Below are 144,179 nucleotides of genomic sequence, written 5' to 3' on the forward strand. Positions count from 1 at the left end.
GCAATTGTATATCAACCTGCACACAGATTCTGGCCTCTACAGTTTGGGTATTTGCTGAAGCTTAGAGTTCCAATGATTCTAAAACTCGTAACCACAGTCTGAAATCGTTCGATGTATTTAAGACCACTGCGGTTCCTAAAGTTTTCTGGTTTGTATTACTGCGTGTAGATATACGTCGACATGCGGTACGTGGCATTTGTGGAAGTTTTCTAAAGAAAAAACCGCTGCTGGTGTTTTAGTTGAGAACAAGAAGCACTTGCAGCAGACTTTTGGGGGGAGTGTCAGGCGCGGATATAGGTTAAGGGTAGGTAAGAAATGTCGAATGGGCTACTGCACCTTGAGAAACATGAAGAAATTGGCAGTATTAGCACCTATTTTTGATCTCCATGAGTGTGCTCGAAACCAGCTTCCTACTGGAAAACTTCGAGTGAACGCAATTACCGGTGCCTCCGGAAAAGTTAGATTTCATTGTCACATTACGGCACCAATGTTTTAAATTTAAAGCCCACGTAGCGACATATTTCGCATATTAACGCGAATATTTCAGTTGCAAAGCAGACATAAATTATCAAAAACGCGTGAATTAATACTACAAAAATAATATTGAATGTTAATTGTGCTTATTGCAATAATAGCCCTTTGACACGCGTAGTTAGTCTTTGTCGTGGGACCCTCTCGGTCGTAGTCAGCCATTTAGAAGCAATAAAGATTTCTTGAACAATCTGTAGAAAATTTGAGAAGTGTGGGCTTGTCTGTGCCATCTTTTCTTCCCAATAGCTGCACATTCTTGTTCTCAAAATGTGCATTGAGAAGGAATCTACATTAAAACTGCGTAATATACCAACAGTTTTGTTTTTAAAGGGAACTTCAATACTTTCATGTTTTCTTCCAATGGTAGGACAAATTTCTCGGGCATTTAGATCTCCCTACTTGACCTGAACACGGAGCTCACGTTCATCAAAGACTTTATCTCTGCTGTCTCGTGTTTGCGTCGTGTTCTTTGGTTATATTTTCTTGCCTGTTTGTTTCTTGCCATTTTGTTTCGTCTACGCAGGAACATGAGGCCTGTCCTCCTATTATTTATTTCACGTAGACAACCATGAACTCTGACATAGGAGAACAAAAAATTTGGGGTAAGTTGCGAACATTAGGAACTTGTTTGTTTTTGCGGAAGTGGGTGCGAGGTTAGAACATTCAGCCTTCTGCCGTGACGGGAATGGTTTGTTTTATTTTATTTCACAAACAAAACTATGCTTGGGAGCATCTAATTGCAGTCGAAGCACAGCAATAACGTCTAGAGTTAGCAGCGCATAAATCGCTAGCAGTTGCATCGCTAAAAATTCCGATGCCAGCAACAAACTCTACGGCGGGAAGTTCATAGTACGAAACTTCTTGCAGTCGACTACCCATTTTGTGCCCGATTCACCATCTAGTCTCATGTTCAATTCAGTAGCGCGTGCGTTCCCGTTTGCAGGGAGCAGTGGTTCGGAAATTTGGAGGCCCACTAAAAGGGTTCAACTTAAATTGAGAACGACTCAGCGATCAATGGAACGGACGATGATGGGTGTGATAAGTGGGTCAGGAAGCAAACGCGTGTTAAAGACCAATTAGTAGAAATTAAGAAGAAGAAATGGGCGTGGGAAGGGCGTGTAATGAACTGCCAGAACTGCCCGAGCATTTGTATTCTAGCGAGGAGCGGCACCTATCAGGAAGGTAGCAGACGGAGCTGCTAGCAGTCGGCAAAAGGAGAACAGCATGGCCAGCTTCAATATAAAATTGCAAATATTCTTTGTTGCTTTTGATTTTACGGACTGGATGTTTACTTATTGTTTGTGAAAAATACCTTTTGCACACATTGGCGTTTATTTTTATCATCGCAACACCCGTTTTCTTTGTAGGGGAAGTTTGATGACAGACTATTCGCGACTAAACGAACATTTGCGGTTCACCTTCTGCAAGACATGGAGGGTCTATTTCTGCTCGTGGGCGAGGACGGCGTTGTATTTCTAGATGAAGGAACGCTTGTGTTTACTGCTTCAATTAATGGGTTCTCAGCGGGTACAATGGCTGTGCGCTTGATATAAATGAAAGCTTAAGTGTATTACTCCACAAAGTAGAAGATCTCGCGCAACAGCCTGGCGTCGTGGACGCTGCCAGGAAAGCCGGTGAACACGTCGACGAACGCATCGTCTGCGTTGCACATCCCTTAGAGTAGGATAGAGTGAAACTATTTGCGATTGTAGTAACTCCCTTCGCACTCTGAGTGTCTAGAAATGCGGACATGGCACCCATAAATAGCGTCGATCAAGTCCGGCCGTCCTCCGTTTCCTCGAGGGACGAAAGCGGGGAACGCCCGCTTGTTGAGCTCCAGTTCTGCTGGGTCATGCAGGCAGATTTGCCTTCCGCTGAGAGAAATAAAAAAATCTCATGGTTCAGTAGAGTGCGGCGTGGACAGATGACTCGACCACGTCGTATTCGTCGCCGATCATGTATATGGTGCACTCTGTACCGATGTACAACACGGCAATCAGGACTTTCTTCTCAGCAGGCATTTTGAGGCGTCCCCAAAGTCCTTCAGGGCGAATTCCGTGTGTTCATATTCGGTGACCAGGGCTGCCACAGTATGCCGCGACAGCCGAAACAGCTTCCTGAACTCGTACTCCAGGTAGGTAGGCCCAACGTTCTCCACGTAGAGGGGTATGCCGTGCCGTTCTTCCCGGTGGAACGTAGTAAGGACGACGCACGCAATGAAAATATTGGCTTCACCATCGTACTCTTTATGTGCAAGAAGGCACAGTGGTCCAAACAGAACGCGTAGGCGAGAGCAGCGGGCGCACTTCTTGCGTCGTCCGACAAATTGTTGCAGGGGACATAAAGAAATTGGCTCCAATACACGCTGTGAAGGTGGTTTGAAAGCAAAGCTTTAAACGATACCCACAACGCCCATGCGACTTCACTTGAATTCACACACGTGGCTGTATAAAGACCGAAACGTGAGACTCTGCCAGCCGTTACTTGGAATTCGCGGGGGTGGCGTCCCGAACCCTGCAGCGTCGGCCACGACCGGGCTAGAAGGCGGACGCAGCCGCTGTAGACAGGCCGTGAGTCAGCAGAAAGAAAACAGAGAGGAGACAGAGAGGAGCAATTTTCTAAGGGTGAGACAGCCCGACCTTACCATCCAGATGTGCTAGTTCGGGATGCACCACAGCGCGGCACGAGCGCCCACACAAAAACATTGGGCATGTGATGTGAGCTCAGTGATTCCCATGTGCTATGTGGGCATGTGGTATGAACTATAGTTCATACCACAAGCTAGCTTCAGAACTGTGGAGGCTACATTGTTATCAATAGTGCGCCCAATGAAGGCGCCTAACTCGCCGTGACGGGGGTCATGAAAGGACACTCTCTTCTCCCCTCTCGGCAAGTGGCACCGCAAGGCCCCGGCGCCTTTTGTCGCTTCCTTCGCGGTGTTAGGCACCCTGAGGGGGACAACAATGTAGCCTCCACAGTGCTGCAGCTAGCTTATGGTATGAACTGTAGTTAATTTAGTAAGTTGAGAAAGCTCAGAGAACTTTATAATCACTATTTATTCGAACCAGTTTCTCTTTTGGCCTTTTGTAATACCTCTTGAAACACAACCCAACTGGTATTAACCAATTTAGGAAACGGTGTCCCATTCATTGTAAGAGTGTGCAAAAGGCTTTTTCTAGCGGTCTGATGTCTGCATGCGGTCTCTGCATTTTGTTTTCCAGCCCTGCAAACCAATCCTTAACGTATGTTTGCCGTGCGACCGCTTATTTCCGCCGGGTCCGGGTTACCCAGGAGGTGCTGTCGAACACGTATTTAAGCCGTGTGAAGGGAGCGCGCAATAGACGCGAAGCTGCGCTAAAACAGGCGCAAAACAACGGTCACGGGACAGTTTTAGTATAGCGAGAGCTAGCGTTTAGCGCGCGCTGTTCCTTGCGGGAGCCCTAGTGCGCATGCGCATTCCGCATAACGAGTGTTTGTGTTTGGCGGGCGCACGCAGTTTTCCAGAGTTTGCGGGCGGTACTTCGGGCGTTGCGGGCCGCGCGCGGATGGCGCTGGTCTCACAAATCCTGTTTGCTCGAGATGGCCTGCCCCCGCTGGCCGCTGCCGCAGGAATGGTTCTGCGACGATCTCGCGTTGCTGACAGTGACAGGTACCTGCGGTCACACATCATACTGTATCGTATGCATACTAGGCTAGACTGTAGTAGACAGCATACTTCACTGTGTCGCTGTGTCATGCTGTACCGAGCACAACCGGTGTGGGCGATAAGGCCACTTACCTTGGGTCGGGTTTGTATGGGCTCGTTTGTTTGCGAAATTATAGTTGTTCGTCGATATCTTAGATGGCACTAGCGACAATTCTCAGCTAAAGCTGAGCAGCACCATGCTATTAGCGGAGCGTTGCTGACGCAGTACTGAAAGCGGGGTTTGTAGAAAACGTTGGCGGAGCACAAGCGCAATATTTTGCACGCGCTAAACGCTACCTCCCGCAATACTAAAACTCTTACTAAAGCAGACGGCAAAGCCATGCCACCGACATGCCCGCCACTACGAGGCGGCACTTGTGCGCGGGAAACGCTGGGTAACCATTCGCCGCGCCATCTACACTGTGCTCAGTCAGTGAAAACCACTATCCTGCTCCCCAGCCGCGTTGGGATTTTCCCGTCGCGCTCATAACAAAGGAACTGTTGGCTGGTAGAGATAGAAAGCTTGCGCTCTTCACGGCTGAAATTTCTCGGTTCCGGCTTCCAGTGTATCCCGAGTCGCTTGAGCAACGAAATCTTGACGCAACTTCCTGCCCGAGAGCAAGCTTCTGGCAGCCCGCTGGCTGCCAGAGCGCCCGCAAACGGAACAGCCCAGTGTTAGCAATGATGATTGATGAAGCGTCTTAATCAGCGCAGCAGAGCGGAGAAAAAGACGCGGACGGAAAAGAATAATAACTATGGTAATCGCCTATTTTAACACGCGGCACAAAATCTCTGCATAAACCGCAATTGAATCTGAATGGTCAAGTGCAGTTATATCTGTGCGATGTGATAGCTCAAGAAAGCATCCGGGAGAAGAAAATGCAACCGAAAACAAAAAACCTCATGTTAACTAATGGTATACTAGCTCGCTGCAGCTAAAACAACTCCTAGCCAATATCACTGCAACCGGTATGATTAGGGGATTACATTACAGCTATTATCGTTCGTTTGACGATGACCTTGTCGCAGTGGAAAATAAATTTTACATGGCTGATCAACCATGAAGCACAGAGGATTGGCTTATATATAAAGAACAAAACTGCAATGCTTGGCCATTCATTCACGTCAGCACTCATGAGTGTGTCTGTGAGTTGTTTTTTACTTTTGCGATACTGCTTTTTGATGCCGGATGTTTCACTGCAATGCCCCTAATCATCGTTGTCTCTCTAAAGGAACAAATGTATTGGTTACGGACGGTTGTCATCGGTACGTTCACGCATATCGATGACAATTACAGCGAACGTAAGGACAAAGCGTTCATTTCTTTTGAATGTTAACAAATTTTTGTTAAACGTTTAGCTTCATGAATTGAGCGAAGACAAATCTCAAAGCAGTGTCAGTGGAATTATTAAGCAGGGCCTTATGTTTAGGAATGGGGAAAGGCGAGTTTGGGTTCGGATTTTTCGCCTTTTTCAGCAACGTCCAAAAAAATGACTTACTTTTCAGCAATTGCACGTGGACGAAAAACGAACGGTAGATAATGGATTGGGCCATTAGATCTGATTATCTTTACTGCTGCACGGCGTTTCGGTAAGCCATCTATATTTGGTTTTGTGCTGCTTTGCAAAGTGTACTGCACTCCTGTTAGCATGTGTCAACGTTTTAGTAGGGGCATTTCACAAGCGCGCTAAATGAGGGCATGTAGAATATTTTGGCAGCGTTTAACGATGAACTCGAATATGTTTGCTCCTTGAGATCTTACGGCAGAACAGTAAGGAGTCGGTGAATACTTAAGGGGCAACCAGCAGCATGCCTAAAATAGCCTACAATATATTATAGGAATCTACACATTGTAAAATTTTGGTTATATGTTTGTGAAAACAACCTACAGCACGGCTTAGAGGTTTGGAATGTGTGCGCGATGCTAAAAATGAACAGTTTGCCGGCACACACTCTACATTCAGAAAATAAAAAGACAAACACATACTTAATACGCAGGCGAGTAGCAACAACATTCGCAGTAGCCATGGTTGCTGCATAGCGGAACGTTGCTCCCTGCACACCACGTTCAAGACAATCCCGGTACTCTTCCCCAGCGCAAGCCCGCACTGACACAAAAAATGGGAAAGGGAATTTTGTGAGCTTCTGAAGGACGACTGTATTGTAATCGCGATTCGTTTGGACATTTTCTGAAGGACAGGTGGCTGCTAGTTTCATAGAATGCACACGCGTGCAAGCGTCTAGCGGAACCTTGGCTGTTCGCACTGCATGCAGCCGATGTCTTCATTGTTTTAGAGCAGTGGAACAATCTTGATATTACGTTTTAGGTGCAGTATGGCTGATGAAATTTTTCTACCAGAAAGCTAGGCACCTGATGGTCCTTAAAATCTCAATAGTGATTTTAGAGGAGGTAACGCTGATAACGTTTTCCGCTTTCAATATGGGGCAGCATCAGGTCCTTTAATGGTTGCCTCCCGTTCGCAGTCGTTCGTGTTGCTATGATTTGTTATCTTCTTTGAGAGAGTGTTTTTGCGATCTGGCATAGCTGCGCATTTTTGTGTCAGTTTATTATGAGCTAGCACTTTACAAACTTTCTAAAAGACAGTGATCATTATTGAAAGCTGTAGAAGAGGGCAAAAACGGTTATTTTGCACCACGATGTTATCTATTGCTAAAGCCAGTGTTATCTCAAAAAGCTGAGAAATAAATAATTGGGCCTTCAAACTAACGTGAAATCTGGGGAGAGGCGAAGCATGCAGTGTATAAGTGTATTCTTGGCGCGTTGGCATTTGTGCCCACTTAGATGAAACAGTTGGGAGTAGAGGGGCCCAGCTTTATTGTAAAAGTCCCGTGTCTTTGAAGCACCAAGCGTTCTCGTGCGAGGCGCAGGAAACGTCTCCGAGTGTGTTGTCTTACTACGCGTTCTTGCCAACGGAGATGAAATGTTCAAGCCTTCAGCATTGGAAAACGAGTGCTACGGGTTTTTGTACCGTGACTTCATGAAACACCGAAGATGAAAGGAGAAGCCGACAGCCTATCGTCTAAGGTGCTTCCCCCTTAAAAGAAGTAGCAAAGCCTGTGAAGCTTCTTAATAGTTTAATAATGTGCCCACGAACAACCCCAAGGCGGGTTTGTTTTCAGGAGGTGCAATGGGGTGACAATAACTATGAATCATTAAGTCAATAAATCAATCTGTAAGGCAGTACCATGGAGCAGCCGAAGTCTATTCTGATGCGCTGAGAAAACAATAAAAAATTTAATAACAAAACTAACACCATCGCCGTCATACGATTACTCATGTCCACTGCAGGAAGAATGCCTCTCCCATTCACCTCCAACCACTCCTGTCCTGCGCTAATCAAGTCGAGTGTTTACCCCCGAAGTTCCGTATTTCATCCCTTCATCGTGTTGTCGGCCTTCCCCTTTTTCTATACTATTCTCTTGGTATCCACTGTGTTACCCTAATGGTCCACCGGTTAGATTCGTCTCAATTCATGGCCACCCGAAGTCTACTTATTTTTCTTTATTTGAGCTATGATATCCTCGCCTCCAATTTGTTCTGTAATCAATGTAGCTCGTTTCGTTCCCCTGAATGTTACTCCTAACATTATTCGTTCCATGGCCCGTTGAGCTCACCAAAAGTCCGCGTTTTGTTGCTTCAGTAAGGTGAGTTTCAGCTCCGCATGTCGTAACCGGCACTCTGGAATGGTTGTATATTTTTTTCTTATGAGTGACGGAGGTAGCTTACGTTTCGCTATTTGCAGTGCTTGCAAAGTGCTCCCTTACCCATACCTATTCTGCACCGCACTTCTTTGTTGTGGTTAAGTTCAGCACTAACTACCTGTTCCAAGGTGGTAGTTATATTGTTTCTTGTTTTTGCTTTAGATTTATTCATATATATTTTTAGCCCCAAGGCCGTGCTTTCTGATTGTAGTTCCTCAAGCATTGCTTGCAGTTGTTGGGCAGTGTCAGGCAGCAACACTGTGTCATCCGTAAACCTTAGATGGCTGAAATATTCCCCATTTCCCTTAACCCAAGGTTTTCCCAGTCAGGCTTTCTATATAACCTGCCCTCCCCCCCCCCCTCCCCAACGACATGTGGGAAACAGTTTTGGCGATATGGTATCGCCCTGCCTTACTCCTTTTAGGATCGGGAATGTAGCGTTATAATTGCAAAAAAGTTATCCTGTCCGTGCATTCCTTGTAGATGTTTTCTAGAAGCCTGATGTTGGTGTCGTCTATACCCTGGTCTTTTAGCACTTTTATAATGGCTGTGGTGGGTATGGAATCAAACGATTTCTTATAATCTACAATTGCCATGTAAAAGAGTTTAGTACACTCTCCGGCTTTTTTATTATTTTATTGACGGCGTGAATGTGATCAATTATTCAGTACCCTTTCCTCAACCCAGCCAGTTTCCTGGGTTGTTTATAATGCAGGCTGCTACCTATGCGACTAGCTATAACGTTGGTAAATAGCTTGCAAACAACTGAGAGTAGGCTGGTGGGTCTGTAATTCAAAACGTCTTTAGGATCTCCCTGCTTAGGAATCAGGATAATGTTGGCGGTTTCCCAGGCTATGACGACGTTTTGAGTCTTTAAGCATTTCGAAAACAATAGAGCAAGCATTTCCAGTACAATATCTTCTTCGTCCTTCAAAAGATTCATGGCTATGCCATCGTCACCTCCACTCAAAGATACGTTAAGGATTCGTTTGCCGAACCGATATACAAAATGGTGTCACCACATTCAGACCTCGGACCGCTAGAGAAACGCTTCCTTTTCCGCACACCAAGCCACGAATGGCACTACGTTCCGTAAATTGGCGAATAGAAATTCTGTTGAGTGCGACATGAATTACAGAATCCAGCTAGTTCTATCAAATAGCAGTTCGAAAAGTGCCCTCTTCCTTCTTGCCACTTGTAAACTAAACTTGCTTGCTCAAAATAGGAATGAATGCTAAACAGTGAGCTCACATGTCGAATTTTTTCAGTATCTCTGCTCGTATCACGTGGGGGTGCAGCCCGGAGCTTTTTTTTCTTCTCCTTTGGGACTGCATACGATAGCACGCATTGCATTATGCGTAGTGCTAGTACTACATACCACGCTACTTTATAGCGCACGGCGCTCCAGAGACCTACATTCGCACAGTTGAAAGCAGCTTGCTCCTTGGTGCAGAGCGCACGAAAAACGCGGAGTGTTTCTTGAACAATGATAATTGGAGATAGGTGCTTTTGAAGGCAACACTGAGTTTCACATCGACTTAACGATTTGAATTGCATGAACCGCTGCTTCTTTCATTAATGAAGGCTAGTTGTTGGTAGTGCCAAAAAACCACGCCAGGGGCTTGGGGGGGGACGCTTCGAGAAATGTTTCCGTGTCACAACTCCACTTAGTACCAATATGTTTCACGCTTTTTCGACACACCACTTGCTTTCTTTCCCTCGCTCTCTAATCTCTGATTACGTCCGGCCCCTGCACTGGTTGCGCAGCTGTTAATTACGACACGTAGATACGACATGCAGGGGGCAGACTTCTTGTCGATGGCGCCAATAATAAGGTAAGATAGTTAGACAGGTGTAAATTAAGCACACGTTACAAATTTATATTATTTTAATTTTAATTATCTTAAATAATGTTATTTTAGAAAACACGCAAGCACTTCTTATGGCGCAATATAGGCCATTATCCGGCTTCGCTCTTTATTCTAGAACAAATTTATTTTCGCTTCCCGGCTGCGGCGGCCGCTTTTCTGATGGAGGCGAAAAGCAAAAACGCCCGCGTGTACGAGATTTCGGCGCACGTTAAAGATCCCCAGGTGGTCAAAATTAATCCGGAGCCCTCCACTACGGCGCGCCTCATCGCCTGTGTTGCGTCGGCGCGTTAAACCGTACAATCAATCAATCAAATTTATTTTCGCAAACGAGATCATCAGAATACGTTGCTCAGCAATCCATCTGGCTGTATGCGCTGGCGGCATCGACGAGATTACACGACCGCACAGTGACAGTGAACATCGAGCCGTAAGCTACGACTCCGGTTGAAGCATAGATAGCATTCGAAATTCTTTGCTCGCGTAATGACGATGACAGCGCCTTTCCATATTCATGGCCAGGCGGCAGCCGTAAATTTCTTGTGTGGAACTGTAGGCATCATTGCAGCACGCCTATGTTACCCCGCCGCTCATTGTGGCCGCCCACCGTGATTTAGATTCCGTGCGCGTCTCAGATGCGCGCACAGCTCGACATGTGAGAATACAGATGTCGCGGCAAACAGAAAGAAGCCGCTGCGGAAAGAGAGAAAGGGGAGAGCAACGTACAAAGGCACAACGACGAGAGGGGCACGAAAAAGGAAGTGGGCAAAGTGAAAACTGGGCGCCTGGTGGCGCGGGGACATTATCGTCCCTCGCAAATGATTTTTTCTGTGCCACAGTCAGCGCTCCTGTTTATCTTTCTCTAGAGTTTCTGTATATAGCTCCCCGCTACGCGATATACAGGAACTCTATCTTATTCCGTGCGCCCGGCTGTGCCAGTCTGTGTTATCTATGTTATCTCTGTGCCAAGGGAGGCGCGTGTTCCATTCTTTCTTTCTATGCCGCCTGTGTTATCTCCTCTGATAGGGAGAGCATTCGGAACTAACGTGAACAGCCTAGAATAATCTTTTTTTGTACTGAATGCAAATGGACGGTTCGAGAAACACTCGCGCCGAAAGATAAAAGCCTGGAGACCACCGCAGCTTTAATTCGAATCGTCCCAGTCGCCTTCGCACGTCACTTTCTTGACTGCTGCTTCGCCGCCTGTGTATTATTTGAGTTGTTAGGGGAGCACAAGTTCGCTGCAATAAACTTGTTTTTCCTTCAAGACAGAGCTGCGTCGTCTTTGGCTATGTGACATCTGGTAAGGTGCTGGGCACGCACCCATTATGCTACCAACAACCTCTGGAAGCCACCAAGGCACTCCAACTAGAGCGAGCTGCCGACTGCAAAACCTCCCGCCCGAGTTTTGTCTCCTGCCAGACGGGCCCAAAAGAACGAACGCTGCAACTACCACCACCGTGCAAGAAGCGACATCACCAATCACCCTTCAGCAGCCACGGGAACCGCCATCATTCCGAGGAGCCCCCGCAGAAGACCCAGAAGAATGGCTGAAAAAACTGGAGCGCGTCCGGATCTTCAACAGGTGGGATGACGCAGAAACGTTCCGGCATGTTTTATTTTACTTAGAAGATTCAACTCTCACTTGGTTCGAGAACCACGCGAGCTCCTTGACAAACTGGGCTTGCTTCAAAAGTGAGTTCCTAAAGAACTTTACTACCATGGTGAGAAAAAAAACGCGCAGCGCTTTTGCTGGAAACTCGAACGCAGCACCCCAACGAAGCGGTCATTATCTTCGTCGAGGAGATGAAGCGATTTGTTCGCCATGCGGACCCAGAAATAACGGAGGATAAGAAACTACTGTTTCTGATGAGAGGTGTTTGCAACCTTCTCGCAACCACACCCCCCCCCCCCCGCCCATGTCCGAATTTGCGTCTTAGGCCGCCTCGATGGAGAAGACGCTCAAACTCTGAACGAGGCAGCATGACCGCCCAATCAATGCGGTGGGTTTAGAGACGATTCGTGCCGGCGCTAATAACTCCGACTCACTACGCGACACCAGCCGTGCGGCGGTGAGGGAGGAGCTGCGGAAACTTTTCCCAACGACGACGCCACAACCACAGGTCGCTTCCCTGACTGATGGGATCCGGGAAGAAGTACAGCAGGCTTTGGAAACTTCTATGCCGTCCGAAGCACTCCGTGAGCCAGAGGGTATGGCCTACTCTGCGGATGTTTGTCCACCCCTCCATGTCCCAACCCGTCGTCAAGAGGCCCCGAACGCAATACCAGGCACAAAGGAAGACCGAGGTGTGGCGAACGCCCGATAATCGCCCGCTGTGTTACCACTGCGCAGAGGCCGACCACATCTACCGCCACTGCCCTTACAAGAGGCTAGGTATGCGAGTATTCTCCGTCGACACACCTCGCCCTCTCCCTGGCCAACGACCACGGGAGATCGACGAGCCTCTCTCTCAAACAAGCCGTGGCCCAGTCCGTTTCAACTGCTCGCCGTCGCCCTACCCGTACCAATCACCGTACCGCCGTAGCAATGCTGACTTCGCCCGTGGAAGATCCCCGAGCTCGCGCGGTTCCCGGGAAACTAAAAGCAGCAACTTCTGAAGTTGAAGTTCTTCACGGCGAAAAACCGCAAACCCTCCAACGATGAAAGGACGCGAGGAAGACAGTGATTCACGACATGCCATCGTCCCGACGACCCGACCTAACCCTGACGAGACTCCCGAACACGACAACAGCTACACGGCCCGACGCGTACCCGACATGACCGAGACTGCCGCTGAGAAGACGACGACAATAACGACGCATAGTGCCCGACCGTCAACACCCTCAAGCCGAGGTGCGACGTCCCGAAACACCCGGAACTCGAGGAAGGCGGCGTCCGACGTCCACTTGTCCATCGACGGCTTTGACACAGTCGCCCTCATCGACACGGGAGCTGACTACTCAGTAATGAGCGGGTCATTCGCGTCTAAGCTGAAGAAAGTTACAAGATGGTACGGTCCGCATGTACGCCCAGCAGGAGGTCATCTCGTAACGCCAAGTGGAACCTGCACATCACGCGTCACTATAGGCGGCACCTCGTACCCTGCTTAGTTCGTCATTTTGCCTAACTGTTCCCGCGACGTAATTCTCGGAATGGACTTTTTGTCGGACGACGGCGCAATAATTGATCTGCAGACCAAGTCGATAACGTTTTCCTCTGATCACTCAACGACGCCGCAACCGAACCCCGATCCCCGTGCTGCTGTAAGGATCGCCGACGTTCACGTCATCCTACCACCCTGCCCAAGTTTGATGATCGCCGTCTACTGTGAGGATGCTGCTCCTGACATCGACGCTATCAGAGGGAATGACCAAAGGTTGCTTCTCAACCGCGGTGTCTCAGTCGCAAGAGGATACGCACTCTAAGGAATGCAAATCCAACGTTTTAGTCAACAATTTCACCGAGGAGTACGAGCATCTAAACACGGGCGTTGCGATTGTGCTCCTCGAAGAAACGCAAAAAGCAAGTCAAGTGATCGCAGTTGCCAACTTTGAACGCGCACGCGGAGATGCTTCCAAGCTGCCGCATCCTCTCGACATGAACACGGCGCTGCCGCAAGAACATAGGGACAGATTACTGCATTTGCTATGTCGCTACAGCGACTGTTTTTCGTCAAGTTCAAAATTAAGTGAGGCACCCCTAGCGAAGCATGAATTATAAGCGAAGATGGAGCGGGACGTACCCGACAGTCACCGTAGCACGTCTCTTCACACCAGCGGGAAGCCATCCGGACTCAAGTCGACGACATGCTCAGCGACGACATTATCCAGCCATCGAAAAGCCCCTGGGCTGCACCGGTCGTACTCGTAAAGAAAAAAAGATGGCGCAATGACGTTCTGCGTTCACTGCCCGCGACTCAACAAAATCATCAAAAAGGACGTATACCCCCTGCCACGGATCGATGACGCCCTCGACCACCTCTGGCACGCAAAGTACTTCTCATCGATGGATCTGAAGACAGGCTACTGGCAAATTGAAGTGGATGAGAGAGATTGAGAGAAGACTGTAATTATAACCCCTGACGGCCTATACGACAATTTAAAGGTGATGCTTTAGGGTTGTGCACGGCGCTAGCAACGTTTCCATGAGTCATGGACACTGTGCTAGCTGGCCTGAAGTGGCACACTTGCCTCGTATACCTCGACGACTTTGTGGTATTCGCCCGGACTTTCGACGAATACCTTGCAAGGTTGGAGCCTGTACTCGAGGCCATTCGTACATCAGGGTTAACGCTGAAGCTTGAAAAGGGCCGTTTCGCGTATCAGGAATTAAAGTTCTTAGGCCGCGTCGGCAACGCCGCGGGAGTTCTACCTGACCCGGCAAAAACTTCAGCCATTGCGAACTTTCAAGACCGAAAGACAAGAAGGGCGTGTGAAGATTTCTCGGACTGTGCGCATACTACCAGCGCTTTGTCGCGACCTTCGCACGTATTGCAGAGACAGTCACACGCTTGACGAAAGATGTCACCCTTTTAGCTGGGAAAACGACCAAGAAAATGCATTGTGGGAGCTGAAAAAACGCCTGCAAAGCCAGCCCGTGCTCGCTCATCTCGACGAAAACGCCGAAACGGAAATGCACATGGACGCCAGTGATATATGTTTGGGTGCCGTCCTCGTGCAAAAGCAGAGTGGTTGCGAAAAGGTAATCGCCTATGCGAGCCGTCGTCTGTCGAAGCAGGAGAAAAACGACTGTGCCTGCGAGAAAGATTGCCTGGCTATTATAGTGGCCATTTCAACATTTCGCCCATACGTGTATGGTAGACCGTTCAAGGTTGTGATAGACCACCATGCGCTGGGTTGGATCGCCAATTTGAAGGACCCCTCTTTGCGCCTTGGGAAATGGATCTTGCGCCTGCAGGAATTCGACGTTACAATTGTCCATAAATCCGGCAGTAAACACTCCGACGCCGACTGTCTGTCCCGTGCCCCCGTCGATCCACCACCTCAAGACTCCGATGCCGACAGCGCGTTCTTCGGAGTCATGACGGAGAGTGATCTAGCCGCCCAATAGCGTGCCGACTATGAGTTACGCGTCATGATCGACTACCTGGAAGGACGCAATGTTGCCGTGCCTAGGGCCTTCAAACGCAACCTACCAGCGTTCAGCCTGAAAACCTCCGTTCTCGTGAAGAAGAATTTCAGCCCCGGAACGAGAACGAATTATCTACTTGTCATCCCCGCAGACCTTCGTGACGAAAGTTTGGAAGCGTCTCACGACGACCCGTCTTCCGGACATCTCGGCACTGCTAGCACTATAGCAAAAATTAGAGTGAAGCACTTCTGGCCCCGCCTTACATCCGACGTTACCCACTACGTTCAGAGTTGCCGTGACTGCCAGCGATAAAAAACGCCGCCGACAAGACCCGCCGGATTTCAGCAACCGATCTCCGTCCCGTCGAGGCCCTTTCAACAGATTGGAATGGACCTTCTATGCCCGTTTCCTACTTCACGATCAGAGAACAAGTGGATTGTCGTAGCGACAGACTACATGATGCGCTGCGCAGAGACCGCCGCTCTTCCGAGGGGGACTGCACAAGAAGTCGCCAAGTTCTTTATATACCAAGTTGTGCTGCGACATGGAGCCCCTGAAGTTCTAATCACGGACCGCGGAACGGCCTTTACTATCGAGGTGATGCAAGAAATATTACGCTACAGCAACACGGATAACCGAAGAACGACGGCCCGACCACCCCCAAACTAACGAACTATCGGAACGTTTGAACAAGACGATTGGGGATATGCTGTCCATGTACGTCAAAGTTGAACATAAAACCTGGAACGAAGTTCTCCCATTTGTCACGTTCGCGTACAACACGGCTATCCAAGAAACCACGCAGATGACACTGTTCGAGCTCATCTACGGAAGGCGGCCGACTACGATGCTTGACGCCTTGCTTCCGCACGTAGAAGATGACGACTTCAACGCCGACATCCAAGAATACCTTCAGAGTGCCGGGGAGGCCAGCCAGCTCGCTCGAGTCCGTACAACGGACCAGCAGCAGGTGGATGCCGGCCGCTACAACCTCCGACGCCGAGACGCCAAGTACCACCCAGGGAATCGTGTGTGGGTTTGAACTCACATCCGACGACGCGGACTGAGTGAGAAGCTTGTACGACGGTATTTCGGACCCTACCAGATTCTACGGCGTGTTGGCCAGCTTACGTACGAAATGATCCCCGATAGTGATTCCGGCACATCACGACGACGCACGCAACCCGAAGTCTTCCACGTGGTTCGCTTAAAAGCTTTCTACGCACAATTACGGACATTTATTCTGTATTTGTTCGGACACTCGCTATGTCTAGCATCGGGTCCGTGCACTCGTGGAGGGGGGGTGGTGCCGCGAGCCATGCATTTGGTTTGTTTATTTATGTTTTGCTTTTACAGCCCATCTGTGGCGGTCTGTATTATCTGTGTGCCAAAGGAAGCGCGTGTTCCATTCTTTCTTTCTATGCCACCTGTGTTATCTCTTCTGATATGGAGACCATTCCGAACTAACGTGAACAGCCTAGAATAATATTTGTTCTGGATGTAAATAGAAAGTTCGAGAAATATTCGCACAGAAACATAAAAGCCTGCAGAACAGACGCCGCGGCTTTAATTCGAATCGTGGCGCTCGCCTTCGCACGTCACTTTGTTGACTGCTGCTTCACCACCTGTGCATTCTTTGAGTTGTTAGGGGAGCACATGTTTGCTCCAATAAACTTGTTTTTTGTTCAAGACAGCTGCTTCCTGTTTGGCTACGTGACAATATGGTAGGTTTATAAGTGCGTGGGAAAGTGGTGAGGAGGCAACTGGCCGTAGACAGGTGAGGGACTGCACGCTCCACGAAAAAAAAAACACCTAGCGTGGCAAGAAGCGAACCTAGGTACCTCGGGCTATGAAGCCGGTGTCTACCCGATTGGACAATCATCGCATTCAGGGCGCTTAGACCCCGGTTCGTAGCACGGGCCTTGGCTTTGGACTACGTATGATTTTAAGTGCACTTTAAATTTGGACTATGCAGTTTGAATTTTGGACTTTCGGAGGGTTGATTTTGGACTTTGATTTTACTCAATTCACATGACTACATCTTTGCTTTTTAATCATCTTTCTCTTAGGAAAGGGGCTTTGTTTCAAATACCAGAAATGCCTAAGCTTCAGAGTCATCCCTGCTTGGCGTCGCTCAAAATCCGGCCAGCAAAGTGGAGAGGAAGTATATGCTAGGCTAAGCAGTGTGAGGGAAAGTGGTAAAGAGGCAACGAGCAAACGAGAAGGTGTGGGGAGAGCGCGTAGCGGCGGACATGTTCGATTGTAGAGGCGTGCCTTGTGGAATGGCTGCGCCTAGTGATGGCGTAAACTCTGCAGTACAGGTGCTCTCGTGTTTGAAAGTGACGGCGTGCGCTCGGCAGCATCAGCATTTGATTTACCGATAAGATAAGCAGACGTAAAAAAACACAAATTTAAAACTAGTAATACCTCTGACCCCTCTGTTCCTCAGTCTTCGGATTTGAATTACGAAGGCGGCCAATTTTGTTCCTCTTTGACCTTGTTTCAGATGTTTCACGCTCTTGCAGTTCCACACAATAGCAATATTCGGGGTCCAGTGATATAATTTATCATGGCCTGCGAACGTTGGGATTTTCGCATTTCAAAGGCACATAATTTGCAGACTGGATAATTTCCGCAACGAAAAAAGCTTGTTCTGATTTAAAAAAAATGGTTTTATTCTACTTTCTTGGGAAGTTGTTTGAGACTATTTTTCAGTAAATATGAGTTTGCGGTTTCATATAACCATCCCCAAATATTTTTCAAACACGCACACATAGCAGAGAAGACAAACGCGGCAAGCTACCCTGGGTTCGCTTTTTATGCTTCTTGTACGTGCGTAGCACATATTGGTGTAGCTCGGACGGTTCTTCATGGGTTCTTCTATACTTCTTTTGAACTGCAGGGATGTCCATGACTTGCGGGGACACCGATAAAGCATTCGCTGAAAACGGCGCATGGCATCGTGTTGCGAACACACGTGCGTTTGTTTTGGTGCGGCGGCGCTTATGCCGCGCGTGGTTGCTAACCGTGCAAATGGTAATGCGGTGAAAATCACCTAGCTGTGTTCCTATTGCCCGCAACTACTGCACCTGTAAGCCGCACGAGCGGCGTTCACTGGGGATGCTCGATCGTTCGATGCCTTTGGCACTTTGCCGCACCAAAGAAAAAACTTTTCGCTGCATGGTCGCGATGCGTCTGCAGATTTGCAGGCAAAATCGGACGATCTAAAACACGTACGCTTCACACAGAATAGACCTTTTCAAGAGGCGGAAGGTGTCGTGCAGTACCTTGAACTCGTAATGAATGTGTATCTAGATTTTTGGAAAGGAATGTTAGAATTAGGTTTTAAGGGTGTCTGCGTTATAAGCCGAGTGCCAGCGTGATTTAAGTTTTAACTGAGAGAGTCATTGCGTGCCGTGTATAGAGGACAGAAAACTTTTGTGCCGTAGAAATTTTGTTTTGTATTTCACTTTACAGACAACTTTCGGAGGTATCACAATTATCAAAACACACAATAATCCAAGTGCCAGTGAGCAGTTTATTTGTGTACGTCGCACTTGAAGAAATACATATGCATCCCAAGGGAGCTAAGAGCTCTCCAGATATGTTCGACTGGAAGAAAACTGCAGTTGAACTCCGTAGTATGTGCGTTATTAACAGAAAGATTCATTTTGCATGTGTGTGCGCATTGAACCTCAGAGATATAATACCCCTTACACATTATTTAAAGCAACCTATTTTTAATGAAATGTACGTTGGTCGCTGACGAAACGATTTGAAATTATTCGCCACTTCCAAAGTTATACCCGCGCGCCGTCAAACCTTCGGTATCCAGTCCAGAATATCGAAGTTCATCACCGCTTTCCGCCGTATTCCCGAAATCCACATCCCCTATAGAAAGGCGGCTTCCAGTGCCACTTGCTGAAGCACCATCGCCGACACGGCCTGCAGGGCTGGAAAGTGCAGTCGTCACTCCGACATCTCCAACGCCCATTCGCCTACCCCTGTCAGAAGCAGTGCTTGTGGCAGAAATAATGCCACCACCTCCAAGTAATCCCACACGACGGCCATTTTCTCGAATACCACTGCCGTGATACCTCGGGCCTACACCACTGTCTCCCCGGACTGCTGCGTCCTCCCTCTCACTGCCGTAGCCATTGCCTGCAGAGGAACCTCCAAAACGGCTTCCAAGACCAAGGCTGCGGCCTCCAGCCCCTCTACCGAAAGTGCCAGCTGTTCCCGCGGAAATTCGGTTAATCCTAGCATCGGCACCATTGCTTACATCACCAGCGTTCCCAACCTCTCCTATCCCAAGAATTCTTTCCCCAATGCCTGCTACACCGCTTGTAGTGCGCGTACTACTTGGGTCAGCGATGTTAACACTGGCAAGGTTAGCATCAACATTGCCAGCACGGCCTGTTCCCTCGCCTGAAAAACCGGTAGGAGGGGCAGTTAAACCTCCGTTCCCATTGTTCAAATTGTTTTCGGAATTCGAAGGTCGGGTTATTCCTACAGAGCTACCAGGCACCGCAGCCCCATTGCCTCCGTGAGTGACGATATGAATTTCAAGGGCACTAGGGTCACCAGCGTTATGCCCTGGGCTCCCAACACCATGCATTCGGCCGCCTTGGAGATTGCCAGTGCCTACACCACCAATACCCAAGCGGCCGGCACGGGCATAATTTCTTAACAAGACGTATTTCTTAAGCTGTTCTAAATCACCACGAAGTTTCCTTCTCTCTCTTTTTGCCTTGATCAGCTGTGCTATTGTTAGCAAACAAATAAAGCGCTTTTTCCGCTTTAGCACTTTGGCACCCGATTCTCGGGTGCACACACCACTTCTGCATTTCCCGATCTGAAAAACAAAGGAGTAGAAAAACAAAAACATGAGGCTAATAACGAAAAATGAATGTTTACTTTCTTAATTTCTTCCTACGGAAAGTCTAGTTTTTACGTTCCAAGAGTGCGTCGTGAACCAGCAATATGGACCGTACAAAAAGAATGTAACTCAAATAACATTGCTGATTCTAACCACTAAAAAACGCTACACAATAGTGCACACCATCCTTTTTTTGTGTGTGGCACCTATCTTTACAATAAACCTAATTTGTTATGGTCATAGAAGTGTGAAGAGGTGTGTAAATTCAACTTGAAGTGGTTAAATCACGAAGGTTATTTTAGTTTACCGTGGGCAGACGTCGGCAAAGCAATTATTTTTACACAGCCCCAGCTAGGCATGTATATGGGATTGATGATAAGGTTCAAAATGCGCCTGTTGGTCATCTGATAAAATGGAGGTGGAGACCAGAGGCACAACTTTTTCTGAGACGGCAATATTCCAAAACGTACAAACCCAAATATTCACCAGTCTGTGAATATTTCTAGGAAATTTTAACAAAAGTTATTTAGCCCAGTAGGGGGTGCTCAGTGCATTTTATATGGGCTCTGAAGAGACTCTGCTGTATTGATTCCCAGACCACACAAGGGTTGATCAGGTGTGCTGTATCAAGAACTTATATGTTAAAATATTGTGCTAGAAGAGTAGCGCGGCATCCAGCTTTAGATGTTGGATCATTATTCAAAGAAGCCGTCAAACATTAGAGCTGAACTAAAAGCGTTTTAGAGAGATTACAAGTAACCAACATAAAATACAATTCATCACAATATTAGACTAAGAAAATAACGTAAAAAAATACGCTTAACTTTTCAAAAGTCTGTCCAGTGAGTTGCAATGAACCAGCAATAATCAAAACAAAATATTTTTTGCACACTGTTTCACAAACAACTAAGGTTCATTACGAAGTAAGGTTAAATAAGACGCTATTGACTTATTTCGAGTGGGTATTTATTGAGACAGTTCTGGTTTCTGGCTCAGCAAGGGTCATGCTAGATCGTGTACTCAACATTTCAATATTTTACACCCGAAAACAACTTTGCTGCTTTAACTTTCTTCCTTTCAATATAAAGTTCAGTGCATGTCAGTCTAGCCGTACCTTTACCGGGGTTGGCATGGTATATTAACTAAATAAATCGAGCTGCTCCTCTTTGTAGATTTTTCTGACAGCTTTCTTACTCCGGCTTGAGATTGTTTGTATAGAACACGTCCGTTTGTTGAAGTCACAAGCACACGTGTAAGATGATCAGCTCGATTAGCGGGGGTAAAACAAATGGTTACCATTTGCCATGGATACAACAGTTTACTTTCCACCACTGCGCAGATATCTCCTACCATACAAAGGTTTGACACTGCCGAAAGTATTTTATTGTAACACTTTTTAGTGAAATGTCGTGTTTAACGTATACATTCAATAAAACTCCCTTACCATCTTGTCACCGACAAGCAAAATTTTTCTCCTAATACATTTTGCCTGCAAAGTTATGCGCAAATTACTAGGAACCTAAATGCTCCCGTTAGGAGATTTCTGAGTGTGCATGGGTGTCTAGTACCTTTAAAACTACGTGTAAAGATAACGGGTTGTTGTAACCGAATGTAAAAGCGAGTGTTTGTTTGAGTATGGGACACTGGGAAACCAAGAGAATCACAAACCATCCTTGACTTCTTTGTGGCTACCTTGTGCTTTTCGAAATGTGTTTCGATTTACGAAGCCTTCTCAACAGCTGTTGTCGGCGTTGGCGGCTGACTCATCGTCACCTGCTCTGCAAGAGACCTCACCTAGCCCTCTCTCTCTCTCTGGCTTCTGAAAACGCATCAGGAGGTCGCTGGATGGTGTTTTGTGTTTGCGTTGTTTTGTGTCGTGCGAAGGCCCTTGAAGGCTGCAGAAAATTTGACGCTTCTCTGTATAAATTGGGTTAATTGGCCTATTCATGGGAGGTTGTGGCCGTTACTACACCAGGGTGGCCAATCCTGCTCTGGTGAGGGAGTGCATTACCGGCAAAGGTCGCCGGGGTCAGGCCGCACCCCAAGCCCCTTTGTGCAATACCATTGTACGCAATGCCTAATGACCGCAATGGTACCGGAATCTTGGAGGAACGCTAACATCATCCTAATCCATAAGAAAGGCGACATGAAGGACTTGAAAAATTACAGGCCGATCAGCTTACTGTCAGTCGTCTACAAAGTATTTACCAAGATAATCGCTAACCGAATCTCTGCAACCTTAGATTTCAGTCAACCTAAAGAACAAGCCGGGTTCCGTAAAGGTTATTAAACAATAGACCATATTCACACGATCAATCAGGTGATAGAGAAGTGCGCTGAGTATACTGAACCCCTATATATAGCCTTCATAGATTATGAGAAAGCATTTGACTCGGTCGAAACCCTAGCAGTCATTCGGGCATTACGGAACCAGGGGGTAGATGAGCATTATGTAAGAATACTAGATGATATCTATAATGGGTCTACAGCTACCATCATCCTCCATAGGGAGAGCAGCAAAATACCTATAAGGAAGGGTGTCAGACAAGGAGACACAATCTCTCCAATGTTATTCACAGCATGCTTACAAGAAGTATTCAGAACGTTGGATTGGGAACAAGGGTTAATGGAGTAAGGGTTAATGGAGAATACCTCAGTACCCTGAGATTTGCTGATGACGTTGCCTTGCTAAGTAACTCGGGGGAGGAAGTGCAAAGCATGCTTTCCGCACTGGGCGAACAGAGTAGAACCGTGGGCCTGAAAATTAATATGCAGAAAACTAAAGTAATGATCAATAAACTCGGGACAGCACAGCAGTTTGAGATAGATGGCAAGGCAGTGGAAGTGGTAAGCGAATATATATACTTAGGCCAAGTTGTGACCCCAGATCCCAACCATGAGGCAGAGATAATTAGAAGGATCACAATGGGGTGAGGTGCATATGGCAGACATTCTCAGATAATGAATAGGAGCCTTCCATTGTCGCTGAAGAAGAAAGTGTATGACAGCTGCATCTTACCGGTACTCACCTACGGGGCAGAAACTTGGAGGCTCACTGAGAGGGTTCAACTTAAATTGAGAACGACTCAGCGGGCAATGGAGCGGAAAATGATAGGTGTAACATTAAGGGACAAGAAGAGAGCGGAGTGGGTCAGGGAGAAAACTGGTGTTAAATACATATTAGTAGAAATTAAGAAGAAGAAATGGACGTGGGCAGGGCATGTAATGCGAAGGCAAGATAACCGCTGGTCATTAAGGGTAACAGAGTGGATCCCTAGAGAAGGCAAGCGTTGCAGGGGGCGGCAGAAAGTTAGATGGGCAGATGAGATCAAGAAGTTTGCGGGGATAAATAGGTCGCAGTTGGCACAGGACCGAGGTAATTGGAGAATAATGGGAGAGTCCTTTTCCCTGCAGTGGGCGTAGATAGGCTGGTGATGATGATGATGATGATGATGATGTATCAATTGCCCCATTTCAGCTACCCGTCCCATAAAGCTTCGGAATTCTGTTACCAGGGATACTCTGCTCGAGTTATGTGAGCACGCCAGGGTACTCTTTCTTTATCGTCGCCGTTCATTTGTCAGAATGCATAAACCAATTAAAGTTTTCCTCTCGGCTCTTTACTCTCAACATCGAGCCGCCTCTTCTACTCGCCTATGGTTCACCGCGCTACCAGTATGTCGCAAGGCGATGGAGCTCGGAACGGGACGCCTTCGCCAATATAACAACTGAAACAATTTAATGTTTCAGTGATTGTTACCTTCACATCATCTTCACCATCAACATACACCTGCCTCCTCCCCCCCACGGAGCTCCTCCTTCCCTTCTTTATAAATATTGGAAGCCTGGTGATCATCGTCATAACAATCGTCGTCAACATCTTCATCACCGTCGTCTTAATCACCATCGTCAGTATCATACTCATTATAATCTTCATCTTCAGCACATTTATGTCGGCTTAAGGACGAGGTATTCTACCCGTGATCCCAATCGCTGGTGTGCGAATTGTCCGATTGAAATGTTCATCTCTGAATGCTTAATTTCATCCCTTGTGCTTGCATTTGTTCTACTATTCTATTACAGATGCCGAAGAAGGCAACCCAAGGAAGTTTATTGTTCCTTTAACATCGCCGAGAATCATTTTGAACCCTGTTGCCAAGCTATCCAGCCGTAGGGCAAAAATACCTTTTTTTCAGGTGTTCTCCTGAGTTACTGCCCAAAAAATAAAATTACGCGAAACGACAAAGAAGACAAGTAGCTTGTCCTGTCTCACCGTGGTCTTCGGCCTTGCTCTTCGCGCAGTTTTATTTGTCACTGCTGTACCAACTAGCCACACCATTTTACTAGCCACACCAAGTAGCCATTTTACTTGACTGAAAAAGATGTCAGCAAGGGCCAAGTGGCTCGGGCATTCTCTATTTTAACGAAACCCGTCCTTATCCCCTTCTCCCAGTTAAGCTTACTCTACGCTCTTTTAAAACAGGTACTGAACGATTCTGGCGGGAAGGTCTCGTCCTGTATTACTGCCTGTCTGACCGGTACCGTTTCACTTGTCTTTTAGGGGACACTCCTGTCCGCACATTGGTCATAATTCGGCAACTATAAGTACGCTATGAAAGCATACTTTAGCACTCACTTCAATTCCACCTGCCCCGGTCAGCTGCTGTGGAGCGCATCTCTCTTAATCATCATCAAACTACCATCTGTGGTAATTATCGTAAGGAGAAGACCTCGAACACTGACATGCCAAGTACGCAGACACTATTGTCATCTGTTAATATATTTCTTGGCATTGATATAGCTCTGCCACTCCTCGACCACTGGTATCTATCGCCGTATCAGTGAAACTATTTGCCATCTAAGAGTCTTACGTCAGTATCTTTCATTCAGTCTTTTAATGGTTCCAATATTGTTTGGGTGCCTATTGTATAAAACACAATTTCGTAGGCTATAAATGCCACGCAGTTATGAAATTATAGTCGGAACATTTTCGCAATATTACAATATTGACATCAGTTTCATTCATTGTTGGATAGCCTTTCGTAAACCTCGGTTGTTCTCTCGGATTGTAAATCAATGCTGTCCCTTATTCGGCTGATTATAACATTGGTAAGCATCTTGTATAGAACGCAGAGAGGCATTTTGAGTATAATTCATAGGATGTTCGAGGTCGCACATCTCGTGCAAAGAATATATTAGCTTTATGAATTCTTCACCTGCATTTTTAGTTGCTCCAAGCATTTGAGCGCAGTTTGACTGTTTAAATTATTATTGGCGCCTCCCAAGACGATTGTAGTCTCAGGTTTCTCCCCTTGCGTAACGTTGTTACTCAGGATGTGATTACGCTTACACCACTGTGTTTAATGCATTATCTAGGCTCAGCGTAATGCTACACGTGTTCGTCGCTGTGGTCGTAAATGCTGTCCCGGTAAGCAGTGGGGTTCTTCTTACATTTTTTTTAATGTTCTTCCTCTCTTTGATGTTTCATTATTACTTGCCACGTCGCAGGCAGGAATGTCGCTAACTCTGTCACTAAATTTTATGCTGCTGTCCAAGGACACCTGTCTGGGAAATATATTTCTTTTGCCGTCGGCGACAGTCTTTTGTTCCTAAGCTTTGCAATACCCTCCTTCGTTTTGTTGACTTAGTTTGTTTATTTTCTAGGCCCCGTTTCTTCTACAATCACTGCTCGGTTTAGATGTTACAGGTACGTTGTCATTTAGCATGTACCAAGTTTCTTCGTTGTGTCTGGCGAAACTCATAAGCATTTCAGAAGGAACATTTTAGGCTCCTGCGTTGTGGCTTTGAATCCATGGTGCTTTTCCGAATTTTGTGCGGTTTCCCTCTTAGCCTTTCAGGTCAACCCTCATTCGGCATAAGTCTTTGTCTTTGAGATCTATTATTATCCCACCCATTGACATTGTATTATTGCTTCTTTTAATCTTTACTAGCGCAGCTAAGTATTGTAGAATACCTGTATTGATGCATTTATTCAAGTGAATGGTGTTTCAAGGAGTACCGTATAGATAAACAACGCTTGCCTATTGTGCGGCCCAGGGGTGGTTATGACAGTGCACTGAGCGCGCCATAAACATAGGTAGGGACGTAAATACCCTGGGTTTTATGTTCCCCGTTCGCAATTCCCAGAATCGTTTCTACATTTCCCACTCGTACAATTTAACCCACGCCTTTATAAAAATGACTCACCTGAGTGTTTTGGTGTAGGGCAGATTCGACCTGCAATTGGACAACAACAGTTTCTAGTATCCGCGTTTGCAGAAACGTTGCAGTGTTGTTGTCCTTGCAACCATTTTAGTGTGTCGTACACAGTTAAGAAATGCTAAAAATTGTAGTTTGTAACCTGGGTTGTGTGATGGTGTTTGTATGTGGCCTTAACATGTAAAAATGCGTGGTAATTTCATACACAAAATGATAAGACAAGTGTAAAAGTTATAAGAATATTCAAATCGTTTTAAAACTGATTAAAATAAAAAATAAAGATTTACCTTGTGCATTACTTATACTTAGTAACATGGCATTCTTATTTGCGCAGATAGCAAGCGACCATCAGGAGCAGCGTACTTCCCCAGAAAAAACTAACATGCCGTAATTTATTCTGCGGAAGCACGCTGAAGGTGCAATCCACCCCAGATATGTTATTATGTGGTAGGTGTTGTTACGTGAAAATAAAACCAAAGACTTCTAGGTCTCAAGCACCTCGTGGGTTTTCCAGGAGTGTACAATCCTTTTTGTACGTAATGTTCTACTGCGCATATAAAAATAAATAGTCCTTAAATAATAAAACATTGCACTCCCTTACCAATGAACCAGTTGTTCTACACAGCCAAGATTTTGCATTTATGTTGTTGAGTATCTCATACATAGCCATCCCTTCTTTATTATCACTATTGCTAAATCTTTTATTACCTTGTTTGTGCTGTCATTTCTAGCTTACCACTCTTCTGCAAAACGTTGGTCAGAGATCATCAGAATTACTATTCCGGTTCCCTAACAACCTAGATTGGCAAAACTAAACTGACCAAAATGGTACAAAGTACAAACTAATTTTGAGCGCGCCGCTTGAAAACAAACCTTTTTCACGACCAGGCATACGTGACAGAAACAACCGCTATGCGAAATGCTTGTTTCAAAAAGACTGTCTTACGGTGCATATTGAAATATTTATTTCCAGTGGGAAAAATTGTGGCACAGGCTGTCGGGTCTCCAGACAATGATGTGCATTTTTAATTCTTTAAAATTGCTATTGTCGGACCGGTTTTAGCTCTTCGGCAGGTTAAGGCGGATTCCTATTGTATTGCGCCAGCCGGTAATGCCCGATTGCACTTTTAATCTTGGAAGTGAAAATGAAGGCCCCACCAAGGCTTTTGGGGCAAGTTAATACGCAATTTGTTACTCAAAGGAGCATGTTGCCACGCCTTTCATACCCTACGAAATACTCATTGCGGATATTCTGAAATTAGTTTTTGTTAGCAGGCTATCAATCAATATTGAATGCGTGAATATGACACAATTTTAATTTGGCAAAATACCTGAACTTCTATCCGCGCACTCTGTGAAAAACTAGTTTTTACAAAATCGCGCGTAGAAGAATTTGTTCAGGTTCACAGCAACATTTCGCAAAATTGATGGATAGTAGAATAAGTAATGTGCAATGGCACAGTTAACAATTCGGTTTACAAGCAGCGCAGAAACTCTAAAAAGCAAGAGAAGGAGTTCGAAAATATCTCGGAATTTTCACGTACCTTGCAAGCTGTTCCGTCGAACTCAGGATGCACGACAATGTGAGGTTGCTCATATGGGGATATAAAAAGACACGGATACATGCATGGAGTCACAGCGGACGTCTGAAAAATATATTTACGAAATAACTTATAAGCGTAGTGTCACACGGGAACGCATGTAGAAGTCGCTGGCACAAAAAAGTTTTAATTGTCATTGCATAATGTAAATACACTTTGAAACTAGCTGAATTACGCCCTTCTTCAAGACGATGTACACTCAATCTTGATGGCGTCAAAATGACGCAGCGTCAACATGGCGTCAAATGACAGACCGGGCAAAATTATTATTAATGTACCGATAAAAAGCCTAGTTTGAAAAACCAAGAAGCGTATCACGGCATTATAGCTTATACGCTAACATGACGTTGTATGCTGCAGATCAGATAGAGGTCAATTTGGAGACGGAGGTTCGCTGTAGCAATTCCACCTGTGCAATGTACAGAACAAAAATTTATGGAGAGAATCACAACATAAAACGCACGCAGGAAATGAAAGGCGGCCTTTTATAAGTGCTGCAAGTTTCGGTAAATAATGAACAGCCGCTGCGGAGACAAGCTTTTGAATTACATAGCATGGAGTAAAATAAAAAACCGTACTGCGAATTTTCTGAAATGAAAAGATTGAGAAAAAAGTTTTGGATAAAAACTTCTTCGATAAAAAGTCCGTCCCTAAAACGGTGTTCGATAAAACAGCGTTCGATAAAAAGGCGTTTCATAAAACAGCTTCAATAAAACAGAGTTCCGCAAAACGCTTTTCGGATCCGTTTGAGGGTTATCTTTATCGCCTGCACCAAGGGCCCTGTGTGACTGGTTTGCCGCTGCAAGATACGTCATTTAGTGGTTCCCAGACAGATTATTGAACGCCGTTTTTTCGAACACCGTTTTGTCTAGAAAAGGCCCCTTTTATCGCACGCCGTGCTAAGAAATGCCGTTTTTTCGAACCACCTACGTCCTTTTTATCAAAGGTGTGCTTTTACGGCTTTCATTCTAATTTTCGGGGATTATGATGTTTAACTGGCCGTCGCACTAACCTAATGTGCAGATGGCTTAATTTTTCTCTGTCTCTGCCATGCTATACATACTAAAACCTGCCTATGTATGTCGATGCGTCTTTCCCGTGTTTCCGATCACCTCTGTTTTATTAGATTTTTGTTTATTTGTTGTGTCTTCATAGATTGCACTCAAGCATGCAAGTCCCCCTTGTTTATATTACAGAACTTGCCACTGTAGTAGCAACCCTAACCCCATGAACAATATTCCTTAGACGTGTATTGGTGTATTTCGATTGGTGTTGCAAAATATATACCTTACGCCAGGGTTAGTCATTACGTGACCCTAAGTCTTGTCCTCCCCATATATTTTTAGCCACGTGGTTCGCATGCGACTCCTGCTCGAAACATGTGGTCGCATTGTTTCGATCTGTAGAAATATCATGCCAAGAACTTTGGAAAGATTAGTTCTATATGAATGGAACAGGGGGGTAAGGTCTTACATTGAAAGTGAGTTCCTAACAGAGGTGGTGCAGTCAAGGAGAACTCGTCACAAGGGAGGCCGTCACAGCAAAGTCCTGTTAGGCGAACACTTCAAATAGGACAAGTCGTCATAGGTCATCTCGCACAAGGGAAATTCGTAACCTAGGAAAACTGGACAATTGCCCATCCCATAAAAATATACGTTTGTCGTTAAGCACGCTGAAAAATACACGACTTTGTATAATTTTCTACCTATGCGTAAACACTCTTACGCCAGAACAGACACGCCAGACCAGACATTACTCGATTTTTGGCGTTTGATATTTTGATCTTACAGTTTTTTATGCCTTGTGATAAAAAGCTAAAAGTGTGGGCTAAAAAACCGAGACGTGCTGGGGTGCAACGAGGGAAAGAGAGATGAAAACGAACAAGCCTGTAGTATGGTGCCTAGTTTTGTAACTAAATTTTTTCCGTTAGTTCTAAGCAAGGCATCGAGAACAGTAAGGCTTGGTAACATCCTGGCAACAGACTCAGTGCACATTAAGAATTAGGAAGGCAAAAATCGGGAGATACTTTTGCTAGCGTTATAGTAAGGTTTCTGAAATTAGACACACAAGCTCCAAGAAGTGCCTTACAGATGTGGAACATACGCGGTGAAATATTTCGATTATAGTCTATAGCGTTATAGTCTATAGGACACAATGCCTGATATGCTGCAGATCAGAGTGAGGACAAGAGATACACAGGGGTTCGTTATGGCCGTACCACCTGCACAATGACAACAAAAAAAAATTCTGGAGAGAAATTTTGATAATCGCAAAAAAAAGCACACAGGAAATAAAAGACGACTAGTACGAAGACCACAAATACTGGTAAATAGCTTGTTGTGGAGACAACAAAAGTAGCTATGCAGTGAGTTCATTTCTGCGACTGAAATTTCGGAAGCCGGTCAACAGCCGTGATATAGCTCAAGTGACGTCACTCATGCGGCCAAAAATTGAAAAGACCGAGAAAGACAAAAATATATTGATGAAGTTAATGTGTAATCTTATGGGTGTGGAGAAGCAGTATTTGTCTGGAGTACTTTGTGGCCCGCTGTTCTGAGCACTGGCTGCACGAAATGAGTTTTTGTGAAAGCACTTGTTGAAATCACCAATATTGTCGCGAAGACAAGGACGACGCAGTTGTCTTGAAAGAGAAGCAAGTTTATTGGAGCGAACTTGTGCTCCCCTAACAACTCAAAAGAATACAGAGGCGGCGAAGCAGCGGTCAACAAAGTGACTTGCGTCGGCGAGCGTCGCAGAATCGAATACCGCGGCGTCTGCTGTACAGGTTTTCGGCGCGAGAGTTTCTGGAACCGTCGATACACATCCAGAACATTGTAGATCACAGAAGATTATTCTGGGCTAGCGGCGTTTGGGCGAAACACTCTGCTTATCTGAATGAGATAAAGAATGGAACACGCGCTTCGCATGGGACACAGATAACCGAGCCGGGCGCGGCCGGGCATTAAAAACAAACAATAAATAAAGAAACCCGTACATGGTTCCCGGCATTACACCCCTCTAAGAGTGCATCGACGCGATGCTAAAAGAAAACGACAGTCCGAACAAACAGCCGCAAAAAAACAACAACAAAAAGAGTTCATCATCTTGCGAACCACGTGGGCGAATTCGGGTCGCGTGCGTCGTCGTGATGTGCCGGAATCACCACTGGGGATCACTTCGTAGGTTAATTGGCCAACACGTCGTAGAATCTGCTAGGGTTAAAATACCGTCGCAGAAGCTTCTCACTGAGTCCGCGTCGTCGAATGGGAGTCCAAACACACACGATCCCCTGGTTGGTACTCGGCGTCTCGGTGTCGGAGGTTGTAGCGGCCGGCATCCACCAGCTGCTGGTCCGCTATACGAACTCGAGCGAGCTGGCGGGCCTCCTCCGCACGTTGAAGGTATCCTTGGACGTCGGCCTTGAGGTCGTCGTCTTCTACATGCGGAAGCATGGCGTCGAGCATCGTAGTCGGCCGTCTTCCGTAGACAAGTTCGAACGGTGTCATCTGCGTAGTTTCCTGCACCGCTGTACTGTACGCAAACGTGACATACGGGAGGACTTCGTCCCAAGTCTTATGTTAAACGTCGAGGTACATGGACAGCATATCCGCAATCGTCTTGTTCAGACGTTCCGTTAGTCCGTTCGTTTGGGGGTGGTACGCCGTCCTTCTTCGGTGATCCGTGTTGCTGTAGCGTAAGATTCCTTGCATCAGCTCCGTGGTAAAGGCCGTTCCGCGGTCCGTGATTAGGACTTCAGGGGCTCCATGTCGCAGCACAACCTGGTTTATAAAGAACTTGGCGACTTCTTGTGCTGTCCCCCTCGGAAGAGCGGCGGTCTCTGCGTAGAGCGTCATGTAGTCTGTCGCTACGACAATCCACTTCTCTGATCGTGACGTAGGAAACGGGCTTAGAAGATCCATTCCAATCTGTGGAAAGGGCCTCGACGGAACGGCGATCGGTTGCAGAAGTCCGGCGGGTCTTGTCACGGCGTTTTTCGTCGCTGGCAGTCACGGCAACTCCAAACGTAGTGGGTGACATCAGATGTAAGGCGGGGCCAGAAGTACTTCGCCTTAATTTATGCAATAGTGCGAGCTGTGCCGACATGTCCGGAAGACGGGTCGTCGTGGGACGCTTCCAAGATTTTGTCACCAAGGTCTGCGGGGATGACAAGTAGATAATTTGTTGATTGATTGTAGGGTTTAACGCGCCGACGCAACGAAGGCGATGAGGCGCGCCGTAGTGGAGGGCTCCGGATTAATTTTGACCACCTGGGGATCTTTAACGTGCGCCGAAACCTCGTACACACGGGCGTTTTTGCTTTTCGCCTCCATCAGAAAAGCGGGTAGATAATTTGTTCTCGTTCCGGGGCTGAAATTCTTCTTCACGAGGACGGAGTTTTTGAGGCTGAATGCTGGTAAGTTCCGCTTGAACGCTCTAGGCACGGCGACCTTTCGTCCTTCTAGGTAGTCGATCATTACGCGCAAGTCGGGGTCGGCACGCTGCTTCGTGGCAAGGTCGCTCTCCTTAACAACTCCGAAGAACGCGCTGTCTTCATCTGAGTCTTGTAATGGTGGGTCGACAGGGGCGCGGGACAGGCAGTCGGCGTCGGAGTGTTTCCTGCCGGATTTGTAGATGATTGTAACGTCGAACACCGCCCAAGACGGCCAGAGGGGTCCTTCAAATTGGCGAGCCAACACAGCGCATGGTGGTCTGTCACAACCTTGAGTGGTCTACCATACACGTATGGGCGAAATTTTGAAATGGTCCATATGATTGCCAGGCACTCTTTTTCGGAGGCAGAATAGTTTTTCTCCTCCTTCGACATACCACGGCTTGCATAGGAGATTACCTTTTCGCACCCGCTTTGCTTTTGGACGAGGGCGGCCCCCAAACCTATATCGCTGGCGTCCGTGTGCATTTCTGTTTCGGCGTTTTCGTCGAAATGAGCGAGCACGGGCAGGTTTTGCAGGCGTTGTTTCAGCTCGCAGAATGCTTTTTCTTGTGCGTTTTCCCAGGCGAAAGGGGTGCTATCTTTTGTCAGGCGCGTGAGTGGCTCTGCGATGCGTGCGAAGCTTGCGACGAAGCGCCGGTAGTATGCGCACAGTCCGAGAAATCTTCGCACGCTCTTTTTGTCTTTCGGCCTTGGGAAGTTCTCTAAGGCTGATGTTTTTGCCGGGTCCGGCAGGACTCCCGCGGCGTTGACGACGTGTCCCAAAAACTTGAGTTCCTCGTAAGCGAAGCGGCAATTTTCGGGCTTCAGCGTTAACCCCGACGTACGGATGGCCTCGAGTACAGATTCCAACCTTGCAAGGTGTTCGTCGAAAGTCCGGGCGAATACCACAACTTCGTCGAGGTATACGAGGCAGGTGTGGCACTTCAGGCCAGCTAGCACAGTGTCCATGACTCTTTGAAACGTCTGGCGCCGTGCACAGCCCAAACGGCATCACCTTGAAGTCGTATAGGGCGTCCGGGGTGATAAATGCGGTCTTCTCTCGGTCTCTCTCATCCACCTCAATTTGCCAGTAGCCGGTCTTCAGATCCATCGATGAGAAGTACTTCGCATGGCAGAGGTGGCCGAGGGCGTCGTCGATTCGTGGCAGGGGGTATACGTTCTTTTTGGTGAATTTGTTCAGTCGCCGGTAGTCAACACAAAACTTTAATGTGCCGTCTTTTTTCTTCACCAGTGCAACCGGCGCAGCCTAGGGGCTTTTCGATGACTGTATAATGTCGTCGCTGGGCATGTCGTCGACATGAGTCCGGATGGATTCCCGCTCGTTGGAAGAGACGCGGTAGGGTGACTGTCGAGTAGGTCGGGCTCCACATTCGGTTATTATTCGGTGCTTCGCTGGAGGTGTCTGACGTTGTTTTGAGTTCGACGAACAACACTCTCTGCAGCGATGCAGCAAATCCAATAATTTCTTCCGTTCTTTTTGCGGTAACGCCGGATTCACGTCGAAGGGATTCGGAAGCTTCAAGGTATAATCGGGTGCGCGTTCAAAGTCGGCAGCGGCGATCACGTCACTTGCTTCTTGCGTTTCTTCGAGGAATGTAATTGCAGCGCCCCTGTTTAAATGCTGGTATTCCTCGCTGAAATTAGTGACCAAAACTTGGGATTGGCGCTGCGTAAAGCGCGCAATGCCTCTTGCAACGGAGAGACCGCGGTCGTGGAGCAACCTTTGGTCACTCTCTACGATAGCGTCGACGTCAGGAACAGCATCTTCACAGCAGACGGTGATCATCAAGCTTGCGCGGGGCGGCAGTGTGACATGATCATCGGCGATCCTTAAAGCAGCACGGTGTTCGCGGTTCGGTTCCGGCGTCATCGATTGATGGGAGGAAAAAGGTATGGACTTGGTTTGTAGATCAATTATTGCACCGTTGTCTGCCAGAGTGTCCATTCCAAGAATTACGTCGCAGGAGAAGTTAGGCAAAATGACGAACGCCGCAGGGTACGTTGTGCTGTCTATGGTGACGCGCGATGTGCACGTTCCACTTGGCGTCACGAGGTGGCCTCCTGCTGTGCGAATGTGCAGACCGTCCCATATGGTCATAACTTTCTTTAGCCTAGACGCAAAAGGTCCGCTCATGACTGAGTAGTCGGCTCCTGTGTCTATGAGGGCGACTACTTCAAAGCCGTCGATGGACAGCTGAACGTCGGACGCTGCATTCTTCGAGTTCCGGGCGCGTCGTGGCGTCGTATCTCGGCTTCTGCGTGTTGACGGTCGGGCACTGTGCGTCGTGGTCTTCGTTGTATTCTCATCGGCAGGTTCGGTCCTGTCGGGTACACGTCGTGCCGTTTTGCTGTCATCGTGGTCGTGAGCCACGTCAGGGTTAGATTGGGTAGTCGGGGTCGGGGCATGTTGTGAATCATGGTCTTCAGCGAGTCGCTGCGTCGTTGGAGGGTTTTCATTTTTCCGCCGTTGTGCAACTTTACCTCCCGAAGTTGCTGCTTTTAGTTTCCTCCGCGTGGGCTTTGGGACCTTCCACGTAAGAAGTCAGCAGTGCTGCGGAGGTTCGGTGACTGATACGGGTAGGGCGACGGTGAACAGTTGAAGCGGGCTGGTCCTCGGTTGGTGTTGGAGAGGTATTCTTCAATCTCAGCAGGGCGCTGGCCGTATCGGGGGCGTGGGGCGTCGACGGAGAGCACTCGCAAACCGAGCCTCTTGTAGGGACAGCGACGGTAGATGTGGTCGGCCTCTCCGCAGTGGTAACACAGCGGACGATTATCGGCGGTTCGCCATACGTACGTCTTTCTCGGCGCCTGGTTTTGGCGTGCAGAGGGTCGGGCGGGCGACAGTGGACGGCGGTACGGCGGGACTTCTTGAAGACGGGTTGGAGCAGAGCGGGGTCGTCGAACAGCCGTGGAGTAGGTCATTCATTGAGGCTCACGTGGTACTTCGGGAGGCGTAGAAGTCCCCAAAGCGGGTTGAGTTTCTTCCCGAATCACGTCGCTCATAGAGGTGACTTGGGGTTGCGGCGTTGTTGGGAAGAGTTTCCGCAGTTCTTCTTTGAAGATAGCGCGGATTGTATCACGTAGTGTTTCAGAGCTAAGAGCCCCGGCATCGATCGTGTCCGCAACTAGCGCATTGATGGGATGGTCGTACTGCCCCGTGCGGATTTCCAACGTCTTCTCCATGGCGGCCACCTCGGATGCGAGTTCGGCCACCGATTTGGGGGGCTCCCCGGAACGATGGCGGTTCCCGGGGCTGCTGCAGGATGATTGGCGACGTTGTTTCTTGCACCATGGTGTTGGTTGCAGCGTTTCTTCTCTTGGGCCCTTCTGGTATAAGACCGAGCTCGGGTAGCAATCCTTGCAGTCGGCGGCTTTCTCTGGTTGGACTGGCTTGGCGGCTTCCAGATGTCGTAGGGAGCATAAAGGGTGAGTACCCTGCACCTCCACCAGATGTCACGAAGACAAGGACGACGCAGTTGTCTTGAAGGACAAACAAGTTTATTGGAGCGAACTTGTGCTCCCGTAACAACTCAAAAGAATACAGAGGCGGCGAAGCAGCGGTCGACAAAGTGACTTGCGTCGGCGAGCGTCGCTGAATCGAATGCCGTTGCGTCTGCTGTGCAGGCTTTCGGCGCGAGAGTTTCTGGAACCGTCGATTCACATCCAGAACATTGTAGATCAAAGAAGATTATTCTGGGCTAGCGGCGTTAGGGCGAATCACTCTGCTTATCTGATTGAGATAGCCCGTGAGGCATAAAAATAACGAATGGAACACGCGCTTTGCATGGGACACAGATAACAAAGCCGGGCACCGCCGGGCATTAAAAACAAACAATAAATAAACAAACCCGTAGATGGTTCCCGGCAATATTTTAAATGCAGAGCATTTCTTAGCCTCGCCTCTTCCTGCGTCGGACGGCGTCCACAGCTCCGCGTCCGCAGCAGCTGCGCCTCTCCTCCTTCCCTCCTCTCTCTCAACAGCAGCTGGCGCGCGCATGAGTCGTAGTCAGCCCGTTCGCTCCGTCGCGGTCTCGGCGTAACAGGTGCGTGATATAAGCGCGGTGGGGCGTGGAAGGGCGCGCGCTGCTTGCGCATGCGGGCTCTCCCCCACGTACTGCTCTCCCCCTACTGCGCGTGCTGCAAATATAAAGCGGCTAGCGGTCACTCGTGCTTCAGTCACTGCGTTGCTCCTTCCTTCCTTGGTTGACGCTCGCTCCACCCTAACGCGACTTTACTTTCCTCGCTCTACCCCACACCAACACCAACGCAACTACGACCAAACTACCCATCCTAACGCGACTTTACGCGGCGTTAACGACCCCCAAAGCTCTGCATTTACTCGTGTTCCCCTCGTGGGAAGGCGCGGGAATTTTTTTGGGGTTGTGGGCCCAGCCTGTTGCAGTCTACGGTACTTTTTACTAACGGAATTTTAGCGAAGGGATGCGCCTTTCACTGCTTGCTTGTTCGCAGGTTTTAACTTTAGGTTCACCGTCTCATCTTATGTTGTCTTCTCGTTACTGTAAAATATGCCCCACTGATATCAGCTCTTGCGTGTCTTTCCTGTCTTTTTTCCGTTTGTGTTTGCGCTGTTTTACTATGTCATTTTTTTGGCGCAGGAATGAGGGTGGACGTTTTGGTCTTATCCTCAATTTCTCTGTTCATTCTCCTCTGAAGTTGCTTCGAATACGTATTTATACATTTATGTGCCTGGGACGTTTCGGTGCGCAAACTTCTCGGTGAACGGCATTGTGCGTTTCGTTGTTCAAAGCTTTCACTGTTTTCTTTCGTGGATTGTATGTTTTGGATGGCAATTTAATGAAGTGGAATAACATTGTTGATTATTTCTGTTTCGAAAGGTAACTGTTTAGAATTCGGGCCCTTGTATGCTTTGTTTATTACTTGCTATAACTTAATAATTTTATTGTGCAGCTGACTGGTTGCATTTTTAGCGCTCCTTTTTCATAGCATTGTCGGGGACGTAACGGGAAGGAGGTTTTTAGAAGTTTGAATTTTGTCGAAGGCAATGAGAGAGGAGTGGTCAGAAAATACTAAAAAAGTGGCTTCTAATTTTGTTTCCTAACAAAGGCTCCCGAAGCTGAGGTAGGAAAAAGGAACTAGACCAAATAATAATTTTGTTGAGGTTCCAGTACGTTACTATTTAATCTACAAGCTCCGCGTGCTGCTGTTTCGAGCGCGACCGCAGCGCCGCCGAACAGCGGTGCCGTCAAGAATCAGATGTTGGTCAGCCCGAAGAAGCGGTGTACGTGGCGGAGATTCCACAGTCGTTGCGAAAAAGCCGAGCTACTAGTGCGTATTTCTGTGTATTGCTGGGTCCACGGCTCCCGCAACATCGTTAAAAAGGTCGTGAGCAGACTGCTGAAAAAAGTTTATCTCGGTTCACTTCAAGTGAAGCTGAAGGGCGACAGCGACGAATCCGCGCATTGTAATGTGCAATGTAAACAACGCCGATCTACTTCTACCCATAGGCGTTCATTTTGATGTCTTGTGTGAATGTGGTTTACACTCGGGGACCTTGTTCCTGTGCACGCTGTCAACTTGGGAGGGGGGCACCTGGGGCTGCCGGTGCCCGGCGAAACTTGCACAGGCAACGCGAACTTCATCGGGAACAAAAACAGAGCGCCAGCATACGCCAGCATCTTTTTTGAGTGTTGAGTAACGGTTGACACAAAACTGCAGTGATTCCGCCGGCACCCACCGCCGCTAAACGAATGGGCCATAATTATTCGCGTCAAAAATCTTGAAGCAGTGACGGTGTCTGTCGTTTTCTTTCTTTTTTTTGCCGCTGAGCTTATGCCTACCCCGGCATTTTAGTATTACGTGTTGCTTATGCTTTAACAACCTGTATGGTTTATTCCTCTTCTGCATTACGGTGCTCATAACTGCCTACCCCTTACTACATGTACGCGCGGATCTTCTGCCCGTGCGGCCTCGGCAGCTGCTTTGACGCAGATATCGCGGCCAACTCCATACGACTAACGTTTCGTTGACTCAGGCAGAGGGAACACCGGCGCTGTTACCGGTGATGAAATTGGGCAGTACATGTCGCTGTTCACAGTTATGAGTTGACGAACGTTGAAACTGCATCAGCATGTTTACCCGAGCCGTGGGACCCGGCATTGCGCGTGCAGCTTGACCTGCCTACCTCGCCTAGATTCACTGAACCCTTAATAAAGTGCTGTGATGCGTGAGCCGCGTGTTTCAATAACTCAAACCGTTCACTGTACCCGCCTTTAGCTAAAAGTCGTAGCCCAGGGCCACGCCTGTTATGTGCCCAACGCCATTGCTGGAAACTTTCGACAGCTTCGTTGCGCTCGCTAGCTCCTCCCTGACGCCGTCAACATCGTTTGCGGCGTGTTCCTAGCGGCCACGTTTTGCGGTTTCCTTATAAAAAACCGTGTCAATTATTGTTATCTAAAACCGTTAAAACGAGCGCGCTGGTTTCAGCAATCACTCGTCGCAGCGTAGCAAGGGCAGTACGGGGAAGCGCGCAAGTGATGGCAACGACATCCGATAAATTGCTTCAGTGGCCGTAGGTGGCGCTAGTTGTTCAGGCGCCGGTGTCGCCACCATACCAGCCCACGCAGCCAACAGGTATTTGTTTGTGTATGCTAGTTTTCATATCGTGCGTTTTTTTTACTAACAGCGTTATAAAAGGGATGCATTAGAGGGTTTAACGCGCCGGCTCAATGCAGACGATGAGGAGCGCTGTAGTTGAGAGCTCCGGGTTAATTTTGACCAGCTGGGGATTTTTGACATGCGCCGCAATCTCGTACATAGGGGCGTTTTTTTTTCTTTTTGCCTCCATCAGAAAAGCGACCGCCGTGGCCGGAAATTGAACCCGTGTCCTTGTGCTCAGCAGCACAACGCCTTGGCCACTGAGCCACCGCGGCAGATTTTATTTAAAGCAAGGAAACATTGAAAATTCACGTTTATTTTGACCTTACCCGAAACGAATGCCACTGCGAACGATAGTAAAGGCCTGCCCATTAGTCCCACCGACGTTTTTCAGACCAGACGGCTAAAGGTGTTTGAGCAGGCGACGTAGAAATCAATGTGAGAATCATGAATATAGCGAGTGACTACATTTTAAATAAAGCGAGTCAGATAATATCAAGGTCAACATGAGTTGGAAAGAGAATTTGATAAAACGGCTCTTAATTTAGGCTTTCTGATTTACATGTTTATTAAATTTCTTTTTATACTATCTACCTGTTGCTTTATTGATGATCTATGCGTTATTTTTCTGTCACTTTTCACTTGTACTGTTTTTTGTTACAATGGTGGCTGTGAGCAGCTAACATAAGGACATAAATACACATACATAGCTTTTTGGTAATCTTTGGCCCCTAATCACTGTTATGCGACGGCGTATGCTAAAGAGTATACTTTCTTTCGTATTCCCTTAGGTAATGCGTAATCCAAATACAATTAAAAAAACAAGATAGTTTTTGATCTGACTGGGTAAGAAACACCTTGCCCAGTGCACAGCAATAGATAACGCGCTAACCCGGCTAGCCGGCCACCTACGAGCGCTGGTGATCGACACAGGGAGCGAAAGGCGCGAGGGGAACTAAAGGCTTCGGGTGTCGCACTGCTGCGGACCAATATGCAGCGTCACCACTTTCAGGACCACGAAAAATAATGTAGTAGTTACCAATTCTGTTTAAGAGAGGGGAGTGGCTAGGGAGGGATAAGAAGGGGAAGCTGAAAGGAATACGATAGGTCCGGTCGCCGTATTTGGGGGGAGGGAGCGATTTTGCCAGAGTTTGCAAAGCAACGGCGGCAAGTAGTCGGTCCTACTCAAAGCGTGTTTACATGAATGCGACAGTAGCGTATGACATTTTTTCGTCGAATCGGCCGAATTCGATGCGTTTGCGTTTAGATGCATGCGCATTGTAGACTAGCGCCGCCCTTAGTCACTTTTGGGAGTTGTGAGGTCGCATTTACAGCGTTACCAGTTTCCAGAAGCCGGCAAGTTGCTCGTGTTCGTTTTCAGCGTCTATCGCGCTGCGGAAGTGAAACCTGCGGCTCGTTCCCCGATCCACCCCATCAATTACGACGATGTGTACATTCCGTGCTTCCTTCGCAAGAAATCAATACAACAGGCAATCGTGAAATGTTTACTTGTCCCCGGAAATAGCAGCAACGAGGGCTTTTAAAATCCGTGGCCCAGAAAAACCAAAGGCCCTCTGCACTTCTGCGGATTCAAAATGTGGGCGTGAAAAATTGCGGATACGAGATGCGAGACCAGTTCGAGCGAAGAGGCGTGAATGTGAGTGTTTGAAAATATTTATTTAGGGATTTATAGGCCGGGCTGAAGAATTTTCTTTTAAGTGCGAATGCACTTCTTACGCTACCCTGAGTCACACTTCTGCCGCCGTCCGCTCTCCCCTCCTCAACGGCGCGGAGCGGAGGGGAGAGCGTGCGTAGCAACGGCGAGATGACGTAGTACGCCACGTGACGTCGGGCGCTCTCGCCTCCTCTCCCCTTCCGCTCGCCGTGACGTCACGCGCTCTCGCCTCCTCTACCCTTCGCTCGCCTGCCGTTTGCGCGCTCTCGCCTCCGTCTCCCCTTCGCTCACCTGCCGTTTGCGCGTTCTCGCCTCCCCTCCCCCTTCGCTCGCCTGCAGTTCCGCGTTCTCGCCTCCTCTCCCCTTTCACTCGCCTGCCATTGCGCGCTCTCGCCTTCTCTCCCGCTTCGTTCGCCTGCCGTCGCGCTGCGCGAGGGTTTAAAGGCGAGGCTGTCGCGGCCCGAACGTGTTCACGCGGGGGTGTTAATGTAACTAACGGGCAAATGCCACCAAATTTCAACAAACTCCCCCTCATAGCATCACCCGTGCATTCGCACTTCCTCATGCTCCCCTTCGGGGAAATGGGGGGGAATTTTTTTACGAATAGAGAGAGAGGGATAGTGAGTGGGTGAATGAGTGAGTGAGCAAAAGTAGTGGTTTAGGAAGAAAAAGTAGTGGTTTAGGAAAACAAGGTAAAGAGATGACGGGGAGCTCAAGGGTGGAACCTGAAGCTCCCGATTAAGCAGCTCCTTCCCTTGCCCTCTTAGTCAGCTAGCGCTGATCTTGAGGTAACGAGCTGGTCAAAGCTGCCTCCCAAGTCTCGATGGAGGGGAATATGTTATGCTTTGGTTGTTCTCCACTGACCATACCCTTAGACATGGGTAGGAGGCCCGCAAGAGAGTAGATGTTTCCCCAATTTAGCAGAGTTGTAACAGAACTTTAGCAGTTTAGCAGAACTCAAGATGAAGGCGTTGGAGTTTCGGATGTCCGCCGAACACTCTGCTCTATCGTTACGAGAGTCCGCGAGCCTAAAAATGCAAGACCGTCGGCAGCCGTTAATGGTTGGCGAGGACATCGCTAGTTTTCTTTAGGATTTTAAGTGCACGTGGGAGAAGGCAGGTTTCTCTTCCGACATTTGGCCACAAAAACGTTTGGCTCTACTGCCGTGTGAGGTCGCCAATGTAATCGCGTGGTTGAGTAAAGAGGATGCGAAGGTGTATGACAAGGTCAAAAATGCTGTCCATCGGACTAGGTACCCTGTCGGCAGATCCCGAAGTGCGAGCTAAACCCGCAGCCGCGTAAGAAAGCAGCGAGTCGGCCGCGTCGGCAAATCGCGAAGCGCGAGATAGATCCCTAACCCCGCAAATAATTAGCGAGGCGATTGCGTCGGCATATCGCGAAGCGCGAGCTGCACCGGTAGACGCGCAGGGTAGTAGCGAGGCAATTGGGTCGGCATATCGCGATGCCAAAGATGTACGCGTAGCCGCTCAGGGTAGAAGCGAGCCGATTAGTTCGGCCGATCGACCTGCCCAAGCTATACGCTTGGCCGCTCAAGATAGAAGCGGGCTGATCGTTTCGGAAGATTGCCCGGAGCGGGGTGTGCCTGAACCCGTAGTGGCTCAAGCAAGAAGAGAGTCGACTGCGTCGGCAGATCGCGAAGCGCGACCCGAGTCCTTTGGCGCGCAGAGAAGTAGCGAGTCGACTGCGTCGGCGGATCGCAGAGCGCGAGCCGCGCAGGTTGGCAGCGAGCCGCTTTTGCCGGTAGAACCAATGTGCGAGACGGCAGCAGGAAGTCGCGTAACCGGCCCGTGATATGTCCGGACCGTTACAAAAGGCCAGTTTTGGACCCCTCCTCGGAACCTTCCCAGCAGTTTACGAATGCTGAGAAGGAGACGCTTGTCGTCAAACAGAGTACGTGTTTGACGCAAACCTGTCTCTACGAGAACGTGGAAGGCTCCGCGGCTTCAGACAGGGGCGGGCCGAAGGCGAAGGCCAGCGAAGCCATAGATCTTGGGGTGCTGAGGAGGCCACCAAGATCGCAACCCACCTGTACGGGCATTGGCCAGGCTTTGGAGATAGCGGAAGCTAGGAATGACTCATGTAACCAAGCGGGGCTTTTCCCGGGCACTTTTTTTCCCGCAGAGAGACGCGAGAAAGATGCGGACCTGCATGATCCGTGCGGACAAGAGTGCTGAGCACGAACAGCGGCCCAGCATAAGGCAGTTGGTTATGCCGGCATAGAAGCGTTTGCAGGTCCGGGTTATCAGCCCAGGCAGCACAGGACTGTTCGGCCTAAAACAGGCCAGTGTACTTTGGCCGGTGATTTTCTGTCCGGCCGTTTTCCGACAGCCATGTTCGGCCCGTGTCCAAATGTGGGCCTTTTGGCCGTATACGGCTGTACTCCCATGGCTGTCCAACGGCCAGTGTCCGTCGGCCAGTCGACCGGCTTACGTTCATACGGCCAGATTCCAGCCGTAGGGCTCCGGCCATTCCAAAGCCACCCGTGAACGGCCGAAGTACGGCCGCCGGAGTACAGACGAGATGCGGTCGTCGGACTCCAGCCGGACTAAAGCTGCCGGAAATACGGCCGTGCTACGGGCATTGGAGTTCAGCCACAGTACGTTAACTGTACTGAGGCCGGTCACTGCATGTCGCGCAAGCAGATGCTAATTCGCGCAGTGCAACACCAGCACAAACCCAGCAATTGGGGTCCAATGCAGCCACATAAAAGTGAGCTCGCGCGCAACCACCAGCCGTCAAGCTTTCAGCGCAGCCTGGGTAATTACCAGCCTCAGTTGACAGCAAAATTAATTTACTAAACAGTGCTCACAAATTGTCGTTCATTTAATTGCTGTGCCTCTTTTACTGCCGAACCCAGAAAATATTCAGTTCTTTGTAGAGCTTGAATAGGAGTATTGTGGAGGTCCTGATATCCTCTGTGGGGCGGCTTACCTGTAATAAAAGGGCAAAGAGGAGGGGGGGGGGCGGTGCAGGGCGGATAATTTACTGGGTTGAATTTTAGAGAGATAAATTGTGCCGCTTTTAGGCAATTTCTTTTAGGGCAATATTCCGGAACACTTTCATGCTATGACGACATAAACTATTTTTATAACAGTTGCTTGACCAATTTTGATGTATATAAAACCGGCGTGAATGCCCTTACGAAGCGTTTTCGTTCTCAACAAAACACTCAGGAGCATTTATTATAATTATTATAACTCCTTCACAAAAAAGTATGTCCAGTTTTGGCCCATTTTTCTTGCAAAGACATTTTCTACTCGATCAACTTTTTGATGATCTTGCGCAGGGCTGATCCTAAGAAGGAGCGAACAGGTACTTCCATTTTCAATCTATTTTAATGTTGTTTTCGTGAGTTATGTCCACACCACTTAATAGTCCAAAAGAACTTAATTTTCTTAGAGTGTCATACTACGTTCAAAAAATCCTAGGCGCGTTGAAAATGACGCCCTGCTTCAGGTGGCTGCAGTTGTATCCCTCTGTGTTCACGCAAGGAAAGGCGTAAAATTAGAGTTACATAATTTGCTTTAAACCAATAACATAGCAATGGTAGTATGCATACAGGAAACCTTGCATACTGCAACGAATAGGGCAATAAATATTTTATAGGTCAAGGTTGAATGCTTAGGGTTCTCAACCCGTCAGAGGCAAACTTGCGCCTCTGGAAGCTTATTTATTTATTTATTTATTTATTTATTTATTTATTTATTTATTTATTTATTTATTTATTTATTTATTTTTATTCATTTATTTATTCATTATTTTATTTATTTATTTGTTTGTTTGATGCCTGCTTGCATTTGCATGCATTACAGAAGGCAGATACATAACACTAAGCATTAAATATGAGACAAAATAACAAAGTAATGCTAGAAAGCGCGCTGAAAATCGTCAATGTAAAGAGTTAACGCAATCATACGTGGAAGATAATTACAGTGCAGTATTGTTGTAAAATAAAATGAATCGCGCAAGGCGTCACCTTTAAAGGAAAGTTAATAATTTGCTTTAAGCTAGCGGTCCCACGTTGCGATATGTAGAATGGCGAAAGGACATACTTCTCCCCTTCGACTCCAGCTTTCGAATGATAGACATTACGAAAAAAGTTAAACCTTTGGTTTCGTCTGTGATCTTTCACGTCCTGCCATTTCAGTTTACTTTTACTTTCTCTCATGCTAAGTTGAGCGTGCCAATTACCTAATACGAATTGCACTGACATATTCTGTATGTTTTCGAGCGTATTAACCAGCTCTTTGGCGTAGGGACCCAAAAAACCCATGCATACTCCAAGATTGAGTGCACATGAGTGAAATACGGTTGTTCTTTTCAGTTAGATGAAGGTTCACTGAAATTTCGTCTCAGAAAGCGAAAAACATATGCAGCCGTAACTTTTATGGTGTGAACCTGCCTATTTAACCTCTAACCACTCCCTAAATAAACTCCTAGGTATTTATATTCCTCGCCGTTGTTACAGCAGCATAATTTAAGGTATACGTATTCAAATGGAATGAAGGTTTTTTTGTAAAGGTGCCGTTAACACACTGTTTAACATCCAAAAACGTTTCTGAATCAGCACACCAGGATGTTATTAAATTCGAATAAAGCTGCAGGTATACGGAATCACGTTCATTCGCTATAGTCCGGTTAACTACACAGTACGTTTGAACAAAGCTATAGGGCCAATAGTAATAACAATGCAAAAACCGATTCATTAAGTTCATAGGATGAAATGTACTACGCTGAAGGTGATATGCAACACCATCATTTGCTTTTTTGCAGTCCAAGAATATGCAGTCAACCAATTTAAGCTTATCTATTGCAAGAGCCAAATCGTGCGTGAAATCAACAATCTGCGTTGAGCAAGAAAATCCTGACAAAATCCGTGTTTGCTAGGATGCTGGCGATTATGTTTAACCAAATGAGTCATATCCCAAGAGTAGCTAAGCTCACCTTCAAACATCGAAACTAAATTAACAGCTAGGCTTCGTCAGTGACAAGGCTCTGTTGTTATCGCAAATTTAAAATTATTTTTTTTCTAAATAGGCAGTCGTAAAATTCCATGCAGTAACATAGTGCAGGGCATGAAGTTGATCCTACCAATGCACGAGCGAGTCTCTTCAACGTTTATCACCAACAACATAGTGCAACGTTACTTGTCGCAGTTTAATTGTAAGCAGAATAACTTGCGCTTGCTCGCACTTGCCTTTCTTTGGTGGGGAGTCCTTGACATGGGGGGGGGTTTAACTCCTGCGTAGTTGCCGCTTGGTCGACGCCCTTCAAGGCCAGGTATTTTGGTGAACAATCTCCATCTCGGATCGGACGTCTCTGCCGGGTCAATATCTCCAGTGCTCTCCATTTCTTGAGGGGGCGAATAGCCTCGAGCTGATGCTTCGACGAAGCCGGCGGCCGAGGCGTGGTACCGGTGATGACTGGCGAGGCTTAGCTCACCCGTCGGTGTGGCACAGTCTTCTTCTGGCAATAAATGACATTTCGATGGCCTAAAAGGTTCCCTGCTAATGTCCAGTGAGTCCTTGCACCTTGCGCGTTCACCGAGAACACTCATTACTGTTTGACAAACGATGTTCGTTCATTTAAAACGTAGAAACACGGAGCGGATGAAAAACGCCTCCCCGTCGTTCGGCTCCCTAACGGCTTTTTCTCCCGTCAGGAAAAAAACCGGTCGGTCTCCTTCCAAACACGTCTGTGCATGAATTCTCGGCGCCCAGGCGCGTGCCGTTGTTCGGCTGTATGCCGTTTGCCGAAAAAAGGACCTATAACCAGATACCTTACGTAGGCCCATTTCCTCTTGAACACCGGTTACCAAATAGTCTGTGGCCATTCGCTTGCCGTAATTCGGCCGAGGACCGCTAACCGAAAGAAAAACGTATATTCTGGGGCCGTACGTCGGCCGGCATCCTTCATAACACTGGTTGCCCGAAGAAAACGAATATTCTACCGCCAGACGCGCGGTTGACCGTTGAAACAACGAATGCACGGCAGCCGCGCACCGGCCGGACTCCTTTCGAACATCAACTGCCGCAAGAATACGCACATTCTGTGGCCGGTCGCTTGCCGTGCTTCGGCCGATTACCGCTTCCCGAAGAAAAAACGGATGTCCTAAGGCCGTACTTCGGCCGTTCTCTTTCTCAACATCGGCAGCTGTAAGAGAACGGAATATCTGGCAGCCGGTTAGCTGCCGTTGTGCGTCCGGACAAGGACAGACGGAAAAATACCGGAGCGCTGGTTGCCGAATGTTGGCCATTCAACGCATGATCAGTGGCTGCCAGAACCTGGATGCTGGTCGGACCAGCCAGAAAGCGGCCATAGACGGGCCGGTCTTGGGGCACACTTTCTGTGCCGCCTGGGAGTGTAGCCGTGGCGGCCACATGCCACAGAAGTTTGATTACAAGTCACCTGGGATCGGTGCATTGCTGCCCGAAGGGGCCGTGATTCCCAAAAGAAAGAAACAGAGGCGACGGAAAAACAATCAGAATGAAATGCTAAATAAAGAAGGCCAACCCTCTTTCATTGCAGTATTGAGGACTAAGATGGCCAGAAGCGGCAGAGAAAAACGAAAAAAACAGACGCTTGAGCGAAACAAAGAGGCCGCTGCCTAGCTGTGGCAAATGCGGAGGGGCACTGCCAGAAAGGGCTGGTTGGGGTGGCTAGGTTCCGCAGGAATTCTCAGAAAGCTATGGGGAAGGACGTTTCGGAGAGAGTGAATTCCCGCCGATGCGTTCGTCATGGTCGGGCGTCCCATTCTTTTGTACACTCCGGACGCGTTGCGCGTGTTTTTCCTTTCAGTGTCAAAGGCCTCTCCCGTACACTGTGCGGTGCACTCTGCAAAAGATTAGCAGAGCAGGTCGGCCTAAGTGGCAGCAACGTTTCGGCAAGCTACACCAGAAAATGTTTCTTTTGACGAGGGCTTCGGATGTTTCCAAGGATTCAGACGAATCCGCGTTCGCGTGCACAAACTGCGTAGTTTACTCATTTTGTTTCTTATTCAAGTGTTTTACCGAGCCTTCGCAAGACGTAGGAAGTTAACCGTCATTTTTTTGCTTAGCAGTGTGTCCATCGTTACGATTTAACACCTCGTGAAGTAAGTGCAAGTTTTGTGTTTTGTTGGAGAAGGGGTAATGTGCGTGACCTAACACCGCATTGTTAGACGTTTTGTTAGGCGTTAGAAAAGTAGTTATGGTTTGTGATCGAACACAGTTTAAGGCGGAATCTGCGAGTCTGTCTTCATTTTGTTTCACCCTGATGGATTGTACGAGGTTTTAGTATGAACCCGCAGAGTGTGCGCGTTCACTACTACGTGTTTATGGTCAGTTTGTATTTTCAGACATTCGTATGTGCCAGTTTGGTTGTCTTGGGTAATGGTAACCCCAACGCTATATCATGGTTCATTGTAGAGAAGGGCAGCTACAGATTATTGTTGATTGATGTAGCCGAGCTCTGTGAGCTAGCTATCTGCAGGTGATTTTTCAGATAAGTGATCGTGTTTGTGGGTTTCCATGTTCTAAGAAGTTTCATTTTCGTAAGTGTACGTGCGAAATGTAAAGTTTTTCAAAGGGTAGTGTAAAATCATATTTTGTTTTGCTGTGCTTTCCTATCGGTCTCGTAGTTTTGAATTTTATGCTGTAGACGATGGCGAAAGGCGTGCGTTGCCTCGATTACCTCGTACGGCAGTATTAACTACCGTAATTACCTAATTCTAACGCGCACCCGATTTTCTGTCAAAAAAAACAACAACTTGCACCTACGATTGTAACGCGCACGGAACTTTTGAAACAGACAAACGAATGCGGGAGAAATGGGCGATTTATTTCCCGATGTAATCTCACTCATCTCACTCCTCGTCACTTTCCGCTGACCACAAGATCTCGTCCTCGGTGCCGCCAAGAGCGATCGCGACGCCACACTTCTGAACGAATGTTAAACCATGGTCGATGGGATCGTGGCCCACGCCTCACACGCCCATCCCGCGAGCTTCTCCAGAGCCGCACGCTTCCGCCGACCGCTCGTTTTGAACGCGTGAGAGCCGCTGCTGCCATTACTGTTATCAAGTGCGCAAGTGGAACGATTTGACGATTTGTGTGAACGCCGGTAGAAAAGCCTAGAAGCTTATGCTTCCTGCGTTCGAAAAATAGTTGCTAAACATGGAGAAAGTCTTCCTCCATGTTGCTCAAGGCTTTGGCGCCATCTTGAGATGGCGATGGCAATGGGTGGGACGAAATTTCCGCTGTTTCGGCAGTTTCGGTTTCGTATCCAATTCTAACGCGCATGCGATTTTTCGGCCTGTTTTCCAGAAAAAAGGTGCGCGTTAGGATCGGGTAATTATGGTAAGTAGCTTTGACAAAGGGCATGGGCAAAAGTGGGGAATGCCTTTTGATTTCTTGTTGGTTTCATCGCTCGTTTGCGTCATATGCCTCATAGAGCTCCTATAGCACATTAATGATTTCTTCGCTGTGGTGTAGTTGTTTTAACAACACCAGAAATTGAGGCCTGGTTTTGAACATGTACCACGGGAGGAGCGCTTCAAATCGTTCGAAAGGAGTGTAATATTTAAGGAGTCAGGTTAATTTCGTTTTGTTCTATGGTCAAGGTCTGGCAGCCCGAGCGGTGTTCACAGGGCCTTCCCGCATCGAGTGTGGTTCGACAATGGTTGTCCTGTAGAGTTCATCACTTCTGCAGGACCCTTGTGCTCGTGCATTCTGTGGGTTCAAGGAGGAGACCAGAGAAAGGAAGGAGCCCTTCGGAGAACTCCGCCTCGAGCCATGGAAGAACCTGCTGACCGCCTGCATCATTTCAGCCGAGCCGCGATGAGCAGCTCGTCCTACTGATGCATTGTGTGGCGGCGGGGGTGCTGTTGCGATGGTGTTACGCAACCCGTCTTCTGCGCTCGGGTGAACCACCAAAAACCTGCTCTCGGTCTTCCCTAATCGACGTTCGCTGAACCGGCGTGTCCACAATGGCGAACTATGCCGCTGCTGGACAATAACCCTTTCGGCGACATCGGGGCCCCTCAAGCGCCAACCGGCAAGCGATGGTCCTGACAATAGCTTTACTTGTCGCCCCGCACTGCAAGCTTCGGCGGCGTGCCTGCACATCACTGTCATGCCCTTTTGTGGGGTGTCTGATGACACTGGAGCTGTGTTCTACGAGCCACCAGACGAATATTACGACAGAGAAATGCAAGACGTCTTTCCGGTGGTGCAACATCACCAGGAAAAAGGGTTCTCCGGATTGCCACGGTGGCGCCAACCTAACGCTCACCTGCGCATGAGAGGAGCGTGTCTCTCGTGTGTGTGCGTGTGTGTCAGAGCTGCGAACCTACGGAGCCACTTTTACCCTAGCTCCTCAGAAACAATTTCCTAGATTTCCCTAAATGTTTGCTGAATGCGGTTATCAGATGTTTTCTCTCGGATATTGGGTTACAGTTAGGCGATATGGCTGCCGAATTTACTTTTAAGGCATATTTGTGAATTCGTTTGAAACCATTATTGAAGTAACGGAGATGAAGGTAAAAATGTTGGACCACACTTTGTAATACTTTAAATATTTTATTTCATCAAACCACAAAAGCAATAGAGGGTCATTACGGGGGGGACATTTATAGTGAATACTACATAAAAATTACCTAGAAAGTAAAAGCGATCGCTCGGCGCACACACAACGATACCATATTCCAAGAAGCACTACGTGTTACAGCGCCTTGTGTATAAGGCGAAGACCTGTTAAAATATAAAAATAACATAATCAAGAACACCGCAATTCAAAGCAAAAAACAAAAATCTTGTACTATGACACAGAGCACTCGTAATAGCATCCAAGTATATATGAAAGAAGGATAATAGGAACGAGCACAGACGATGCGCAGTGCTTGAGATATTCGAGCGAGCAAGTTTATGAACTTCATAAATCATATTCTTTTGATATTTAAACCATAAGTGTCAAACGTAGGAGCGATAGCTTCGCTCGATGCACATTAATGGGAAATAGATATCTGCGCTTCATCGACAAACTGAAATTCATAGGTACATAAAAATTAATAAATGTTAAACTCAACAAAGGACACCATTACACGACTGAAGGCATAAGTCCATGGGGACGCAAAAATTTCCCCAGATTTTAACAAATTTTTAATTTCCCTAAAGACAACCCAAATCCCCTATATCTAGGGAAATTTCCCTTTAGTTGGCAGCCCTGGTGTGTGTGTTTGTGCGTGGGGGCGCTACTATCAGCACCAAGAATTTTGTGATTGGTGCGTCCTGACGTCAGCGGAGAAAAAGGGTGAAAGGGAAAGCACCCAAAGCGCCTATTTAATCTCTCGCGCGCAGGAGCGCACTGCCTGTTCTCTGATACCGAGATGTAAATACTTTACATAACATATTCTTCTCCTTCAACTTCTTCATCGTGACTGCCCCGGTACGACACTAACCTCGGTACATTTCGACCACGCTACCTTGGCTCGCAATACGACATAATTTCCCGTGGACAAAACGCCATGGCGGCTCAGTGGGGAAGCCGTTGTGCTGCGTAGCCCAAACAAGCGGGTTCGATTCCCAGCCCACGCGCCCGGTTTCAAAAAAAAAAAACACCGTTGAGTCGAGATTTGGGCGCACGTTAAGGATCCTAAGGTGGTCTAAATTATTCCGGATTCTTTCACTACGGCGCGCATCGTATAACCACGCGTAGCTTCGGCGGATGAATTACCTGAAAGTATATTTCTTATCTTCTCGTGGAAACAAGGTTTTGGTATGATGACGTAAGTTGCCCGCGCAACTGGCGATCGTGTCTGCCGAGCATGCTATCACGGATTAGGCATACAGCAAACTTCACCTCGCAGGAGTGGTGCCTGCTGAAAACGCGTGTCTTTTCTTTCGCATCCGCCGTTGTATCATTGTCCTTCTTTCGAAACTTCAGTTGCCGTTGCGCCAGATTACAGTTCGGTGGAGCCCTCGACTCTTGCAGTCTCAGTCATAACGTGCAGGTGACAGCGTGACGTATTTCCGTGAATGCCTGATGAGCACGGCTGATAGCGGACGGCTAGGAACCACGGGGGACTAAAAATGAGCCAAATGACGATATTGCCTTAATACCTGTAGTCGCTCGTTGTTGGCCTGGAATAAGGCCCGCCGTCACACGGCGTTTCGGCATTGTGCGGTTGGTAATATTGTCACTGACAAACGAATGCAATTACCCAATGACGTTTAGTAGGGGCGAACTTGTGCCCAAAACAAGACAAAAAGAACCAGGCGTGGCGTTCACGTTGCGAAGCATTCCCCAACGGCGCCCGCATGATCGTCCTCTTCTTTTTCTTCTCATAGACATCTCAGCTCGTGCCATGTGACCCCCTTCGCCTCACAGCGCTCGCGATCTCACTGCGAGACTCGGAGGGCACGGGCTGGTGCGACTCGCATTGCGCAAGTGCATGTGTCAATACTACCCTCTCCAAAAAGAGGCATTGGCTCGATGCCTCGAATACGCAAAAGGAGATAACGGGAGAGCACATTACTAAACACCGACACGGTAACAACGTTACCGAAAAGTGAAAAAAAATTGGCCGCGTATCTGCTCCTATTGCTGCAAATATCCTAAAAAGACGATAGTCTTTGAAGAGAATTGCCAAGGAAACGCCTCTCTCTGCTTTCCCGCTCGCCTCTCATGCTGTTCCTCTACCGTCGCACTCATCCCAAGGTAAACACACTAAAGGTGTGTGCAAGGCGATTTGAATTTACCGCGTTTCACTGCTACAGGCCGGGTTCCTCGATGCAAGCGCAGCAGTACGCCGGAGACGCGCGTGAATGGAGGCTGCCGACTACAAGTTTTATAGAACCGAGTGGTCGTGCTCCACATGTGTTCCAATCAGGACGCGGAACCATTCGTTGCTGTTGCCGCGTGATGTTTCAAATGCGGCCTGGAGGTGGCGGTTTTCTGCAATAGATGTAGGATATCATTTGCTATCGGAAAACCAAGCATCTATGCATTTTTATGGAAGGAACACTGTAAATATATCTTGTGTACTAATTTCCTGTCTTATATTTGCGTAATGTCTTGTTCTTGTTCAGCAAAGTTGACAAGTACGAACGTATAAACCGGGCTTATACGTTTAGATTTGGCTGTGAGTATATGAGACTATTGCGAAATATCAAATTTACTTTGGTCGGGTGGCTGAATCGAGTTCCAGACAAACAGACATACAGGCAATCCATGTAATTTTCTCAATGTGGGCTACTCCAGTATCCCAAAAAAGTGGCCGGTGCTCCTTGCTAAAATTCGTCACAAGCACACGCGTTCTTCCTTGCTGCCCTTGCATGACGCCTCTTGCAGTGCATACTGCCTGCGTGAAGAGGAGTGACAGATTGCCCGCAGCGAATGCTTCACCTTCGTGCATTTCTTCACACGAAACCTCAACAAAGATGCTTGACAGCGGTGGTATGGTAACGACATCGTCCGTTATGCGAAGGACTAGCCGGCGGTCACTGTCGTTTTCCCTTGTCGCTAGTTCTGTAGTGAAAGACACCCACCACTTTGAGAAGTCAATGACGACTCCGTATTTCCGGAGAACGTCTATACCCAGAATTAGGTCTCCAGAGCATTCCTGCACAACCAGGAAACTTGCGACGAACGTTGATCCATAAATCTTAATTCGGGCCGTGCACATGCCGATCGAATTTTCGAATGCACATGCTGTGCGAATTTGCGCTCGTGTCCATGGCACCGTCACATTGCTCAAAATCGTCGCCAACTTACACGTAGAATGGACTAGTCGGCGCCAGTGTCTACTAACCCGTTCACGTCCCGACCGTCGACATCAACATAAATATCTAAGGACGTGTTTTTCCCGTCGGCACCCGTCGTCGTCTTCGCACTATGCGTCGACGCCGATAGCGAAGGAAGCTCATGATCGTCTCCGCCGTCAGCGACCCCGACTCCAAACGCCCCTGCGTCCAGTTTTTCCGACGGGGAATCGGCGGTCGCGCACTGTTGGTACCAGTAACGTTTATGACGTACGTTATTGTAGTTATATAATATTAATTTGAATATTATAAAAAAAATGGCACAATGTATTCGTCTGCGGTATTTTAAACTCAGTTATCAATTCCAAACATTATTTACCTCATTCTATTTACGCAGACCTACAATGATGGTGCTCGGGTTCAGTTTATTGTTGCCTGGCTGGCTTAATTTCTTCAAGACAACATACTTTACAGCCGGCGATTTTCGAGTGCGAGGCGATGTTTGTGACTGTTTTATAACTAGGTGTTTATTTTTTTTACCACAGAGAAACAACTTTATTTTCGAGTACTCACTGAACAAAGCACTCATTGAAAAGTGCCGGAAGTATTGTGAACGTGTGTTGCCGAAATTTTAACCCCATGTGCAGCACCGTCTAGCCAGCTTCCGAAAAGTCCAATTCGTGAAGATGTTCACAGCCCAAGGAGCCAAGTCGGTACGCCGCCTTCCCGCTGAAGGAGCGTGGCGAAGCAAATTTTGGTATGGGGTACGGGCATCGATCCTCACCCTCCCTTCGTTTTACGGTCATAATTCGACGAAATTCAGCGGAGCGAAAAGGGAGCAGCGGGTTTTTCTCTCCACTCCTTCCACGAAAAATGAGGGCACCACGTAGCGTCAGTTTCTCGAAGCTTGTGGCGATGCGCCTTACCCTAGCCATGAAAAGTCTTGCAGGGAAGCTACACAAACAACATTTCAATACATCTGCAAAAATGGTTTGTAGCCCACAACCTGAATTACTAAAACCTGGAAGGCGTTTTTTGTATCTGGTTTCTGAGAGCCACAATTTTGTGTTAACAAAGGCGGCCCGACGTGAAATCCAGCCTGTTCTCATTGGCAGCAGCAGAAAAAGTGTGGACGCGCTCGGAACCTCGTACGTTAGTTGTGCAAGCCTAAAAATTTGCCAAGCGTGCCGCTGGAGCCATGCTACGGGTATCCTGGATTTGATTATCCTAACGGTCTTTGTTATCAAACGGCCCCTGTTTTCTGCGCCCTTCAGTCACGTCCGGACGAGCGATGCGCCGGGACAGGGCGCAATCAGGCTTCGGTGGCGCGTGTCCCTTAATGCAGGCGGGTAAAGCTGGCTCTCAAATGTGTCTAAACACGGATGCCATGATGATGCCATGATGTACTTGCCAGATCAGCAGTTGAAGATTCGGCTAACAATTTTTTTTAAATGAGGACCAAATTGAGGGCCCTAAGTTAAAATTGGGCACATTTTATGGCAATAACTGAGTATATTTACGAGTTTGTAAGCTTTTTATAAGTTTTCTCAACGCATTCGTATATGACGAACAAAAATAAATGCAATATGAAGCAAAAAAAATTACGCCCACCTCCCCACGTGGGAACCCTGGTGTGATGCGACGCTGAGGGGTGTTCAAGCGCAAGCGGAGAGCAACCGTCGACCGAAAGGCCGCCGGAGACCGGCACACCGGTTATATGCGCAGCGCGGCCGAAGGAGAGGAGACCGCGGAAGAGAGAGTAGTGCAGATGCGCCGGCGCCAGTGTGTCTGCCGCGACTATGACGCAACACAATCCAACACAATCCACTTTAATCCAATCCAAATCCAATCCAAGCCAAGCCAATCCATTGGAATCCAATCCAATGCCCCTCGGGAGATAGGGCCATCGGAGAGGACAGGGGGTGAGTGGCGGAGAGGTCAGCTCGCGCGGAGAGGAGAATGGGGGAGGGGCGGACGACAACAACGCCGACGACGCTGCATGGACAAGGCGAGTGAATGAGATGCAGTCGCATGGTCGCATCTAAAAGCGGGGGTGGGTTGACGCGCCAAAGTCAGTTTCGGTATGTCGTGAGGAGCATCAGTCATGTGGGTTGACTGGGGGTAAATTACAAAGGTTCACTCTACTACACCTTCATGTCTGCTCGACGTGTCACTTCGCTGCTTGCGAAAACAAGCTTATCTACCCCCGCGCTAGAGCCCCGCACTGCCGGGGATATGGAATAAAGCCGCCGCCGCAGCCTATATTCAAGGACACCTTTACTATACGTCGGTAGTGGCTGCTGCCGATTTTAACTCACCGTCCGCAGGTCATACCATGTTACGTGAGACATTACGGGGTAGATCGGCTCCTTTTGAGCGTATGTGATTAGTAAATTAAAAACAAACAAATGTACGATACATCTTGCCATGCCTACCGTATAACTAGGCTTTTGTTCACGTGTGCTGTTATAATTTTTCTGAACGGTGTTTCACTTGAGTGAGATATAAAACAACCCAGAAGTTATAATAATAATAATAATAATGCTAAATTTATTTGCACAATAAGGTGTTTTTTTAGAGGAGAAGAGGGCGAGCCGGAAGGTAATCCTGAATGTAGGTGCAGAAATCCCCTGTACTGGCCTGTGCGACTGGTGCATGCTCCTTTGATCGCTGAAACACGATATCTGAAATTTTCGAGAATATATTTGATGCTTTCCATGACACATGTCTAAATTCGGTGGATCAGCGACGTTATATTATCACATCTACTGGCACTTGCGCTCCCATATGGCCCGTTTATATACCTGCGCCAAGGAGGAGAAATAGGAGTGAACTTCATTCATGTGAGATGGGAACCCGTCTGGTGGGCCATTAAAAAAAATTAACTCTCCTTCTCCGGAGGCCTGCGCTAATTAGCGAAAATGGCCACTTACGTTCACGCTCAATTATCAGGACCACCCCGCCTGAAGGGGGTTTGGCTGAAATGCCTGCGGGTTTGGCCGGAAATCTGTCTGTCAAAACAAAGCGCCTAGGAACCATCGTGAGGTAACACACATATGGCTTTCTTGGGTCGCGATGGTACCGTCATGTAGTTTGTGCAAGGCGAAGTCGATGAAGAATATGTCTCCCTTGAAAAGTAAACGAATTTGAGTAAGTGAACGAATTTGAGTGTACCTATAAACTAGTTGTTGCACCTTATTAGTTCAATCATACTAGTTAATTTTGAAACAGCTGCCAATATAACTATAGCAGGTGAATCAGACTGCCTAGCATGAGACTATCAACATTCGGTTTTATATAGTATTCAGAGACTTAAAGTGTATTGCATATGGCAGTCATTAGAAAACCGCCAATAAATTACACTCTCAGTTTTTTTATTTGCGACAGTTAAATGTGCACGTATCGGTTCAGCCAGGGCCACCTGGAGGCATTCCCCAGCTGTATACACCACATCAAAGGAAGGAATAAGATATGCGTAGCACAGCCTTCTCATTTATGCCAACATAAAACCGGCGGCCGCACAGGTGTCACACCAGACCTTCTCAAATTTCTACGCTTCCATTCTATCGTGCTCACAGCAACAAGGATAAAGACGACGTTACATTACCGACGCTGGGTTCTAGTAATGCTGTAGCTGATTATAAAAGTTCTCACTGATTCTCATTCAGATTGTGGTCACGAGCATTCTTATTTTCAAAAAAAATAATGGGGCATCACAATGCCATCAGCCAGTGTGGCATGTGCTTCACACCATAGAACATATTCAGCGTAGTAATTCCGGCAGCGAAAAACAAGAAATTTGACACTGACAGCCTTGACCTGTCATCCTTCCACCGGTTTTGTTTGAGGCGTGCAAGCTGAGCCCAATAAAATCTTGCGCACAAGTTACTTTTCATACGTACATTAATTTTTGGCTTGCAGAAAAAGCGAAAATAAACAGAAAAAGCAGGGGTTCATATGTACGAGAAATATTATCAAACCAATTTTATTTCACCAGCTGGAATCCCGCCAGACCTCTAGGGAAGTTTGTGATGGTAACAGCAAGGCTACGATGACCTCATGGGCGACTTCAAAGGAAGGAAGAAACTTTAGAAGAAAGCTACGGAGGCTAACTAAGGAAAGAAGAACTTTCCAGCTGGCTGTGCTACATCTGAAAAATGGGAATAGGAAATTTCAAAGAAAAGGACTGGCATAAAATAAAGGATACGAAATTTGGGAGAAAATAAAAACGCATGGCGCCGAAATGGCGAGTGCAAAGACAGCACCATGGGCAAAAAAAAAAGAAAAGGCATAAAACAAGGAGGCAAAACGACAAAATGGGCAAACCAAGGTTGCTGCATGCTCGTAACACCCCTACAGCTCCGGTGGCTGGTTTTCTCTGTTGTCACTTCAATCTACTTCATCAAGGCAAGCATTGATTTGGCTACTTCGGCTCGACCTTGTCTAAAACCACTTAAATATCATTTATCTTCTCTGTATATGATGTAAATAGGGTACATAATTTCCAATTTTTTAAATTTCGCCTGAAGTGTCTGCTTCTTTGTGGCAAGCTCTGTGCCTAACTGACTCGTAGAATTGCATTTGCTTTGTTCATTTTTTGGCCGCTTATTCTGCCTATGTTTTTTGTTCTCTTCTCCAGCACTTAAGTTCTTTCATCATAAAATTCGTTTTTCTTCAAAAAGGTTTTTTTGGCTTTTAGCCCTGTCTGTTTATTGGCTTTAAACCTGCCATAGCTTTGCTCGAGCAGGTTAGTTCTCCACATTATTTACCCCTTTCTTTATTCTGGGAAAGGGAGCATGATATTTTAAAAGGTAAAGAGCCCTGCAGCGACTAATGAGCTCTCGCACTACTTTCTTTGTGGTTGGAAGTACTGAAAGCTATAGTTCCACAAACCCAGAATGTAAATGCGCGTTCTACAACATATCTTCTAGTCTCTTGTTTGCTTTTGTTTAGGTTGCTATCATATCACATACATTAATTGCGACCTAAAGCGACCCCGCAACAGTGATAACATGGCTGGTGTGACGTCCCCCAATATACAAACAACGCCCTATCTTCTAATCTTTTGGCGTTTATCTTCTAAGTATTTTTCATGTGAAACGCTACTTTTAGTTTTCACTAATGATTTATTTTCCATAAAAGACCGGCGTGGCATTGTCGATTGCATTTTTGTACATTCTCAAAAAGCGTTCGATTCAGTTTCCCATCAACTTCTTTCGTTAAAATTTAGTGCTGTTAACATAGAAAGTGCTTACTCAAGTGGATAGAGTGTTTTTTGTCTAACCGAACACAATATGTAAGTGCTAACAATTGTAACTCACCGTTGCAACACGTAACATCTGGGGTGCCGTAAGGTTCTGTGTTAGGTCCCTTACTCTTCCTAATTTACATTAACGACCTTCCTAACAATATTTCTCCTACAATTACACGTTTTGCTCATGATTGCGTGATGTATCGTGAAATAACCAACCCGGAAGATTCCGTCATTATCCAACCTGACATTAATACCGCATCTTCTGGGTGCAATAATTGGCTGATGCAACTTAACGTTAACAAATGTAAAATAATGAGACTTTCTTCTGGCGTTAAGCAGTGTAACCCGTCTCCGCTATTTCCGTACAAACTTAACAATGTACATTTATCTTCTGTCTCTTCTTATAAGTACCTTGGCGTCCATATTAGCACTAATCTGCAATCGCATGAACATACTAATTATGATACCAATAATGCTAACCGTATGCTTGGCTTCTTGCGCCGTAATTTTGCTCTTGCTCAAGTGTCTTTAAAACTCTTACTTTATAAAACTCTTGTTAGATCCAAATTAGAGCATGCATCATAGATTTGGGACCCTCATATGGCGGTGCTGTCTTCATCCTTGGAAGCCATTCAGAACCGGGCTGCTCGATTCATTGTCACAAAATACTCACGAACCGCTAGCATCACGTCAATTAAATCTCTTAAACTCAGTGACCTTGCTGCTGGAAGAAAATTGCGCGCTTGTGCCTCTTTCATAAGATTTACTTTACTATCCCCATTCTAAAACAGGCTCTCATTTCTGCTCCATCCGACAACTCCCCACGGAACAATTACAGGTACAAGGTAGGGGTTCCTAAGCGTCGCGCAAACCCCTACTTTCACTCGTTCATTCCCAAGACCTGCGACGACTGGAACCACTTCCCCGCCTCCATCGCCAGCATTCCGGATCCTACATCATTCAAAACGGCTGTAACCAATATTCTATGAAATGTTAACCACTCCTCTCTGTTACGCCTTCGGTCTTTGAGAGTATTTTAATAAATAAATAAAAAGGAAAAATCTCTTGCGTGAGTTTCTTGATGCACATAGCATAGTAAAATTACGCTTCGGTATATCATGGCTATTGCATCTAATCTAAATTAGGCTGATCCAAGGGCACTACCTAAAAGCATATCAACTAGATACAAAATTTGACACACGTCGTGCAGGGGCCCTGTAGACAGGCATTTACATTATATAAAAAAGCGTGTTAGTTTAGCATAAAGTGGAATAGCGTTTCGAGTTACATTTACCGTAAAAACCCGCGTATAATACGAGGTTTTTTCCCAAATTTTACTATCTAAAATTTGGGCCTCGTATTATATGTGGATCCCAAAGCTTTCAGCCTAAAATTTGCACTTTCGGTTTCAGCGGAGGGTGCGCCATCTTGCGGTGGCGTTAGCTGGCTGCTGCTTCTCTCAGCCGGCGCCATTTTGATTGTTTTGACCACGCGAAGGATCTCGGCACGTTCACCGCAAGTCTATCGCGATGTTGGGTGCACCAAAACAGTATTCGGCTGCAATTAAAAGAAAAGTTATTTTATGCGCCGAGACCATCAGGAATTGCGCCGCAGGACGGCAGTTCGGCGTCACCGAAGGCAGCATTCGTGGGTGGAGAAAGGAACTGGTGCATGACTGGATAAAGTCTGTGCGGTGTCGGCGGCCTGGAGCACTGTTGGGGATTCCCGTCAGTGCTCGTGTTGGACGCCTAACGCTGCCACCTGGCCGATTCCGTGAAGAAGTTGTAGCGCGAACGCCGCACCGAACTCATTGTCATTCCAGGAGGAATGACATCCCAGCTGCAACCGCCAGACGTTTGCATCAACAAGACTTTCAAAGACTGCATCAAGTCCTGCTACCAAGAGTGGATGAGGTGAGGAGACCCGTAAGTGACAGCTACCGAATGGCTGACGCGGGTTTCTCCAGCGGTGCTTTGTGGCTGGTTCGCGGATGCGTGGGCCAGCATCCCAGAGGAGCTCGTCAGTCGCTCTTTAAAGAAATGCGGCATCTCGAACGCCCTTGATGGCACTGAGGACCACTTTCGTGGGGAAGACATTTCCGACAAGGCGACTTCAGGAGACAGCGGCAGCGAACCTGACTATGACTGAACGGACGTCGGGAGATAGTACCACCGAAAACTGACAATGACTGAACGGAAACTGCAGTGCAAATAAATGTTTTCTGTGCTCTTTACCTCGCATTATATGCGGATGAAAACTTTTTTTCTGATTTTGATGTCCCCGAATTACACCTCGTATTATACGCGGGTCCGTATTATACGCGGGTTTTTACGGTATACGCATTTCTTGGTAGCATTGTCAAGTTCAGACTTCTATTCGATAGAAAAGCACGCGGTTTTAAAGAGTACCTCAAAGGAACGCGAAGGCAGCCTCAGCTGAAAAATTCTGGGACGGCGGGGGGGTGAAACATGGTAAAATAGCGCGGTGGAGACGGAGCAACGAAGAGGCTACACAGTACTAGCACTGGATATCAACTGAGTTCTTTTGCCCCACGCAAAATACGATATACAGAAACATAGCATGCGCTAACTCGGGCAAAGCATCGAGGAAACAAATCAGCAGAAAAAGCAATAAGCGGAAGTGGCTCATTTCCAAAAAAGAAAAACAAATGGTGTGGGGATATTATTGAGCTTTCATGGGAGCTCACCTGCATTCAACCCAGTCCGGTGAAATAGGGTAGGATGCAGAAAAGTAAACACTAGAGAGGTGAGCAAAGAGTAGAAAAGAGTAATAATAATATTAATACTTTATTTGTACTCATGGTGGGTACAACCAGGCATACAGAGCCACAAAAGGCAGAATTGCCCATTCCAGTCAGGCTTGCGTACCCAACCTGGGACCCAAAGTTCCAAAAAGTAGTTCCACTGCGGTCGATTCTTTCACACGCAACACACCTCGAACACTGCTCGCTGGTGTCACGCTGCGTTCGGGAGACGAGATGCCTGGACGGGAACCGTAAAGCGCAGAGATGACCTTGCTGTGACGAGGAGCGAAGTCTGCGGCGGTTCCGAGCACTGCGGAGTTCGCTCCAATTGAGTGCGGCTAACAGAAGAATACCGGGGAGCGGGAGTTAGCACTTGACGGCCCACACCAGCATAGCCAAATCTGGGCGACATCCAAAGGCAAGGTGACGGCCCGTGCGATCAACGGGCCGCCGAAACCAAGCTCCTCCGAAGCGTGGGAGCGCGGAAAAACACGTCCGCTCAACCTCGAAGCGACGACCTAAGTCTTGCGACGCATCGCAAAAGCCACCTCCGAGCGTACGAAGTTCGCGCTACTCTACACGCAGCCCTTCTTAGTTGCGGAGAATTCAACACTGCATCAAGCGCGTTAACATGGCACGAACATTGGCTACCTACCACTAGAAAAACTTCACACAACGTTTTGAAACACGAAAGTTGTCCCTGCACATTTACGGCAACAGAGGCTGCCATGATGGAATTCGTGCGTTGCCAGGTGAATACCCATTACTGCCACAAACTCCAGTAGGCGAACAGGCAGCGGGCAAAGGTGTGAGGGTGGCATCATGGCTGCGTTCAGGTTTAGCAAGGTTTGAATGCACGGGCTGGCCGGGCAGCTTTTCCTCTACAGTCAGTAGTATTACCTCTATGCCTAAATCATTGGGATAGTTAGAACCACTAAATAAGCTACGCCTATGAGTAACGACACTGACGCGCGGTGGCAGCCATTTTGGTGCCTGACGCCAAGGTGGCCAGTTTTATGCACCCTCTTGCGGCTGACATTAACGAGTGGAATGGGCCCGCGGGCAGCCTGGCAACCATGACAGTTGTGTTCACCTTTTGAATATCTAAACAGCGCGCCGCTGCGATAAGGTACGGCTCGGTTGCGCTAGCATTCCTCATTTAGTGACTCTATGTTACGCTAGATCCACGAATTAAGCTACGCTTTTTTAAGTGACTATAGGTTACGCTAGGTCACTGTCGTTGTTTCCCAGAGGAAGCGATGCAGGCGTTTTCCACCTTCCCGCCGGTTGAAACAGCCTAGTACAAAGCAGCAAGGCATCGCTACTCCGTCTGGGGCATTTAAAAATCACTCTCAACGTGCCATACAGAACATTGCGCTCCGAAAATAATGACTTATCGAAGACCGCGCGCGCGGCAACACAGACGCACCAAAATGTCAGCGCCCATGGGTCTTCCCGGGGCAAATGTCAGGGTACGCGGTTCAATGGCCGCGGACGGCGGAATAAAACAATGAGAGAAAAGAGTGCAGATACTCTGAAACCTGATCTAGTGGCTCTAGGGATAGTATAACCTGAAAACTCTGTCTGCCCGGCTGAGCACTCCAATGAAAAGCAAAGAGATCTCGTCCTAAACAAGCAGTAGCGCTTATGGCCGTCAGGGGTTTTCGATTCTACTTCTTTAGAATGACACATAATTTGTGGAACAAGTGTTCACCGGACGACTTCAACTGAGGGGTAAAACCACTGTCTTACTGAGCCAAAAGTCGTCGGCTTAATTTGCGGCGAGGGGATGACGGCACTCTGGTAAAATAATAAAAGAGGCGCCTCTAAATGCCACACAGAAGATTACGCGCGAAGGCGTTACATAAGGGCGGTGTCTAACGTATGACGCGGTGCCAACTCGTGTTAAAGTAACCCGTGGCCGGTGTAGGCCATTGCCACGTGTATGGTGCTCCACCGTAGCACCTCCGCCCCTGCCCGGCGGTGTCGTTTAAGGTAAGTTCCACGCAGTGGGCCGCTGCGCGAACACTCTTCCGGCAGATAAACTATTTTTCGCAACCTCCGACGAGACATAACCTCTGACCGTTGTCGGTAGATGCGAGTGTAGCTGTGCCGTCTCGAAAGCAAACCAATCTCTGTCCTGTTATGTCTAACCCCTGTCCAAGCTGTTTTTACAGCTAAGCAGTATACCTCTATTCCCCACGATTTCATCTGTGTGGGCAAAAGGGCCAAGGCATCAAGGCCTAAGACGCCCAGCGCTTGCGTCAGGCTAACAGTGTACACAGCATCGAGCTCAAAATTCGCTTAAGCAAACCACGAAACAGGCATCGGATCCGCATTATGCATGATAAGGCGCCTGCGAAGAATTAGACCACCCCACCTGGTAAAGAATATATTTGCAGATTATGTTTAAAGGCTAGGCAGGAATACAGCAATTAATTAAAGCAGTTCTTTCCCAAGGCGCCGAGCCCATGCGTCAGGCTAGGCAGGACCGAGAGGCCGAGCGTAGTGTCAGTAAATACGGTGAGTACACCCGACTGAGACACGCGAGTCAGCAGCAGCGGCAATTTTGGCGTTTATCAGTGTTCCGAGCTTCCCGCATTTTCGCCTTCGCGGTTGACCTCGACCGGGTACTTTGTTAACAGCACTGCCGACTATGAAACAAAACGGCTTCTTTAGACGCAGTTTTGCTGCCTAAATGCTGTTACACGCGTAATATTCGACTCGCATTCGGAACAACGTTAGTCTAGCGCCGCCGCTGAGCCGGGAGGTCAAGCTAAGCTTACCAGAGTTTACGGATTAAAACGCATAAACAATGATTATGGCGATGGCACGAAATAACCCAAAAGGGTACCATGTTGGGCTAGTTGTTGGTCAGATACAAAAGAAGGAACAGCGCAGATTTGGACGAAGGGCAGACAAAATTACTCACCACAAGCGTTGACTATCACCTGATCTCTTTATTACAAGTTGCGGAAAATAAATAGCACACTTACAGGGAAAGATGAAACCTGCGCGTACAAAGAGAGAAGAGAAGGATGCCCAGCCTGTCAACTGTTATTATGTCACCTACTTTATCGCCACATCCACTTTCCTCTGGCATCCAAGAATGCGATTTCCTTATGCGTGATAGCTAACGAGGGCACACTAACACGCTTTTCGCCAGCTTTTTCAATCATTACACATTCGACAAGCTCCCTCGTGGTTTTGTTCCTGCTCTTAAATGTTACTCTTGTGTTATCGAATCCAGGGATACAAGGCAGAGCAGGCAGTCCCGTACGTGTTGCCACACCTGGCCTTGCGATATCCTACGGACATTGTAGTCATGTTCTTTTAGCTATTGATTCAAGCATCGGGCTGTCTGGCCTATATATATGCCTTAACACAGGCTATAGAAATCCGGTAAACAACGCCGTTTTCCCATTGAGTGAATTTTTTTATGCTTAGTACTGCACTTGGTTTTTTTCGTGCGGACTGTTGCATCTTTTGCTTTCGTGGGTTAATTGGTTTGGAGCCGGAACAATAGAAGAAAAAATCCCGGATCATCTTCACTAAAGTGAAACCTGAGGTGGAGAGAAGCATCCAATCTTTAACTGCATTCTTGAAGCTTTGGCGTTTTTGCCAACGGAGATGAAAACATTTAGGGACAGAGGTATACAGCTTTGGTGGAAAAGTCTCGTGTCTCTGGAGCAGAAAGCGTTCTAGCGCGAGGCTTAAACGAGTGTCAAGGTGTTTTAATGCCGTCACTGCATGAGAAGACCGTTACGACGACGACGACATGAGACGCCGGCAGCCCGCCCCTAAAAGTGTCTATACTCTGTATCCTTATCTCTGCCGATACTCTGTACACATAACGAGAATTTGACTTACAAAATCAAATTGTTATTTGTAGTAAAAAATAAAAGTTTTGTGTGTAGTACCGAAAAGGTTGAGAACAGTTGCTATTGCCTCGGAGATTTCATAATACTTTAAATTTGTTCCGCCCCGTATACCAGCCCGGATTTCCGAATCCCTTCTATTAAATTTATGGCATATCAAGTTGTGTTCGTGGGCAGCAGTGCCCGCTAAATGTCTCTGTGTTTACTTCGTTAAAGCCCTTTAAACGGACGAGTGATTCTTTGGAGTACGAATAAATTTCCCGACCCGTCGCATGCTAGGAAAATCAACATGCACAAAAAATGCACTTACAATTGATAGAGGAACCAAGCGGTGGCAGTACCAGTGACTCTTCAGGGAGGCACCAATGACGGGGAGTACTGCTCAGGCGTATTTTCACGGAAAGAAATGAAAAAAAAGAAAAATTGGCATGGTGTTTTGAATGACGCTTTTTGTCGCCTTAGAAACAGGGGCAGTAGTTTTGGTGGTGCTGTATCATTAACCCCAAAACGGCTTTCTGTACTGCTTTCAACATGGTTTGAAAAGTGCAAACACTACAGATTGGAGGATTTAAAACAGCACTAGGGTTACATTTCAAGAAGTTCTTTCTTGTGCATATAAACTTTTTAAATAGCTCCGGAAAGATTGTCTCCAATTCACTCTGTGAAGTTGGCTGGAACGCAAAGCCTTAAATGACGTCACTCGAATTGACGCCACGTGACGTCACTTGAATTCACACTGGTGACTCTACAAACAGTGAAACCAGAGATGCGGCCAGCCATTACTTGGAATTCGCGGGGGTGGCGTCGCCAACGCAGCAGCAGCGTCGTCTACGGCCGGGCTAGAGCCGCGGACGCCACCGCTGTAGCCCGGCCGTGAGTCGGGGGAAAGAGTAGAGGAGCGTCTTTCGAAAGGTGAGACAGCGGAACCTTGCCATCCTGAAGTGATAGGTCGGGGCTACACCTCCGCGTGAAAAAAGCTCAGACACCGAAACACCTCGGCATGTGAGCTGAGTGATTCCCGATACCGATTTCAACTAGCTATTTTAGGAAGTTTGAGAATTGCGAGAAAGCTGAGGGAACTTTTATAAGATACCAGCTTTTTATCAGAACGAGTTGCTCCTCTCGCATTTTGTAATACCTCTTAAAACACAACCGAGTTGGTATTAACCAATTTAGAAAACGGAGTCTCATTCGTGGCATGCAGAGCGCAAAAGGAAGAGTTTCTCTAGCGGCCAGGAGTCTGTATGTTGTTTGCGCAGTTTGTTTTCCCGGCCTACAAATCAACCCCTCATAAATGTTTCTTTTCCCGACCACTTTATACCGTCGGCTGTGGGTTACCCTGGACGCGCTGTCGAGCAAGTTAATCAAGCCGAAAACAACCCTCGCTAAAGTAGACTACAAAGCAGTACCGCCGCCGCCGCCGCCGGTGAGCAAGCACTTCCGCGCGAGGAACGGTGGGTGAATTCGCTGCGCAATGTACAGTGTGCTCCGTGAGTGAAACCCTCCGCCGAGTTTCCAATTTGTTGTCCCGCACGCCATGACAGAACCCTCGGCTGACACAGCTAGAAAGCTTTGCTTTAAAGCAGGCCATTTATTTATTATACAATTGGTAATATTTTGCTTTGTATTTTGAGCGACAACCTCACCAAAAACCAGACGCCATGTAAAAAGTCAGCCACAATTTCCGGAGGATAATCCCTGGCCTTTGATTTATGAATAATACATACGTCGCTTGCTCACTGCAAAACACCACTTGTCTCTTGCTTCCAACGCAACATTATTTCAGCATCTTTTACGGGATGAAAAATAGTTTCTTCGCTCAGTCTGACATTGCCGTGATGAACGCCACAACTTGCACCTAGTATATTGCCGCGAATCATGTATGTGTTTGCTTCTTTATTGTTTGTTTTTACTGCCGGGCCACGCCCGGCTCTGTTATCGCGTTCCAAGCAAAGCGCGTCTTCCATTCTTTATTTTTATGCCGCACGGGCTATCACATTCAGATAAGCAAACTGTTTCGCCCTAACGTCGCTAGCCCAGAATAATCGTCTGTGATCTACAATGTTCTGGATGTCAATCGACGGTTCCAGAAACACTCGCGCCGAAAGATAAAAAGCCTGCAGAGCAGACGCCTCGGCATTCGATTCTGCGACGCTCGCCGACGCAAGTCACTTTGCTGACTGCTGCTTCGCCGCCTCTGTATTCTTTTGAGTTGTTAGGGGAGCACAAGTTCGCTCCAATAAACTTGTTTCTCCTTCAAGACAACTGCGTCGTCCTTGGCTTCGTGACAATATGTCGTTAAACAAACATAGATAGATACATGAAACTTTATGTGGAAGGGGCTGGGAAAGGGCTGAAACTGTTGGAAGGCAAATAAAAAAGACGTCACAAAATGCCAATAATTTGGGGAAATATATCATGAAGAATCCGTGTTTGCTTTGTTACAAAGCGGGTGATCATTTACTTTTACCGTACGGGCAGTCGGGATGATTTCAATAAAAACTGTGATATTAAGGTGAGGAGATCTCAAAATGGGTTGCTTGGGACGTATAGGGTTAGAACAGGCCTTTAAGCTTTTAAAAGGTACATCTAAAGATAAACACAATAAACATATATTCAAAGCCAATATTCAAAGCCAAATATATACTAAAGATGCTTAGGGCTTGTTCATTTTTTTGCTTGTCCCTAAATGCACTTTCTGCTCACTTTGTCACTTGTGAGCTAAGGAAATTATTTTATTTAAACTCATTCAAAAAACTCTGATCTTTGAGTGATATTGTAACCTTTCCGCGAACTATAATTTCCATTACGCCAGTATGTTAATACGCAACAGCAGGTCCGGGCGAATTCGCTGACGCACATTCCATAAATGTGATAGTGAAAATATCAGTAATTTCTTCGTCAACTCTCTTGTCACGGTATCTTTCAGAGTTTATGAGGCAAACACACGTTCTTTATTTGGACATGTTCTCGAATAAATACTCCAACGCAGACTGTATAGCAACAATGCACTAGATATCTAACAAGTATTTCTCTGAAGACAAGTAATAATATAGCTATTCTCTGGTTGCTTTCTGGTATTAATATTCGCATATAGTAAACCACCACGGGAGAACTACAAACTTGCGTCGGAAGGTTCAAAAAGCTTGCGGTAAAAACATTGTGACTAAGATTGGACATGCATTCAATGCGTTCTATGCGTTCTGCCGGAGTAGAGCTTTGATTAAGAAAATAATCTTACTAGGAACGATAGTTTTCTACGCTTACCTATGATTATGCCCAGGATGGGAAACAAAACTCCGGTTTTAGCCATAGGGAATGCCGCTTTTGGCGAAGCAGGCCCAACACTGTATAAATTTATTCTGGACAAATTCGACATACTGTCTCTTTTTTGACCAAGATTTCAGTCTAGCCACCTGGCATTGAAATTGATTTTTTTGTGCAACCACTTTCCACAGTTCTATTGTTTACACAACGATATACCGTCGTTTTCAGTACAATCGCTTATGATGGCTCCCTGCTACGCCGTGAACAAAAACTTGCTTCATAGTACTTTTATTTTCCTATGCGGTGGAAATATTGCTTAGATGGGATCATGTTTCCTTCCCCCTTTTCAAGTTTTCACTGTCATAAATAAAGAAAAATTTTTTCAAGCATTGAACAAGCCCTGCAGTTACCTTAACAAGCGGCTATGGTTGTGCTGATTAGTCCACGGAAACATGTGTAAACACGCTATACACATCGTAATGATAAAAAGGTATCCGAAGCCCGGATATGGAAGGAATGGAAAATTCTGGGGGCAAAATTACGGAACTCTGAAATATTGCTGGTCGGTATGAATACAAGCACGCGGAAGCGAATACCAGGCAAATTCGGGCACTTTTCAACTCCGAAGGTGTTGAGTAAGTGGCATAATCGTCCAAGCTTACTGGGTGTCCTGTCGTAGTGTAGCGTCTATGGTCGCTGACAGAACCTCACCCCTCACACACAGACGCACACACACGCACCCACACGCACACCCACCCCTCCACCCCCCCACCTTGACAACCCACACACACAGACACACACGCAAACGCACAGGCACACGCATACGCACACACGCACACACAAGCGCACACGAACATTCACACAGACACATACACACAAGCACACACGCACACTAACGCGCCCGCACGCATACACGCACACGAACCCATAAACACGCACTCACGCACGCACGCATACGCACGCGCACGTGCACCCGCACCTCTATTTGCCTCTGTCAAGACATGTCAACGGTCCAAGTAATGCCCTCGGACATCCTGAAGCAACAATATTGGAATCCGCTTTTACAACCAACGACACCCGCGAGGTTCGGGAATCTTATCTCATAAGGTTAGATCACCGGGACTTGATATCAATGGAAGTTACAGAAAACTGACGTGCTTATCCATCGATTAAAAATGGTGATCTCAATATTTTTGTCACTTCGTTCATTAATCCTACCTTTGAGTTTCCCATCAGAATTCGCACAAACTCTGTTACTGCGCAGACCAGTTTCACTCTTTCGTTGTCAAGCACTTGATTCGGGCATTGTCCCCAAGTACAGTAGCTGTATTACCCTAATCCAGTGCGACAATGCAATTTTTTCTTTTGAAGGAGGCTACTTTCTCACCAATACTTTGCAACCTTTATATATTTATGATATGTGCACCCTATGTATTTTTGCCCATCCGTCAACGAGGACGCAAACAAATTGCAATCTTTCTTTGGTGATCGTATGTGTCCCTCCACACCTGACCTTTGTTTCACCGCTTACCCCATTTGCGTACATTTCGCTTTTCTTATGAAACCATGTTGTCCTGAACTTTACGCGCACATTCCAGGTTCCTGCAGGTGCAGCCCACATGCCTTGCTTCCCTACAACCTGTTCGGAAGCTAGCTAATTGTGCAATGCTCTTTTGTGCACGGTATCTATTCTTCCCATCCGCGGAGGGTACAAAAAAAACTGCAGTCTTTCTTTATGCCTGTACATTTCCGTCCGAACGCGGTCCCCCACCCCCTGAATACCATATTGTGTACATTACATTCTTTTGAAAACCACAATTTGGCACGCATCCACGGTGCCAGAACTTGCAGCCAAGAGTACGTGCGTTGTCATGAAGTCGTGCAATCTTGAGAGCTGGATTCTTAACTTCACCGCTTTTCTCTTTTTTGCTTGCTGCCTTGTTATGCCACAGGCGTAGACCGACTGTATGCATACTCAGGCTCTCAGAACGATGTTTTTCTTCTCACACTTTCCCGAAACGCTAGAGAAGAAATGTGTTCCAAATGCTTGTCGCAGCAATATCATGTGACTGCACTCTGACGAAGGCAAGTTTCATTGCCGCTACATGAGTAAACATTTTTTAAAGCAAAGCTTTTGACCTCTACCCCCCAAGGGTTCTTTCGCGACCGTTGGTGTCACCAGAAAACTACAGCGAACCAATAAAAGAATTTCCTGGCACCACCGGGAATCGAACGTGGAACTAAAAGAAAAACAAAACGAGAGCCCATTGTCCTACCGATTTAGCTACGAGCCCACGCGAACACGGGTAAGAAAGGTGGTATACTCACCAAGCACATCTACGGGTTTACCCTCTTAGTTCTCGCTGAATGCTACGTGAAAGCATCACGCGACCCCTCGCGCCCGTCTAGCGGCCTTGAGCGCACCTTGCTCATGTGCTAAGAGTTACAAAAATTAAAGGAAGCTCACACCAATTCGTGGCATCGCACTTCTAGTGCTCCAATGTGCTAAGCCCTGTGGCCTCCAGTGCTCACGTAAAAATCACAGCTCCCAGTCGTCCGCCCTCACGTCAACTCAAGGAATACATTCAAATACTCCTTGATGGCGAGGCCATCTCTACAAGCCCCAGCATCAAGATCCTGGGTCTACATCTCGAGGCTAACACCAAGAGTGACGTCTCCTTGCAGCGCCTCAAAAACAGCATTAATCAAATCATACACATGATCAGGCGAGTTGCCACAAAAGAAGCGAGGCCTAAAGGAATCCGGTACCTTTCGATTAATTGAAGCTTTTGTCCTTTTGAGAGTCCCTTAAGTCAACCCCCTTTCTTCTTCTCAACAAGGAAGACATAGAGATGCTTTATATAATGATTAGAAAGGCGGTCGAGCAGGCAATTCGTCTTCTCATGAGTGCGTCTACACAGAGGCTGCTTAGAACGGGGCTCCACAACACGGTGGAAGAGCTGAGAGAAGGCCACCTTTTTAACCAGAAGGTCCGACTCAGAACTGCGGTGGGTAACCGCATGCTTCACCAGATTGTCCCTTAACCAGTCCTGAATGTCACTCCGCTTGACGTACGCCAACACTCTTGGCGACTAAAAGTGAAGATGCTCCCTTTGCTTAGAAATATGAACCCCTCACACGACCAGGGTCGCCGACAAGCACGGGCTCAAGCGCTAAACACCACCCTCGGTGGGGATTATTCAGTTATGTACACAGACGCCTCCAAACATCAAGGGCAGCAATACGCCTTCATCGTGGCTACCTCCAGAACCAACCTGCTTGCGTGTACCTCGCTTAGGACCAAAGAAAAGATGGCAGCAGAAGAGGCAGCCATCACCTTGGCTCTCACTCAACCAGGCGTTCGGATGGTAGTCACCGATTCCCAGCAAGCCGACTGGAATTACCAGTCGGTTTGGGTGTCCTGACCTGCACTGCGCGTGCTAAAAAACCACTCCCCAAATGGTTTCATTCAGCTCATCTGGACACCTCCTCATGCTTCAATGGAGGGCAACAAAAACGCCCACCCAACAAGCCTGCGCTTTTATCTCCCGTGCTATGAAGCTGCACGAGGACAGTCACCCGCTTGTCACGTTCAGGGAGATAACCCAGCATTATCGCCTTCTGAGACCGACCGTGATTTCGCCTTATCCTGACCTTTCCAGAGAACAACAAACTACCCTGCGGCTCATACAATCTGGCCTCCTTCACACAGCCTACGCGTCTTCACTTAATGCATCCGAATCGCTACGACGTTCAATGTAAATTTGGCTCAGAAGTAGGGACACTCCGCCCCGTAATCGGGGTGTGTGACGTCAGCCCTGAGCACCCTCCTCTCTCTCCGTCAACTACCCAACAAGAGCATTAGGAGATGCTACTGTCCAGGCCCTCTCTACCTACCCAGCTTCAACGGGTGGACAGAACACAGGCCGCGCGGACTGCATATGGGCCCGACAGAAGAAGAAATCACTCCCCAGGGATGCACTCTGGGCCGTTCAGAAATCTGAACAGAAGTATTTCTTCCGTTTCCTCCTCCTTATCTGCCGCAAATTTCGTCACCTCCGTCCGCGGAGCAGAGACGGAGAAGTCAGATCATCTAACACCGGGTTGGAGCTTACCTTAATTAAAAAAAAAAACTGTACTTCAATTGCGCAAAAACTAACGAAGACTAGAGAGAGACGACACGAGACAAAGCGCACTTTCAACAAACTTTATTAAGAAGAAATCACAGATTTATGCTGCTCTCACTCTCTCCTACACACTCACCCAAAAAAAACAAATGTCTGTGAAAATGAACAGGAAATACAAATAATATACAGTCATTCTGTACAAGCATGGGTTCTCGCAACGGGTAAAAAAGATTGGAGCCACAACTAATGTCAATGTCGTGTTTTCCGCACCCCTGAAGCTTGGATACTTGTGCAAAAGGAGCTACTGCAAATACAAAATCCACCTTGTGAAATCAAGCACAGGGTTAGGTGTGTTGACTCCGCTACGTGTGTAGTGTATGTCATTCCGTTAGACTGCAAAAAGATACACGTAGGGCAAATGGGGAGGTGCATCAATGATCGCCTGCGGGAACATGCCAACAATGTGAAAAATGCCTACTCAGGTCTTTAGGCTACCCACTATCGGGATTGCAAATTTACACCCCTGTTTGATGAGTGTTATATCGTCGCAATGAACAAGAACCGAACGACCCGCGAGATCATTGAGGCCAATAAAATAGAACGTGCTGGGAAGAGCTGTGTAAGCACTCCCTCCCTCGCACTTATGAAAAAAGAGATGTACTTCCTTGGGCAAGACAACGATTGATCGTGAAAGCGCAATAGCAGCGGCACGTGCCCTAAGAGTGTGATAAGGCACAGAAGGGAGGATGTGTTTGTTCATTGTTTTTTTGGATGAGTGTGTAGTAGAGAGTGTGGGCAGTATAAATCTGTGATTTCTACTTAAAAAAAGTTTGTTGCAAGTGCGCTTTTTCTCGTGTCGTCTCTCTCTAGTCCTCGTTAGTTTTTGCGCAATTGAAGTACAGCATGGATAACCAGCTCGCCCAATCCTACAGCCTTTAAAAAAAAATCGCGCAAATTCACCCCGTGAATATGGTTGGAAAGCAAAGCTGTAAACGGCACCTATCACGATTGCCCATGCGACGTCACTTAAATTCACTCACAAAATTCTCAACAAATTGTAAAACCAAAGAGAAGTTAAATATATGCACTTAACTACACCGTTTATTACTTCAAAGAGATATTCTTGGTAAGGTTAAATCAATGCATGATGCATGAACGGTGTTTGATTGAGTTGTATTGGTGTAGCACAAGAGTGGAAACTGTTTTTAAAAGGCTGTAGGATTGGACGAGCTGGTTATCCATGCTGTACTTCAATTGTGCAAAAACTAACGAGGACTAGAGAGAGACGACACGAGACAAAGCGCACTTACAACAAACTTTTTTTAAGTAGAAATCACAGATTTATACTGCCCACACTCTCTCCTACACACTCATCCAAAAAAACAATGAACAAACACCTCCTCCCTTCTGTGCCTTATCACACTCTTAGGGCACGTGCCGCTGGTATTGCGCTTTCACGATCAATCGTTGTCTTGCCCAAGGAAGTACATATCTTTTTTCATAAGTGCGAGAGAGGGAGTGCTTACACAGCTCTTCCCAACACGTTCTATTTTATTGGCCTCAATGATCTCGCGGGTCGTTCGGTTCTTGTTCATTGCGACGATATAACACTCATCAAACAGGGGTGTACATTTGCCATCCCGATAGTGGGTAGCCTAAAGACCTGAGTAGGCATTTTTCCCATTGTTGGCATGTTCCCGCAGGCGATCATTGATGCACCTCCCCGTTTGCCCCACGTGTATCTTTTTGCAGTCTAACGGAATGACATACACTACACATGTAGCGCGGTCAACAAACCTAACCCTGTTCTTGACTTCACAAGGTGGTTTTCTGTATTTGCAGTAGCTCCTTTTGCACAAGTATCCAAGCTTCAGGGGTGCGGAAAACACGACATTGACATTAGTTGTGGCTCCAATCTTTTTTACCCGTTGCGAGAACCCATGCTTGTACAGAATGACTGCATATTTTTTGTATTTGCTGTTCATCTTCACAGACATTTGTTTTTTTTTTGGGTGAGTGTGTAGGAGAGAGTGAGAGCAGCATAAATCTGTGATTTCTTCGTAATAAAGTTTGTTGAAAGTGCGCTTTCTCTCGTGTCGTCTCTATCTTGTCTTCGTTAGTTTTTGCGCAATTGAAGTACAGTTTTTTTAAAATTAAGGTAAGCTCCAACCCAGTGTTAGACGATCTGACTTCTCCGTCTCTGCTCCGCGGACGGAGGTGACGAAATTTGCGGCAGATAAAGAGGAGGAAACGGAAGAAATACTTCTGTTCAGATTTCTGAACGGCCCAGAGTGCATCCCTGGGGAGTGATTTCTTCTTCTGTCGGGCCCATATGCAGTCCGCGCGGCCTGTGTTCTGTCCACCCGCTGAAGCTGGGTAGGTAGAGAGGGCCTAGACAGCAGCATCTCCCACTGCTCTTGTTGGGTAGTTGACGGAGAGAGAGGAGGGTGCTCAGGACTGACGTCGCACACCACGATTACGGGGCGGAGTGTCCCTACTTCTGAGCCAAATTTACATTGAACGTCGTAGCGATTCGGATGCATTAAGTGAAGACGCGTAGGCTGTGTGAAGGAGGCCAGATTGTATGAGCCGCAGGGTAGTTTGTTGTTCTCTGGAAAGGTCAGGATAAGGCGAAATCACGGTCGGTCTCAGAAGGCGATAATGCTGGGTTATCTCCCTGAACGTGACAAGCGGGTAACTGTCCTCGTGCAGCTCCATAGCACGGGAGATAAAAGCGCAGGCTTGTTGGGTGGGCGTTTTTGTTGCCCTCCATTGAAGCATGAGGAGGTGTTTAGATGAGCTGAATGAAACCATTTGGGGAGTGGTTTTTTAGCACGCGCAGTGCAGGTCAGGACACCCAAACCGACTGGTAATTCCAGTCGGCTTGCTGGGAATCGGTGACTACCCTCCGAACGCCTGGTTGAGTGAGAGCCAAGGTGATGGCTGCCTCTTCTGCTGCCATCTTTTCTTTGGTCCTAAGCGAAGTACACGCAAGCAGGTTGGTTCTGGAGGTAGCAACGATGAAGGCGTATTGGTGCCCTTGATGTTTGGAGGCGTCTGTGTACATAACTGAATGATCCCCACCGAGGGTGGTGTTTAGCGCTTGAGCCCGTGCTTGTCGGCGACCCTGGTCGTGTGAGGGGTTCATATTTCTAAGCAAAGGGAGCATCTTTTCTTTTAGTCGCCAAGAGGGTTGGCGTACTTCAAGCGGAGTGACATTCAGGACTGGTTAAGGGACAATCTGGTGAAGCATGCGGTTACCCACCGCAGTTCTGAGTCGGACCTTCTGGTTAAAAAGGTGGCCTTCTCTCAGCTCTTCCACCGTGTTGTAGAGCACCGTTCTAAGCAGCCTCTCTGTAGATGCACTCATGAGAAGACGAACTGCCTGCTCGACCGCCTTTCTAATCATTATATAAAGCATCTCTATGTCTTCCTTGTTGAGAAGAAGAAAGGGGGTTGACTTAAGGGACTCTCAAAAGGACAAAAGCTTCAATTAATCGAAAGGTACCGGATTCCTTTAGGCCTCGCTTCTTTTGTGGCAACTCGCCTGATCATGTGTATGATTTGATTAATGCTGTTTTTGAGGCGCTGCAAGGAGACGTCACTCTTGGTGTTAGCCTCGAGATGTAGACCCAGGATCTTGATGCTGGGGCTTGTAGAGATGGCCTCGCCATCAAGGAGTATTTGAATGTATTCCTTGAGTTGACGTGAGGGCGGACGACTGGGAGCTGTGATTTTTACGTGAGCACTGGAGGCCACAGGGCTTAGCACATTGGAGCACTAGAAGTGCGATGCCACGAATTGGTGTGAGCTTCCTTTAATTTTTGTAACTCTTAGCACATGAGCAAGGTGCGCTCAAGGCCGCTAGACGGGCGCGAGGGGTCGCGTGATGCTTTCACGTAGCATTCAGCGAGAACTAAGAGGGTAAACCCGTAGATGTGCTTGGTGAGTATACCACCTTTCTTACCCGTGTTCGCGTGGGCTCGTAGCTAAATCGGTAGGACAATGGGCTCTTGCTTTGTTAGTCTATTAGTTCCACGTTCGATTCCCGGCGGTGCCAGGAAATTCTTTTATTGTTTCGCTGGAGTTTTCTGGTGACACCAACGATCGCGAAAGAACCCTTGGGGGGTAGAGGTAAAAAGCATAGCTTTAAAACAGTTTCCACTCTTGTGCTACACCAATACAACTCAATCAAACACCGTTCATGCATCATGCATTGATTTAACCTTACCAAGAATATCTCTTTGAAGTAATAAATGGTGTAGTTAAGTGCATTTAACTTCTCTTTGGTTTTACAATTTGTTGAGAATTTTGTGAGTGAATTTAAGTGACGTCGCATGGGTAATCGTGATGGGTGCCGTTTACAGCTTTGCTTTCCAACCATATTCACGGGGTGAATTGGCGCGATTTTTTTTAGTATGTAATCAATATTGTTTGTTGTGTGACCATTGGCGTCCCTGAGTGCAAACAACGTTTGCCAAAAGTGAGCTTCCCTCTACTCGCTTTCAACTGCGTTCATGTTTCAATGTTGCTTCAATGTTTGCAAAATTGAAAGCACTGATGTCGGCAGTTTTGCTCTTGTTGATCAATCTGGACAGCTCTGCCATTTTCATTCGGTCCCCCACGTTGCAGTGTAATATTTTCAGCTCGCCCAATCCTACAGCCTTTTAAAAAAATCGCGCCAATCCACCCCGTGAATGTGGTTGGAAAGCGAAGCTGTAAACGGCACCCATCACGATTACCCCTGCGACGTCACTTAAATTCACTCACATCGCTCAACAAATTGTAAAACCAAAGAGAAGTTAAATGCACTTAACTACACCATTTATTACTTCAAAGAGATATTCTTGGTAAGGTTAAATCAATGCATGATGCATGAACGGTGTTTGATTGAGCTGTATTGGTGTAGCACAAGAGTGGAAACTGTTTTTAAAGGCTGTAGGATTGAGCGAGCTGGTAATCCATGCTGCACTTCAATTGCGCAAAAACTAACGAAACTAGAGGGAGACGACACAAGACAAAGCGCACTTTCGACAGACTTTTTTAAGAAGAAATTACAGATTTATACTGCCCACACTCTCTCCTACACACTCATCCAAAAAAAAAACAATGAACAAACACCTCCTCCCTTCTGTGCCTTATCACACTCTTAGGTCACGTGCCGCTGCTTTTGCGCTTTCACGATAAATCGTTGTCTTGCCCAAGGACGTACATCTCTTTTTTCATAAGTGCGAGGGAGGGAGTGCTTACACAGCTCTTCCCAGCACGTTCTATTTTATTGGCCTCAATGATCTCGCGGGTCGTTCGGTTCTTGTTCATTGCTACGATATAACACTCATCAAACAGGGGTGTACATTTGCAATCCCGATAGTGGGTAGCCAAAAGACCTGAGTTCGCATTTTTCACATTGTTGGCATGTTTCCGCAGGCGATCATTGATGCACCTCCCCGTTTGCCCCACGTATATCTTTTTGCAGTCTAACGGAATGACATACACTACACATGTAGCGCGGTCAACAAACCTAACCCTGTGCTTGACTTCACAAGGTGGTTTTTTGTATTTGCAGTAGCTCCTTTTGCACAAGTATCCAAGCTTCAGGGGTGCGGAAAACACGACATTGACATTAGTTGTGGCTCCAATCTTTTTTACCCGTTGCGATAACCCATGCTTGTACAAAATGACTGCATATTTTTGTATTTGCTGTTCATTTTCACAGACATTTGTTTTTTTTGGATGAGTGTGTAGGAGAGAGTGTGAGCAGTATAAATCTGTGATTTCTTCTTAACAAAGTTTGTTGAAGGTGCGCTTTGTCTCGTGTCGTCTCTCTCTAGTCTGCGTTAGTTTTTGCGCAATTGAAGTACAGTATTTTTTAAATTAAGGTAAGCTCCAACCCGCTGTTAGACGGTCTGACTTCTCCGTCTCTGCTCCGCGGACGGAGGTGACGAAATTTGCGGCAGATAAGGAGGAGGAAACGGAAGAAATACTTCTGTTCAGATTTCTGAACGGCCCAGAGTGCAGCCCTGGGGAGTGATTTCTTCTTCTGTCGGGCCCATATGCATTTCGCGCTGGCCTGTGTTCTGTCCACCCGCTGAAGCTGGGTAGGTAGACAGGGCCTGGACAGCAGCATCTCCCATTGCTCTTATTGGGTAGTTGACGGAGAGAGAGGAGGGTGCTCAGGGCTGATGTCGCACACCCCGATTACGGGGCGGAGTGTCCCTACTTCTGAGCAAAATTTACATTGAACGTCGTAGCGATTCGGATGCATTAAGTGAAGACGCGTAGGCTGTGTGAAGGAGGCCAGATTGTACGAGCCGCAGGGTAGTTTGTTGTTCTCTGGAAAGGTCAGGGTAAGGCGAAATCACGGTCGGTCTCAGAAGGCGATAATGCTGGGTTATCTCCCTGAACGTGACAAGCGGGTGACTGTCCTCGTGCAGCTCCATAGCACGGGAGATAAAAGCGCAGGCTCGTTGGGTGGGCGTTTTTGTTGCCCTCCATTGAAGCATGAGGAGGTGTCCAGATGAGCTGAATGAAACCGTTTGGGGAGTGGATTTTTAGCACGCGCAGTGCAGGTCAGGACACCCAAACCGACTGGTAATTCCAGTCGGCTTGCTGGGAATCGTGACTACCCTCTGAACGCCTGGTTGAGTGAGAGTCAATGTGATGGCTGCCTCTTCTGCTGCCATCTTTTCTTTGGTCCTAAGCGAGGTACACGCAAGCACGTTGGTTCTGGAGGTAGCCACGATGAAGGTGTATTGCTGCCCTTGATGTTTGGAGGCGTTTGTGTAGATAACTGAATGATCCCCACCGAGGGTGTATGTTTAGCGCTTGAGCCCGTGCTTGTCGGCGACCCTTGTCGTGTGAGGGGTTCATATTTCTAAGCAAAGGGAGCATCTTTACTTTTAGTCGCCAATAGTGTTGGCGTACGTCAAGCGGAGTGACATTCAGGACTGGTTAAGTGACAATCTGGTGGAGCATGCGGTTACCCACCGCAGTTCTGAGTCGGACCTTCTGGTTAGAAAGGTGGCCTTCTGTCAGCTCTATCACCGTGTTATGGAGCCCCGTTCTAAGCAGCCTCTGTGTAGACGCAGTCATGAGAAGACGAATTGCCTGCTCGACCGCCTTTGTAATCATTATACAGGGTGTCCCAGCTATCATGCACCAAGATTTTAAAAAAGTGTAATGGCGGAACTCGAAGAAAACCTAGTGAATAATGTTTGCAGTACTGTGGAGAAGCGGACAGCATTTTTTTGTTAATGAGACCTAATTAATTACTTGTAATTAATTATCTTACTCGCGAAGTACTGCCCTAATCACTAAAGTGTCAATGAGGCACTTGTAGGTACCCACGAGGGGCATCTAACTGCGGTATTTTCAGCGACGAACTAATTACGTACACATTTATTCTGACTGATAAAGAAAACCCGCGAAATATGAAAAATACCACGTGACGGCGCGTCCGCGCGCACCGTAAAGCAACGCCCTCAAACAGGCTGCCTCTGAGCTAGCCAGAATGAAATAAACAAAAGAAAGAAAGGAGAAATCGCCACCGAGTTTGTGCCTTATCTGCACACGCGCCTTATCAAGGTGATGCGCTGTCTCTTCGGATGGGTAAAACCGCAAGCAGTTGCTTTCAATCAGCTTATTTGGGGACGCTGCTTTACAATGCGCGTGGATGCGCCGTCACCTGGTATTTTTCATATTTCGCGAGTTTTCTTTATCAGTCAGAATAAATGAGTACGCAATTAGTTCATCGCTGAAAATACCGCAGTTAGATGCACGTCGTCGATACCTACAAATGCCTCATTGACACTTCAGTGATTAGGACAGTAATTATCGAGTTAGATAATTAATTAGAAATAATTAGTTAAGTCTCATAAAAGAAAAAATTAGTCACCGCTTCTTCACAGTACTGCAAACATTATCCAATAGGTTTTCTTCGAGTTACGCCATTACTCTTTTTCTAAAACTTGGTGCATGATAGCTGGGACACCCTGTATAAAGCATCTCTATGTCTTTCTTGTTGAGAAGAAGAAAGGGGGTTGACTTAAGGGACTCTCAAAAGGACAAAAGCTTCAATTAATCGAAAGGTACCGGATTCCTTTCGGCCTCGATTCTTGGTGTCAACTCGCCTGATCACGTGTATAATTTGATGAATGCTGTTTTTGAGGCGCTGCAAGGAGACGTCACTCTTGGTGTTAGCCTCGAGATGTAGACCCAGCATCTTGATGCTGGGGCTTGTAGAGATGGCCTGGCCATCAAGGAGTATTTGAATGTATTCCTTGAGTTGGCGTGAGGGCGGACGACAGGGAGCTGTGATTTTTACGTGAACACTGGAGGCCACAGGGCTTAGCACATTGGAGCACTAGAAGTGCGATGCCACGAATTGGTGTGAGCTTCCTTTAGTTTTTGTATCTCTTAGCACATGAGCAAGGTGCGCTCAAGGCCGCTAGACGGGCGCGAGGGGTCGCGTGATGCTTTCACGTAGCATTCAGCGAGAACTAAGAGGGTAAACCCGTAGATGTGCTTGGTGAGTATACCACCTTTCTTACCCGTGTTCGCGTGGGCTCGTAGCTAAATCGGTAGGACAATGGGCTCTTGCTTTGTTGGTCTATTAGTTCCACGTTCGATTTCCGGCGGTGCCAGGAAATTCTTTTATTTGTTCGCCGGAGTTTTCTGGTGACACCAACGGTCGCGAAAGAACCGTTGGGGGGTAGAGGTAAAGAGCTTTGCTTTAAAAAGTTTCCACTCTTGTGCTACACCAATACAACTCAATCAAACACCGTTCATGCATCATGCATTGATTTAACCTTACCAAGAGTATCTCTTTGAAGTAATAAATGGTGTAGTTAAGTGCATTTAACTTCTCTTTGGTTTTACTATTTTTTGAGCGATGTGAGTGAATTTAAGTGACATCGCATGGGTAATCGTGATGAGTGCCGTTTACAGCTTTGCTTTCCAACCACATTCATGGGGTGGATTGGCGCGATTTTTTTTAGTATGTAATCAATATTGTTTTTTGTGTGACCATTGGCGTCCCTGAGTGCATACAACGTTTGCCAACAGTGAGCTTCCCCCTTCTCGCTTTCAACTGCGTTCATGTGTCACTGTTGCTTCAATGTTTGCGACATTGAAAGCACTGATGTCGGCAGTTTTACTCTTGTTGATCAATCTGGACAGCTCTGCAATTTTCATTCGGTCCCCCGCGTTGCCGTGTAATATTTTCTGACGCTTGCCAATAATTTTCTTCGTTTTCTGTGAGAGCTTGGATTCATACAACTTGGGCTGTTTCCCTCCTACTGCTATTGCTGACCGAATGACCGCATTTGTGAAACGAGAAGTGGCAGTGTCCAGATCCAGTGTCCATTGCGATCATTCAACACGAAGAATTTGTTCTCGAGTAACAATCTGAATGGCTGAAGTAAAAACACCTTTTGACGTAGTTATAGAGGACTTTAATGCTAATCTAGGCAAGAATCAGGCTGGTTACAAGGCCGTCGGGAACTATGGTCTGGGCTGTAGAAATTGAAGGGAGACCTATTAGTCGTGTTCGCAAAACGGAATAACCTACGCATCATTATTGCCTTCTTCTGCAAACGGGAGATCCGGAAGTGGACGTGGAGGAGCCTGAATTTGGAGCATAAAAATGAAATATAGTTTATATTATGCGATAACCCTGACGTCGTGAAGGATGTGGAAGTGCTCATGAGGGTAAGGTGCAGGAACTACTGCATGGTAATATCTCGAATTAAATTATGTTTGAGGAGAGGCCGTAACAAGCTAGTATGAAAGAACCCAATGAATGAGGTTACGGTAAGACGTAAAGTTGAAGAATTGAGGTTCGCGCTGCAGGACCGATATTCAGCTATCACCGAGGATGCAGAATTTACGACACAGGAGGCCAGCGACAATATTACACGCATTACCACGGAGGGTGCACTAGAAGTCGTGGTCACGATAGTTAGAGAGGATACCGGTAAACGTTCCCAGGAGACGAAAGATTTAATTAGAAAAGGGAAACTCATGAAAATCTCCACCCCAGCTGACAGACTAGAACTAGCGGAGATTCCGAAGTTAATCAAGAAGCGTAAGACAGCAGCCATACGGAAGTATAACATGGGGAGGATCGAATACGCTGTAAAGAACGGAGGTAGCCTGAAATAAGTAAAGAGCCATCTTGGCGTGCGGAAAAATTAGATGTTTGTACTAAAGACAAGCAAGGCAATGTCATCACAAATAGGAATAAAATAGTAGAAGTACCCGGGGAGTTCCATAGCGATCTGTACAGTAGCCTGGACATCCAGAATAATGACGAAAGAGAAAGTAGTTCAGAGGAGTTAAACTTCCCGCCAGTAACGATAGAATAAGTAAGATAGGCTTTCAAAGAAATGAGAAGGGCAAAGCACCTCGTGAAGATCAGATAACAGCACACCTCCTGAACGATGGCGGGCCAATTGTACTAGTAAAACTGGCAAACCTGTACACGCAATGCCTAATGACTGCGAGTGTACCGGAATCTTGTAAGAACGCGATCCTTATCCATAAGAAAGGTGACATGGCGGACTTGAAAAATTACAGAACGATCATCTTACTGTCAGTCGTCTACAAAGTGTTTACTAAGGTAATTGCTAACAGAATTTTCGGCACTTCATAATTCAGTCAACCTAAAGAACAAGCCGGGCTTTGTAAAGGCTATTCAAAAGTGGACCATATTCACACGATAAAATTGCTGATATAAAAGTGCACGGAGTATACTGAACCCCTATATATTGCCTTTGTAGACTATGAGAAAGCATTTGATTAGGTCGAAACCTAAGCTGTAAATCAGGCATTACAGAACCAGGGTGCAGACGAGCATTATGTAAGAATTCTATAGGATATTTACAGTGAGTCCAGTGCTACCATCATCCTCCATAAGGAGAAGAGCAAAATACCATAATGAAGGGTGTCAGACAAGAAGACACAATCTCTTCTTCTTATATACAGCATGTTAAAAAGAAGTATTCAGAACATTGGTTTGGGAACAGCTGGGAAAATACCTCTGTAACCTCAGATTTCCTGATAACGTTGCCTTGCTAACTAACTCTAGGGACGAATTGCTAAGCATACTTACCGCAGTGGACAAAGAGAGTAGAACCATGGGCCTGAAAATAATCTGCGGAAACCTAAATTATGATCAATAACCTCGCGATAGCACAGCGGTTTGAGATAGTAGGCGAGGCCGGGGAAGGGGTAAGAGAATAAATGGAGACGGGGTAGACGCGGTTAGAATTAGCTGTACTTACGCTATTTACAAAAGGGGACAAACAGAGACAGAGGAGATGCCGTTTTAGCTGCTGCCTGGCGACACACACATCGTCGTCTTTCTCGTCCTCCATGATTTCCCTCCAGGATAAATGCATACGTCCTTCAGTGCGCATAGCAAATTCGCAATGTGTTGGAATATACCTTTTTCCCTCGCGCTGTGAACCCCTCGAACGCGCTACCAAGTGAAGCTGTTAAGATTAGAAATATTGATCAATTTTGTTCATTTGTGGAGCAGGTACTCGAGCCTGTATAGTTATTTTTTATAGTTATTTTTTGTTGTTGGTGTTGTCGTTGTGACAGCGGAAAAGGTGTTTTGCAGTGATGTATAGCACTTTTGTGTACATATATTGTTTATCGTGCGTAGCACGCGGTTTCTAGTATTTCGTTTCTTTTCGTGTATGGTAAGAGTACCCATGTACAATTGATGTACTCGCTTTTGAAAGTGTTCCACTGTTTCGCTTATCGTCGCTCGAAATATTGTACTATTTCCTTGAATTTGTATCTAATCAGATACCTGGGATGTTGTATGCCCGCTTCCTTGTGTACCCTCTTCAGCCTCTCCTTGCAGATATCCCAGCTAGTGAGCTCGTGTTCGTAGGTATCATACCACGTGAGGGCCGGGCCGTCCCTTTGAGATATGACACGATTGTCGCCAGCATTATCGTAGTACCCCAGTTGTTATGGTGACTAACACGCTCGCACATACTGAGACTCTCGTCCACATCGACGTCGCCTGTGCCGTAGAAAAATCCAGGATCCCGGGGGTGGGTCAACACAATCGGTGGTGGTATTGCCGGTTGATATTGGTGCCCAGAATCCGTAGGCATGGTGTCCTGAGAGAGCTGGCGTCCACTCCGAAGTTCTTTCGCAACGACGAGATTGTTGTAGCACATACCAAAATGAGACGGGGTAGAAGTGGTTAAAATGAACTGTATTTACGCTACCTACAAAAGGGGAAATCAGAGAGAGAGAGAGAGAGAAAGTTCTTTATTAGAGGAGAAAGCCGAGAGTTTTGCCGTAATCGTACCACCGACATGCTACTCGGCGGGGGAATGGGTAGGGGAGGGTAGAGAAGGCCCTATAGATACAGGGCAGAAGAAAAAGAAGAGAAGAAGTAAAAAAAACGGGCATCATGGAGTTTGTGTGAACAGTTCGACGAACGTCATGTTCTCAGTAGTTTAAATCAGTTCAGTGGCGCCGATCTCGTCCAGGTATTCAAACAACGCCTTTAGTGCTTTGCGTTGTGCTGAAGGAGTGTGCCAGGGGCCAAAAGGAAGTAAACTTTATTTTCCTGAGCACCCTTAGTCCAGGGCGCCATCTTGGGAAGCCTTGGCCATGGCTTCCTCCGCTCTGGACGTCAGCCGGAGCTGTGTCGCAGCGCTGGGGTCAGCCAGACTTGCCTCCCAGGATGCTAGAGTTGGATTCGGGATGGGGGTCAACTTTGGATGTCGATTACAGGCTCATATTGTGTGGAATATGTTTGGGTAACCAAGGAGCACTTGTAGGCTGATTGGTCCTGGGCGTAGGTGTTCGATCTTCTGCTCCAAACGGCACCTTGCGAGCATGTAAGCGGGGCACTCTAACAGTACGTGTTCCACGGTTTCTGGCGATCCGCAGTTATCGCAGTAAGGATTCGAGGTGGCGCCAAGTCGAAACAGGTAAGTTTTTGTAAGCGCTGCATTGAGTCGTAATCGGTGATACAAAGTTTCTAGTGGGCGCGGAAGTCGCTCTGGCAGCTTAATCCTCAGCTCGGGTTCTATGTATTGCAAGAACGGATAGTGGTGCTCTGGAAGAGACCAGAGACGGTTCCGCTCCATTAAAACAAGTGCCTTCGTCATAGCTGAGGCATCATGTTTGGTGAAGAAGACCTTCCTCATATTATGCATTTGAAGGCCCCTGCGAGCTGCTTCATCTGCCTTTTCATTACCTGGAACACCACAGTGGCCTGGTAGCCACTGGAATGTCACTTGGTGCCCAGTGTCTTTGGCCTGGTGGTGCAAGTAAGTCATTTCACGAGAGGCGTGTTCGTGAATGCTGAAGCAGTCGTTGCGCAGTAGACTTTGGAGGGCTGCCTTGGAATCTGTGAAGATGGTACATTGCGCCGGCGGTTGGCGGAGAATGTACCGGATGGCTTCCTTGATGGCGTGAAGCTCGGGTGACATAGATGACGTTGCCCGCTCGAGACGATAAGAGAACGCCTGTCTAGTGGACGAAAATCAGAGACACAGCAGCTGACCGCTTTAGTTCCTGCCGGGAGCCACACCGACCGTCGTCTTCCTGGTCCTCCACGATTGGTTTCATATCGTGCAGGGGGATGTATCTTCATAGCAGTGGCTTCATCACTTCGCCAAGGGGGCTGCATCGTAACAATATCTACTTAGGCCAAGTTGTGACCACATATTCCAAACATGAGGCAGAAATAATTCCAAGGATAAGAATGGGGTCGAGTAAATTCCGAATGCATTATCAGATATTGATTGCCCTCCTACCACTGTCCCTGAAGAAGAAAGTGTATGACAGCTGCATCTTACCTGTACTCACGTACGGGGCAGAAACTTGTAGGCTCACTAAGAGGGTTCAACCTAAAATGAGAACGACTAAACGAGCAATGGAATGGAAGATGATAGGTGTAACATTAAGGGACCAGAACAGAGCGGAGCGGGTCAGGGAGCAAACGCGGGTTAAGGACATATCAGCGGATATTAAAAGGGAGAAATGGACGTGGGCAGTGCATGTAATGCGAAGGCAAGATAACCGTTGGTCTTTATGGGTAACACAGTGGATCCCTAGAGAATGCAAGTGTTGCAGGGGGCGCTAGCAAGTTAGATGGGCAGTTGAGATCAAGAAGTGTTCGGGGATAAATTGGTCGCAGTTAACATAGGAACCGGATATTTGGAGAATAATTGGAGAGGCCTTTTCCCTGCAGTGGGCGTAGAGAGGCTGATGATGATGATGATGAACAATTTAATTCTTCCACTTCGCTTCCCGCTCCAGTACAGGGGTGGCGTGTTTCGCTTGAAAATCCTTATATTTTCATTTCATAAATCCAGGCGGATACGGCTTCAGACAATCTTGTGATCACTTGTTTTAAATTTGTCAATGACTTGTACGTCGTGTACCATGCTTAGAGTGCCAGTTCAAATGAAGTCGGTTTCGTTTTTTTATTTCACCATTTGGGCTTTTTCGAGTCAACGTCCGATTCGTTGTTTTGTGTAAGAATGTATTCATTATTCAAAGCCAATTCCTTTTGGCGAATGCAACATGCCTTTCCACGCCGGTGTTTCTAGAGCCTGAGCCAAGTTTCCCTACCGCATGCTTTCCTATCAGTTGTGTTGAAATTTTTGCATTAAAATAACCCATATTGATCCAGTACGGGGTTTTTACATTCATCATCATCATCATCCCCAGCCTATCTACACCCACTGCAGGGCAAAGGACTCTCCCATTATTCTCCAATTTTCTCGGTCATGTGCCAACTGTGACCAATTTATCCCCGCAAACATCTTGATCTCATCTGCCCATCTAACTTTCTGCAGCCCCCTGCAACGCTTGCCTTCTCTAGGGATCCACTCTGTTACCCTTAATGACCAGCGGTTATCTTGCCTTCCCATTACATGCTCTGCCCACGTCCATTTCTTCTTCTTAATTTCTACTAATATGTCTTCAACACCAGTTTGTTCCCTGACCCACACCGCTCTCTTCTTGTCCCTTAATGGTACACCTATCATTGTCCGCTCCATTGCCCGCTGAGTCGTTCTCAATTTAAGTTGAACCCTCTTAGTGAGCCTCCAGGTTTCTGCCCCGTAGGTGAGTAGCGGTAAGATGCAGCTGTCATACACTTTCTTCTTCAGCGACAATGGTAGGCTGCTATTCATTACCTGAGAATGTCTGCCATATGCACCCCACCCCATTCTGATCCTTCTAACAGGGAAGTCCGCCGGTGGTTGATATTCCTGGACTTTTTGGAGAGAAAGAAGGAAAGGGTGTTTGTTGACCCGCCGCGGGGCATACCGAAAGGTTCTCAGAACCGCCGGAAGCAGAGCAGGCGGAGAGAGTGGGGTCCTTATCAGAAACTATCTACAAGCCTCAGGTCAAAAGAGAAGGTATAGAAGGGGCAAATAACTAGGTCAAGAAAAAAATCGAAAAAAAAACCGGGAGGGAACCCAAACAAACCCACACACAAAAGAAAAAGCAATGACCCGGCAAGTAAAATTGACGTGTCACCCACGGCAACATTCCTGGAACAGTCGTGTCCTCAACTCAAAAACCAACAGATAAAGTTAGAGTGGCGTACGGGGCACAAGACAATGGGGAGTAAAAAATAAGAGAAATAAAATGAACAAAATGGAATTCCAAAAGGAAAGGTTGGAGTGATGCGGGCGAGTATTAAGCTGGAAGCTAAGGAATGAAAATGAAAGAAATTAGGTGACCACGTAAAGAACAGAGGGAAGGGTCATAGTCTTTGGATAAGGTATATGCAAGACAGTGCCTAATTCTATACTTCCGGTGAATATCGCAAGAATTCCAAGTTGCCCCTAGACGCATTAATTCCAGATGGTTCCTTGGACTTTAGTTTGTGAATTAAATAGGATTCTCGGTATTTCCTGTCCCTCGAAGACCTAAAGTTTGACTGAAGTATATACAACTTAAGGTCATCAAAATTTTGGCCGGGTTGTTTGAAATGATGCGGTACAGCTATGGAGGATTTGCTACGAGTACTCGGATTTCCCCGGTAACCATTAAGACGTAGGCTCATAGGTTGACTCGTTTCGCCTATATACGGTTTGTGGCACATTGAGCATTCCAACATATACACAATGCCGGATGAAGTGCACGTGAAGCTTCAATTAATCTTATGGGTATAATTACTAGCTGTGCTTTTTACAATGCAGTCTGTCTGCAGGTGCCTGCAAGTCTTGAATCTGGGGCGGGAGCAGCTGGCTATGACTGGTTGCTTTGAAGGCCCTAATTTTTGCATGCACTAAAATATCTTTTAGATTCCTGTTTCTCCAGTAGGTAACCCTTGGTGCTTCAAGGAAAGTCTTTTTAAGTCGGTCGTTACTGGCTAAAATGGGGTAGTACTTCCGCAGTATATTGTTTACGTTTGGGAGGACGTTTGAAAAGTTAGATATTAGGGCAGGCGGCCTGGCGCTTTCGTTTTGTCGCTGTTTGTTGAGCACGTCAACCCTTTTGAGATTATATGCACGTTGGTACGCCTGATCGAGCGAGATTTTGGGGTGGTTCCTGTTAATAAGGGTGGACTTGAGTTCATCTAGGTGCTCTACGTAGTCACTGTCATCACTGCATACTCTTCTTATCCTGGTGGCTTGTCCTACAAAGATCACTTGCTTGCAGTGTCTCGGGTGATGGCTTTTAAAATCTAGGTACTGCTACCTGTCTGTAGGTTTTCTAAGAAGCGCGGTTAAACGTTTACCGCTGTCTAGAATGACGCTAGCATCTAGGAAGTTCCCGTCTTTCTCAGAATACTGGCAGGATAATGTATTAGTCGGATGCGAAGAACTGAGATGAGATATAAATGTTTCTAGAGTCGCGCGACCGTGTTCCCAAATCATGAAGATGTCGTCTATGTAGCGGAGGTAAACTTGAGGTTTATGCGGAAAGGAGCCTAATAGGGTGGCTTCAAGTTGCCCCATGAAAATATTGGCATAGGTTGGTGCGAATCGAGTACCCATGCTGGCCCCGAAAGCTTGCAAAAAGTAAGAAGAGTCAAATTTAAAATAATTGAGAGTAAAAGTAGTTCTAACAAAGTTATGTACACTTCTGGCGCAAGTTGGTGCAGGTGCTCTGATAGAGCTTTTGAAATAGCTTCGATTCCTTCGACAAAAGGGATGTTGTATACAAGGAATGCATTGTATACAATGTATATTCCACTGGGTAGAGGCCTGCCCTTATTTATTTTTTCTTTTATGCGGACGAAGTGGGGGGTGTCCTGAACGAATGAAGAAAGAAGAGCCGGAATGTCGGATAGGTAATGATTCAGAAACAGGGATAATGCTTCGGTTGGGGTATTGTTATTCGAAACTATGGGTCTGCCAGCAATATTGGCAGTGAACAATATTTCTACAGGGACTTTGTGCACTTTTGGGACGAGGTAAAAACGTCCTGAATGCTTATTATTCGGTTTTATGAAATTTAGGTCAGTGCTCGTTAATAATTCTCTGGATCGCAGATCTGTGAGGCTGTGAAAGATTTATAGGCTGTATTCCTGCCTGGGATCGTTATCTAAGGGTTTGTAGTGACAAGGGTTATTGAGCTGCCTATAAGCTTCATCTTTGTATTTTCCCATAGGTAAAACAACTACGCTACCACCTTTGTCGGCTGGCTTTATGACCATGTTGTTTCTGTCTGATAGTCTATTCAGGGTAACTTCCTCAGACGGAGTTAGGTTCTTGCGCTTGTTTGATCGCTTAGTTGTTGCCGATATTTCTCTTGATACTGATTTTAAGCACCGATCTAATTCTAGAGATTGATCTATATCTGTAGTCCAAGTGCTAGGAGGGTGGAGGGTGCATTTGGTAATGTCAGGTTGGTCCTGCTTTTCCGAAAAATACTCGCTTAGTCTCATTCTCCAAGAAAATTCAGTAAGATCTCTATGTAACTCGTATTCATTCACGCGGTTTTTTGTAGGACAGAAAGTTGGACATCGTTCCAGGGTACCTTTTTCGTCGGCCCTTTGTGTTTTCGAACTGCCAATAACGTTGCTGGGCAGGTAGCGAGGAAGCTCGTTTCTTCTATAGGATGTTTGGCTGGGGGAGGAGGTTCTACTAAAGCAATCTCTGTATCAAGGGGGAACATTACATGCACACGGCGGCGGCGGCAGTAGCGGCACACACGTAGAGGCTTGCCTCTTACGCCCCATGTTTCTTCATTGACAGGTAGATATACAGTGTATTTTTTTTGTTGTTGTTACTACTGCTGCTGCTGCTGCTGCCAGTGTATTGGGTGCTGTGTTGCCGCTTGTTTGTTTTGACAAGCGTGGTTATGACAACACGCCAAGCGACACCCATGACGGCTCGTGAATTTTAGAAGATATGTGACGAGATGAAAGATGCCTTTCGTCAGAAGTTTAAGGAATTCAGTGAAAAACTGAATAGCGAAATGCAGGAGCTTAAGAAAAGCGTGCAATTCTTGAGTGATAAGCATGACGAGGTTCTCGTCGAAATTAAGGCTCTCAGACACGAAAATTCTGAGTTGAAAGCAGCGAACCAAGCGCTCGCTGATAGATTGCACCTACTGACAGCACAAGCAAGAGAGACTGATAAAAGAATAGTTGCTTTGGAACAGTACACTAGAAACCGAAACGTAGAAATATAGGGCGTTCCACACAGTTCAAACGAAAACCTCCAAAACTTGGTTTAAAAGATTGGGCAAGCAATTGCTGAACCGATCAAACCTGAGGATGTTGAAATATGTCACCGTGTACCAACACAAAATGTCACATCTGTCCCTAACATCGTCCTGAAACTTAAAAACCGATGCAAGCGCAACTCGATCTTGCAAAAACCACGAGAAGCGCGGATCAGCACAGTTGACATTGGATTCACCGACACAGCCCCAGTATTCGGCAATGAACACCTCTGCCCGCAGTTTAAATGGCTGATGGGCTTGACAGTGTCCCAAAAAAAAACAAGCTGGTTGGAAGCATGCCTGGTGTCGGAGGGTAAAATTTTCGCCAAAAAAGAAGATAACTCAAACAAGGTCCGCATCGTAAACGAGCAGGACTTAGCAAAAAATGCCTAAAGTGGCGTAGAAGTAAGGCGTATAAAAAATGTTTGCCATGGCGGCACCCTTACAACTTCCCGACACATGCCCTTTTTCTAATATAAGTCTGAATAACGCCTCGCTAACAATTTTTCACGTTAATGCGCAGTCAGCGCGGAACAAATACGAAGTATTGGTTGACTTATTGCATAGCTTTACACGCAACTTTGACATCATCCTGCTTACTGAAACGTGGTACGCTAGTGAGACTGAAGTAGCTATCATATCAGGGTAAAAGTCTTTTTTTCTAAATCGCTCAGGAAAGAGAGGTGGTGGTGTTTTTATCGCCATACGTGACGCCCTTCCTGCCTATATTGTGCCTGAATTGTCTTTGATAACGAATGATTTTGAAGTACTCACAATCCAGCACGCAGCGTACTTGATATCTGTCGTATACCGCCCACCTCAGGGTAATGTTGCACCCTTTTTTGAATTTTTACACCATTCTTCCGAGTATGCATCTAGATACAGATGTGACCTTATCCTGGTTGGTGACTTCAATGTTAATTTACTCGCACCGTCTGCTATTAGAACCGAGTTCGTAAATGTATTGGGGGCGAATAATTTGAGCAATGTAATTCACTGTCCCACACATATCACAGCTTCGCACTCGTCTCTGCTTGATCTTATTTTAACCAATGTTGAACTCGATAATGTATCGGCTGGAACAATAAATTGTGCTATCAGCGACCATTTACCTATATATTTTGCCCTCAAAAAAGCTTCCGTAAACCGTAAGCAAAGACATTCTGTGCCCTATCGAAATATTACCCAGGTAACGCTGACTCGTTTCCGGATCTTAATAGCGAATGAAGTGTGGGAAGATGTTTATCGCACAAGTGACGCTGAAAGTGCCTATAACATATTTTTCGCTAAATTTGAAGCCATTTACAACGAATGTTTCCCTGTAAAAATGTTTAAACAGGGTCGTAAAGCACAGAAGCCTTGGGTTAGCAAAGAATGCGTAAAAATGATACAAGAAAAAAACACCCTTTTTGCAAAATTTATAAAAAGCAGAGACACAGACGATCCTAAACGATTAAAAATATAGAAACAAACTAAACAAAGCCATCCGCCATTCCAAGAAACGCTACCTAAGAGATATTCTCTCCCCCACCACATTGTCTAGTCCTGAAAAAACCTGGAAACATATAAATAGCTTGCTGAGTCGCTCAGTGCCGCACGGCATTCAGATAATTCAAAATGGGGATGTGGTACCAGATGCGACTCTTGCCAACATGTTTAGCGAACATTTTATTAACTTCACACAACAAAGCAATAGCAAAACACCAAACAACTATCTTCCTGAACATAGCATCAAAAGTTTCCACCTCCATCCTGCCACTGAAGCAGAAGTATTTGTAGCCAACCAAACTCTCCGAAACACGAACAGCATTCAGCTTCGACCGGTTAAATTTGTGCTGGATGTAATAACGCCCATTATAACGTATATATGCAACCTCTGTTTCGCCTCTGGAATTTTTCCAAAAAAGCTTCAGGTAGCAAAAGTCAGCACGGTATTTAAAAGTAGTGACAAAAACGACTTTACAAACTATAGACCCATATCAGTGCTGCCAACGTTCTCTAAAGGCATAGAAAAAATAATTTCTTCGAGAATTACTTCCTTTTGTGATAAGTTTCTTATTTTTTCGGACGCCCAATATGGATATCGACGAGAAAAGTCTACCACACATGCGCTACTTCAACAAAAAGAAATCATATTAGATGGTTTTGAGTCAAAGCTACTAACTCTTGGATTTTTGTGGATTTTTCAAAAGCTTTCGACATACTTAATCATGCGACTTTACTAACCAAACTTGAACGATATGGTATCCGAGGGATGGCATTAAACCTAATCAGAAGTTACTTGCAATTTCGTAGTCAGTGTGTTGTCATTAACAAAGCCCATTCAATTTTCTTTCTATCAGTGCAGGGGTCCCGGAGGGCAGCATTTTAGGGCCGTTACTATTGAATCTATACGTCAACGACATTATCAAAATCAACACTGATGCAAAATATGTAATATATGCGGATGACACCAGCCTTTTCCTCACTGCTAATACCACTGAAGAATTAACACGTGCAGCAAATACTACCTTGGAAAAACTGCATGAATGGAGTAAGGCTAACTCCCTAGCTATCAACGCATTGAAAACTAAATCAGTTGTTTTCAGAACTACAAACAGATTAATGCGCTGCCATGTGAATTTATTCCTTGCTGGGTCTAAAATACCCTGTGTGCCGAATGTCAAAACCCTGGGTGTTACATTTAACGAGCATTTATTTTGGGACCTGCACATTGATCAAATGAAGACTAATCTTTCGAGGTCGTGTGGGGTTATCGGCAATGTCCGGTACTATTTTCCGCAAAATGTGAAATTGCCTATTTACAACTCATTGTTTTACAGTCAACTAACCTATGCTCTATTGGTCTGGGGGACGACTGCACAAAGCCATCTAAATAAACTGCAAACATTGCAAAACAAGGTATTATGAAATGTAACAAACCGCTGCCGTGATTCGCCGTCTAAAGACCTATACCACGATCTAAAAATGATTCCAATCAAAAGCCTATATTTATACATCCTTGTACGACACTACATAAAGGAAATGAAGACTGGTAGTAGGTTCTTGGAGGACACTGCTAAATTAACAAAAAACACAATAACTCGAACGCTTAGGCGCATCCCAAATTGGCTTACCCCCCTCTCCAGGACAAACTACGGAAAGAAAAAAGTGCAATATAAGCTACCTTACCACTTAAACCAACTATACCTATGTAAAGTACAGCCAGAAAACCTAACGCTTAAATCGTGGAAGCAAAGCAGTGTTGATATGGCGCTCTTGAGGTATATGTGCATGCGTGTTATCTGTACTTTCATTCATGCTTGTTTTTATGTTGTACCATGGCGCAAGTTGGGAAATTCTCTAGAATGTAAATAAGGTGCATATTTGTTTTGTATGAAATATGCATTGTATATTGTACCATTTAGAAATTGTTCTGCTCATTTTTTGTTTCATCTGTTTTTTTTTTCGTTTTTCGCACTTGGTTGGTCGACTGAGGTTCGACTTCTTTCTGTTCATTTTTTTTTTCATTTTTTTACCATATGACACTTGCTTTGTAATTAAAGAATGGCAGTGTTGCGCTGCCGTCGACGTGTGTACATGGGGTAGGGCCCTCGTCAAGCCAGCGCATGTGCTGGCTTTTTGACCCTCTCCTTGCAAAGTGACATGTAACCTAATACACCAAAGTACGGGATATTGAGAGGCTGATTTTCTACAGTGCAGGCTGTGTATCGCGAGCGAAGCTGGTCACGTTCAAACTTAGCCGCTTGCTTATTGCTAAGATCATTTTCGTTACAATTTATGGAAATATTGAGATCTAGTTTCTACTGCTCAGTTAGCGGAAGAACTTCAATCTGGTTGTGGAAAAGGCTGAGTTGGCTAGTACAGTGGTCTCTAAAAAAATTTCTGGGACGGAAAGCGAAGCATTATTCAAAATACCTTGCCACCTGGAGGCTAGTTCAGGAGGGAGCTCACCAAGAGAACAACTAACTTTTAGTCGACCAGATTTAGGGGAAACCCAACGTGGAGTAAGTTTTTGTAAAGAAAAGTTTGACATCCACCTATATGCAGCCATACGGCTACAATGGAAAGCTATACAGCTTTCTCGGAAATTTTGCAATTGAAGAAAAATAGTCCTGTTCTAGGATTCGAACCCGGGACCACAGCTTAACCGGAGCAGTCGATCTACCAACCGAGCTAACCAGGAGGCTAGTCATTAGTAGCGCGAAAGCGAATTGAACAACAACTCGAAGTGGAGGACAGGTGTTAATCGACCAGATTTGGGGGAAATCCCCAAGGTGGAATAGGTTTCTGTAAAGGAAAGTTGACATCCACATAAATGCAGCCATACGGCTAACAAAGGAAAGCTATACAGCTTTCAAGGAAACTTCGCAGTTGAAGAAAAATTCGTCCTGGTCTAGGATTCCAACCCGGTACCACTGCTTAACCGGAGCAGTTGCTCTAACAACTGAGCTAACCAGGAGGCTAGTGTTTGTAGCGCGAAAGCGAATAGATCAACAACTCGAAGTGGAGGACAGGTGTTAATCGACCAGATTTAGGGGAAATCCCCAAGGTGGATTAAGTTTCTGTAAAGGAAAGTTTGACATCCACATAAATGCAGCCATAAGGCTAACAAAGGAAAGCTATACAGCTTTCTCAGAAACATCGCAGTTGAAGAAAAATTCGTCCTCGTCTAGCATTCTAACCCGGGACCCCTGCTTACCCGGAGCAGTCGCTCTACCAACTGCGCTAACCAGGAGGCTAGTCGTTAGTAGCGCGAAAGCGAATTGATCATCAACTCATAGTGGAGGACAGGTGTTAATCGACCAGATTTAGGGGAAATCTCCAAGGTGGAGGAAGTTTCTGTAAAGGAAAGTTTGACATCCACATAAATGCAGCCATACGGCTAACAAAGGAAAGCTATACGGCTTTCTCGGAAACTTCGCAGTCGAAGAAAAATTCGTCCTGATTTAGGATTCGAACTCGGGACCACTGCTTAACCGGAGCAGTCGCTCTGCCAACTCAGCTAACCAGGAGGCTAGTCGTTAGTAGCGCGAAAGTGAATTGATCAACAACTCGAAGTGAAGGACAGGTGTTAATCGACCAGATTTAGGGGAAATCTCCAAGGTGGAGTAAGTTTCTGTAAAGGAAAGTTTGACATCCACTTCAATGCAGCCATACGGCTACAAAGGAAAGCTATACAGCTTTCTCGGAAACAACGCAGTTGAAGAAAAATTCGTCCTAGTCGAGGATTCGAACCCGGGACCACTGCTTAACGGGAGCAGTCGCTCTACCAACTGAGCTAAACAGGAGGCTAGTTGTTAGTACGCGAAAGCGAATTGATGAACAACTCGAAGTGAAATACAGGTATTAATCGACCAGATTTAGGGAACATCCCCTAGTTGGAGTAAGTTCTGTAAAGGAAAGTTTGACATCCACCTAAATGCGGCCATACGGCTACAAAGGAATGCTACCAGCTTTCTCGGAAACTTCGCAGTTGAAGAAAAATTCGTCCTGGTCCAGGATTCAAACCCGGGACCACTGCTTAGCCGGAGCAGTCGCTCTACCAACTGAGCTAACCAGGAGGCTAGTCGTTAGTAGCGCGAAAGCGAATTGAACAAACACTCGAAGTGGAGGACAGGTGTTAATCGACCAGATTTGGGGAAAATCCCCAAGGTGAAATAGGTTTCTGTGAAGGAAAGTTGACATCCACATAAATGCAGCCATACGGCTAACAAAGCAAAGCTATACAGCTTTCTCAGAAACTTCGCAGGTGAAGAAAAATTCGTCCAGGTCTAGGATTCCAACCCGGTACCACTGCTTAACCGGAGCAGTTGCTCTACCAACTGAGCTAACCAGGAGGCTAGTCGTTAGTAGCGCGAAAGCGAATTGATCAACAACTCGAAGTCGAGGACAGGTGTTAATCAACCAGATTTAGCGGAAATCTCCAAGGTGGAGGAAGTTTCTGTAAAGGAAATTTTGACATCCACATAAATGCAGCCATACGGCTACCAAAGGAAAGCTATACAGCTTTCTCGGAAACTTCGCAGTCGAAGAAAAATTCGTCCTGGCCTAGGATTCGAACTCGGGACCACTGCTTAACCGGAGCAGTCGCTCTGCCAACTGAGCTAACCAGGAGGCTAGTCGTTAGTAGCGCGAAAGCGAATTGATCAACAACTCGAAATGGAGGACAGGTGTTAATAGACCAGTTTTAGGGGAAATCACCAAGGTGGAGTAAGTTTCTGTAAAGGAAAGTTTGACATCTACATAAATGCAGCTATACGGCTAACAAAGGAAAGCTATACAGCTTTCTCGGAAACTTCGCAGTTGAAGAAAAATTCGGTCTGGTCCAGGATTCGAACCCGGGACCACTGCTTAGCCGGAGCAGTCGTTCTACCAACTGAGCTAACCAGGAGGCTAGTCGTTTGTAGCGCGAAAGCGAATGGAACAACAACTCGGAGGACAGGTGTTAATCGACCAGATTTAGGGTAAATCCCCAAGGTGGAGTAAGTTTCTGTAAAGGAAAGTTTGACATCCACATAAATGCAGCCATAAGGCTAATAAAGGAAAGCTATACAGCTTTCTCAGAAACTTCGCAGTTGAAGAAAAATTCGTCCTCGTCTAGCATTCGAACCCGGGACACTTGCTTACACGGAGCAGTCACTCTACCAACTGCGCTAACCAGGAGGCTAGTCGTTAGTAGCGCGAAAGCGAATTGATCATCAACTCATAGTGGAGGACAGGTGTTAATAGACCAGATTGAGGGGAAATCTCCAAGGTGGAGGAAGTTTCTGTAAAGGAAAGTTTGACATCCACTTCAATGCAGCCATACGGCTACAAAGGAAAGCTATACAGCTTTCTCGGAAACAACGCAGTTGAAGAAAAATTTGTCCTGGTCGAGGATTCGAACTCGGGACCACTACTTAACCGGAGCAGTCGCTCTGCCAACTCAGCTAACCAGGAGGCTAGTCGTTAGTAGCGCGAAAGCGAATAGATCAACAACTCGAAGTGAAGGACAGGTGTTAATCGACCAGATTTAGGGGAAATCTCCAAGGTGGAGTAAGTTTCTGTAAAGGAAAGTTTGACATCCACTTCAATGCAGCCATACGGCTACAAAGGAAAGCTATACAGCTTTCTCGGAAACAACGCAGTTGAAGAAAAATTCGTCCTAGTCGAGGATTCGAACCCGGGACCACTGCTTAACGGGAGAATCCGCTCTACCAACTGAGCTAAACAGGATGCTAGCTGTTAGTACGCGAAAGCGAATTGATGAACAACTCGAAGTGAAATACAGGTGTTAATCGACCAGATTTAGGGAACATCCCCTAGTTGGAGTAAGTTCTGTAAAGGAAAGTTTGACATCCACTTAAATGCGGCCATACGGCTACAAAGGAATGCTAACAGCTTTCTCGGAAACTTCGCAGTTGAAGAAAAATTCGTCCTGGTCCAGGATTCAAACCCGGGACCACTGCTTAGCCGGAGCAGTCGCTCTACCAACTGAGCTAACCAGGAGGCTAGTCGTTAGTAGCGCGAAAGCGAATTGAACAAACACTCGAAGTGGAGGACAGGTGTTAATCGACCAGATTTGGGGGAAATCCCCAAGGTGAAATAGGTTTCTGTGAAGGAAAGTTGACATCCACATAAATGCAGCCATACGGCTAACAAAGGAAAGCTATACAGCTTTCTCAGAAACTTCGCAGATGAAGAAAAATTCGTCCAGGTCTAGGATTCCAACCCGGTACCACTGCTTAACCGGAGCAGTTGCTCTACCAACTGAGCTAACCAGGAGGCTAGTCGTTAGTAGCGTGAAAGCGAATTGATCAACAACTCGAAGTGGAGGAGAGGTGTTAATAGACCAGATTTAGAGGATATCCCCAAGGTGGAGTAAGTTTCTGTAAAGGAAAGTTTGACATCCACCTGAATGCGGCCATACGGCTACAAAGGATTGCTAGCAGCTTTCTCGGAAACTTCGCAGTTGAAGAAAAATTCGTCCTGGTCCATGATTCAAACCCGGGAACACTGCTTAGCCGGAGCAGTCGCTCTACCAACTGAGCTAACCAGGAGGCTAGTCGTTAGTTGCGCGAAAGCGAATTGAACAAACACTCGAATTGGAGGACAGGTGTTAATCGACCAGATTTGGGGGAAATCCCCAAGGTGGAATAGGTTTCTGTAAAGGAAAGTTGACATCCACATAAATGCAGCCATACGGCTAACAAAGGAAAGCTATACAGCTTTCTCAGAAACTTCGCAGGTGAAGAAAAATTCGTCCTGGTCTAGGATTCCAACCCGGTACCACTGCTTAACCGGATCAGTTGCTCTACCAACTGAGCTAACCAGGAGGCTAGTGTTTGTAGCGCGAAAGCAATTGATCATCAACTCATAGTGGAGGACAGGTGTTAATCAACCAGATTTAGCGGAAATCTCCTTGGTGGAGGAAGTTTCTGTAAAGGAAAGTTTGACATCCACATAAATGCAGCCTTACGGCTAACAAAGGAAAGCTATACAGCTTTCTCGGAAACTTCGCATTTGAAGAAAAATAGTCCTGTTCTAGGATTCGAACCCGGGACCACAGCTTAACCGGAGCAGTCGCTCTACCAACCGAGCTAACCAGGAGGCTAGTCATTAGTAGCGCGAAAGCGAATTGAACAACAACTCGAAGTGGAGGACAGGTGTTAATCGACCAGATTTGGTGGAAATCCCCAAGGTGGAATAGGTTTCTGTAAAGGAAAGTTGACATCCACATAAATGCAGCCATACGGCTAACAAAGGAAAGCTATACAGCTTTCAAGGAAACTTCGCAGTTGAAGAAAAATTCGTCCTGGTCTAGGATTCCAACCCGGTACCACTGCTTAACCGGAGCAGTTGCTCTACCAACTGAGCTAACCAGGAGGCTAGTGTTTGTAGCGCGAAAGCGAATAGATCAACAACTCGAAGTGGAGGACAGGTGTTAATCGACCAGATTTAGGGGAAATCCCCAAGGTGGATTAAGTTTCTGTAAAGGAAAGTTTGACATCCACATAAATGCAGCCATAAGGCTAACAAAGGAAAGCTATACAGCTTTCTCAGAAACATCGCAGTTGAAGAAAAATTCGTCCTCGTCTAGCATTCGAACCCGGGACCCCTGCTTACCCGGAGCAGTCGCTCTACCAACTGCGCTAACCAGGAGGCTAGTCGTTAGTAGCGCGAAAGCGAATTGATCATCAACTCATAGTGGAGGACAGGTGTTAATCGACCAGATTTAGGGGAAATCTCCAAGGTGGAGGAAGTTTCTGTAAAGGAAAGTTTGACATCCACATAAATGCAGCCATACGGCTAACAAAGGAAAGCTATACGGCTTTCTCGGAAACTTCGCAGTCGAAGAAAAATTCGTCCTGATTTAGGATTCGAACTCGGGACCACTGCTTAACCGGAGCAGTCGCTCTGCCAACTCAGCTAACCAGGAGGCTAGTCGTTTGTAGCGCGAAAGTGAATTGATCAACAACTCGAAGTGAAGGACAGGTGTTAATCGACCAGATTTAGGGGAAATCTCCAAGGTGGAGTAAGTTTCTGTAAAGGAAAGTATGACATCCACTTCAATGCAGCCATACGGCTACAAAGGAAAGCTATACAGCTTTCTCGGAAACAACGCAGTTGAAGAAAAATTCGTCCTAGTCGAGGATTCGAACCCGGGACCACTGCTTAACGGGAGCAGTCGCTCTACCAACTGAGCTAAACAGGAGGCTAGTTGTTAGTACGCGAAAGCGAATTGATGAACAACTCGAAGTGAAATACAGGTGTTAATCGACCAGATTTAGGGAACATACCCTAGTTGGAGTAAGTTCTGTAAAGGAAAGTTTGACATCCACCTAAATGCGGCCATACGGCTACAAAGGAATGCTAACAGCTTTCTCGAAAACTTCGCAGTTGAAGAAAAATTCGTCCTGGTCCAGGATTCAAACCCGGGACCACTGCTTAGCCGGAGCAGTCGCTCTACCAACTGAGCTAACCAGGAGGCTAGTCGTTAGTAGCGCGAAAGCGAATTGAACAAACACTTGAAGTGGAGGACAGGTGTTAATCGACCAGATTTGGGGGAAATCCCCAAGGTGAAATAGGTTTCTGTGAAGGAAAGTTGACATCCACATAAATGCAGCCATACGGCTAACAAAGCAAAGTTATACAGCTTTCTCAGAAACTTCGCAGGTGAAGAAAAATTCGTCCAGGTCTAGGATTCCAACCCGGTACCACTGCTTAACCGGAGCAGTTGCTCTACCAACTGAGCTAACCAGGAGGCTAGTCGTTAGTAGCGCGAAAGCGAATTGATCAACAACTCGAAGTGGAGGACAGGTGTTAATCAACCAGATTTAGGGGAAATCTCCAAGGTGGAGTAAGTTTCTGTAAAGGAAAGTTTGACATCCACTTCAATGCAGCCATACGGCTACAAAGGAAAGCTATACAGCTTTCTCGGAAACAACGCAGTTGAAGAAAAATTCGTCCTAGTCGAGGATTCGAACCCACCACTGCTTAACGGGAGCAGTCGCTCTACCAACTGAGCTAAACAGGAGGCTAGTTGTTAGTACGCGAAAGCGAATTGATGAACAACTCGAAGTGAAATACAGGTGTTAATCGACCAGATTTAGGGAACATCCCCTAGTTGGAGTAAGTTCTGTAAAGGAAAGTTTGACATCCACCTAAATGCGGCCATACGGCTACAAAGGAATGCTAACAGCTTTCTCGGAAACTTCGCAGTTGAAGAAAAATTCGTCCTGGTCCAGGATTCAAACCCGGGACCACTGCTTAGCCGGAGCAGTCGCTCTACCAACTGAGCTAACCAGGAGGCTAGTCGTTAGTAGCGCGAAAGCGAATTGAACAAACACTCGAAGTGGAGGACAGGTGTTAATCGACCAGATTTGGGGGAAATCCCCAAGGTGAAATAGGTTTCTGTGAAGGAAAGTTGACATCCCCATAAATGCAGCCATACGGCTAACAAAGCAAAGCTATACAGCTTTCTCAGAAACTTCGCAGGTGAAGAAAAATTCGTCCAGGTCTAGGATTCCAACCCGGTAGCACTGCTTAACCGGAGCAGTTGCTCTACCAACTGAGCTAACCAGGAGGCTAGTCGTTAGTAGCGCGAAAGCGAATTGATCAACAACTTGAAGTGGAGGACAGGTGTTAATAGACCAGTTTTAGGGGAAATCACCAAGGTGGAGTAAGTTTCTGTAAAGGAAAGTTTGACATCCACCTGAATGCGGCCATACGGCTACAAAGGATTGCTAACAGCTTTCTCGGAAACTTCGCAGTTGAAGAAAAATTCGTCCTGGTCCAGGATTCAAACCCGGGAACACTGCTTAGCCGGAGCAGTCGCTCTACCAACTGAGCTAACCAGGAGGCTAGTCGTTAGTTGCGCGAAAGCGAATTGAACAAACACTCGAATTGGAGGACAGGTGTTAATCGACCAGATTTGGGGGAAATCCCCAAGGTGGAATAGGTTTCTGTAAAGGAAAGTTGACATCCACATAAATGCAGCCATACGGCTAACAAAGGAAAGCTATACAGCTTTCTCAGAAACTTCGCAGGTGAAGAAAAATTCGTCCTGGTCTAGGATTCCAACCCGGTACCACTGCTTAACCGGATCAGTTGCTCTACCAACTGAGCTAACCAGGAGGCTAGTGTTTGTAGCGCGAAAGCAATTGATCATCAACTCATAGTGGAGGACAGGTGTTAATCAACCAGATTTAGCGGAAATCTCCTTGGTGGAGGAAGTTTCTGTAAAGGAAAGTTTGACATCCACATAAATGCAGCCATACGGCTAACAAAGGAAAGCTATACAGCTTTCTCGGAAACTTCGCAGTCGAAGAAAAATTCGTCCTGTCCTAGGATTCGAACTCGGGACCACTGCTTAACCGGAGCAGTCGCTCTGCCAACTGAGCTAACCAGGAGGCTAGTCGTTGGTAGCGCGAAAGCGAATTGATCAACAACTCGAAGTGGAGGACAGGTGTTATTAGACCAGTTTAAGGGGAAATCCCCAAGGTGGAGTAAGTTTCTGTAAAGGAAAGTTTGACATCTACATAAATGCAGCCATACGGCTAACAAAGGAAAGCTATACAGCTTTCTCGGAAACTTCGCAGTTGAAGAAAAATTCGGTCTGGTCCAGGATTCGAACCCGGGACCACTGCTTAGAAGGAGCAGTCGCTCTACCAACTGAGCTAACCAGGAGGCTAGTCGTTAGTTGCGCGAAAGCGAATTTAACAAACACTCGAATTGGAGGACAGGTGTTAATCGACCAGATTTGGGGGAAATCTCCAAGGTGGAGGAAGTTTCTGTAAAGGAAAGTTTGACATCTACATAAATGCAGCCATACGGCTAACAAAGGAAAGCTATACAGCTTTCTTGGAAACTTCGCAGTCGAAGAAAAATTCGTCCTGGCCTAGGATTCGAACTCGGGACCACTGCTTAACCGGAGCAGTCGCTCTGCCAACTGAGCTAACCAGGAGGCTAGTCGTTAGTAGCGCGAAAGCGAATTGATCAACAACTCGAAGTGGAGGACAGGTGTTAATAGACCAGTTTTAGGGGAAATCCCCAAGGTGGAGTAAGTTTCTGTAAAGGAAAGTTTGACATCTACATAAATGCAGCCATACGGCTAACAAAGGAAAGCTATACAGCTTTCTCGGAAACTTCGCAGTCGAAGAAAAATTCGTCCTGGCCTAGGATTCGAACTCGGGACCACTGCTTAACCGGAGCAGTCGCTCTGCGAACTGAGCTAACCAGGAGGCTAGTCGTTAGTAGCGCGAAAGCGAATTGATCAACAACTCGAAGTGGAGGACAGGTGTTAATAGACCAGTTTTAGGGGAAATCCCCAAGGTGGAGTAAGTTTCTGTAAAGGAAAGTTTGACATCTACATAAATGCAGCCATACGGCTAACAAAGGAAAGCTATACAGCTTTCTCGGAAACTTCGCAGTTGAAGAAAAATTCGGTCTGGTCCAGGATTCGAACCCGGGACCACTGCTTAGCCGGAGCAGTCGCTCTACCAACTGAGCTAACCAGGAGGCTAGTCGTTTGTAGCGCGAAAGCGAATGGAACAACAACTCGGAGGACAGGTGTTAATCGACCAGATTTAGGGTAAAACCCTAAGGTGGAGTAAGTTTCTGTAAAGGAAAGTTTGACATCCACATAAATGCAGCCATAAGGCTAATAAAGGAAAGCTATACAGCTTTCTCAGAAACTTCGCAGTTGAAGAAAAATTCGTCGTCTAGCATTCGAACCCGGGACCCTTGCTTACACGGAGCAGTCGCTCTACCAACTGCGCTAACCAGGAGGCTAGTCGTTAGTAGCGCGAAAGCGAATTGATCATCAACTCATAGTGGAGGACAGGTGTTAATCGACCAGATTTAGGGGAAATCTCCAAGGTGGAGGAAGTTTCTGTAAAGGAAAGTTTGACATCCACATAAATGGAGCCATACGGCTAACAAAGGAAAGCTATACAGGTTTCTGGGAAACTTCGCAAGTTGAAGAAAAATTCGTCCTGGTCTAGGATTCGAACTCGGGACCACTGCTTAACCGGAGCAGTCGCTCTGCCAACTGAGGTAACCAGGAGGCTAGTCGTTAGTAGCGCGAAAGCGAATTGATCAACTACTCGAAGTGAAGGACAGGTGTTAATCGACCAGATTGAGGGGAAATCTCCAAGGTGGAGGAAGTTTCTGTAAAGGAAAGTTTGACATCCACTTCAATGCAGCCATACGGCTACAAAAGAAAGCTATACAGCTTTCTCGGAAACAACGCAGTTGAAGAAAAATTCGTCCTGGTCGAGGATTCGAACCCGGGACCACTGCTTAACGGGAGCACTCGCTCTACCAACTGAGCTAAACAGGAGGCTAGTTGTTAGTACGCGAAAGCGAATTGATGAACAACTCGAAGTGAAATACAGGTGTTATTCGACCAGATTTAGGGAACATACCCTAGTTGGAGTAAGTTCTGTAAAGGAAAGTTTGACATCCACCTAAATGCGGCCATACGGCTACAAAGGAATGCTAACAGCTTTCTCGGAAACTTCGCAGTTGAAGAAAAATTCGTCCTGGTCCAGGATTCAAACCCGGGACCACTGCTTAGCCGGAGCAGTCGCTCTACCAACTGAGCTAACCAGGAGGATAGTCGTTAGTAGCGCGAAAGCGAATTGAACAAACACTTGAAGTGGAGGACAGGTGTTAATCGACCAGATTTGGGGGAAATCCCCAAGGTGAAATAGGTTTCTGTGAAGGAAAGTTGACATCCACATAAATGCAGCCATACGGCTAACAAAGCAAAGTTATACAGCTTTCTCAGAAACTTCGCAGGTGAAGAAAAATTCGTCCAGGTCTAGGATTCCAACCCGGTACCACTGCTTAACCGGAGCAGTTGCTCTACCAACTGAGCTAACCAGGAGGCTAGTCGTTAGTAGCGCGAAAGCGAATTGATCAACAACTCGAAGTGGAGGACAGGTGTTAATCAACCAGATTTAGGGGAAATCTCCAAGGTGGAGTAAGTTTCTGTAAAGGAAAGTTTGACATCCACTTCAATGCAGCCATACGGCTACAAAGGAAAGCTATACAGCTTTCTCGGAAACAACGCAGTTGAAGAAAAATTCGTCCTAGTCGAGGATTCGAACCCGGGACCACTGCTTAACGGGAGCAGTCGCTCTACCAACTGAGCTAAACAGGAGGCTAGTTGTTAGTACGCGAAAGCGAATTGATGAACAACTCGAAGTGAAATACAGGTGTTAATCGACCAGATTTAGGGAACATCCCCTAGTTGGAGTAAGTTCTGTAAAGGAAAGTTTGACATCCACCTAAATGCGGCCATACGGCTACAAAGGAATGCTAACAGCTTTCTCGGAAACTTCGCAGTTGAAGAAAAATTCGTCCTGGTCCAGGATTCAAACCCGGGACCACTGCTTAGCCGGAGCAGTCGCTCTACTAACTGAGCTAACCAGGAGGCTAGTCGTTAGTAGCGCGAAAGCGAATTGAACAAACACTCGAAGTGGAGGACAGGTGTTAATCGACCAGATTTGGGGGAAATCCCCAAGGTGAAATAGGTTTCTGTGAAGGAAAGTTGACATCCCCATAAATGCAGCCATACGGCTAACAAAGCAAAGCTATACAGCTTTCTCAGAAACTTCGCAGGTGAAGAAAAATTCGTCCAGGTCTAGGATTCCAACCCGGTAGCACTGCTTAACCGGAGCAGTCGCTCTACCAACTGAGCTAACCAGGAGGCTAGTCGTTTGTAGCGCGAAAGCGAATGGAACAACAACTCGGAGGACAGGTGTTAATCGACCAGATTTAGGGTAAATCCCCAAGGTGGAGTAAGTTTCTGTAAAGGAAAGTTTGACATCCACATAAATGCAGCCATAAGGCTAATAAAGGAAAGCTATACAGCTTTCTCAGAAACTTCGCAGTTGAAGAAAAATTCGTCCTCGTCTAGCATTCGAACCCGGGACACTTGCTTACACGGAGCAGTCGCTCTACCAACTGCGCTAACCAGGAGGCTAGTCGTTAGTAGCGCGAAAGCGAATTGATCATCAACTCATAGTGGAGGACAGGTGTTAATAGACCAGATTGAGGGGAAATCTCCAAGGTGGAGGAAGTTTCTGTAAAGGAAAGTTTGACATCCACTTCAATGCAGCCATACGGCTACAAAGGAAAGCTATACAGCTTTCTCGTAAACAACGCAGTTGACGAAAAATTTGTCCTGGTCGAGGATTCGAACTCGGGACCACTGCTTAACCGGAGCAGTCGCTCTGCCAACTCAGCTAACCAGGAGGCTAGTCGTTAGTAGCGCGAAAGCGAATTGATCAACAACTCGAAGTGAAGGACAGGTGTTAATCGACCAGATTTAGGGGAAATCTCCAAGGTGGAGTAAGTTTCTGTAAAGGAAAGTTTGACATCCACTTCAATGCAGCCATACGGCTACAAAGGAAAGCTATACAGCGTTCTCGGAAACAACGCAGTTGAAGAAAAATTCGTCCTAGTCGAGGATTCGAACCCGGGACCACTGCTTAACGGGAGCAGTCACTCTACCAACTGAGCTAAACAGGAGGCTAGTTGTTAGTACGCGAAAGCGAATTGATGAACAACTCGAAGTGAAATACAGGTGTTAATCGACCGGATTTAGGGAACATCCCCTAGTTGGAGTAAGTTCTGTAAAGGAAAGTTTGACATCCACCTAAATGCGGCCATACGGCTACAAAGGAATGCTAACAGCTTTCTCGGAAACTTCGCAGTTGAAGAAAAATTCGTCCTGGTCCAGGATTCAAACCCGGGACCACTGCTTAGCCGGAGCAGTCGCTCTACCAACTGAGCTAACCAGGAGGCTAGTCGTTAGTAGCGCGAAAGCGAATTGAACAAACACTCGAAGTGGAGGACAGGTGTTAATCGACCAGATTTGGGGGAAATCCCCAAGGTGAAATAGGTTTCTGTGAAGGAAAGTTGACATCCACATAAATGCAGCCATACGGCTAACAAAGGAAAGCTATACAGCTTTCTCAGAAACTTCGCAGGTGAAGAAAAATTCGTCCAGGTCTAGGATTCCAACCCGGTACCACTGCTTAACCGGAGCAGTTGCTCTACCAACTGAGCTAACCAGGAGGCTAGTCGTTAGTAGCGCGAAAGCGAATTGATCAACAACTCGAAGTGGAGGAGAGGTGTTAATAGACCAGATTTAGAGGATATCCCCAAGGTGGAGTAAGTTTCTGTAAAGGAAAGTTTGACATCCACCTGAATGCGGCCATACGGCTACAAAGGATTGCTAACAGCTTTCTCGGAAACTTCGCAGTTGAAGAAAAATTCGTCCTGGTCCAGGATTCAAACCCGGGACCACTGCTTAGCCGGAGCAGTCGCTCTACCAACTGAGCTAACCAGGAGGCTAGTCGTTAGTAGCGCGAAAGCGAATTGAACAAACACTTGAAGTGGAGGACAGGTGTTAATCGACCAGATTTGGGGGAAATCCCCAAGGTGAAATAGGTTTCTGTGAAGGAAAGTTGACATCCACATAAATGCAGCCATACGGCTAACAAAGCAAAGTTATACAGCTTTCTCAGAAACTTCGCAGGTGAAGAAAAATTCGTCCAGGTCTAGGATTCCAACCCGGTACCACTGCTTAACCGGAGCAGTTGCTCTACCAACTGAGCTAACCAGGAGGCTAGTCGTTAGTAGCGCGAAAGCGAATTGATCAACAACTCGAAGTGGAGGACAGGTGTTAATCAACCAGATTTAGGGGAAATCTCCAAGGTGGAGTAAGTTTCTGTAAAGGAAAGTTTGACATCCACTTCAATGCAGCCATACGGCTACAAAGGAAAGCTATACAGCTTTCTCGGAAACAACGCAGTCGAAGAAAAATTCGTCCTAGTCGAGGATTCGAACCCGGGACCACTGCTTAACGGGAGCAGTCACTCTACCAACTGAGCTAAACAGGAGGCTAGTTGTTAGTACGCGAAAGCGAATTGATGAACAACTCGAAGTGAAATACAGGTGTTAATCGACCAGATTTAGGGAACATCCCCTAGTTGGAGTAAGTTCTGTAAAGGAAAGTTTGACATCCACCTAAATGCGGCCATACGGCTACAAAGGAATGCTAAGAGCTTTCTCGGAAACTTCGCAGTTGAAGAAAAATTCGTCCTGGTCCAGGATTCAAACCCGGGACCACTGCTTAGCCGGAGCAGTCGCTCTACCAACTGAGCTAACCAGGAGGCTAGTCGTTAGTAGCGCGAAAGCGAATTGAACAAACACTCGAAGTGGAGGACAGGTGTTAATCGACCAGATTTGGGGGAAATCCCCAAGGTGAAATAGGTTTCTGTGAAGGAAAGTTGACATCCCCATAAATGCAGCCATACGGCTAACAAAGCAAAGCTATACAGCTTTCTCAGAAACTTCGCAGGTGAAGAAAAATTCGTCCAGGTCTAGGATTCCAACCCGGTAGCACTGCTTAACCGGAGCGGTTGCTCTACCAACTGAGCTAACCAGGAGGCTAGTCGTTAGTAGCGCGAAAGCGAATTGATCAACAACTTGAAGTGGAGGACAGGTGTTAATAGACCAGTTTTAGGGGAAATCACCAAGGTGGAGTAAGTTTCTGTAAAGGAAAGTTTGACATCTACATAAATGCAGCTATACGGCTAACAAAGGAAAGCTATACAGCTTTCTCGGAAACTTCGCAGTTGAAGAAAAATTCGGTCTGGTCCAGGATTCGAACCCGGGACCACTGCTTAACCGGAGCAGTCGCTCTACCAACTGAGCTAACCAGGAGGCTAGTCGTTTGTAGCGCGAAAGCGAATGGAACAACAACTCAGAGGACAGGTGTTAATCGACCAGATTTAGGGTAAATCCCCAAGGTGGAGTAAGTTTCTGTAAAGGAAAGTTTGACATCCACATAAATGCAGCCATAAGGCTAATAAAGGAAAGCTATACAGCTTTCTCAGAAACTTCGCAGTTGAAGAAAAATTCGTCCTCGTCTAGCATTCGAACCCGGGACACTTGCGTACACGGAGCAGTCGCTCTACCAACTGCGCTAACCAGGAGGTTAGTCGTTAGTAGCGCGAAAGCGAATTGATCATCAACTCATAGTGGAGGACAGGTGTTAATAGACCAGATTGAGGGGAAATCTCCAAGGTGGGGGAAGTTTCTGTAAAGGAAAGTTTGACATCCACTTCAATGCAGCCATACGGCTACAAAGGAAAGCTATACAGCTTTCTCGGAAACAACGCAGTTGACGAAAAATTTGTCCTGGTCGAGGATTCGAACTCGGGACCACTGCTTAACCGGAGCAGTCGCTCTGCCAACTCAGCTAACCAGGAGGCTAGTCGTTAGTAGCGCGAAAGCGAATTGATCAACAACTCGAAGTGAAGGACAGGTGTTAATCGACCAGATTTAGGGGAAATCTCCAAGGTGGAGTAAGTTTCTGTAAAGGAAAGTTTGACATCCACTTCAATGCAGCCATACGGCTACAAAGGAAAGCTATACAGCGTTCTCGGAAACAACGCAGTTGAAGAAAAATTCGTCCTAGTCGAGGATTCGAACCCGGGACCACTGCTTAACGGGAGCAGTCACTCTACCAACTGAGCTAAACAGGAGGCTAGTTGTTAGTACGCGAAAGCGAATTGATGAACAACTCGAAGTGAAATACAGGTGTTAATCGACCAGATTTAGGGAACATCCCCTAGTTGGAGTAAGTTCTGTAAAGGAAAGTTTGACATCCACCTAAATGCGGCCATACGGCTACAAAGGAATGCTAACAGCTTTCTCGGAAACTTCGCAGTTGAAGAAAAATTCGTCCTGGTCCAGGATTCAAACCCGGGACCACTGCTTAGCCGGAGCAGTCGCTCTACCAACTGAGCTAACCAGGAGGCTAGTCGTTAGTAGCGCGAAAGCGAATTGAACAAACACTCGAAGTGGAGGACAGGTGTTAATCGACCAGATTTGGGGGAAATCCCCAAGGTGAAATAGGTTTCTGTGAAGGAAAGTTGACATCCACATAAATGCAGCCATACGGCTAACAAAGGAAAGCTATACAGCTTTCTCAGAAACTTCGCAGGTGAAGAAAAATTCTTCCAGGTCTAGGATTCCAACCCGGTACCACTGCTTAACCGGAGCAGTTGCTCTACCAACTGAGCTAACCAGGAGGCTAGTCGTTAGTAGCGCGAAAGCGAATTGATCAACAACTCGAAGTGGAGGAGAGGTGTTAATAGACCAGATTTAGAGGATATCCCCAAGGTGGAGTAAGTTTCTGTAAAGGAAAGTTTGACATCCACCTGAATGCGGCCATACGGCTACAAAGGATTGCTAACAGCTTTCTCGGAAACTTCGCAGTTGAAGAAAAATTCGTCCTGGTCCAGGATTCAAACCCGGGAACACTGCTTAGCCGGAGCAGTCGCTCTACCAACTGAGCTAACCAGGAGGCTAGTCGTAAGTTGCGCGAAAGCGAATTGAACAAACACTCGAATTGGAGGACAGGTGTTAATCGACCAGATTTGGGGGAAATCCCCAAGGTGGAATAGGTTTCTGTAAAGGAAAGTTGACATCCACATAAATGCAGCCATACGGCTAACAAAGGAAAGCTATACAGCTTTCTCAGAAACTTCGCAGGTGAAGAAAAATTCGTCCTGGTCTAGGATTCCAACCCGGTACCACTGCTTAACCGGATCAGTTGCTCTACCAACTGAGCTAACCAGGAGGCTAGTGTTTGTAGCGCGAAAGCAATTGATCATCAACTCATAGTGGAGGACAGGTGTTAATCAACCAGATTTAGCGGAAATCTCCTTGGTGGAGGAAGTTTCTGTAAAGGAAAGTTTGACATCCACATAAATGCAGCCATACGGCTAACAAAGGAAAGCTATACAGCTTTCTCGGAAACTTCGCAGTCGAAGAAAAATTCGTCCTGGCCTAGGATTTGAACTCGGGACCACTGCTTAACCGGAGCAGTCGCTCTGCCAACTGAGCTAACCAGGAGGCTAGTCGTTAGTAGCGCGAAAGCGAATTGATCAACAACTCGAAGTGGAGGACAGGTGTTAATAGACCAGTTTTAGGGGAAATCCCCAAGGTGGAGTAAGTTTCTGTAAAGGAAAGTTTGACATCTACATAAATGCAGCTATACGGCTAACAAAGGAAAGCTATACAGCTTTCTCGAAAACTTCGCAGTTGAAGAAAAATTCGGTCTGGTCCAGGATTCGAACCCGGGACCACTGCTTAGCCGGAGCAGTCGCTCTACCAACTGAGCTAACCAGGAGGCTAGTCGTTTGTAGCGCGAAAGCGAATGGAACAACAACTCGGAGGACAGGTGTTAATCGACCAGATTTAGGGTAAATCCCCAAGGTGGAGTAAGTTTCTGTAAAGGAAAGTTTGACATCCACATAAATGCAGCCATAAGGCTAATAAAGGAAAGCTATACAGCTTTCTCAGAAACTTCGCAGTTGAAGAAAAATTCGTCCTCGTCTAGCATTCGAACCCAGGACCCTTGCTTACACGGAGCAGTCGCTCTACCAACTGCGCTAACCAGGAGGCTAGTCGTTAGTAGCGCGAAAGCGAATTGATCATCAACTCATAGTGGAGGACAGGTGTTAATAGACCAGATTGAGGGGAAATCTCCAAGGTGGGGGAAGTTTCTGTAAAGGAAAGTTTGACATCCACTTCAATGCAGCCATACGGCTACAAAGGAAAGCTATACAGCTTTCTCGGAAACAACGCAGTTGAAGAAAAATTTGTCCTGGTCGAGGATTCGAACTCGGGACCACTGCTTAACCGGAGCAGTCGCTCTGCCAACTCAGCTAACCAGGAGGCTAGTCGTTAGTAGCGCGAAAGCGAATTGATCAACAACTCGAAGTGAAGGACAGGTGTTAATCGACCAGATTTAGGGGAAATCTCCAAGGTGGAGTAAGTTTCTGTAAAGGAAAGTTTGACATCCACTTCAATGCAGCCAGACGGCTACAAAGGAAAGCTATACAGCTTTCTCGGAAACAACGCAGTTGAATAAAAATTCGTCCTAGTCGAGGATTCGAACCCGGGACCACTGCTTAACGGGAGCAGTCGCTCTACCAACTGAGCTAAACAGGAGGCTAGTTGTTAGTACGCGAAAGCGAATTGATGAACAACTCGAAGTGAAATACAGGTGTTAATCGACCAGATTTAGGGACCATCCCCTAGTTGGAGTAAGTTCTGTAAAGGAAAGTTTGACATCCACCTAAATGCGGCCATACGGCTACAAAGGAATGCTAACAGCTTTCTCGGAAACTTCGCAGTTGAAGAAAAATTCGTCCTGGTCCAGGATTCAAACCCGGGACCACTGCTTAGCCGGAGCAGTCGCTCTACCAACTGAGCTAACCAGGAGGCTAGTCGTTAGTAGCGCGAAAGTGAATTGAACAAACACTCGAAGTGGAGGACAGGTGTTAATCGACCAGATTTGGGGGAAATCCCCAAGGTGAAATAGGTTTCTGTGAAGGAAAGTTGACATCCACATAAATGCAGCCATACGGCTAACAAAGGAAAGCTATACAGCTTTCTCAGAAACTTCGCAGGTGAAAAAAAATTCGTCCAGGTCTAGGATTCCAACCCGGTACCACTGCTTAACCGGAGCAGTTGCTCTACCAACTGAGCTAACCAGGAGGCTAGTCGTTAGTAGCGCGAAAGCGAATTGATCAACAACTCGAAGTGGAGGAGAGGTGTTAATAGACCAGATTTAGAGGATATCCCCAAGGTGGAGTAAGTTTCTGTAAAGGAAAGTTTGACATCCACCTGAATGCGGCCATACGGCTACAAAGGATTGCTTACAGCTTTCTCGGAAACTTCGCAGTTGAAGAAAAATTCGTCCTGGTCCAGGATTCAAACCCGGGAACACTGCTTAGCCGGAGCAGTCGCTCTACCAACTGAGCTAACCAGGAGGCTAGTCGTTAGTTGCGCGAAAGCGAATTGAACAAACACTCGAATTGGAGGACAGGTGTTAATCGACCAGATTTGGGGGAAATCCCCAAGGTGGAATAGGTTTCTGTAAAGGAAAGTTGACATCCACATAAATGCAGCCATACGGCTAACAAAGGAAAGCTATGCAGCTTTCTCAGAAACTTCGCAGGTGAAGAAAAATTCGTCCTGGTCTAGGATTCCAACCCGGTACCACTGCTTAACCGGATCAGTTGCTCTACCAACTGAGCTAACCAGGAGGCTAGTGTTTGTAGCGCGAAAGCAATTGATCATCAACCCATAGTGGAGGACAGGTGTTAATCAACCAGATTTAGCGGAAATCTCCTTGGTGGAGGAAGTTTCTGTAAAGGAAAGTTTGACATCCACATAAATGCAGCCATACGGCTAACAAAGGAAAGCTATACAGCTTTCTCGGAAACTTCGCAGTCGAAGAAAAATTCGTCCTGGCCTAGGATTCGAACTCGGGACCACTGCTTAACCGGAGCAGTCGCTCTGCCAACTGAGCTAACCAGGAGGCTAGTCGTTAGTAGCGCGAAAGCGAATTGATCAACAACTCGAAGTGGAGGACAGGTGTTAATAGACCAGTTTTAGGGGAAATCCCCAAGGTGGAGTAAGTTTCTGTAAAGGAAAGTTTGACATCTACATAAATGCAGCTATACGGCTAACGAAGGAAAGCTATACAGCTTTCTCGAAAACTTCGCAGTTGAAGAAAAATTCGGTCTGGTCCAGGATTCGAACCCGGGACCACTGCTTAGCCGGAGCAGTCGCTCTACCAACTGAGCTAACCAGGAGGCTAGTCGTTTGTAGCGCGAAAGCGAATGGAACAACAACTCGGAGGACAGGTGTTAATCGACCAGATTTAGGGTAAATCCCCAAGTAGGAGTAAGTTTCTGTAAAGGAAAGTTTGACATCCACATAAATGCAGCCATAAGGCTAATAAAGGAAAGCTATACAGCTTTCTCAGAAACATTGCAGTTGAAGAAAAATTCGTCCTCGTCTAGCATTCGAACCCAGGACCCTTGCTTACACGGAGCAGTCGCTCTACCAACTGCGCTAACCAGGAGGCTAGTCGTTAGTAGCGCGAAAGCGAATTGATCATCAACTCATAGTGGAGGACAGGTGTTAATAGACCAGATTGAGGGGAAATCTCCAAGGTGGAGGAAGTTTCTGTAAAGGAAAGTTTGACATCCACTTCAATGCAGCCATACGGCTACAAAGGAAAGCTATACAGCTTTCTCGGAAACAACGCAGTTGAAGAAAAATTCGTCCTGGTAGAGGATTCGAACTCGGGACCACTGCTTAACCGGAGCAGTCGCTCTGCCAACTCAGCTAACCAGGAGGCTAGTCGTTAGTAGCGCGAAAGCGAATTGATCAACAACTCGAAGTGAAGGACAGGTGTTAATCGACCAGATTTAGGGGAAATCTCCAAGGTGGAGGAAGTTTCTGTAAAGGAAAGTTTGACATCCACTTCAATGCAGCCATACGGCTACAAAGGAAAGCTATACAGCTTTCTCGGAAACAACGCAGTTGAAGAAAAATTCGTCCTAGTCGAGGATTCGAACCCGGGACCACTGCTTAACGGGAGCAGTCGCTCTACCAACTGAGCTAAACAGGAGGCTAGTTGTTAGTACGCGAAAGCGAATTGATGAACAACTCGAAGTGAAATACAGGTGTTAATCGACCAGATTTAGGGAACATCCCCTAGTTGGAGTAAGTTCTGTAAAGGAAAGTTTGACATCCACCTAAATGCGGCCATACGGCTACAAAGGAATGCTAACAGCTTTCTCGGAAACTTCGCAGTTGAAGAAAAATATGTCCTGGTCCAGGATTCAAACCCGGGACCACTGCTTAGCCGGAGCAGTCGCTCTACCAACTGAGCTAACCAGGAGGCTAGTCGTTAGTAGCGCGAAAGCGAATTGAACAAACACTCGAAGTGGAGGACAGGTGTTAATCGGCCAGATTTGGGGGAAATCCCCAAGGTGAAATAGGTTTCTGTGAAGGAAAGTTGACATCCACATAAATGCAGCCATACGGCTAACAAAGGAAAGCTATACAGCTTTCTCAGAAACTTCGCAGGTGAAGAAAAATTCGTCCAGGTCTAGGATTCCAACCCGGTACCACTGCTTAACCGGAGCAGTTGCTCTACCAACTGAGCTAACCAGGAGGCTAGTCGTTAGTAGCGCGAAAGCGAATTGATCAACAACTCGAAGTGGAGGGGAGGTGTTAATAGACCAGATTTAGAGGATATCCCCAAGGTGGAGTAAGTTTCTGTAAAGGAAAGTTTGACATCCACCTGAATGCGGCCATACGGCTACAAAGGAATGCTAACAGCTTTCTCGGAAACTTCGCAGTTGAAGAAAAATTCGTCCTGGTCCAGGATTCAAACCCGGGAACAATGCTTAGCCGGAGCAGTCGCTCTACCAACTGAGCTAACCAGGAGGCTAGTCGTTAGTTGCGCGAAAGCGAATTGAACAAACACTCGAATTGGAGGACAGGTGTTAATCGACCAGATTTGGGGGAAATCCCCAAGGTGGAATAGGTTTCTGTAAAGGAAAGTTGACATCCACATAAATGCAGCCATACGGCTAACAAAGGAAAGCTATACAGCTTTCTCAGAAACTTCGCAGGTGAAGAAAAATTCGTCCTGGTCTAGGATTCCAACCCGGTACCACTGCTTAACCGGATCAGTTGTTCTACCAACTGAGCTAACCAGGAGGCTAGTGTTTGTAGCGCGAAAGCAATTGATCATCAACTCATAGTGGAGGACAGGTGTTAATCAACCAGATTTAGCGGAAATCGCCTTGGTGGAGGAAGTTTCTGTAAAGGAAAGTTTGACATCCACATAAATGCAGCCATACGGCTAACAAAGGAAAGCTATACAGCTTTCTCGGAAACTTCGCAGTCGAAGAAAAATTCGTCCTGTCCTAGGATTCGAACTCGGGACCACTGCTTAACCGGAGCAGTCGCTCTGCCAACTGAGCTAACCAGGAGGCTAGTCGTTAGTAGCGCGAAAGCGAATTGATCAACAACTCGAAGTGGAGGACAGGTGTTATTAGACCAGTTTTAGGGGAAATCCCCAAGGTGGAGTAAGTTTCTGTAAAGGAAAGTTTGACATCTACATAAATGCAGCCATACGGCTAACAAAGGAAAGCTATACAGCTTTCTCGGAAACTTCGCAGTTGAAGAAAAATTCGGTCTGGTCCAGGATTCGAACCCGGGACCACTGCTTAGCTGGAGCAGTCGCTCTACCAACTGAGCTAACCAGGAGGCTAGTCGTTAGTTGCGCGAAAGCGAATTGAACAAACACTCGAATTGGAGGACAGGTGTTAATCGACCAGATTTGGGGGAAATCCCCAAGGTGGAATAGGTTTCTGTAAAGGAAAGTTGACATCCACATAAATGCAGCCATACGGCTAACAAAGGAAAGCTATACAGCTTTCTCAGAAACTTCGCAGGTGAAGAAAAATTCGTCCTGGTCTAGGATTCCAACCCGGTACCACTGCTTAACCGGATCAGTTGCTCTACCAACTGAGCTAACCAGGAGGCTAGTGTTTGTAGCGCGAAAGCAATTGATCATCAACTCATAGTGGAGGACAGGTGTTAATCAACCAGATTTAGCGGAAATCTCCAAGGTGGAGGAAGTTTCTGTAAAGGAAAGTTTGACATCTACATAAATGCAGCCATACGGCTAACAAAGGAAAGCTATACAGCTTTCTCGGAAACTTCGCAGTCGAAGAAAAATTCGTCCTGGCCTAGGATTCGAACTCGGGACCACTGCTTAACCGGAGCAGTCGCTCTGCCAACTGAGCTAACCAGGAGGCTAGTCGTTAGTAGCGCGAAAGCGAATTGATCAACAACTCGAAGTGGAGGACAGGTGTTAATAGACCAGTTTTAGGGGAAATCCCCAAGGTGGAGTAAGTTTCTGTAAAGGAAAGTTTGACATCTACATAAATGCAGCCATACGGCTAACAAAGGAAAGCTATACAGCTTTCTCGGAAACTTCGCAGTCGAAGAAAAATTCGTCCTGGCCTAGGATTCGAACTCGGGACCACTGCTTAACCGGAGCAGTCGCTCTGCGAACTGAGCTAACCAGGAGGCTAGTCGTTAGTAGCGCGAAAGCGAATTGATCAACAACTCGAAGTGGAGGACAGGTGTTAATAGACCAGTTTTAGGGGAAATCCCCAAGGTGGAGTAAGTTTCTGTAAAGGAAAGTTTGACATCTACATAAATGCAGCCATACGGCTAACAAAGGAAAGCTATACAGCTTTCTCGGAAACTTCGCAGTTGAAGAAAAATTCGGTCTGGTCCAGGATTCGAACCCGGGACCACTGCTTAGCCGGAGCAGTCGCTCTACCAACTGAGCTAACCAGGAGGCTAGTCGTTTGTAGCGCGAAAGCGAATGGAACAACAACTCGGAGGACAGGTGTTAATCGACCAGATTTAGGGTAAATCCCTAAGGTGGAGTAAGTTTCTGTAAAGGAAAGTTTGACATCCACATAAATGCAGCCATAAGGCTAATAAAGGAAAGCTATACAGCTTTCTCAGAAACTTCGCAGTTGAAGAAAAATTCGTCCTCGTCTAGCATTCGAACCCGGGACCCTTGCTTACACGGAGCAGTCGCTCTACCAACTGCGCTAACCAGGAGGCTAGTCGTTAGTAGCGCGAAAGCGAATTGATCATCAACTCATAGTGGAGGACAGGTGTTAATCGACCAGATTTAGGGGAAATCTCCAAGGTGGAGGAAGTTTCTGTAAAGGAAAGTTTGACATCCACATAAATGCAGCCATACGGCTAACAAAGGAAAGCTATACAGGTTTCTGGGAAACTTCGCAAGTTGAAGAAAAATTCGTCCTGGTCTAGGATTAGAACTCGGGACCACTGCTTAACCGGAGCAGTCGCTCTGCCAACTGAGGTAACCAGGAGGCTAGTCGTTAGTAGCGCGAAAGCGAATTGATCAACTACTCGAAGTGAAGGACAGGTGTTAATCGACCAGATTGAGGGGAAATCTCCAAGGTGGAGGAAGTTTCTGTAAAGGAAAGTTTGACATCCACTTCAATGCAGCCATACGGCTACAAAAGAAAGCTATACAGCTTTCTCGGAAACAACGCAGTTGAAGAAAAATTCGTCCTGGTCGAGGATTCGAACCCGGGACCACTGCTTAACCGGAGCAGTCGCTCTACCAACTGAGCTAAACAGGAGGCTAGCTGTTAGTAGCGCCAAAGCGAATTGATGAACAACTCGAAGTGAAATACAGGTGTTAATCGACCAGATTTAGGGAAAATCCCCTAGTTGGAGTAAGTTCTGTAAAGGAAAGTTTGACATCCACCTAAATGCGGCCATACGGCTACATAGGAAAGCTAACAGCTTTCTCGGAAACTTCGCAGTTGAAGGAAAATTCGTCCTGGTCTAGGATTCAAACCCGGGAGCATTGCTTAGCCAGAGCAGTCGCTCTACCAACTGAGCTAACCAGGAGGCTAGTCGTTAGTAGCGCGTAAGGGAATTGATCAACAACTCTAAGTGGAGGACAGGTGTTAATAGACCAGATTTAGAGGAAATCCCCAAGGTGGAGTAAGTTTCTGCAAAGGAAAGTTTGACATCCACCTAAATGCAGCCAAACGGCTACAACGAAAGCTATACAGCTTTCTCGGAAACTTCGCTTTCGGAAACTTAGTTTTCCTTTATAGCCGTATGGCTGCATTCAGGTGGATATCAAACTTTCCTTTACAGAAACGGTCTCCACATTGGGGATTTCTCCTAAATCTCCACCGGTCCTTCACTTCGAGGAGTTGATCAATTCACTTTCGCGGTACAACGACTGCCCTCCTGGTTAGCTCAGTTGGTAGAGCGACTGCTCCGGTTAAGCAGTGGTCTCGAATTCGAATCATGAACCTGGACGAATTTTAAAGCAAAGCTTTTTACCTCTATCCGCCAAGGGTTTTCGCGACCATTGGTGTCACCAGAAAACTTCAGCGAACAAATAAAGAATTTTCTGGCACCGCCGGGAATCAAACCTGGAACTAATAGACTAACAAAGCGAAAGCCCGTTGTCTTACCGATATAGCTACGAGTCCTTTTTCTTTCCTTTTTTTAAAGCTTTATTTAAAATCGGGTGCTATATACATGGTAAAAAGGCTGTCTTTGGCCTAATACATCTCGAGACCATTGACATAACAGAGTACACTCGGCGAAGTGCAACACACAGATACACTGGTTCATCTTGAAATCACGGATATACGCGTCGGTGCAATTGCACCTCCATTACTTTCCACTTACTGGATAGCTCGTCGTCTGCACTTTTTAACAGAGAGCTGGTGTAGGCAAACGCGTCACAAAAATGCGTCCAGGCGGACTTTGCTCCCTCCAAACAAAGGACGTGATCCGTGCGAGACCGCCAAATTGCATACAATCCCAAAAGCAGGGCAATTTCCACACATTTGTCATCTCGGAATTCCTCACTTGTGAGAAACTTCACATCCTTTCAAGTTGGATACAGAGAAATTCCAAATGCTGATCGGACCTCATGCCAGCAATGCGCTGCGTTCGTGCAAATAGGAACACGTGCTGAAGGGACTCTGGGTAAGGGCAGAGATCACAATTGGTCGACCACGGAACAAAAAAACCTTTGTTTGCCAGCCATGGCTTTACCGGTAGAACTTCCACGTGAAACCTGATCCGTTACGCCGTAAAATCCGTTACGGCGACTCTAACAGGAAGCCGTGGTAATCGTTTCAAGACGTCTGACACTAACGTACTATCCATTCGAGACCGGTAGAGCGGATCTGGAAAAAGCATGTCAATCGTGTCCCAGGGCAGTGATTTTCTTTTCACTTCCATTAGGTAGTCCCGTGAGAACCTCTCTTCCGATATAGCTACGAGCCCACGCGAAGACTTGTAAGACAGGTGGTGTACTCCCCAAGCACATCTATGGGTGTACCCCCTGCGTTCTCGCTGATTGCCAAGTTAAAGCGTCACGCGACCACTCACGCCCGTCTAACGGCCCTGTGCGCCCCTTGCTGATGTTCTAAGAGTTACAAAAATTAAAGTAAGCTCAGACCAATGCATGGCATCTCACTTCTAGTATGCCAATGTGCAAAATCCTGTGGCGTCCAGTGTTCACGTAAACAATCACAGCTCCTTGTCCGCCCTCACGCCAAACAAAAGGAATACATTCAAATACTCCTTGATGGCCAGGCCATCACTCCAAACCCCAGCCTCAATATCCTGGGCCAACATCTCGAGGCTAACACCGAGAGTGACGTGTTGTTGCAGCGCCTCAAAAACAGCATTAATCAAATCATACACATGATCAGGCGAGTTGCCACCAAGAAGCGAGGCCTAAAGGAATCCGGGACCTTTCGATTAATTAAAGCTTTTGTCCTCTCGAGAGTTACTTACGTCAGCCCCCTGTCTTCTTGTCGATAAGGAAGACATAGAAATGCTTTATATATTGATTAGAAAGGCGGTCGAGCAAGCCATTAATCTCCTCAAGAGTTCGTCCACACATAGGCTGCTTAGCACGGGGCTCCACAACACGGTGGAAGAGCTTATAGAAGGCCCTTTATCTAACCAGAAGGTCCAACACAGAACTGTGATGGGTAATCGCATGCTTAACCAGATTGGCTCGGCAGCCCAGAATGTCTCTCCCTTTGACGTACTCCCAGACTCTTGGCGACTAAAACTAAAGATGCTACCTTTGCTTAGAAATATGAACCCCTCACATGACGAGGGTCACCGAAAAGCACGGGCTTAAGCACTAAACACCACCCTCGTTGGGGATCATGCAGTTATCTACACAGACGCCTCCAAACATCGAGCGCAGGAATACGCCATCACCGTGGCTACCTCCAGAACCAACCTGCTTGCGTGTACCTCACTTAGGACCAAAGAAAAGATGGCAGCAGAAGAGGCAGCCATCACCTTGGCTCTCACTCAACCAGGCGTTCGGAGGGTAGTCATCTATTCCCAGCAAGCCTACTGGAAGTACCAGTAGGGGTGGTTGTCCTGACCTGCTCTGCGCGTGCTAAAAACCACACCGCAAACGGTTCCATTCAGCTCATCTGGACACCCCCTCACGCTTCAATAGAGGGCAACAAATACGGCCACCGAACAAGCCTGCGCTTTTACCTCCCGTGTGATGGAGCTGCACGAGGACAGTCACCACACTTGTCACGTTCAGGGAGATAACCCAGCATTATAGCCTTCTGAGACAGACCATACCTTCGCCTTACCCTGACCTTTCCAGAGAACAACAAACTACCATACAGCTCATACAATCCGAGCTCCTTCCCACAGCCTACGCGTCTTCACTTAATGTATCCGAATCGCTACGACACTGTATGTAAATTTTGCTCAGAAGTACGAACACTACGACTCGTAATCGGTGTGTGAGACTTTACCCCTGAGCACACTCCTCTCTTTCCGTCAACTCCCCAAAAAGAGCAATGGGAGATGCTGCTGTCCAGGCCCTCTCTACCTACACAGCTTCAGCAGGTGGACAGAACACAGGCCGCGCGGACTGCATATGGGCCCTCAGAAGAAGGAATCACTCCCCAGGGCTTCACTCTGGGCCGTTCAGAAATCTTAACAGAAGTATTTCTTCCTCCTCCTCCTTCTCTGCCACAAATCTCGTCGGCTCCGTCCGCGGCGCAGAGACTAAGACAACGGATCATATACAACCGGTTGGAGCTTACTTTTTTTATAAAAAAACTTCCACTCGTGTCCTACACCAATACAACTCAAGCAAACACCGTTCATGTTTCATGCATTGATTTAACATTAAGAAGAATATCTCTTTGAAGTAATAAATGGTGTGGTTTAGTGCATTTCACTTCTCTCTGGTTTTGCCATTTGTAGAGCGATGTGAGTGAATTTAAGTGACGTCGCATGGGTAATCGTTATAAGTTCAGTTCACAGCTTTGCTTTCCAACCATATTCACGGGGTGGATTGGCGCGATTTTTTTTCTTTAACTGCGAAGTTTCCGAGAAAGATGTATAGCTTTCCTTTGTAGCCGTATGGCTCCATTAGGTGGATGTGAAACTTTCTTTTACAGAAACTTACTCCACCTTGGGGATTTCTCCTAAATCTGGTCGATTAACACCTGTCCTTCACTTCGAGTTGTTGATCAATTCGCTTTCGCGCTACTAACCACTAGCCTCCTGCTTAGCCAAGTTGGTAGAGCAACTGCTCCAGTTAAGTAGTGGTCCCGGGTTTGAATCCTGGACCAGGATGAATTTTTCTTAAACTGCGAAGTTTCTGAGAAAGCTGTATAGCTTTCCTTTGTAGCCGTATGGCTGCAATTAGGTGGATGTCAAACTTTTCTCTATAACTAACTTTTAGCGGAGGCCTTTGGTGATCTTTTTCTTTCGAGGTACGAGGAGTACGTTTTCAAGTGAAATTTGTGGTTGGTTTGTTTGCCGGCTAGTTAGCGAGCTTTGAGGAAAGAGCGGGATTTAGGGGTTGGAGTGTCCAGTCAACTCGGTGGTAGTCATTTGTGTTTGTTTCGAGCAGACCTCTGGGATGACACTTTTTTGCTTCGAGTCAGTATTTTAGGGAGGCCGCTGGGGGTGAGGTCATCATCGATGCCTCTTTGGCTGCCTCTTTGCGTTGTACTGCGTGTTGGGGTCTGCATGAACAACAAGCGTGATGTCTTTGATGAGTCGGGTTGTTCGCGTGCGTGCTGTACAGCTGGTGTTGTGGCCACGTCCACGGTTCGTGTGCTGGTGTCGCGTGCTGCTCTTACGTGGACATGACATTTCGCTACTGTTGGGGGTGTTGGGTTGGTACTGTTGTTCTGTGTTGGCCGGGGACGGGAGGCTGATGCGTGAAGTTGGGAGCGCCACAAAAATGAGTTCCTCAGCCTGTGCTTGATGTTTTCGGAAATAAGTCTTACACCTCGAAAGTGAGGGTGTAGTCCGTCCTTGGCCAGGTGTCCTAGTGGGCCGTGGTGAATTTTTGCGTGGTGGATGATGTCAACGTTTCCTTTGTTGTGTCCAAGGTAAACGAAGAAGTCGCTAAGCTTAGCTGACTTTTGTGAGTGAGGTAGAAGTCTGTGTGTCCGGGGTATGTCTGGCTTGTGTTTGTTTTCGATCCTGGGAAGTCCTGTTCTTAGGGTTACCTTTGCTTTGGGCCTGTTGGTCTGAACGTCGTGAACAAAAGTTTTCGTGGCATCGATGGTGCTTTCAGCTGTGTTGTGCTTTAGGTCGTTAGTGCCAAAGTGAAGAATGAACTTAGTGATGTTGCGTGGGGCGGCGTGAATGCGTTTTCTGATGTCAAGGGTTGTTGCGCCGCTTTGAAAGCTGATGTATGATGAATGTTGTCGGGCAGGGAAGTGGTCGTGAATGTACCTAAAGTGGCTATCACCGATGAGAGCTACGTGTGCCAGGGAGAGGATATGAGGCTTACCTTGTTCCGTCATCTTCGTGCACAAAATCCAGGGAGCAGTAGAACTTTGAAGATGGCAGAGAACACAAGAGAACACACTACCCTTTTATAAAGCGCGCCAGCCAGGCGAGAGATTGCCCTGACGAAACCAAGTCTCTTTGCTGAAACGTTGGCAACAATCGTGATTTTACCTTGTTCGAAGTTTCTCTTCTCTTGTGTTCTCTACCATCTTCAAAGTTCTACTGCTCCCTGGATGTCGTGTACGAAGATGACGGAACAATGTAAGGCCCCTCTCCCCTCCCTGGCACACATAGCTCTGATCGGTGATAGCCACTTTAAGTACATTCACGACCACTTCCCTTCCGGACAACATTCACCATACATCAGCTTGAAAGCGGTGCCACAACCCTTGACATCAGGAAACTTATTGACGAGCCCCACTAACATCACTCACTTCATTCTTCACTTTAGCACTAATGACTTAAAGAACAACACCGCTAAAAGCACCATCGATGCCATGAAAACTCTTGTTCACGACGTTCAGACCAAGAGGCCCAAAACAAAGATAACCCTCAGCACAGTACTTATCAGGATCGAAAACAAACACAAGCCAGACATACCCCAGACACAAGAACTTCTAGCTCACTCACAAAGGTCAGCTAAGCTTAATGACTTCCTCGCGTACCTTGGACACAACAAAGAAAACGTTGACATCATCCACCACGCAAAAGTTCACAGAGACCCCCTAGGACACCTTGCCAAGGACAGACGACACCCTAACTTTCGAGGCGTCAGACTGATTTCCGAAAACATCAAGCACAGGCTGACGACTCATTTAAGGTGACGTTCCAAGCTTCACGCATCAGCCTCCCGTCTCCGGCCAGCACAGAAGAACACCCCCCACCCAACACCCCCAAAAGTAGGGAAATGTCATCTCCACGTAAGAGCAGCACATGTGACACCAGCAGACGGAACGTGGACATGGCCACAACACCAGCTCTACAGCACGCAAGCGAAGAACACCGGACCCACCAAAGACATTACGCTCGTTGTTGACGAAGACCCCAACACGCAGTATAACGCAAACAGCCACCCAAATAGGCATCGATGATAACCTCACCCCCAGCGGACCCATAAAATACTGACTCCAATACTGACTCCAAGTACTTACCAGGATCGAAAACAAACACAAACCAGACATACCCCAGACACAAGAACTTCTAGCTCACTCACAAAGGTCAGCTAAGCTTAATGACTTCCTCGCGTAACGTGGACACAACAAAGAAAACGTTGACATCATCCACCACGCAAAATTTCACAGAGACCCCCTAGGACACCTTGCCAAGGACAGACGACACCCTAACTTTCGAGGTGTCAGACTGATTTCCGAAAACAACAAGCACAGGCTGACGACTCATTTAAGGTGACGTTCCAAGCTTCACTCATCAGCCTCCCGTCTCCGGCCAGCACAGAAGAACACCCCCCACCCAACACTCCCAAACGTAGCGAAACGTCATCTCCACGTAAGAGTAGCACATGTGACACCAGCAGACGGAACGTGGAGATGGCCACAACACCAGCTCTACAGCACGCAAGCGACGAACAACCGGACCCACCAAAGACATTACGCTCGTGGTTCACGAAGACCCCAACACCCAGTATAACGCAAAGAGCCACCCAAATAGGCATCGATGATAACCTCAACCCCAGCGGACCCATAAAATACTGACTCCAAGCAAAAAAGTGTAACCCCGGAGGTCTGCTCGAAACAAGACACAAATGACTACCACCGAGTAGACTGGATACTTCAACCCATAAATCCCGGTCTTCCATCAAAGCTCGAAAACTAGCCGGCAAACAAACTACAGATTTCACTTGAAAACGTACTCCTCGTACCTCCAAAGTAAAAAGATCCCCAAGCCCCCTCTTGAACTAGCTTCCAGCGGCAAAGTATTCTGAATAAGGCTTCGCTTTCCGTCCTAAAAATTCTTAGAGACCACTGTACTACTGAACTCAGCCTCTTCAGCAACCAGATTGAAGCTATTCCGCTCTCTGAGCAGTAGAAACTAGATCTCAATATTTTCATAAATCGTAAGGAAAATAATCTTTGCTTTAAGCAAGCGGCTAAGTTTGAACGTGACCAGCTTCCCTCGCGATATACAGCTTGCACTGTAGAAAATCAGCCTCTGAATAGCCCGGACTATGGCGCATCAGGTCATGTATTGTTCCCCCTCGATACAGAGATTGCTTTACTAGAACCTCTTCCCACAGGCATACAAACGAGCTTCCTCGCTACCTGCCCCAGCAACGTTATTGACATTTCGAAAACACTAACGGCCGACGAATAAGGTATCCTGGAACAAGATCGAACTTTCTGTCCCACAAATAACCGGGTGAATGAATACGAGTTACATAAAGATCTCACTGAATTTTCTCGGAGAATGAGACTAAGCGAGTTTTTTAAGTGCGAATGCACTTCTTAAGCGACCCTGAACCTGCGTCCACTGGCGATGTCCGCGCACGTGGAGATGGGCACGCGCAGCCTGGCCGCTGACATGGCATATACCCACGTGCGGGATTGGCCAGGAATCTCCTCGTCTTCCTTGGCAAAGGGGGGGAGATGGGCGCGCGCTGCCTGGCCGCTGACATGGCACATACCTACGTGGGGGATTGGCCAAGAATCGGGCGTGAGAAGGGCTAATGCACCTGCTTAAAGGAGTACTGACACGAAATTTCAAAGCTGAGATCCGCTCCAGCAATCAAGTACAACGACAACACAAATAGGTGTCCGTGAATAAATGCATCTTTCTTTCTTTGTAGTTGTGTATGTGTGTGTTTGTGTGATCTCTCTTTCGCGAACATTACCGAACCGCGCAAATTCAACTCGTGCATTCGCACTTTCACATTCTTCCCCTCGGGGAAATGCGGGGAATTTTTCGGAAAAGCAGGACCAACGTGATACTAACGAATGCAGCCTGAATTCTCCGAGCACTTGGACTCACATATAGATCAATCTCCAGAATTAAATCTGTACATAAAATCAGTATCAGGAGAAATATTGGCAACAACTCGGCGATCAAACAAGCGCAACAACCTAACTCCGTCAGAAGAACTTACCATAAATAGCCTATCAGGCAGAACCAAGATAGTCATAAAGCCAGCCGACAAAGGTGGTAGCGCAGTTGTTTTACCTATGGGAAAATACAAAGATGAAACTCATAGGCAGCTTAAATACCCTTGCCACTACAAGCCGTTAGAGAACGATCCGAACCAGGAATACAGCCTAAAAATCCTTCAGAGCCTCAGATATATATATATATATATATATATATATATATATATATATATATATATATATATTATATATATATATATATATATATATATATATATATATATATATATATATATATATATATATATATATATATTTATATATATATTTATATATATATATATATATATATATATATATATATATATATATATATATATATATATATATGTGTCGAACGAATCAGGCATGGGAAATAAGGGGCTCGGTGAATTAAGACAAAATAAGCGTATGCAGTCAAGGAAACCTCGGAAAGCAAAGGGGGAACGCGGTAGGTCATAGAAACAGATGAAGAATTTATTTTTTGAGTCAGAAAGAAAGAGGTGAGAAGATGCCCGCAAGGGGGGATCCGAACCCACGACCTCCAGAATACTGGTCTGGTGCGATAACCACTACGCTACCGCCGGAGCTGTTTCCCCACCACTTTCTTGGGTATTTATGTTAAGGTTTTTTTATTTTCTTTCCTGCACTTGGAGGTGGTGGCCAGCGCCACTCGGACTACTCGGGGTGAAGGGGCTTTGTTTTTACCCCGGGGCCGTAACTGGAGTTTCTAAGGCATGTCGAGTGTGGTCGACCAGCGTTGAACCCTCTTAAGCTACCTTTGTCACCAAGACGGCCAAAACAGTCCCTCGCCATGTATGTAGCGAATCATAAATGGGAAATGAGGGGCTGGGTGAATTGGACAGAATAAGAGTTGGCAGTCAAGTAAACCTCGGAAAGCAAAGGGGGGGATGCGGTAGGCCATAGAAAGATGAAGAATTTTTTGAGTCAGAAAGAAAGTGGTGAAAAAATGCCCACCGGGTGGGATTTGAGCCCACGACCTCTATAATGCCGGTCTGGTGCGATAACTACTACGCTACCGGCGGGGCTGTTTCCCCACCGCATTCTTGGGTATTTATGTTGAGGTGTTTTTTTTGTTTCCTGGACTTGGGGGTGGTAGCCAGCGCCACTAGGACTACTCTGGGTGAAGTTCTTTTTAATCCCCGGCAATGAGTCGAGTGTCTACGACATGTTGAGAGTGGTCCACCAGCGTTGAACCCTCTTATGCAACCTTTCTCCCCAAGACTGCCAGAACCGAGGCCTTCGCTATGCATTTAGCGAATCAGAAATGGAAAATGAGGGGCTCGTTAAATTAAGACAGAATAAGGTTTGGCATTCAAGAAAACCTCAGTAAGCAAATGGGTGAATGGGGTAGGTCATAGAAACCGATGGAGAATTTTTGAGTCAGTAAGCAAGTGGTGAAAAAATGCCCGCCGGGTGGGATCCGAACGCACGACCTCCAGAATACCAGTCTGGAGCGATAGCCACTACACTAACGCCGGGGCTGTTTCCCCATCTCTTTCTTGGGTAATTATGTTAAGGTGTTTTTTTTGTTTCCTGCACTTGGGGGTGGTAGCCAGCGCCACTCGGACTACTCGGGGTGAAGGGAACCTTCTTTTTAACCCCCGGGCCATGACTCGAGTGTCTACGACATGTCGAGAGTGGGCCACAAGCGTTGAACCCTCTGAAGCTACCTTTGGCACCGAGACTGCCAGAACAGACGCCCTCGCTATGCATGTAGCGAATAAGAAATGGGAAATGAGGGGCTCGGTGAAATAGGAGAGAATAATGTTTGGCAGTCAAGAAAACCTCGGAAAGCAAAGGGGGGAATGCGGTAGGTCCTAGAAACAGATGGAAAATTTTTTGAGTAAGAAAGGAAATTGTTACAACATGCCCGCAGGGTGGGATCCGAACCCATGACCTCCAGAATACCGGTCTAGTGCCATAACCACTACGCTACCGGCCGGGCTGTTTCCCCATCTCTTTCGTGGGTATTTATGTTAAGGTGTTTTTTTTTGTTTCCTGCACTTGGAGGTGGTGGCCAGCGCCACTCGGACTACTTGGGGTGAAGGGGACCTTCTTTTTAACCCCCGGGCCATGACTCGAGTGTCTACGACACGTCGAGAGTGGGCCACAAGCGTTGAACCCCCTGAAGCTACCTTTTGCACCGAGACTGCTGGAACAGAGGCCCTCGCTGTGCATGTAGCGAATCAGAAATGGGAAATAAGGGGCTCGGTGAATTAAGACAGAATATGGGTTGGCAGACAAGAAAACCCCGGAAAGCAAGGGGGGGAATGCGGTAGGTCATAGAAACTGATGGAGAATTTTTGAGTCAGAAAGTAAGTGGTTAAAAAAAGCCCGCCGGATGGGATCCGAACCCACGATCTCCAGAATACCGGTCTGGAGCGATAACCAATACGCTACCGGCGGGGCCGTTTCCGCATCTCTTTCATGGGTATTTATGTTAAGGTGTTTTTTTTGTTTGCTGCACTTGGGGGTTGTAGCCAGCGCCACTCGGATAACTCGGGGTGAAGGGAACCTTCTTTTTAACCCCCAACCATGACTCGAGTGTCTACGACATGTAGAGAGTGGGCCACAAGCGTTGAACCCTCTGAAGCTACCTTTTGCACCGAGACTGCCGGAACAGAGGCCCTCGCTATGCATGTAGCGAATCAGAAATGGGAAATAAGGGGCTCGGTGAATTAAGACAGAATATGGGTTGGCAGTCAAGAAAACCCCGGAAAGCAAAGGGGGGAATGCGGTAGATCATAGAAACAGATGTAAAATTTTTGAGTCAGAAAGAAAGTGGTTAAAAAACGCCCGTCGGGTGGGATCCGAACCCACGATCTCCAGAATACCGGTCTGGAGCGATAACCACTACGCTACCGGCGGGGCTGCTTCCCCATCTCTTTCTTGGGTATTTATGTTACGGTGTTTTTTTTTGTTTCCTGCACTTGGGGGTGGTAGCCAGCGCCACTCGGACAACTCGGGGTGAAGGGAACCTTCCTTTTAACCCCCGGGCCATGACTCGAGTATCTACGACATGTAGAGAGTGGGCCACAAGCGTTGAACCCTCTGAAGCTACCTTTGGCACCGAGACTGCCAGAACAGATGCCCTCGCTATGCATGTAGCGAATCAGAAATGGGAAATGAGGGGCTCGGTGAACTAGGAGAGAATAATGGTAGGCAGTCAAGCAAACCTCGGAAGCAAAGGGGGGAATGCGGTAGGTCCTAGAAACAGATGGAAAATTTTTTTAGTAAGAAAGAAAGTGGTGAAAAAATGCCCGCCGGGTGGGATTCGAACCCACGACATCCAGAATACCGGTCTAGTACCATAGCCACTACGCTACCGGAGGGGCTGTTTCCCCATCTCTTTCTTGGGTATTAATGTTAAGGTGTTTTTTTCCCCGTGCTTGGGGTGGTAGCCAACGCCACTCGGACTACTCGGGGTGAAGGAAACCTTCTTTTTAACCCCCGGGCCATGACTCGAGTGTCTACGACATGTAGAGAGTGGGCCACAAGCGTTGAACCCTCTGAAGCTACCTTTGGCACCGAAACTGCTAGAACAGACGCCCTCGCTATGCATGTAGCGAATCAGAAATGGGAAAAGAGGGGCTCGGTGAACTAGGAGAGAATAATGGTTGGCAGTCAAGAAAACCTCGGAAAGCACAGGGGGGGAATGAGGTAGGTCCTAGAAACAGATGGAAAATTTTTTAGTAAGAAAGAAAGTGGTGAAAAAATGCCCGCCAGGTGGGATCCGAACCCACGACATCCAGAATACCGGTCTAGTACCATAGCCACTACGCTACCGGCGGGGCTGTTTCCCCATCTCTTTCTTGGGTATTAATGTTAAGGTGTTTTTTTCCCCGTGCTTGGGGTGGTAGCCAACGCCACTCGGACTACTCGGGGTGAAGGGAACCTTCTTTTTAACCCCCGGGCCATGACTCGAGTGTCTACGACATGTAGAGAGTGGGCCACAAGCGTTGAACCCTCTGAAGCTACCTTTGGCACCGAAACTGCTAGAACAGACGCCCTCGCTATGCATGTAGCGAATCAGAAATGGGAAAAGAGGGGCTCGGTGAACTAGGAGAGAATAATGGTTGGCAGTCAAGAAAACCTCGGAAAGCACAGGGGGGGAATGAGGTAGGTCCTAGAAACAGATGGAAAATTTTTTAGTAAGAAAGAAAGTGGTGAAAAAATGCCCGCCAGGTGGTATCCGAACCCACGACATCCAGAATACCGGTCTAGTACCATAACCACTACGCTACCGGCGGGGCTGTTTCCCAATCTCTTTCTTGGGTATTTATGTTAAGGTGTTTTTTTTTGTTTCCTGCAATAGGAGGTGGTAGCCAGCGCCAGACCGCACCAGACCGGTGTTCTGGAGGTTCTGGGCTCGTATCCCCTCCGGCGGGCATTATTTCACCACTTTCTTTATGAATAAAAAAATTCTTCATCTGTTTCTATGACCTATCGCATACACCCCTTTGCTTTCCGAGGTATTCTTGACTGCCAGCCCTTACTCTGTCTCAATTCACCGACCCCCTCATTTCCCATTTCTGATTCGTTTCATAAATAACGAAATCCTGCGTACTCGCAGTCTTGGTGGATAAGGTAGCTTAAGAGGGTTCCACGCTGGTCGACCACTCTCGACATGTAGTAGACACTCGAGTCACGGCCCAGGTCTAAAAAGAAGGTCCCCTTCAGCCCGATGGTCCGAGTGGCGCTCGCTACCGCCCCCAAGTGCAGGAAACAAAAAAAAACAAACACCTTAACATAAATACCCAGGAAAGTGGTGGGGAAACAGCCCCGCCGGTAGCGAAGTGGTTATCACACCAGACCAGTGTTCTCGAGGTCGTGGGCTCGGATCCTACCCGGCGGGCATTTTCTCACCTCTTTCTTTCTGATTCAAAAAATAAATTCATCTGTTTCTATGACCTACCGCATTCCCCCCCTTTGCTTTCCGAGGTTTTCTTGACTGCCAGCCATTATTCTGTCTATATATATATATATATATATTAAGGCGGGTTTATTGCCTTGACAGCGGAAGGAAGAAGGGACACTCAGAAGTGGCAAACGGTTCGGTGGCCCAGCCGTCAGAACGTCTCGAGCACTCCAGGAGCTTCATGCCGATGATGATGCCGTTGCGGTGGCTCACCCTGTTGCCTCGTTGTCATCTCTACAATCAGTGTGGTCAATCCCCGTGACCGGGCATACGCCAATCACAAGTACAACGCTGACTGTTGTGGCCGCGTAGCGAATCAGTTGTTTGTTAGTGCTCGAATGGTGGCTGCGCGCCACTGCTCGTCTTTCGCACTACAATATATATATTTATATATATAGTCTCCGAAGAGCGTACTTCTACTTTGTGTGTATATATCTATCTATATATATATGTATATACATATGTGATGCGGGTTGTTGTGTGGATGAGGAGGTTGTTTAACTGGCAGAGAAGAAGCGAGGCACGTGACGTCAGACAAGGGCAACGTATATTAACGGGACAGAATTAAAAAAATACACAATTGACAATGACCTAATCTAATCAAAGGACTAGATGTCCGACAAGACACTGTTAACTCAATAGAGTTCCCGCTCACGTCTTGCAGTCCTGCAGTACTCGGCGGTAGGAAGCTGTGGCGGTACACTTGATCGGTGTGATGGCTGCAGGCGCTGTCTCCTTGACGCTGGCGCTGGCCGCCGCAAAGTCGGGTCCCGTGCGCTAGGCTCGGGGCGCTGCCGCGGTGGCCTTGTCGATACCGGTGCTGCGACGGTTGAGTGCTTCGGCCTGGGTGCTCCGTGGCCAGTTTCGGCTGAGCTGCCTTGATGTCCGCGGGGAAGATGCGGCTCGCAATGGAGGTTCCCCGAACGTTCTCGTCCGGCAGGTCGCTCCTCGAAAGTCATTCCTTCCGTTCTCGTGCCACGATCACTCTGGCTTCGTCCTCCTCTTTCTCTCCCGCGCCCTTCTTCGGCCTCCGCACACACCTCGTCGTCTTCGCTTTTACCTGCCGACCGCTGTCCGGTGAGCAGCGCCTCCTCACACTATATATATATATATACATATATATATATATATATATATATATATATATATATATATATATATATATATATATATATACATATAGCACGATGATAGGGTTTTGGAATTGAGGGGCTCGTTAGGAAATACAGAAAGAAATGCCGGCAGTCTACAACGCCAACGAAGGCAGAGGGGAATGGTTATACTAATTTTTACCGTTAGTGACGTTTCATTACTATTTTTTTTATTATTACATGAGAAATAGAGAAAGAAAAACACGCGCCCAGAGTGGGGACCGAACCCACGCCTGTCGATTAGATCTCGAATGCCTTACCGATTCAGCCATCTGGGCGACTGTGTTCTCATTCGCTTTCTGGGGTATTTTTATTTACTACAACTGTATCTGACGCACGAGTGTGGTAGCCAGCGCCACTCAGACTACACGGGGAGAAGGGGACTTTCTTTTATACCCCCGGGGCGTGACGGGAACGGCTACAGGCTGTCATAAGCGGGTAACTGGCGGGAAACCCTCTTATGCTACCTTGGCATCAAGGCTGCCAGAACCGAGGCCCTCGCTAAGCTTAAGCACGATAATAGGTTTTTGGAAATGAGGGGCTCGTTAGGAAATACACAATGAAATGCCGGCAGTCTACAACACCAAAGAAGGCATAGGGGAATGGTTAAACTATTTTTTTACCGTTAGTGACGTTAGATTACTATTTTTTAAATTATTACACGAGAAAGAAAGAAAGAAAAACATGCGCCCAGAGTGAAGATCGAACCCACTTCTTTCGATTAGATCTCGTTTGCCTTACCAATTGAGCTATCTGGGCGAATGTGTTCTTCTTCGCTTTCTGGGGTATTTATATTTACTACAACTGTATCTGACGCTTGAGGGTGGTAGCTTGCGCCACTCAGACTACACGGGGAGAAGGGGACCTTCTTTTGAACCCCCGGGCGTGACGCGTAAGACACGTGACGCGTGACGCTAGCATAAGAGGGTTTCCCGCCAGGTACCCGCTTATGACAGGCTGTAGACGGTCGCGTCACGCCCCGGTGGTTGAAAAGAAGGTGCCCTTCTCCCCGTGTAGTCTGAGTCGCGCTGGCTACTTCCCTCAAGCGTCAGATACAATTGTAGTGTATAAATACCCCAGAAAGCGAAGGAGAACACAGTCGCCCAGATAGCCGAATTGGTAAGGCATTCCAGATCTAATCGAGAAGCGTGGGTTCGATCCCCACTCAGGACTCCCTTGCTTCAGAGTACTGAAGCAAGGGAGTCCTCTCCCTTAAACGCCAGTAAACGTATTTCTATTTTATACATCTTTCTCGTTTGTCTCTGTCTCTACTAACCATATATATATATATATATATATATATATATATATATATATATATATATATATATATATATATATATATATATATATATATATATATATATATATATATATATATATATATATATATATATATATATATATATAGTTATATTCTCAAGACCCTGCCTGCAACAATACGCACATTCATATCTCAGGGCTGCATAACCAAAATTTGCTCAAAGCGAACCCAAAACAGTCTTTCAAAGGTATAGTACAGACGGTGAGTGCAATCTGTAGGTGTTTCATGCAACTATAGGTGCCGGATAGCGCTTATGCGAGTAAACAAAAATCGTTTTTTGCCGGAGGTTTTCTATTTGCACCGCCAAAGCAAGTCCATTTCATATGTTTAAAAATGCTGTGATGGTTTTGGTTTTCGTTTTGCGAGCTCATGAAAGACTTGGGTATCATTCGGCACCGTGAATTCTGCCTGGACTTTTCTGTTTTCTTCTTCATTTCACTCGTAATTTCTACGTGCACCAGCTTGCACGTCAGGGCAATGTTGAACCTTTGTGACTACATTTTGTATTTTATTTCCTCTTTCTTTCTATTGAACCGAGGGGTCTACAGGGGCAAAAACCCCTTAGGGGCTGCGGCTATGTGAGTTTCCTGTTGTCGTCGTAGGAATCATCGTCTCATGTCGTCACGGTACTAAAACACCGGAAAACTCGTTTCCGCCTCGCATTAGAACGTAACGCGTACTAAACAATTTACGCCTCGCGCTGGAGCACTTCGTAACGCGTACTCAAAAACACCGGGACCGTCGTTTACGCGTCGGACTAGATAGCTTCGTGCTTCAACGTCTGGAGACTTTTACAGCAAAGCGGTATTCCTCTTCCGCCCAACGTTTTATCTCCGTTGGAAAATACGCCATTCCGCCAAGAATACATTTATACACTGCCACTTTCACCCCTCCTAGGTTTCACGTTAGTTGAGGTGGCCCGCGATTTTTTTGTGAATAAATTTTAAGCAATCTCTCGAGATGCTACCAAGGCCTCTGCCCTGGAAATTCTTTAGAGGATTCCTGCAAAAGGGGACAACCAGCCCCGATAATACGTGGTTGTTTCTTTTGTGCGAGGCTTCCTTTCCCCAGAAAAAATTGAAAATCGATGACAGGGCTTTAAGAGCTTCCCAAAAGAAAGTTCTTCAGGCCTGTCCGGTTGGACTTCCGATGAACGAACTGCTTAACTGGACACTAGCCGGTGGAGCAAATACTTTTCACGTCAACGCAGATATTTGGTGAGTACGGCAGAGTGAGGCAACCATTTCTAATGATCTCAAGAAGAGGACGGAGTTTGCATAGCCGATCGGTTTGTTTATCTTCATCGGAAACAGCGAGACACCCACGCACGCACGCGCCCGCCCACACACACACACACACACACACACACACACGCACGCACACACACACACACGCACACACACACACACGCACACATGGACGCACGCACACACACACACACACAAACACACGCAAGCACGAACGCACACACGCACACAGACACACACACACACACACAAAACACACGACACAACACTGACACACTACACTACTTACGATACTAACGATAAGAACACTACTAAAGATACTAACCATTTTTTATCTGATATTGTCGGTCTTTCTGTCCCCCCAGATTTATTATTAGTTGCATTAGGTGTGGCATCCCTTTACACCAATATACCGCATGCAGACGGTATACGGGCAACACTCCATGACTACAATGAGTCGATCTGCGAAAAAGCGATTAGCAGTTCCACTTTGGTCACCCTTTTAAAATAACTACCAGAATTTAACAACCTTTAATACAATGGCATCTATTAATTTCAAATAATGGTACCTCTATCTGAAAGCCCATCGGCCCAAATTATGCGAATATTTTTATGGGTGTACTAGAAAACCAATTTCTGGCCACCCGTTCGCGGAAATCATTCTACTACAGCCGGTTCATTGATGACTTCTTCATGATTTGGCAGCACGGGGAAGCTGAGATGTTATTTTTTATTGACGAGTTTGATAACGCTCATGCATCCATTTCTTTTAGCCATACCTACTCGGACCAAATGATCAATTTTCTGGATCTAACCTTGACTTTGTGTGATGGCCAAATGACTACAAAAGTTTATAGGAAGCCTACTGACAAACAACAGTACCAACATTTCAATAGTTATCGTGTAAAGCACTGCAAGACCACCACACCCTATAGTCAGGCGCTTCGATTTAAAAGGATATGTTCCCAACAGGCTGATTTTATTTCAAATTGCGCCCAACTTCGTAGTGCATTAATTAAGCAGAAGTATCCTCCCGAGATTATTGACGACGCCTTTAAGCCCGCTGATAGCCATGGCCGCAAAGTACTTTTATGCCGGATAACAATACAGTCGGTTTATTACGAAACAAACCTGATTCCCACATTTTCCGCGCTGCACAAAATATAAATGCTGTTCTAAAAAGCACCATAACATACTGTTGCAGCTAAAACAGGATCATACTGCATGCTAAAACAGGGCCTTCAAAGCAACCAGTCATAGCCAGCTGCTCCCGCCCCAGATGCAAGACTTGCAGGAACCTGCAAACCGACTGCATTGTAAAAAGCACAGCCAGTAATTATGTCCGCAAGATTAATTCAAGTTTTACGTGCACTTAATCCAACATTGTGTATATATTGGAATGCTCCCTGTGCCACAAACAGTACATACGCGAAACGAGTCAAACTATGAGTCTACGTCTTAATGGTCACCAGGCAGATACTCTTAGCAAATCCTCCATAGCTGTAGCGCTGCATTTCAACCAACCAGGCCACAGTTTTGATGACCTTGAGTTGTACATACTTCAGTCAAACTTCAGGTCTCCTAGAGACAGGAAATACCGAGAATCCTATCTAATTCACAAATTCAACTCCCTGGAACCTACTGGAATTATTGCGTCTAGGGGCAACTTGAAATCCTTGCGATATTCACCCGGAATACAGAAATAGGCAATGTCTTGTATATACCTCATCGAAAGACTGGTCACCTAATTTCTTTTTTTCATTCATTATCTTCTAGCTTAATACTCGCCCGCATCCCTCCAACCTTTGCGTTTGGAATTCAATTTTATTTTTTTTATTTCACTCTTTTTTTTACTCCGCGTGGTCTTGTGCCCTGTACATCCCTCTAACTTTATCTTTTCGTTTTTGAGTTTCAGGACTGTCCTGTTCAAGGATTGTTGCCATGGATGACACGTGCCATTTCAGTTGCGGGGTCATTGCTTTTTCTTTTGTGTGTGGGTTTGTGTGTTTTCCCTCCCTGTTTTTTTTCTCTTCTTTTCTTTTTTCCTTGACCTAGTTATCTCCCTCCTTCTCTACCTTTTCTTTTGACCTGAGGCTTGCAGATAGTTTCTGATAAGGACCCCACTCTCACCGCTTGCTCTGCTTCCGGCAGGTCTGAGAACCTTTCCGTATGCCCCACGGCGGGTCAACAAACACCATTTCATCCTTTCTCTCCAAAACTTCCCCGAATATTAACCCCCGGCTGACTTCCCTGTGACCTACTTCGCGGCTCCAACTATACAACCTTCTTTGCCCCTGAATACCTCCCCCGACATACTCCCAAAGCAATCCGCTTTCTCAATTTCACTTTCTTCTTTCCTTCTCCCCTCTCACCTGGGGACCTACCCCTATATAAGGCGTGCCAGCCAGGCGAGAGATTGCCCTATTGCCCTGACGAAAGCAAGTCTCTTTGTTTAAACGTTGCAAACAATCGTGCTTTTACCTTGTTCAAAGTGTTCTCTTCTTATATATATATATATATATATATATATGTTGTGTCACGGCGCAACAATTCATGAAGGCAAGTAGGACATAGGAAAAGAGGGTCTATTTCGGGAAACTTGTGCCTCACGCCTGGTAGCAGTCACACCAAGAAGACGCGCTCACGAAGGGGCAAGTCCTCATCTTCGCGGCTTAGGCGGTGATGGTCATGCTTGTGATTTTCATGATGTTTATGAGTATGATGGAGACAAGCCAGAACGGCGCCCACCGGCTCCGGGTGGTTGGCGTGGCAAACAGAGAATAATAGGAACTGAACGCGCGAATTAGACACGGACAAAGAAAGTTTACGACAGGACGAGCGCTCACTACCAACAAAATGTATTTGGAAAAAACCACAATATATACATGCCACGCTTTCCACTTGCATACCACCACACATGCGCAGAGACACTTATAATCGCCTGAGAGAACAGAGTTCTTTTTGAGAAAGGTATACAGATGGTGTGCTCACGCATTGAGACTGCGACCTATCAATTTTTTCAGCTTCTATAATTTCTGTTGTTAATCTATCATTATTCTTGCCGATTATGATGCAATTGTCGAAGAGCAGTTTGTGTTGACACGTGGAACCATGCTGCGCTAACCATCCGCCACTCCCATTGTTGACATTGCCAGAGTGCTCGCGAAGTCGGTCATTAACACAACGACCAGTCTGCCCAATATAACGTTTGCCGCAAGAAAGAGGAAATTCATAGACCACGTTTTCTGTGCGTGTGTGGTGGTATGCAAGTTGAAAGCAGGGCATTTATATATTGTGGTTTTTTCCTAATACATTTGTTGGTACTTAGCGCTCGTCCTGTAGTCCCCTTTCTTTGTCCGTGTCTAATTCGCGCTTTCAGTTCCTATTTCAGTTCTGCGCTTTCAGTTCTAACAGGCTCAAACCATGACCCTTCTGGCCAACAGAGAAGGCTGCGTCGGCGCCGTCTGCGCTGTGTCACTGATTACACAAATAACACTATCCACCTCCCAGAATAGCATCTTCCCGATGCTCAAGATCACTGCCAACAGGGTCTGAAGCCAGAATTGTCGTGAAATTGGCTTAGCGCGAAACATACGATTTTAAATGGAGTACATCGACCGTCTCCGGTCGAGATCGACAACGACCGGTAACACAGAATTCTAGGGTACCATCTCGTAAGTTACTTAGCTAAGTTGACGAAGTACCTTGTACGGCCTAAAATAACTCCTGAGAAGCTTTTTCGATAACCGCCGACGTCGAACGGGTATCCAAAAGCCAAACAAGGTCACCCGGTGCAAATGCCGCGTGACAGCGGCGAAGGTCGTAGCCGGTGGCGTCCACGTGCTGGTGTTCGGTGACGCGGAGGCGGGCAAGCTGCCGGCCTTCCGGAGTGCGTTATACGAGTATGAATTGCTTGGAGATGTCATATTCGTCGTTGATGTCGTGAAGCAGCATGGCGTCGAGCATTGTTGTAGCTTTTATGCCGTAGAGGAGGGTGGACGGTGTCATTCGAGTCGTTTCCTGCTGAGCCGTATTGTAAGAAAACGTGATGTAGGCGAGGACTGCATCCCAGGTCTGGTGTTCAACATCAGCGTACATGCTGAGCATGTCGTCGTTGGTTTTGTTGAGCCGTTCTCTCAAGTCGTTCGTCTGAGGGTTGTAGGTTATTCTGCCTACCGGGGGCTCAGACAACAGCCTCGTGAAAACATTACGGCACAGAACATTGCGAGAGGAATAAAGGGCTTTACTGAAGCGGTGGAAAGGAAATATAAAGGGCACACAAGATACATTCACCAAGCGCACATCAACAAAGCACTTCAATGCCCGGATGCTTACGGCACGACAAGACGTACGGCGATCGCTTGCAGCCGTGCGGGCTCATTGAAGGTGGCTGGCGGTGGCTTGTCTCTTCTGGCTGGCGGCACTCCCGGCCGGCGACTCTCCCGGCTAACAAGCACCGCTGCCCTTATCTAGCGTGCAGCAAACGTGCCACGCCCCCCTCCGCCGCATAATCTTTCCGCCGTGAGTTCACTCACGCAATAATCTGTGCCGTAATGTTTTCACGAGGCTGTTGGTTGAACTCCCCGGTAGGCAGAATTACCTACAACCCTCAGACGAACGGCTTGAGAGAACGGCGCAACAAAACCATCGACGACATGCTCAGCATGTACGCTGATGTTGAACACCAGACCTGGGATGATGTGAGCAGGAAAGGTGGCGCGCACTAATTCGAATGCAGCGGCGCGACGGCTCAGAGGCGAGAATCCCTACACGGTGGAGGGCACTGGCTTTTCGTGCAGACGTGCCGCTGAGTGTTAGTACTTCGTGCAGAAGTTTCGCGGTAAATACGGCTCCACGGTTCGTAATAATACCTTTGTGAGTCCTATGTCGGAGAACTATTCTTGTGAGGAAAGACTGTACCACTTCAAGCGCGATGGCATTTGGAAGAGCTTTTGTTTCTTGGTACGTGGTCAAGTAGTCGTGGCGACTGCTATCTACCTGTTTGCCGCTGTAGAGGTGGGAAAGGGGCCCAGCAGGTCCATGCAGACTTGCTGGAACGGCACTTGGGGAATTTGAATTGGTTGCAGAAATCCATCTGCTCTGCCCGGCTGCGCCTTGCTTCTCTGGCAGTGCCGACAAGCTCGGATGTAGCGCCTCACGTACGCCGAGAACTTGGGCAAAAATACGCCTTCTTGATTTTTGCAAGCGTGCGCGCGTAACAAATGTGGCCAGCGGCCGGCTTATCATGAGAAGCCTCCAAGGTGTCGTTCCGTAAGGGTGACAGAACGACAAGAAGGTGATGCCGGCCATTCGGAGCGAAGTTTCATCTGTATAACACGCCGCTGCGAGGGCGGAATTTTGCCAGACTTCTAATAAAAAAACTTAGGCGGGCGGGTTCTGTTGCATTGCAAAAAGTTGATCAGTGGTAGCAGTTCTTGGCCTTCCTGCTGCTGTTCCCAAATGCCGGCCCCTCTAAGGACTTCAATGAATTGTCCATCGTCGATGTCATCATCATCAGCGGGCGTGTTACCGACCGGCGCTCTCGAGAGACAGTCGGCATCTGAATGTCGCGGCCAGATTTCTAGACGATGGTCATATCAAACTCTTGGAGTCTGAGGCTCCAGCATGCCAAGTGGTCAGACGGCTTTCCTAGGTGTGTAAGGCAGCACAGTGAGTGATGGGCACTTTCAACGCACGGCCTTAGAGGTACGGGCGAAATTTTAGGACGGCCCACACAACCGCTAAGCACTCCTTTTCGGTGGCCGAGTAATTTCATTCGGCCCGTGACAGGGTTCGGCTTGCGTAGGCAATGGCTCCTTTGGCACCATCTTGCCATTGGACGACGACAGCGCCTAGCCCCACATTGCTGGCATCAGTGCGCACCATATTGGGTGGCTCCTCGTCGAAGTGGCCTAAAACAGGTGGGGTCTGCAGGCAACGCCGCAGCTGCTCGAAAGGTTCTTGCTGTTCAGCAGATCACACAAAAATGACGTCATTGGCATTAGGGCGTGTGAGAGGGGCTGTATGTGGGCGATATTGGTAATGAATCGCCGATAGTATGATCAGAGGCCTAGGAAACGCCGAACGGAATTCTTGTCAGTAGGTGCTTCGAAACGAGAAACAGCTGAAACGTAATCAGGGTTGGCGCGAATGCCAGCGCTGCAAACGTCATGGCCGAGAAAAGCTGCTCCTCTTAGCCAAAATGACACTTTCCGTCTTGAGTGTGAGTGAAACGGTTCGTATGGCCTGGAGTACGGAAGACAGTCGCTCTAGGGGTTCCTCGATTGCATTTAAGAACACGACGACGTCTTCTAAGTACACAATGCACGTTTGCCACTTCAGGTCAGATAGAACAGTGTCTATCATACGCTGAAATGTTCTGGGAGGGGAGCACAAGCCAAAAGGAAGAATTTAAAACTCGTACAGCCCATCGGAAGTTACGAAGGCGGTCTTCTCACGATCCCGCTCATCGACCTCTATCTGCCAATAACCGCTTTTCAAATCCATGGATGAAAAGTAATGGGCGTGCCGCAGGCGGTCAAGGGAGTCATCTATCCGAAGCAAAAGATATACGTCCTTTTAAGAGCGAATGCTCTTTATAAGCGACCCCAAACCATCCACCGCCGGCGGCGGCGTCCGCAGTGCTCCTCTATATTTAAGAAAGAAACAGCATCCGGCGCCAGGTTTCGATCCGAGGACTTTGCGGGCCGCAGCCCGACGCTCTACCGAATAAGCTACGGACGCGACGCTGATATCGCTGTCAGAACGCGCCTTATATCTTTAACGCACTCAAACTACGTCGTCAGCGGCGTGCGTTGGCGACTCAGCGGCGTTATAGCGGCTTGATAACTGCGTGGTGTACACGTGATACTACAAACCCGATGGAAGAGATGGAAGAGAAGGCGGCGAGGTGGTGGGCTGCGGGGGCCGAGCGCAAGCGCCGCAAGCGGGCCGACAACCGTGCATTCGCACTTTCACATTCTCCCCCTCGGGGAAATGCGGGGGAATTTTTTTCGTCACCTGATTGAGTTTGTGATAGCCGATGCAGAATCGTAAGGTGCCTTTTTTTCACCAGAAGTACTGGCGATGCCCAGGGGCTTTCCGAAGGCTGAATGACGTCATCAGCGAGCATCTCTTGAATCTGCCGCCCTATCGCGTCGCGCTCGTTTGGTGACCCGCGTTAGGGATGTTGGTAAACGGATCGCTCAGAATCGTCTGTGATGATGCGGTGTTTTGTGAGCGGAGTTTTTCGGCCGTGTCACGTTGATGAGAAGCAGTCGGGGAAGCTGTGCAACAGTTCCAAGAGCTTTTCTCGGTTTGTTTGCGGTAAGCGTGGGTTAACGTAAAGTGAAAGCTTGCTCGTCACCTAGGCAGTCGCGAGTCACTGTGAAGTAGAAAGCAATTCGTCGTGTCGGAGACGTCCTCAATTACTGCCACGGTAGTTCCTTCGGCGATTTCCTGGCGCTCGTTCGAGAAATTCGGGAGCAGAACCTCTGTAACAGCCGGTGTAATGGTGACCAATCTATGCACGATAGCGATTCCATGCTGAGGTATAAGCAGGCCGATAGCTTCCACGATTCCGTCACCACTGGAGTGTTCGTCGCGCTTAACGCGAACAAGCACGCATGGCCATGGGGGCACGCTAGTGTCCCCGATGGTGCGCAAAGGTACGCGTTGGTCATGAGCTTCCTCGGTGGGCTCCTTCCTCGAAAAACTGACGAACTATTCGCGGATGTTTATCACAGCATCGTGCTCCTAAAGGAAGTCCATCCCCAGGATACTTCCTTACACCACAGCGGAATCACTCCTGCATACATTTTTGCATTCAAAGAGCGTTCCCTCGCTTGATGGCAGTTGCCTCCTTAATAAACTCTTGCACTGTACGAGGTGGGTTGTGCACAAGGACTGCGAAGAGCTGCTCTTTAATGCCGTGCATCAGATACCGAAGCTTTTTAGGCTCGGACACATCCGGATCCGCGCGCCGGAACAGACTGGCCATGTCTTCGACAAACATCGTGACGCTTTCATTTGGCTTTTGTATGCGTATTTCCACAATAGTTTGTGCACAGTCTCGACCGTCGCTGCTGGCGCAGCTGTCGCGCACTTCATGACGGAAGTCGTCCCAAGTCTCTAACCTTCGTTCGCGGTTTTCAAATCATGTCCCCGCACCGTCTTCTAATGAGAAGTACACATTGAAAAGGTTTTGTGCAGGTGTCCACTTGTTGAAATTGGCGAGTCGCTCAAATTGGTCCACCCAGTCATCTTCGTCCTCGGAATCGGTTCCGTTAAAGCTTCTGGGATTGCGGGGCTGCTGAAGCCTGAGCTGAAGTAGCAGAGATACTTAAGCCATTACCCGTGATTTAGAAACCTGGCGCCTTGGTGCGGTGTCAAGCAGGTGGCAGTGTTCTGGAGGTAGGCCTTGCTTGCGGCGGCTGCAGCGATGTACGGGCGTACAGGCGCTGGGAGGTCTTTCAGGGCTTTCAGAGGGAGAGCTTGGCATCAGACGCTCTTG

General features: G+C 46.9%; 1 long non-coding RNA gene across 1 annotated transcript; it reads right to left on the bottom strand.

The window, feature by feature from the left end:
* Window positions 1–18,432: 18,432 nt before the first annotated feature.
* On the bottom strand, window positions 18,433–68,383 carry LOC144165116 (uncharacterized). The gene is made up of 5 exons (XR_013321371.1): window positions 68,284–68,383; window positions 65,327–65,394; window positions 27,542–27,643; window positions 25,986–26,015; window positions 18,433–19,754 (listed from the first exon to the last, which is right to left on the bottom strand). It is a non-coding gene; the product is annotated as an uncharacterized LOC144165116 (long non-coding RNA).
* Between the last annotated feature and the right edge of the window lie 75,796 nt (window positions 68,384–144,179).

Source organism: Haemaphysalis longicornis, unplaced genomic scaffold, assembly GCF_048455015.1.
Source record: "Haemaphysalis longicornis isolate Haplotype H1 unplaced genomic scaffold, Haemaphysalis longicornis Haplotype H1 scaffold_14, whole genome shotgun sequence".
Taxonomy (NCBI): Eukaryota; Metazoa; Arthropoda; class Arachnida; order Ixodida; family Ixodidae; genus Haemaphysalis; species Haemaphysalis longicornis.